The 141,420-nt window shown below is 42.7% G+C and overlaps 3 protein-coding genes and 1 long non-coding RNA gene across 5 annotated transcripts; 1 reads left to right on the forward strand and 3 right to left on the reverse strand.

The window, feature by feature from the left end:
* Positions 1–3,994: 3,994 nt before the first annotated feature.
* Positions 3,995–6,169, reverse strand: LOC134583141 (uncharacterized). The gene is made up of 2 exons (XR_010086305.1): positions 6,134–6,169; positions 3,995–4,476 (listed from the first exon to the last, which is right to left on the reverse strand). It is a non-coding gene; the product is annotated as an uncharacterized LOC134583141 (long non-coding RNA).
* A 12,336-nt stretch (positions 6,170–18,505) lies between these two features.
* On the reverse strand, positions 18,506–76,650 carry ASPG (asparaginase). Its single transcript, XM_063438899.1, has 16 exons — positions 76,332–76,650; positions 68,407–68,536; positions 65,488–65,599; positions 62,945–63,070; positions 60,973–61,056; positions 47,570–47,696; positions 39,336–39,448; positions 37,424–37,609; positions 35,676–35,789; positions 34,292–34,411; positions 33,549–33,644; positions 32,794–32,957; positions 28,877–28,963; positions 24,213–24,312; positions 22,150–22,206; positions 18,506–18,702 (listed from the first exon to the last, which is right to left on the reverse strand). The coding sequence occupies exons 1-16, from the start codon at positions 76,600–76,602 to the stop codon at positions 18,652–18,654; spliced, it is 1,938 nt and encodes a 645-aa protein (XP_063294969.1). The 5' UTR covers positions 76,603–76,650; the 3' UTR covers positions 18,506–18,651.
* Positions 76,651–93,670: 17,020 nt separating this feature from the next.
* On the reverse strand, positions 93,671–109,086 carry BAG5 (BAG cochaperone 5). 2 transcript variants are annotated; one of them, XM_063440455.1, is made up of 2 exons: positions 109,016–109,086; positions 93,671–98,218 (listed from the first exon to the last, which is right to left on the reverse strand). In XM_063440455.1, exon 2 carries the CDS (start codon positions 98,182–98,184, stop codon positions 96,826–96,828), a length of 1,359 nt encoding a protein of 452 aa, XP_063296525.1. In that variant the 5' UTR covers positions 98,185–98,218; positions 109,016–109,086; the 3' UTR covers positions 93,671–96,825. The 2 variants fall into 2 exon arrangements, with proteins under 2 accessions (XP_063296525.1, XP_063296526.1); XM_063440456.1 differs by lacking the exon at positions 109,016–109,086 and adding an exon at positions 103,809–104,068.
* On the forward strand, positions 109,083–125,532 carry LOC134583521 (cytochrome c oxidase assembly factor 8). Its single transcript, XM_063440457.1, has 5 exons — positions 109,083–109,247; positions 114,255–114,452; positions 121,039–121,102; positions 123,900–123,990; positions 125,171–125,532. The coding sequence occupies exons 1-5, from the start codon at positions 109,155–109,157 to the stop codon at positions 125,274–125,276; spliced, it is 552 nt and encodes a 183-aa protein (XP_063296527.1). The 5' UTR covers positions 109,083–109,154; the 3' UTR covers positions 125,277–125,532.
* The last annotated feature ends 15,888 nt before the right edge of the window (positions 125,533–141,420 follow it).

The raw sequence follows: 141,420 nt of genomic DNA on the forward strand, positions 1-141,420 counted from the left end.
TGAGGGGAGGGTTATCCTGCAGCTCTGTATATATCGAGCAGTGTGGCTGGCTTCCCTGGGGTCCAGTGGGGACCAGGCCGGCCAGGTACATGTCAAGGACAGGAGCTGCAACAGCAGGCTGCACTACTACCGTGTGGATTTCCATTCACAAGTGCTATGTGCTGCAATGCATAAATTGAGGATTGTCCTTCACCACCTCTTCGTATTAGCAGATATCTGAAGTTTTACTGGGACTCCTGATAGGCCAGAGCCTGTTTGACTCTAGCAGCCTTGAGTGCCATGCAAAGACACCTCGAGTGCCGTGCATGGCACTAGTGCCGTAGGTTGCCTACCCCTGTCCTAGACTATGTGTTTTTGCCTCTCTGTTTAATCTGTCTGTATAAACTTGTATACAGTTCTAAAGAAACGAGACCCCTAAAGAAATTCCCCATGCTGAAGTACTTTGTGTGAAGTGTGTCCTCTTTTTTGTGTCCTCTTTTATAAATAACCTGGTTACACCCCCCGACTGTCAGTCAGACAACAAGTCCAGTTACTTCCTGGTTTGTTTAGCTCAGAGGGAACTCAGTCAGGGCCGGCACGTCCATAAGGCAGCACAGGTGGCTGCCTTAGGGCGCACCGGCTCTGGCTGTGCAAGATTCTAGTGACCAGCAGGAGGGAAGCACTCCCTGCTACCAGGCCACGTTATGAACCCCAGCGCAGCGTGCAGCTGTGTTAGAATCAGAGGCGGTGAGGGAGATCTGATCTCCCTGCTCTGCTTCCTCGCGCGCCAGTTGCTGATGCCCCAGGAGCCGGAATATTACGTCATATTTTGGTTCCCGGCATCAGTAAGCAGCCCGCAAGGAGTGAGGGAGCAAAGCAGGGAGATCAGAGCTCCCTTGCTGCCTCTGATTCTACCACAGCCGCACGCCTCCCAGTAGCTCCACTGGACCCCAGGGACAGATCCACGCCAGCTCTCCAGGTAGGGAGGCTGGGTGGAATTTTTTTTATTATAAAAATATTATTAATTTAGTGTGTGTGTGTGTGTATGAGTGTGTCTGTCAGTGTGTGTTTATGAAAGTATGTTTGTCATTGAGTCTGTGTGTGACTATCAGTGTGTCAATGAGTGTCTCTCAGTGTGTGTCAATGAATTAGTGTGTGTCTGTCAGTGACGTCTGTGTGTTTGTCATTGAGTGTGTGTGTGACTGTCAGTGCCATCTGTCAGTGTGTGTCAAATCAGTGTTTCTGTCAGTGACGTCTGTGTGTTTTGTGATTGATTGTGTGTGACTGTCAGTGTGTATACACCACTGAGTGGTGTGTGGCGATGCGGAGCGCGGTACAGGAGCTTCTGTTTCCTGTACCTGGCCGGACTGACAGGAGGTGCACTGAGAGAGCACTTCCTGTCCTTCTGGCCAGTTACACAAAACTGAAGCTGACTTTTAATATAAACATTTTTTAGAATTCTTAAAGGGACACTATAGTAACCAGAACAACTACAGCTTGTATTTGTTCTGGTGAGTAGAATCATTCCCTTTGGGCTTTTTGCAGTAAACACTGTCTTTTCAGAGAAAAGGCATTTTTTTGTATTAAAGCCTAGGGATACCTCCACTGGCCACTCCTCAGATGGCTGCTAGAGGTGCTTCCTGGGGCAGTGCTGCACAGTGTGACTGACATTCAGTGTGTCCACCCTCAGCATGGAGACACTGAACTTTCCTCATAGCGATACATCAATTCAATTCATCTCTATGAGGAGATACTGATTGGTCAGGGCTGTGCTTGACTTGTGCTGGCTCTGCCCCTGATCTGCTTTCTTGACAGTCTTAGCCAATCCTATGGGAAAGCATTGTGATTGGCTCTTACCACCACTTCTGATGTTGTCAGGAAAGCAGGAAGATCAGGGGCAGAGCCAGCAACTGCAGACTGGAACAAAAGTATATATATATTTTTTTACTATATTTAGAGGGGTGCAAGGGAGTGGGCCAGCAGGGCTAGATGGTGATGGTTTAAAAACTATACGGTCAGGAATCCATGTTTGTGTTACTGACCCTATAGTGTTCCTTTAACCCCTTAAGGACCAAACTTCTGGAATAAAAGGGAATCATGACATGTCACACATGTCATGTGTTCTTAAGGGGTTAAGGAAACCATCCACCATTTCAGCCGCATCGATAATGCAGAATAAACACTTTCGTATTACCAATGTCCATTCCAATGATTGTCGGCGATGTTCTTCTGAGGACTTTGGTTTTGTTTGTTTGTTTTTTTGTGCTTTATTTTTTTTTGGGTGGGGGGGGGGGATTTATAGGGGTGTGCATAGGAAATACAAAGGTGTAAAACTTACAGACCGTCAGAAAACTTCAAATCATTGAATTAGTGTGTGGCTTTTTTTCAATATGTCTGGGGAATACAATACATCTAAAATGAAAAGGTTTGGATTATTATTTAAAGGTACAGTTATAATACCAAAACCACTTCATCTTAATGAAGTGGTTTTGGTACTCAGACCCTCTTGACTGGCAATGTAAAATAATGCTCTTCCCAAGGAAATGGTAATGTCAGACGGCCATTAAAGACATTGCCTTATTGAAGACTTTCGATTTTCATGGTGGTTGGTTCATGAGGCTGAATTCATCCAATGCTTGTCATAGAGAAGCACCGGACTTGGTGTGTCTCTGTGAGAAGTATTGGATTGGCAAAGTGCAGGGAGGCATAAAAAAAAAAAAAAAACGAGATACAGGTGAATCAAAATTGAAAAATTTACAAGAAATTGTTCAATTTAAAAAAAAAAATAAACAAGAAATTGTTCAATTAAAAAAAAAAAAGATAGGGGTGAATCAAAATTAAAAAAACAAACAAGAAATTGTTCAATTAAAAAAAACACATTTTAAAATAAATTACAAAAAATAAAAAGATATTATATATAATCATTTTTTTTTACTTTACAGGTTTTATTTAACTTCACAGATAGAAATGTAATGCATGTACCCAAATAGAAATGTTACATTTCTACCATTCTAACAAAGGAATACAACCTTAATAGAGAGAAACACATTCACACTTTTTATTGATTGATTTATTTAGAAAATAGATGGCAGATAAGCACAGGAAAAAAAAAATACAAACTATACAGAATATATACATTTGGGGTTTATTCACTGAACAGCAAGTGGTACGGAAACATTCGACTTCCAAACTTAAAGCAGAATTGGAAGGGAAAAAAATCTTTAGTTCATCTAAGATGGATTTTTCCCCCCAATTCTACTTTATAGTCTGAACTTGGTTTAGTAAAAAAAAATGGAAAATCTGCAAAAAAAAAAAAGCCAAATTTGAAACATTCTTCAACTATTTTAAACTACTAAACATTCTAACAACTATTTTAGCCTAAATCGTAGTTCATCACAAATGATTAAATGTGGTTGGCTGGGAAATTAGTTAATACTCTCTTGCCTGTCTTCAAACTTGTTCATTGCCAGGCACGTAGCCTTGAAAGGGGTTAAACTATTGCTAATTAATCATAACTAGGCAAGGTGTGTATTATAAAAACAGTCTATAATCACCAGAGAACACTGATGTGTATTTACTAGCTGGTAATTGTGAGGAGTTGACAAGCAGACTTTTTTTGCAAAATTTGTAGCTGAGCCAGGAATTCTCCAAAAAAAGTTAATTTTCCATCTCATCGATTTAGGTCTAAAACTGAAAATCCTCTGATCATTTCCAAATTTGGTGAATAGCTTTAATCCAAATATTATACTAAAATAGCCAAACCAGGAACATTCATCAATTGCAAAATTTTCCCAGCTATGTCTATTGGTCTAAAACAGGGGTGCTCAACAGGTAGTTCCCCAGATGTTTCATGATGCTTTGTCATTCTAAAAGCAGTCTAAAGAAATGCAAAGCATCATGGTAGTTGCAGTTCTACAGCATCTGGGGATCTACCTTTTGGGCACCCCTGTTCTAGAATCTTAAATCCAGTTGTCAATTCTTCACAATTCCTATTGGGGTAAAAAAAAAAAAAAAATTTAAATTAGATTTCCTCTTCCTAAATCAGTTTTAGTAAAAGGAAATTGCAACTTATATATGTGAAAGGATCGCACTGAATGTTAACCCATTGTGCTGCCAGAATATTCTGCCGAAACGCGGAATCCTGACAGCAAACGGGCTAAACGATCCACAGTAGCCATGCACCATCTTGGCAAATAAACAGTTAATATAGTGAGCTCCAGATATTCGGAGGAAAATGTCCCTGGTGGCTTCTAATCCTTCCAGGCAGCGAGGACGAGTGAAGTGCCCGCTGTATTCCAATCATGGCTTTTCCCTGAAGAGCGTGTCCTCCTGATCAAGTGGTCCTAAACATTTCACAATTTCGATAGAGAACTGTTGAACTGTTAAGAACCACTGCACCAGGCAGACGGAGAAATTGGTTTTATCCAAGAGTTAGGGAGGTGGCCAGCTCCACCCACACCGCAAGCTGGCCCAGCAACATTCGCAGCGCAGACACACCTAAAACAAAACAGATCATGTTAGTAATAAACACTGACTTTAATTACACCTTTGGAAAAAAAAAAAAACTATGAGCGTCTGCGTGCTTTCAGAGACACTGTCACTCCCAGTCAGTCTTAAGAAATCACTTGCTAGGAGTGAAGTACTCTGCGTGATTACATTACATTTCTGAGAATCCAAAGACCTGAGCGGCGTTTCATAAACAACCTGGGTTAACTAGTGAAATACCAGCACAACTGGCTCTGTACAGTAACACTGCCATGATACATAGTTTCCTCTATTTAACATTCTAGAGGTTTTCAAAGAAACTCAATTGTTGAAAGTTGGACAATGTGCGGTGCGAATTACAACTCTCATGACATTCAGACAGCCAATAACTTATTTAACATAAATAGTTTTGTGTTTCTACCTGAGGTTGAATACCTTCCCACCATGACCTTTATTTGAGTATCTGAATAACGAATTAACTCTATTCAGGAGGGGTGGGGGGGGTGTATGTGCTAAGTGCAACTTTGGTGCAGTTGTCATGGAAACCAATGGGATGTTCCTGCCAACTGCTCCACTTTTAGAACTTTTAGTATGTAAACTAAATACATTCAAGTAAAACACTGTGGATCACCAAATCTGAGTATCTAGTATGAATCAACGTCAGAAAAGACCTGTAGGGTCTGCAAAACCCTTTTGGGGGATTGTATGCACAATCAGTACCTTTTGGGGGATTGTATGCACAATCAGTACCTTTTGGGGGATTGTATGCACAATCAGTACCTTTTGGGGGATTGTATGCACAATCAGTACCTTTTGGGGGATTGTATGCACAATCAGTAGCCTTTTGGGGGATTGTATGCACAATCAGTACCTTTTAAGGGATTGTATGCACAATCAGTACCTTTTGGGGGATTGTATGCACAATCAGTACCTTTTGGGGGATTGTATGCACAATCAGTACCTTTTGTGGGATTGTATGCACAATCTGTACCTTTTGTGGGATTGTATGCACAAATGAAGGTTATGCAAGTTGCAAACTGGAGAGAATTGACACATTTAATAGAAATGTTAGATCAAAATAGCCAAATTGGAAAAAATTTTACGGCCTTAAATTTGATTTCCCTTCTTATTTTTTTTTTTTCGCAGTCCACACATCGCTATTTCCTCAGTTCCCTAGACCAGAGATCTAATGTGAGCAATTGCATTAGTATTCTGAAACTGCTCCATACTGTACCTATAAAAAGGACCTGAATTAAACTGGTCTGTAGTCATGGGACAGATACTTTTTGTGAACAGGTGCAGCTGACACCATATTCATCATGTAGACATTGTTCGGCTGTGATAGCTACCTAGATACAGCTCCTGTGTACCGCAGCTGTTATTTTGTAACACAGGAACCTGCACAGGCAAACAGGGGTGAAATTCAAGCGTCAATAAGCTGGAGGTGACCTGGCCTGCAACTCCCCAAAAAAAAAAATATTTGCCAATACATTATTTTCGATTATTGGTGCTGAATTGACCATTGTTGCTTTTTGTGAGTTTTTAAACTTGCATTCAGGATAACTTTGCAGCTAATTTATCTGGACTCTATCGGTTATGGTAGCTATGGATACAACAAGTCAAGGTTATCCCTAGGTATTCCCAATCCAGAAAAACTTTCTCTACTCACCGACCCTCGGTGCCAAGCTGTTTCATTGTGCGCTCTGCTCTTCTGGAGTAAAATTCTCAGTGACAAGGGCACTCCTTATATACGCTAGTATCTGCTACCAAGCCATACCTAAACAATCAGTCAGGAATGCAAACCTCGCCTGACTTTACCTGTTTTTCTAGGTTCCTTTTTTTTTTTTCTTTCGGGGTGTTTAACAATCATTTTGAAGGCAGAGCCAAATGTCAGCAAACTAAAAACAATCGTGTCCCAAGCAGTCGGTGCACTTCCCTCTCTTCAATAAAAAAAATTGAAGAACAGGTTCTGAAGAAGCTGTAGGAGGCTTAAAATGGGAGTGAGCCACTCCACCTAGGTGGAACGCCATTAAATCCACGCAAAACGACTTGTGATTTTTTATTTTTTATTACTTTAATTATTATGCAAGCGAATAAATCTGCGAGAGTTCGTTTTTTCAATGGGTGCAATACAGTGGAGCGGGGTGCATGCCATTGCAACATTGCAGCAAATATGCGACTTCAGTCCATTTTTGTTTTTGTGGTTTTCTTTTCTTTGTGTGATCTCAAACTGGTTGGTTTCATTACCCAACGTAGTTTTTAAATAAATCTTCTCTAGGTCTTTATTTTAGACAGAGCGTGGTTGTCTTTGTACTATGGTCAATTTGTGTGCTAGTTATTTATTTATTTTTTATTTGTTTTTTTTTTTTTTAATATCAATTCCCAGGCCAAAAATTCTCTGAAAATTAAACAGAAAAGTGTTGGTAGTTTAATAAATTCCCCCCTTTCTCTTTCCCTTCTGCCTGGCTTTGTGTGTCTTGACGTACATTGTTTGACACTAAACGTTTTTCTAATATTGTATACATTTATACATTCTATTGAGGTTATTCTGCATAGTAATTGGCTTAGCATTTCACAGGCAATCTACGGAGTCCTTGTTATTGTGTTCATGTCATTGCTTGGACTTTCCAGCACAGGTTAAGGGTCATTGTGTGTTTCTACGTAACTAGGCAGGGGTTACAGTCTGTTGTGATCTGATAGACGCAGCCAGGGGATTCTTAATTACCTAGATCTCCCCTTCCTGTTTACTTGTGTTGTTCTACCTGGTTCCAGGGACTATCCACAGAAATTAGGGCAGTGGTGGCCAAAGTTGCCAGCTCTGATCAACTACATTTCCCATGATCCATCGGTCTTACACTAAGCTGAGTATGCTCTGTAGATGATTTGGGCTGTAGTAGCCTTAAAGCAGGGGTGGGGAACCTTTTGGCCCTCCAGATGGTTTGGAGTACATCTCCCTTGATGCTTTGCCAGCATTATGGCTGTAGGAGCATTATGAGAGATGTAGTCCAAAACATCTGGAGGGCCAAAGGATCCCCATCCCTGCCTTTGTCTTAACAAAGTGGTTATAGTGTCTGGAATCTCCTGGTGTCATCCTTACATTCAGTGTGAAATGTTTTTTCAATGTTTTAATGCTAAAAATGTTATTGGAAGCACATCCCCTCAGTGCTGCTTGAGGAAGCATTAGCCTCAATGGGTGACTGTGATAGGCTTAACACTGTCAGCTGACACTCTTAGCCAATAACAGCGTCCATTAATGGTATGAATTGGTATGGCTAGAAGGAAGTGTGTAATCTTTATCTTAGCCACACCTCCAGTGGGGGCTGGGTTGTGGGTGGCCAGGGACCCTTATTTAGTGTTAAATGAACACTCTAGTGTTGGGAATGCACACCTGTATTCCTAATGCTTTAATGTCTATGTCCCTAATTTTATTCAGGTTTCCCTCCCCCCACCATGTGCAACATAAATATTTAGTAAATAAAGGTTTTGCTTAACTTTTGAAGCGTTCAGAAACCAGCTTAGGATACTCAATTTCTGCATTGCCTTTCTGTATATATGTGTCTCCCTACAGCCTAGTTCTGATCTGTCTAGCTTCTGTCGTTACCAGTCTTCATGTTGGTTTGTAATAGGGGTTGTTTGTGTGGAGGTGATATATGCTGATTTGAGTTGTGTGTGGGGCTATGTGTGCATAATTAGAGTTGTAAATGTGTGGGGCCAAATGTGCATGATGGGATGTATGTGAGGGGGCTGAATGTATATGATGGACGGTATTTATGTATGTATGTGTGGAAGGCCAAAATCATACCTCCCAAATAATTGGAATGGATGGGCAGGCCTTCAAGGGAGCATTGTGGGTATATCTAAAAACCGCTTGTAAAAGCCACATTCTCTTTCCCAATCACAGACTTGCCAATGGAGCTCAATGAGAAGTTTTGGCAAGGCAGGTGCTCTGGGCAATTGCTGCCTCTTGGGCAAGTAACAGGACCACTTGTCTGATTGACAGCCAGGAGGGTGTAATTTATAAATGTGTCAATTTCTGTTAAAATCTATACAGTTTGTAAAATGACAGAGGAAATACTCTTCACACATAAAGCTAAAGTGCATTAGCGGTCTGGAGTGTCACATTAACCCCTGGGTCGGAACCCAATATGGTCAGCGATGATGGACACTCACACTAGAAAGTCTAAGATGATTTGCATAATTGGTTTTAAACTAATGCTGTGTTCGTTCATGCAGCTTTCACAAGTTCTGACCCTGATAGTTCTTGATAGTTGATGTTTTTGGTGATACCACATTTAGTGTAGTTGGATCCTTATTTTATCAGCTGACATGATGATGTAGTCTTCTGCAGCTGTAGTCCAACTCTTCAATGGCCAGCTTCCTGTGTGTTCGGAAATACTCTTCCACACCCCAACTTCGATTTAGTTTTTTGTGCCCTTTCTGTCAGTTGAAGGTCGACATTCTTCACTGACCAATTTTTTATAACAATCGATTTTCCTCTGTGTACTTTCCACCCTTTATAAATGTTCTTTATTTTGTTTATAACAACATTCTTTTTAGATGCTAGAAAATGTATTACAATCCGTCTATAGACCTATGGACCACAAACTGTCAATGAGAATGATTGGTCAAATAACGACTAAACGTTTTGATAACCGCATGTTTTTCTACATCCAGTATACTGAATGTTTGGTACATATCGCAGAGTATAACAAACTGTCCACCGAGTGAGTGTGTGTATGTATGCGTGCATTGCCATTTCAATTCGTTCCCTTAAATTTTATTAATTATAAATCTAATCTTTGGTGAAATAACTCGTGTTCTTGTCCGAAATGTGCTACAAAGTTGTACAAGTGGAGCAATCCCCAATGGAATGTTTTGACTTATTCTCTTGGTATCCATAGTGATTGCTCCATCTCTAGAAGTTTCACCAGCTTTCTCATCACAGATTAGAATGTAATATTTCACTTGTAAACAGAACCAGCCTCACTGTAAATTCACAGCAGACAATGGTATGGTGATCTCCTGCTGGGGATAAACTATTTATCTCATAAACCCCTGCTGGATAAAGGTATATGGGGTAAGATCAGACCCAACAGATCACTCCTGATTGGTGGAGCCACTTCCTGCTGTGCAAGTTTAGTAGTATTACCATCTATTACTAATGAGTAATTTTTTATTATTTTTATATTTTAGTGCATTATCTGAAAGGTGCATTTTAAATGAGTGGGGATTGGTTTTTCAATACGGTTTTCTTTTTGACCATCCACGTTGTAGTTTGAATAGGACCATACATAGTAGTACATAGTTACCTTTTGGTATTCCAAGTGCCCTACGTGTACCCCCCCTTGTATTTGCATGTTTGGCAACTCATTTAGCGCTGGTGAAAGGACCAGCTAGACTGTCGTATACGGACTTGACCCTGAAACCTGGTAGACCCGATGTAGAACATGATAAACTGGGAGATGCATTGTATCTGCTTGAGATGTGAGATGTTTATGCATCTGAATGCCAGAATGCTTTAGTGGGTGTAAAACAAACACGCCCTTGGTTTATGCCTACACGCCCAGGGAAGATGATGAAACTATCCAAGCATTCAGGAACCCATACCACACGTTGTGCTCCCCACCCAGGGACGTGTATCCAGATTAAAATCGAAGGAAAGAAAACAAAGTCTTCTAGCTTTAAACTCTGTCACCTGTGACATTTTATAATCTGCAGATACCTCCATGACAATATACATGCAACCTGTTTACTGTCTGTGAACTTGGCACATTTATTACACATTTTATAGACCGGGGTAGGCAACCTTCAGTACTAGATGTTTTGGACCACATCTACCCTGATGCTTTGCCTGAATTATGACTGCAAATGCATCATGGGAGATGTAGTTGACAACATCTTGAGTGCCGGGGGCGGGGCCTGACCTGCAAACTAGACGGTCGCATGGTAGAGGAGCTCCCAATGCCAAAGCGTTTTTTGGGGATATACTCACTAATTTGATTACTAAAAAGTTGCTGGGGTACGCTACCCATGCTGGGGGCACCCTGGCGAATCGCCTGATACTAAACTCGACTGTTTCCCACAAGCACAAGCCTGAAGGGGCTCATGGCGGCCCGCGGTGGATGGGGCTGGGGGGAGACGGCCGCTCTCCTCGCCTCCGCGACGGGGGCACTGTGCCACTGATCACCCGCTCCCCCCCCCACAGGACCGGCGGGGTTATCCCGGTCCAACCCCGCCAGACAGAAGGGCCACGGCAGACGCGGATGGCGGAGCCTTACAAGCAGATTCCAGCAGCACAGACCCACATAATGGTGGACGCGACGTGCGACTGCAATGGCGGCAGAGCGGAGCCCGATGTCCTGAAGAGGCTAGACGCAATTTTCGACGCCTTTTGGGCACGACTGGCACTCAAAGAGCGACATGCCAACATACAAGCGAGCTTACCCAGAGACGGACCTGCATGTGCCGGGCGCAGCTTTGCTGTCCCCCGCTCGGAGGCAGCCACAAGATGGCGCCGAAGACTGAGACCTCACCCCCATACCCGCAAGCGAATGACCCAAACATCGCTGATAACTCGCAGGGACAAGCAGGTCCCACCTCATCCTCACACGGCACCGAACCCCGCCAGGCAACCTTCAAGAAGCAAACATCCATCAGGGCACCAGAACCTGTCAACATCAAGGAGAGTTCCAGAGCCGGAGCACCAACTATCTACAACAAAACGACAGGTACCCACAGCGACAAGCGAACGGGCCCGGCATCAGACCTAACGCAACTAGACTTTGCCTTATCCCAGCAGCCACCGAAACCAGCGACGAGGTCCCTACCTATGCCCCAAAAGGACTGCCAAGTACCCCTATCGTCATTCCCAATGCAGGGCATAAGTTGACAGCGAGCACTCAGGCGGGACTCTCAGAGGCACATACCCAAGCCGTCTGCCACAACGGACGCTGTATTTGCCACTCTGCAGCCTCCTAAACAGAGCCCCACCTAACCGGAGACCTCTACAAGATAAGCCTATAATGACTACAAGCCAATAAGCAATATGCGTTTATACATACCACAGATATTATAGGCCAAACGATTAGAAACTGTATTAATGCTGATGTTGTTCCTAGTTTATTCCAGCCTATATCATTACAGTCTTGAGAATTACTCATAATGCCATTAACATGTAAAACACACTAGGCTCGGAGTAAACGAGATACAAGAGGGTTTTGCTATGCTATTATTAGCAGCAATGCAAGCTAGAACATGGCCTGTTTAATAACATACTACAGCCGGTTATGATAAAGCCCTATGCCATATGTTTCACTCTCCCCTCTTGCGTATAGTGCACAACATGCCTGCTCCAATCGAGTTACCAAGGGCACTAGCATATTACTCATTAGTATATAGAACATACAATATGTGTTAAGCTTCACCATACTGTTTAATCATACAAGCTGGTTTAACCCTTCACATGTTTCCTATCCTAAATATAAAAACTGTGCAATGTCTTTCAATGCCATACCTATGTTACTATAGGTTTCCATACCTGCTTGCACTAGCTATCGTGGCAGTGCAAACATGATTGTTCACGCTATGGACAAATAAAATAAAGAATTAAAAAAAAAAAAAAAACATCTTGAGTGCCAAATGTTGACAACCCTCTTTTATAGGCTATTAACATAAATATTTGGACTACTAGGCTACCCACCTGCAGTGTAAGCAATGGATTTACGATAAGTTTATCATTTTTATTTATAAAAGAGGAATTGTTACTCCTGTTAAGTCAGTGGGCAGTCTTTCATTCCCTCACTCAGTAAAGGATATTGAAGCGTTCACCAAGGTGAGGAATGGGGCAGCACAAAACATGGGTGGCAACATTGCCCCGTGATGCCACCAGCCATTGCCAACCTCACGCAGGCATTTGCTTGCAAACTACTGTACGAGCACATGAGCAGTCAGTATTCACTGCACACATTCTTGGTTATTCTTGCCATTGTGCTATGTACACACATTAACTCAACACCAAATGGTTTAGCGAAACAGACATCGTCTGCTCTGATGGTGTCTACACGGCGAGGCATATGATGTACATAAAAAATGCGTGCCTCTTTGTATTTGGTCTATGGCAGGGATAGGCAACCTTCGGCACTCCAGATGTTTTGGACTACATCCACCATAATGCTCTTACACCCGTAATGCTAGCAAAGCATCATGGGAGGTGTAGTCCAAAACATCTGGAGTGCGAAGGCTGCCTATGCCTGGTCTATGGTTTGTTTGTTTTATAAAACCTATTGCTAAATTTTAAAGAACATTTTATCCTTTTTATTACATAAAATTTAAACAAGTCACCGTTCAGCATTAGCAAACTCAAATTCTATCTGCCTGATCCCTGCCCAGAGCACAGATTTCATTTATTATCCTGCTCGATGGCATATCTCCAATGTATTATAGATAGAAGCATGCTTTTATCTACAGTGGTTACACCATGTTTCACTGTGAGAATTTGCGCTGATGCCAAAAGCATAGGTGTTGCTAGGGGGAGGCTTTGGGGTCTGAAGCTCCAATTGTAGGACTCTTTAGTTGTGCTATGTTTTCCTCATCTAATTTTTGTGAAAATTTCAAATTCCTGCATTGCTTCTCCAAAATTCTACATGTGGTGAAGGTTAAACTTTAACACCCACTAATGAGGTTTACCCTGTAAGAGTTGGATTAGATCAGTCAGGTTCTGCTAGGGCTAATAGAGTGCTTTGATTGGCACAGGGCAATGATTTGATGTGTAGGCACATTAGCCTCCCAATGGGGTAGCAATGGATATGCTGAGATCATCAGTCTTGAGGATCTGACCCAGGCAGGCAAAGCAGCTGTGGTGAGACCAACACGGCATGGGAAAAAAGGTAAGTTAAACCCACCCTTTAAACCCTCAAGGAGGAGAGACCCCTAAATAGGTAGAAAACACTGTATGCATGCTTCATAGAAATCAAGACTGGCCAAGACCAGATTAGTGCTATAGACTTGGCCCATGATGTCATAAAGATAGTGTGACATCACTGATGTTGTGTGTAGATAGTGGAACGCCACTGATGTCATGCAGACACAGCCAGTTAATATAGGTGTTAAAGGTGAGAATGGTTTCAGGGCAAGGTCACGCTTTACAGAGAATAAACTTCCACCTTTTTTATTACAGATTTACATTTCAAGCGAATGTGTCCATAAAAGTGATTGCTCTAGCCATTTTGAGGTGTAGTCACACAACGATGCGTTGAAGTGATCCGATATACAAATAGCAACGTTTTGGCTAAAAAAAAAATCCAAACTTTGCCGATAACTGGATTAGAGAATATTTCCACATTCACCCACTACAACACCCTGTTTAGTGAAAATAATAATAAAATAAATGAACTTTTATAGTTAGGAAGAGAATCTGATAGACTAGCAGGGGTGTGAGCTGAAAGCAAGACTGAGAGAGCCAGATGCAACGTTAAGGAGAAAATCGGGAAAAGGTCCAGCAATACAGAGAGTGTATTCTTATCACACGCTCATTGGTTGGTATCATTTGTAAATGTAACATAATGGCCAATAGTTACACTGCATTAAATCTCCTATTTTGCTATTTAGACCTGGTTTCATTTGGGACAAAGATTTAGAATTCCTGTTTCACTTCTCCAAAATTCAACATTCGGGAAATATTCAACTGTAACAGATTGTCCCCAATCACTGTGGATTCTATGTGCGTTTGCTGTAAAAGGCTAGCTAGATCAAACCTGAGCTGTAACGGGCTTGGCCCATGACATCATAAACATGGTGTGACATCACTGAAGTTATGCTTAGCTAGTAATAAACAAGCCAGCTGATTTAAAAAGAAATCTCAGTGTTCTTTGCAAGGCTACCATTAAATGTAAGGATTAGGTTCTGGGGCACAGAATTTTACTGCACCCCTCTAATAATTGGATAACGTGGCTGGATCACATGGAGTACCTGGCTGGTTTCCAGCTATGCTTTCAGTGAGATCACGCCGTTTGAGGGTAGAGTGGGGGGTCCTATGTTTCATAGGTACTTTTTGACTCTTCTGGGACTTCCACATATACCTGCTCAGTTTGTGTGGGCAGTGATATGTGGGACTTCCATCAATGTGGGTGTTTCTTTCCTCCATATTTGTTTTCTCTGTTTTTGTATCCCCTTTTTTTCATGTTATTTTATTTTTTTTCGCTTGCTGGAACGCATCATGCGTTCCAGGCGCCATTTTCACGCATGCGCATTATGTATTATTTTAGCCTTTGCTTCTCATCTTCATTCAATTGGTTTCTGCTCGCTGGAACGCATTATGCGTTCCAGGCGCCATTTCCGCGCATGCGCACCACATGATTCTGACCCCTTGGCGGTCGTCCTGGGTTGGAACGCATGATGCGTTCCACTGGGTGTGCGCCTCCTGTACTTCCGTGTGTTGTGACGCACGGCAGGGTTCAAGCCTCGTTTTCGATTTACCTTGCTAGCGCGGATCTGGGTAAATACTTAGCATGATCATCTTTATCTTTGAAACCGTTTTGTTAATGAGTCTGTTTGTTACAGCAAAGGGTTACCTTTGTCTCTCTTATGGTTGGGTAAGTTCCTTATATTGCCTTGAGGGACTCATTATATATTACAAGTTTATACATATAATTTTGTTTTTTTGCTTGACGTGACCTCTTTATTTATCACACAGAATTATATTTATTTATATACAGTGTTTATGTGGTATCCAGCTCGGGGACTGGGCACTTAGTTCGAAAGGGTTTTATAAAAGTCTCATTTTTCTTTTTGTTTATATTTTGTGAATTGATTTCCTTGGTAACCATAAGTAACAGCTGTTTATGGTTGGGAGGATCTCAATCCTGATGGGTGGCCACCCATTCTCTCAGGTGTTTTTTTATTCTGTTCTCTATCTAGGGGTATATAAGGGTGTTATTCACTCTTTTATTACAGGCTCCCTTGATAAAGGCATACTGCCGAAACGTTGGGGGTCTATTGGTTGACTCTTGTCCTTCTTCTCACTAGGTCTGGTATATTGTTATTTTTGTGTGATTTATTTTTTGGGGTTTTTTGTACTTGGCATCTCATACAACCATTTAGTACACCCATATGTAATTAATTATGCATTATGTATTTTGCCAACATGTAACTTGATAATCTATTGTCATTACATTGTATTCTTTACTGGGCATTCATTGTCATTTCTATGCATTGATACTGTTTTAATTGTGATTATTTACAATTTAGCGTTCAGTCAATAAACCCCAACGCAGGTCACTGTCCCTTGCCAATGTCTAATGGAACAAAACGACTGGATTATACTTTTGAGAAGTAATTTCTGGACAATTTAGTTTTTAATGATAAAGCCATGTGTTTGGCACTGCTTCCCCCTTCCATCCCCCCCCCTCCCCCCCTTTCTGTTCGTTAAAATATTAATGTGTTAAGTGAATAATATGACATTCTTAAAGTGGCTCTGCCCCCACCACCACCCTCAAAAAATATTTTTGAAATACTCCTATTTACGGAGTCGGCACAGGTTATTTACTAAAAGCTGAACCCAAAAGTGAATTTCAAATTAAAGACCAGATTAGCTAAACTATTTGAAATGTACTTTAAATTCTCACTTTCCTGATTAAACTTGCAAATTGACAAAATTAAGGCAAAATTATCCAAAGGTATAGCCGAATTAGTTATTTCACCCGCAACACATTAAAAGAAAAAATAAATAATAATCTAAAAAAAGATTGTATTTAATTGCCAAAAACATTTTTTATTTAAATTACGTAAGTGGTATGTGCTTTATTCGTACAATCCAAATCGCAAGTTACAATGGTAAAAACTTGATATTAAGGCACAGTAGCTGCTGTATTGTTTTTTTTTGTGTAGAAAACAGTCATACTAAGATACGTGTACAAAATAAAAATATATTAGGATAACCTAGTGATCAATATTGCAGAGATCGAAAGAGAATGGATACCTATTGCTCCTGGAGGCTAGATTTCAAACCTGGAGGTGGTTAATTTGCTAAAAGGTTTAGTAGAGACCCTGATTGTGTGTTTGGTTACTTTTAAAACAAATGAGACTTCGGCAGCATGTTAAATGACTAGTAAACTGTAGAATGTTTGGGTCAAATATTAAAGCGTTTAGATTAGATTGTGCAATAGGCTGTAAATCCTGAAATGATTCAAATAAAACGAATCCATCGTTGTTTAAATACAGGCTTTATTTTTCAACATATCAAAGTGTACATTTCTGAATTTTTTTCACATTGAACAAAATCATCTAAATGACTTTTCCAGCTAGGGTTGAGGCTGTAGTGAACATCACTACCTACGAGTGGCTAGTTGAAATTCCGCGCCATAGTTGCAAAATTGGACCACTCGTGGTGATATGTTGTACTCTGAAGTTCCAACCAGATCCGACAAACGTACATAATGTCGACAAACCTAATACTACACTTAGTTTTATATATTGCATTTTAATTGGATTGTGCAATTACTGGCATTGTACAAAGATTGCAAAATTGTGCTTTTCTACACAGGTAGAATATGGATTATTCTACATTAAAAAAAAAAAGTTAAAATTTAGCAGCCCCGTCATTTCAAGTTTTCCTTGATTGGTTTAAAACAAAACACAAAGTTTAATGTAGATTTTTTTTTTTTTTTTCCCATGATGGTGTGTGAACGATTCTTTTCTAACATGTCCTGTTTTACATGTATTATTGTGTAAATAATAGGACAACTAAATCCGGATTGACACAAATCAAGGTTCAGTTGCCTCACAGCCATTTTGAAAATGCAAGCGTTTCCATGGCGATATCGCCATTTTTCCATGGCGATATCAGTTTTGTCCAAGTTTGGGCAGCAATCATTGGCTGACAGCTGAAGTGTCCAGCGAATGAATGATGTCGAAATATGGACAGAAATGCTGTAATAATATACGGGTAGACACAGAACCAAGAAAGAGCCAATCAGTTAAAGCAGAAACCCATTGACCAGAAAGAGGTTTCATTCTAATCAATAGGGTCTGATCTTTTCTCATAGACCCCTGGCCAGCAGGAGTTTAAGAACCTGTAGGACAGGCCAATTGTAATTCCACTGATCCTAATGAGTGGAACTGCTAAATAAGCTAAAAGCAAAGGCACAGCACTTTCCTAAGCTCGAGTCTCCAACAGTGTGGGGTAAATTTGGACAGATTTTGGATGGCAAAGGAGGAAGTGAAACTTCCTTCTCTGGTCTCTGAAAGAAGAGGCTTAACACTGTAGTACTTTTTGGAAAATACTAATGTAATAAGCCAGTGTGACATTCGCAATGAGAATACGTTTTGGTGCCTACAGGTAACCTTTTATCTTACGTCCCTCCTTTCTTCAAACTCAGTCAAATTGTTAGAGGAATTAACTATATGAAAACTACACCTGCGCATATTTTGCAAACACTTTGCTATATGGGATACGTACAGGTCTGTCGTTGCTTTCTGTTAAAAGGTTACGCAGCCATGAACTGCATGGCGAACCTATTGAAAATACATGGTACAAAATAAATGGTCCTCCACAAACAGCACTTTCATTGAGATCAATGTCCCCACCATGATTGGTGGAGAGACCTTATTTTGTTCCTGGTCTACTAAAACACTGATGAAGGAGCAGCTTATCTTAGCGATTTAGGGGTGAATATTTATTAAAATATATATAATTATGTTCATGTGCAGCAGCCATTTTCCTTTTAATAGGAGATAATTTAGCAGACTAGACTGATAATACATTTCTAGATCCAGAGACAAAATGTACATTCACGATCAATTCCGCATTAACAAATGTATCTTACATATTACAGCAGCAAATCACACGCAATGTGTGTCTAAAATTACAGACAACACACCAGCGTCTACACGGTGAAATTTAAAACATTAAAATACAATACTAGAAATCTCTTCAAACAACATAAAATACAATGAAAACTACACAATCTCCACCATATACAACCTTGTACAATACACCCACACACATTACACAACATAAACAAAAACACAGCAGTGAAATAACATAAATACGGTGTCACTTATTTAGGTCAATACTTTTACAACACCGATATATCGCAGAACCAAAAGACTAAGGAAGGCAGGAATTTAGGTCCTTTTAGAAGTCAGCATTGTGACATTTCTTGATGTGCTCCCTGTAATATTTATTACCACTTAGCTGCTTAAATAGCTATCTTTATCACTTGTGCTTCCATTGAGAAAGATCTAAGAAAAAAAAGAGAAGCATTAGAATTCAGATTGTTAGATTTATTTTTTCATTTCTACTTTAGCTGCTCCGTGCTTAGTCAGAAACATTGACGAACAAGTGCTAGGCTAAGAGTGATGTATTAACTCCAACCCAGTCACTCACAGCCCATCATTCCCAGCCAAAGGTAGGCAAGCTAATGTTGAATTCCATAACAGAAAAGTCACAGCAGAGGAGGTGGGCTCTATGTGCCAGTAGAGACTCTGGCTTGTCAATCCCCTCAAATATAGTGTCCATGTCCTCTTTATAGGAACACTAGTCACCAAAATAACTATATAGATAATGCCCCTGCAGTCTCACTGCTCAATTCTCTGCCATTTAGGAGTTAAATCAATGTTGTTTCAGTTTATACAGCCCTAGCCACACCTCCCTGCATCTGACTTACACAGCGTTGCCAAACACTTCCTGTAAAGAGTCATCTAATGTTTACACTTCATTTATTGCAAATATACTGCACGGTTAATAAAATCATGTAAACTTTGCAGGAGTCACCTGTATGTAATTACATTTCAATTTACAAAGCAGCAGATAAAAACTTTTAAACTAAGTTACATCTGATTGAAAATGAAACAGTTTTGTTTTAATGTAGGATGTTTGAGTCACAGACAGGGAAGGTATGGCTAGGGCTGCATACACAGAAACAAAATTTCCTGTTTCATTTTCAATCAGATGTTACAATAAGCTGTAGTTATGGTGCTTAAGGACTGGCCCATCAATGTGTGCACATTTCGACTCTCCATATCAGATTTTAGACATTAATGAACAAGCTTGTGTCTCAGGTGAAACATATTATAAAACACTATTAGGATGTTTGAAACCGTGCCCTTCTTTTTTTAAATGGATTTTGTAAAATGATGATGCTTGCTTCGCTCACCCTCCTAGATAATCAGTGATGGAGTGTATATTGTATTGAGTGATCACGGCTTCATCCTGTCTGGCATTTGCTGTGCGGGAATGCCTGTTACATTCTATCACTTTCACTTCCTGTACGGGCAAAGAGAAAGCACGGCTCTGTGCGATATGCACCCTGCCACTGCTCCTGCACCACGAAGGATAGGAAGGTGAATGTCCTAACAAGGACTGCCCGCCCACCTCTCCCTCCTCTGTTAGCTCAGCACGAACGAATCACTAGGACCCTGGACAAAGTGCTTAACCCCTTAAGGACCAAACTTCTGGAATAAAAGGGAATCATGTTGTGTCCTTAAGGGGTTAAACCGCACTCTCTGCAAGGTCCTGTAGACTGAGGCTAGCCAAACAGACCCCATTCAGTGGGTTGCCTCATTATAGACATCAGTGACACGTCACTGGACAAACCACCTCTATCTCACACTTCTCAAAGTCAGAATCGCACATGGAGCCATACTAGCAACAGATGGCACAGTGAAAATCTGATGTATGTTGAGTCTATAGGGTCTGAGGCTTTTTTTTTTTTTTTTTTATAGACACTTACTGCAACAGCCCACTCCAAATACAACTTCTCCCTGTTAACACAACGCAAAACAAGGACATGCAGCACTGCACTCATTAGCTTAGAGCATCAGCTGTGCAATTTCAGCCAAAAATCACTGTCTTGACTTGGCTGTGCTTTATTCTAGAGACATGTTCGGCTGCTCTTTAACTAAAAGCAGTTTGACAATTTACTGTGTGTTGGCCCCATACCCACCACATCGGGCTGTACATAGGCTTAAATCAGACATGTGTATCAAGTTCAGCCATTCTCATATCTGTTTTTGCTACTGATCCAAAAAACTCAGCTTTTAACAATTTTGTAACAAATTAGGAAAATTCATTCTCGACCCCAGAATGGCAGTGAGATATCCCTTTGGATCAAGAATTAGTTTTGGTGCTTGGAGTGTTCCTTTAAGTAAATATTACACGGGCACTGCCATTTTTATAAAAAAAATGTAAGGAACATTTATGCTTTTTTTCCCCACAATTTTCTCTGGGATCACAGGACTGTCCTGCTAGATTATGAACACTTGGCAGCTATTCTTTTATCAATCCAAAAGGACTACATTTTAAGGTATTGTGTATTTTCTACTTATTGTCCAAGTTGCATTATACCTGGCTGAAAATACCAAGTAGTTGTGTTTATGTCTATTTAACGGCTTCCTCATGCAGTGTTTTAACTGCACAGCTCCCTACAGCAATAAAATGCAAGAGAAGACTCTGAACACTTTTCTTAAGCTATGCCATTACTGTCCCTTTAAGGAAGGGAGGATAATTTACGAACCAAATGACATTAAGGGAGTTGTATTTAATGCGCACATGTGAAATTTGGAAAATGCTATGTATGTACCAGGGCTGTGCATCATTCTAAAAGGAACTCCTAACGTATTGTGCAATGGGTCAGAAATATGCTCACAGGCAAACATTGCCATTAAATCATGTAAATTAAATGAATTAACAGACTATCAACTACCGAGGTAGTTCTCTAGATTTACTATCCTTCGTAAATTCTTAAACTGGCTCTGCATTTGTTTTGGAGGAGTTCCAATAATAATTTCATCCTCATCAGCACAAAAAAAAAACCTTGATTATCTTAAAGGAACACTCAGACCTGTTTGAAGTTGTTATGGTACAGGGAGGGTGCCTTTTAGGAGTTAACCGAACAGTAGCTCCTCATTCACAAAATGCAATGATAAAGGGATGCATCTTTTCACTTGGTTTTGTGACTTTGAAACTACGAATAGACTGAGAACAGGTGCTCAGCGTTTACGACCAGGAAGCCTCAGAGCCGAGCAAACGGGTGCCAGATTTAAGACTTTGGAGGTAAAAACCCAAAAGTAAGCTGGCGCCTGCGACTTCCATGTGCCATGACAACTTAATTCCAATGAAGTTGTTATGGTGCACAGTGTCCCTGTACAAAACAGGCATTAATACAACTTTAATGTATTTGATAAGCCTTGGCCTCATTAATATGCTATATTTTTTGCCTGCTTGCATCTTTATACATAAAAAATTATTTACTTGCTGCATCACAAGCTTTTCTCATTAGACACAACTCCTTCTACCGAGAAAAAAAAAACCTCTTTATTAAACGCATGGACAGCGCTCAACCCCTAACAGCGCGGCGTTGGCTACTGTCTGTGTATTAAGGATTAACCAATACTGCAGTACTCCCACCCAGTCCATTATTTAATAATTAGCTAATCGGTGATCTCAGCTTTGGTGTTGTGAGTAAAAGCTACTTTTAATTCATAACCTAAAGACAGGAAGTAATGTCCTTACTATATGTATCTGTGGGTGTCCTCTCCTACTGCAGGTTACATTGTAGTTTAGATCATTCAGTACTATCAGTGGCTGAGCTGTGTACATACATTTTACAGGAAGTCTTTTTATGGAGTGAGGGGGCGTGGCTAAGGAGGCAGGATTATGGTGCAACATTCTGCCAAAGTTATTCTCACCTGAGATTTTTTAGCATTAAAAAACTCCAAAACTTCCTCATTGCCAACAGCTTCTGCCTGTAAGAAAGAAAAATGTAAATTAACTCTGTAACAATGTAGAAAAGTCATGTGCTTTAGAGGAACACTCCAAATACAAAATGCAATACTCCAACACAGAAAATACAGATTTGTTTTTAATGTGAGGCTACTGTCCACCCCACTTTTTTATACTTAAAAACGTCTCTGCTTCTTTCGGGACAGGCTGTCCACCAATAGGATGCTTCTCATAGAGCAGCACTGAATCCATCTCTTATTACACAGCTGATAATACCATCCTTGAAACTTCATATTTTAAGTTCACGTGCTCCCAACATTGTTACCACCACCCCAACAACCTACCATCACCCTCTTGATTGCACTCAACATTTATAAGCTTTTATCCTTCGTTTGATCAGTGTTTAATACATACTAATGGGTATATTTTATCGACCCGGTAATATGCCAATGTTTAAATACTCTAATTTAACTTATTAATGACTGGCTTTAACCTAAATACTCAACATATGGGTGTTGTGGAAGACCGGGCTCGACAAATCCCAGGCGCAAGGTCGACATGGCGGCTAAGAATTGTTTAGCCCTTTCCCTCCTCCTCCCTCAACCCGCTGCAAGCTCTCTGTCTGCGCGTGTGCCGAAAGGACGTGAAGGGAACTGTAAATACTTCCTTCTGGTGCTGAGGCCGCGCAGAGGAACCACAAGCTGGTAGGACACCTGGTAAAATCTGCTCTGCTTGCTGCCCGCCCCCATTCCACAGAGCCTTCATACTGCAGAGCACGCCCCCAACCCGCCTCCAGCATCCATTCTGCAGAGCCGGCTGCCCACCCATTCCTCTGCGCGACCTCAGAGCAAGGAAAACGTAATTAAAGTTCACTTCCTCACGGCGAACAAAGACGCAGGAGGGGGGAGTCTAAACAGAGGGGCATCCCACTCCCCCATCAACCGCAGAAAGACCTACTGCAACCACCTGCTGCCCACTCCCACTGTACCCCTGGGAAGCCACCCTCCTGAACTCAAAAGGTAGGAAACAGGAGGGTGGCTAAAAATATGTATTTTATTTTTTATGTGAGTATACGCGACAGAGTGTGTATCTCTCTGTGTGTTTGACTGTGTGTCTATCAGTCCAGATGTCGGTCAGTGAATGTGTATGCTTAGGTCACCAGCCCCCTTCGATCGCTTGGGAATTTTTTCCCAACGCCGTCCCCACCTCCATAGCTGAGATGATCAATCTTGATGATCTCAGCCAATGCAATGCTTTCCTATAGGAAAGCATTGGGAGGTATTGAGCATGCGCGGCAAAATGCTGCACCAATCAGCATCTCCTGATACAGATTAATTAAATCAATGCATCTCTATGGGGAGCATTCTGTGCCTCCATGTAGATATGAGACACTTTAGTGGCTGTTTAAGTGACTGCCACTAGAGATGTTACTAGGCAGCAATGTAAACACTGCCTTTTCTCTGGAAATGGTTCTGGTGACTATAGTGTTCCTTTAAGAATTGTATTTTTGTGGTTGAAAATAAATAAATAAATAAACTGGCTCCTAGATTCAAAGCAAATTTGTCAAGCCCTGGTGTAAGAAATGTTAAAGGAAAAAAAAACCCCTCTGTTTCTGAGGTATGGTCAGTTAGACGTTTGTAACATAATTAATAGAAGACTTATAAAAACTTCTTTACTGTCCTGGAATTTCTTTAAAAACATTCTAACACATTCAGATATGCGTGAGACAAAGTAGGAACTATTTTTTGGCAAAATGTGGTACAGCATCCCCATCAACCGTTGCTTACATTGGCTGTTGGGAACATGCTTTGTCTTGTATAATGTGCAGCAGGTGGCTATGATATCTTATAGCACATGCGCAAGAAGATCTAAAGAAAGCTCCTGTTTTCCTAAGTAGATATCTCTAGATGACTGCTCTGTCAGTATTCCCAGCTATGCTTTTCCCACCGAGCTGTCCAGCAACATATTTACCAGCACAAGTTGCAATGTAAGAAGGTGTGGGGGGGGACACACACAATATCACACTTACTACTTGGTATGGAGTTTGTCCATCATATCCTGTTTGATTCATGTCCGCTCCTGCAAATTCCCAAGCGGTCAGTCCATCAACGTCACCAATGGAAGCCAAACTGTAAAATATAGAACAAGGTTCTAAAACATAACATATTGATCGTTGGACTTCTGGTTTGTGCCACCTGTCCTGAGAACAGACATTTTGCACGGTCTGCTCATTAAGTCTTTGTGTAGAGGTGACCCTTGGTCTTAACAAGCACTGAATTAAGCAGATGTAATGGAAACTCTTGCACCAACTCTTGGGGTCAGCACCCTCTAGAATGCCAAAAAGGCCAGTTGCACCTACTATATGTAAATGAATTACTAGACATGCAAAGAATGATTAAAAAATATTGACATTTTAACGTGCTGGTACTAACCCTTCTAACTCTGAAATGGTTAAACATGCAGTTAAAGGGCTTCCCTCCAGTGCAGAAAGTGTAAAAATGATGCTCTTTGTAGCCAGAGAGATAAGGTCTCAATAAGCAAGACTGAACAGTGCAACAAAACAGGAGGAAATTAGAAAGCTTCAAGGAGGTAGTCTTATCTCTAAGAAAGTGAATGTATCTGATTGATATCTAGTGATTACCCAAGGACAAAATGAAAGCACACATCATTGTCGATTTTGTTTCCAACCCTTGGCAATACATTTCGAGCTGCTAAAAAAATGTGTGTTTTTTTTGTTTTATATAGAACCTCTTTTAAGCAAGATATTTGTTTACACACCCGCAAGGTAGAAGGGCTATGAAAATATTTAAGCCCGTTCTGAATCCTAAAACAATAAAATATAAATAAATAAAAAGCTTTGAGCTTAATGTTCATTTAAATCTCCTAACAGACACCGTTGTAATAACTTTTGCCCTTTCCCTGATAAATCAGTTGCTCATAACAAAGAGATCTCATCAGTCTTATCTCCTTCACATTGTGCTTCTGACATCACAGGGCATCAATTACACCATATAATACTCCATTCAGAGACCTATTCAAACCATTTCTCCCATCTACATTGAAACAGTTAGAAAACCAGTTAACCAGTGACAGGTTTAAAAACATATAATGGGAGTGGGGGGGACCGGATGGCATTCCATTAGTATCCGTGACGGATTCTCTACTTGTAGATGGGGCAGCTGATTTACCCCAGTGATAGCAGAAGAAAACCATGAATAATTAATGTGATATTTGAATCCATGTCCAATATTAGTAATGCCTTCTCCAAGTTAGTTCTCGCTAAGTTAGGTTTGTAAATTAAGGAATACTTTGGGTTCCCGGCACGTAAATTCTGATTAATAGAAATGAATAGGATGATTTAATCTCCCATTTAACAGGGTTACTAAATAAACTCTGAATTTTTACAAAGCGATAGATGTAATTAATGCTAAATTAGCCGATCAGGAATAAAACCCCACCTCTTCTGCAGTCACAAACATTTTGCCTGCATTTTGGAATTCTTACTAAACGTTTTAATGCATAACCGTGAGTGTGTGTGTTTAAGTGAAAGATTTGGGTTGAGACCTAGGCCACGTAACTGCAGGACATTGATTTGTGCCGGTCAATTCAACTGCAGCCACAGGACTAAAATTCAGTGCATTCTGGGAGTCGCAGTCGTGCAGTTGCTGTGGGACTGCCATTTAATACACCAGCACCTACACATGCTTTAGATACCAGAGGTTGTTCACAGCAGCTTAGAATTTGGACTTTCCTAAGCCCATAGAAAAAAAATAAAATCTCAGAGCCTACAAATCTTATATTTTGTTACCAAAAATCATGATACCCAGTAAGTTGGGCATTTCATGTGTCAGTGGCTCCTAAACCATCTACTAGTCCATGACAATAATCTAGGAGTGTCGAGAGGAGTGCCTTTCAGGGGAATAGATTAAATAGGGGCATTCAAACTATGCAGAGAAAATGCAGTCTGGCCAGAGCCGCAATGCCGAAAGAATTCTGCAAACAAACCGCCATGGAGAATCGCACCAAGTCAAACAGAAAATGTAAGTACAGAGGAACGTCTCTATTTTTTCATAACCTGTTTCAGAAAGCTACATCGGTGTCGCAGATAAAGTTAGCTCTAAAAAAATGAAAACAAATATAAATGCTGAGCCCTAAAACACAGCCATTTACAATAGGTCATGCATGTAGCTTCCTTCTCACTCTCTGGAAATATATTGAATAAAAAGTGATTCATTAGCCAGGAGGCGTGTGAGGATAATGTCCTACAATGCCTCCTGGAGACACTGACCAGGTTGTAGGACACCTGAAGCTCATTCACATGTCGCAGGATGCATTCCATCGTTGTCAAGACTCGGCCGAACCAGTTACACAGGTAAAGCTGATCAGAGGTGGGGCAAAAAGAAAAATGAAGCTACTGACTTTTCACGAAAGGAATGCAATTTATGCACCACTCCCCAGATCCTCTGCAGACCGCTTCCAATGTCAGAAATAGAAGGGAAAATGCACGTTGTTGAATGAAGATTTAGCAAAAGGTTTCTTCTTAAAAGATTCATTTATCTCCCTCGTAGACCTTAAATGCACTCATTCAGTACAGACAGGATAGTATAAATTTGGAAGGCTTGCTGCTACGGCCCTATGGTATTAAAAGGGGAACTGTCACTTATCTGGAATTTACACAATTTAATAAAACATTGAAAGTTGTCCCCAACGCGTCTTACTGTTTTTTATCCTCCATGAGATGCTCTGTTTTTTTTTTTTTTAATATGAATTTGTAAATGGCATCCAAATCCAGTTCATCCTAAGCAAATGAAGAGGAGCAATAACTATGATTGATAGGGAGCTACGGTGGAGGGGCCCAGTAACAGGATAAAGAGGTGTGGATTGCTACATTTTATTTTTACACCTCAAAAATATGACTCCGTTTGATTCTGATTCTATTGTTTATTTTGAAACCTGTTTGTATGTCATCAACGATGCAATTTGTGCTTAGACCGTTTGCTTGCATTTCTAATAAAAAAAATGAATTTAAAAAAGTTAAAAAAAAAAAAATACAATTAAAATCGGAAAATTAGCTTAAACGCTGACACTCAAAATTTTCAAGATTCTTTTCCAAAGACTTTGTTAGCTTACGAATACAGCCAAGAAAATAAATTGGATGGTAAAATTATGGGTTTAAGTAAGAAATCAAGTTTTCCATCTGTTAAAAAAAATTTTATTTGTCATCTTTTTTAATATTAAAGGTTTCTACGGTTAATATTAACAAAAAAAAATAAAAGTTAATTTTGAAAAACTCTATTACTACAATGCTGCGACTTGTCTCTCTATCCCTTGATAGAGGATCATTATTGTAGGTCATTCCTCAAAGATTCCTAATGGGTAAAAAAAAAAAAAAAAAAATGTATAAACCATACTCTCCTAGACCTGCACGGAAAGCACGCTGGTATAGAAGGATCAGATCAAAATCCGAGCTTGACTTCCAGCCAGATTTCCAAAAGGCATGCATGCAGGTTTAGGCTACGTCTGACAAGGTACAAAGGAGGATTTTTTTTGTGTGTGTTTTATTAAATGAGCCAAAAAGACTTGTATGGCAGGTAGGCCGCACCCTTTCATGCCACTAAACATATGATTAACAGGTTTATGCAGGTGTAACAAATGCTTCACCTGCTGCCACAAGCATTTACAAGCGGCTGATCTCATTCACAGAGCACGGCTCTCCGAACCACAGAACATTTTGATGTAATGAGATTTGCTTCTTATGTGTTGTGTTACATGTGAAATTAAAGGGGCTTTTTAAGCATCATAACCACAGCTCTTTGAAGTAGTTATAGTGCAAAGAATTTTGGGCACTGAGCCCTTACTCTGGCCAAAACTGCAGCTCTCACAACACAAGTCGACTGGCTCCTCTGCTGCAAATTAGACAATGCCATCATTGCTCTGTTCCTTGGCCTACTTTGGACAGAAATGACAGGCGGTAAGCTGTAGTGGGTATGGTGCTTTAAGGTGACAATTGAATTAATTGAAGACAAGGGTAATATAAAACAAAAAAAAAACAGGTTCTAGTTTTGACTACGCACAGAGCCTATGGGCAATTTCTACTTTCATAATGTTGGCTTGTTGTGTAATAGGCATTGAGAAGTAAAAAAAAAAGCACACACGCAATATTAATGCCCAAATGCTAATGTTAAAAACAAACAAAAACCTCATCTTCTCTGTAAATGAGAAGAATTTACAAATATCATGAGGGACAAAGTGGTAGTGACTCCAATTGCAGCCTATACAGAATTTTCCTGCCCATTGTCCAATTTTTAAGTACTTTATTACTTATTTATTCTGAAAATTCAGTGCTGTATATGTAGACCAGGGATGCCCAAAAGGTAGATCCCCTGATGTTGTAGAACTACAACTCCCATGATTCTTTGCATGCATTAGAATGGCACAGCGTCATGGAAGCTGGACTTTAAAACATCTGGGGATCTACCTTTTTGAACTCTCCTGCTGTAGAGAAACCTATGAAAGCCCTCTAGAACTTTGATAAAGGAAGATCTGCAGATAGAAAATAAACAAAACAATACACTAGCCAGGAATTTCCATATTCAAATTATATACATGTCCATGATCACAAAATCCTGATTGCCATTCGTTATATCCCCTACACACGGAGCTTCGTAACTAATCGCTCGGCGCTCGGCTTACCTGCAGAGTTCAGTCCCACTGTGCTCCAGTTCTTCCCACGACAGATGCGCTCCGGTCTGACGCAACAGCTGGATAATCTCCACGTGTCTTCAAATGAAAAATAAAAATATATTAATGTGCGTTAAGACAGTACTAAAACGTAACGGGGCAAACATTCTGAACTTCTTGTATTCTGTATGATAAACAAGAAGCAAACACAAAGCCACAAACATTCCAGTTTCACAAAAACATAACACTGGCTAATCCTGAAGCTGTATAAAAAATTTTTAACAAATGCAGATGAATAGCAGAAAATAATTCCATTACATGCCAAGTGTAGAGCAAAACATTTTATAAAAACCTGCTATAAAAACTGCTATAAAACCAAACATCCCTGGGTTCATCAGCTCACATAAAATTAACAAATCGGACTACTAGACATGAGTCGCATAAACCAAAAACATGTTTGTTTGTAGCAACAGAAGGTAACACTCATTTTTTTATTTTTTTTTTTGTGCATGGTTTGACAAGATGATATACGTTGCCACAACAGCAAGCATAATCACAGCAATATCACAGGTTTCTACATATGTGGCAATGGAGTGTAAGCACATTTTTTAGCATTTTTTTAAAACGTGGTAAGTCAGTCTAGTGATTCGACATACAAGTATCAGCATTAGGAGATATATTCTTTAAGCATTATTATCAGTAGTGTATTTAAGCTATAAACAGGTTTGAACAGTTATATCCTTATTACATAGCTATGTCTAGACGCTTTTTACTGTAGGTGTTTAGGCTATTAGGCATGGAAAACATAGGCTAACAACATACTAGGTACATAAACATTCCGAGTGCAGGCTAGCACCGCCCATCCACTGAGACGGGTTACAGTATAGTCACCCTGCTTCGGTCTATCAACAAGCTTTAATTCTAATGTGCAATTAGGTGGGTCATTACCCTGCCTAGCTGGCTGAAAGTGTGAACACGGTTCCTTGTAGGCATGGCATTAAATCAGCGACATATTGTCATCAACTAAACAAGTAATGTATGCAAACCTTAAATATAAACTAACGTAAGGTAGCATTAGTTCAGGTGCTTCTGAGGGGTGCATACTAGGCAAGACATGGTCAGCGGTGTCTGCAGGAGAAAATCCCGGCTTGCGAGTATGCATGGCTCGCGTGTCAGTCCTCCGACCTGCCCTCTCCTCGCATTGGAGGGTTGGAGCCTCATCAGTGTGGCCCATTCAGCCGATGCCCCGCTTGTGCGTGGGTGTTTCAGGTGTCTGGCTGGGAGCTGTTATGGTCGACTGCTTGCAGAGTAGTACAGTCTCTTGGGTGAGTGTTCTCCAGGGTGCTGTGGGTGTATTGCGGGGACTCCTCGGTCGGTTCCGTCCCGACCGGCTGTCATGAAGGGGCTGTACCTGCTCGGATCCTCCTGCCCGGGTTGTAGCGAAGAGCACTTCCCTGTGTCCTCGGGTCCCTTTCCCATAAGTGGCGGGACCGTGGGCCCTCCGGAGCCTCGTTCTCCAGATGCTCCTGTGGGTATGTGGACGGTGGGTCGGATTTCGTTCCGGTATGCTCCCCTGCCCAGAAGGAGACCTGTTACTCCGAGTGGTTAAGCGAGATTGCGGTCAATCCCAGGTGCTTTCCGAAGCCGTTGTGTGTCAGGCTGTAGTGCGGGGGTAGTCGCCCCCAGCGAGGACCGGGATGTTCCCCACCGGTCCAGAGGGGGGGGGGGGTTGCAGGGCCGTGCTGAGTGTTTGTTTGCGAGCGTGGCCTGTGTCAGGGGATCGTCTGTCTTCCCCAAGTTGCAGGCTCCGCTCCGAAGTAGGCCTCGTGGCCGGTTCAGGCATGTTCAGGTGATTTCGACGCGGGTCAGGGATCATTGTGTGCCCCTTGTGGTCCTGTGTCGTTCTCTGGGCTCCGTTTGGTGTTGGCACCAGTAGTTCGTGCAAGATTGGTGTTTTTGTGCCTTCTATTGCAGGAGCTCTCAGAAAGCACGACCGGCCATCTTGGCTGTCAGGCCCCGCCCCCCAACACTCAATTTTTAAACGGGGCTAAAACAGAAATGGAGTGTGAGCTACGAACCCCTCTGAGACTTGAGTAGGAACTAACTGAAGAGGAAGGTAGGTCTTCGCCCGTTCTCCGTGTCCCCCCTTTATCCCTGGCTCAGACTGGAAGCCTGTGCCAGGGAACTCGCCAATCAGAGGCCTCTCAGTGCGAAGTCTCGATGCAGGAGTCATGCACACATGTGATTGTGTGTTTCCAATGCTTCTCAAAAAGCTCTAGTACAGCTGATTGAGAAGGGGGGAGGTTTCAGCACCCTTTAACTTTTCTAACAGAGTCCATGGCACGGTTTTAATTGCAGACACCCTGCGTACAGCCCAAAAGATTAAATAATCGGCTTATGGGGTTTTGGGCTTCTGCACGCTTCCGTAAAACCCCTTCGTTAGATAACATTATGTAACACAAAGCTTGCAAGGACGTGAGCGTGCGCACAGACGTACAAAGCCAAGTTTTAACACATTGGCTACTTGCCTTCAGACAGGATTGGCAACAAAACATAAATCTAAAACAAACCTTCGAGAAACACCCAGGGCACTGCCTGGGCCCGGCCAATCGCACCATTTCTCATATTAGGAGAATGTTGCCGCCTCTTGTGATTTCTTAATTTAACCTTGTCTTAGCCAGTTCCCCCACCCACAACAAGGTGAAATAATTGATTGATTATGTCAAGCTGTGCAAATCCCTTCTCAACTAAATTAAATAAGTCACCAGAAGGTCACTGCTCAGTAGCTGGAGAATCTAAAGACAGCATATTAGATTGAGCTAGGCTTGTGGATAGCTGGAGATAAAAGGTGAGGGGAAGAGGAATTAACAGCAGCATTTTAGGAAACAGTGAAAGATCTACTTCGATTATTTCTTACAGCCGGAAAGCTAGCTGTTACAAGGTGTAAGAAAGCAATACAAAAACTACATTTAGAAATGGATTTGTATCTATTTAGCATTAGCTGCTCGCTATTTTACACGGCAGATCATGTTTTAGACCTGGGTGTTGCACAGGTGGTGGCATGTTCCTGTCTGCCTGAGATTGGTGGGAGTTACCAAAGCTAAAGTAGCTGTCCCACAGCAACTCTTACAAATCTAGGCATCATTGATACATGCAGGTTACTGTAATTTCCTTCCAAAAAATTACTAACTTAACCCCTACACTGCACAAACACTGTCACTAAACATTAACATAACACAAAACATTAATCTCTACACTACCTTAAAGAGAGACACTTCAGCCTGCCTAAACCACTTACTGAAATGCTTTATCATTTTACAAAAGAAGCAGATTTCACTAGACATTGTAACACCTCCCGGCTGTCAGACAACCGATCCTGTTACATCCTGGTTTGGTTAGTTCAGTGGAGATAAACTCAAGAGGCGGCAACTACCCAGAGCACCTTGCAAAATGTCTCATTGAGCTGCATTGGGAAGTCTGTGATTGGACAGAGGCAGAAAGTCTGGGCGGGGTTAGAAGAGGAGGGCAAGAAATCTGCAGCTTTTGCAGGTGGTTTTTAGACACATCGCCAATGAAAAATGCATAAATAAATGCATGTATGTTTTCCTTGGAGATATATCTACTAAACCGTGTGTGTTTTATTATTTTTTATTTGGACAATGGAGTGTTTCTTTAACACAAGCCCAACCCTAAACAATATTCAATATAAACAACACATCATGTTAAAGTATGTGTTAGGGGAAATAATGCAATCTTGAAGTTCTGGACACATTTTAGTCTTGTCTTCAAAACACGATCACGATTTTATTGTCCCTTAATACAAGGTTCACCATCAGATTGAAAAAAAAGTAAAAATATATATATTTTGTCTCATTCTGCTAGTGGGTGATATTGTCAATTAAGGTGTACATCTGTGTTTTCACAATTACCTGAATTTCACAGCATTCATCAGTGGCGTATCTCCATTACGATCTTTGGCGTACACCGTGGCCCCGTGATTTAAAAGATATTGAACCGCTGTGTAATGCCCCTCGCAGGACGCGACATGTAAAGGTGTTCGTCCATCATAGTCTTCGCTGCTCAAGTTTCCTCCCTAGTCACCAGGGCAACAAAAACAAAGATCTTGTTACTGAGGCAACGAGGATAATGTGTAAATAACAAAATTAAGACAAAATATATTACTATAAGTGTACCTTGTACAAAATACATATTGGCCCTTTAAATTCTCCATCAAACTAAGCATGCTGGGTATGACAGTGCAATGACAGAGCCAGACTTAAACGGACACTCCAGCCCCCCTAAAGCACTTCAGCTTGCATGTTTAACCCCGTGGAGAAAAACTCAAGAGGCAGCAATTGCCCAGAACACCTGTCTAGCAAAGACTTCTCATTGAGCTGCATTGGAAGGCAGCGATTGGACAGCCACAGAAAGTCTGGGCGGGGCTAGAGGGGGATGGTTTGCAGAGGCTGCAGACAAGAGACCTCCAGCATTTGCAAGTTGTTTTTAGATGTACCTTCAAATGAAGAAAAAAAAAAATGCACGTATGTGTTCTTTGGTGGTTTATATACTAATGAGTGTTTGTTATTTGGGGAGTGGAGTGTCCTTTTAAGATGAATAATAAATTGAGCTTTGTATTGTATATAAAATTTAATTATTGTATAATTTCAGTTTTGTTTAACATTACCATGTCACGAATTGCCTCCAAAGCGTTTATGTCCCCAGTCCTAGCAGCGGCACAAGCTAAAGCTGGAGTTAACGCATCTCTGACAGCTTCCAGTTCCTAAAACAAGTGGTGATGGTTAATCAGGTGTGCAGTAAAGCTAATTAATTACCTCTTATGTGCTAAACCTATACAGCATTTAATGGAAGCGGACAAATAATGAGATAAGACAAAACAAAGTAGAAAGTAAGGGTTTTAATCAGCAATTATCAGATTCACACAGTTAAAGGTGTTAGATATGCAAATCTGGCATTTAACGAGTCTGACAAATTGAACAGATTCCAAGCACCTGCTAAGAAATATATGTGGCAGACGGAATATGGGAATATATATTTATATATATCTTAAGAAGAAAACATTGAGATACATAAGGTCAGTAGTTGGCATAATTAATATACATGCATCAACATTATGTTTTGTTTATGTAGACAAACACAGATTTGTGATCCTTTAAAGCTAAAATAAAATTGAAATTCCATTAAACGCATACAAGTAGTTTTCATCTATAGATACGTGAGATGACTATAGCCTCCAAATAAGCTGAGATGTCTCCGATCAAATCTTTGAATTTGGCGTGCATATACAACCCACGTTTTGTTTTTTTGTGGTTAGTGTATTCTTGCCAGTATAGCCACGAACCCTTTGTTAAACCATTTACTTACATACGAAGAATTATAAAAATGCATCTTCAGTTTCTCTCTGTGTACCTCTTTGCAGCTCACGCCAACAGATTTGGCAACGAGTTGAATGAATCTGCTGTCCCGGAGAGAGATTTTGGCTCCAGTGGCACTTACTGTCATTTCCCCTCTGAGATTTTCAAACAGCATCTACAAATAGCACACGCACAGTGTCAAACCACTCGCAGCAGGCTCACAGCAATAAACACTCGAATACGCTTTAAATTATTGATAATTACTGGTTATTAAATGGACCCCAAAGCTTCTGCCATTCCAAATATCACACTGTGTCCCTTCGTAGGAAATTCTGTTATATTGTAGCAGCCATGGCACGTCAACTTGGACGTGGAGAACAGGTTACTATATCTTTTTAAGCTGTACATTTAATAGTTCGGCTGTTCATTACAGCATTAATGTATACTTAAAAAATGCTGAATTTACCGGATTTAAAAGGGTTACTCTAATCAAAAAACTGTGTTTTCATAAAATACTGGTTTGGTTAGGGTAACTTTTTTGGTGGTTCGCCCCCATCCACAGGGAAAGGAGAGAGAAAAAATAAAAAATAAAAGCTTAAAATCGTACCTCTATTCTATTGACGAGACAAATTTCCCCCATCAGCCCAGTATTTCTTGACTGATTTCACTTCCCCACACTGGAGGGGGAAGGAGGTTATAAAGGACAAACTGAGCAGAGGATGGGGGATGGGACGCTATAAGCTGCATGGCTCCAGACGCCAGTTTTGCACAGAATTCATAGGAGCCTGCCTGGTTTGGCTAATGACCCCCAATGACACTGCTGGGGGTGGGGTTAATCTCCGCATGTGCAACATTTCATAGTAGATAGCTCCAGGCACCATAACTACTTCAAATCACAAAGCTGGGTTCTCAGAATGAGGTATTTCAATCGTAATATCAAAGCTATTCTGTTTCAGTGAATTCCTGGTGAAATTTATTACATCTGGTTTTTATCCGTTTGTTTTGTGCACCTGAAGGTCTATTTTAAAAAAGGGGCAATTTTTATATCTCTGGTGCAATATGTTTATGAATATATCCACCACAAAAAAATTGGCAAAAATTGGTTTCCTGAAATAAAAATTTTCCTATTACGAAAAGAGTCACATTTTAGATCACTTTAATAAATATCCCCCAATGGATGTGGCCATGTTCAGCATTCTTCCTGGTCATACCATTATTTGGTAGAATGTCTGGGTAAATAATTTGCCAATAAAACTAATGCATTGTGGTATATAGCCTACACACAATGGAACAATGCATTCCAGTACTAGTGCCATGGGAAAGTTAACCCCAATTGGATATTTGTTTTGGAACATGAGGTTTAACACCAAAAATTGGTGATTATAAGAAAATGCAAGATGCTTGACTACTGAATCTTAAGCCTTGGCACTCTGTCATACCTTTCGTTTCTCCTGCTGGCTGAGGTGAGTTTTGCCCAGAACGTAGGACAATTTTGCCAAAGCTGCTTCTGGAGTTAAGTCACAACCTGGGATGACCCCACACTCACTAAGAGCCTGCAGAGATAATTTGGAGATGAAAAGAGTAACAAAAAATAAATCTGTTAATATAATGATTGTGGTGAAATAAAGAAGTTCTTTGTCTGCCATCTGTTGGGTTGGCCAACCCAGAGATTGTGTATATTTCCACTGATGGTCATAATTTTAAAATTATTACGTTCATTTATTCTTAGAAATTAACATAATTGTTGTATCTTTTCATATCGTTCCAGGGGAAGATGAATACTAAAAGAAGCACACTTTCAGGGACAGTTAATATGAGCTTATCTGAGAATACTAGAAAATATTATAACCTACTGCCTTCTCCATTACCAGATTGTAGGCAACGAGCTGTTAATGGCATCAACCAAAGGATCTCAGGAAATCCCCCTCAAGTCCTTCAACCAAACTAGACTGCTCACTTTCAAAAGTTCTTCTCTCACCAGGTGCATCAATTGTCACCGGACTCAGATAATTATTATTATTCCCCACAAAGATAAGGGAAGGAACATTTTTTTTTCTTTTTTTCTGACTAGGGTTGCGACATCAATTGTGTTTTCCAGGACAAGTTCCCTCACGTGGTTGTGTAGGAAATGAAAAAGTGTTTCAAATTTCTATAACAAAGTAATTAAAGTATCCCAAAAGAACTGCAATGATTGACCGATTGCTCAAATGCAGCTTGTGAATTGCTCACAGTGATCTGTGTCCAACTTCAGGATTGAGTGTTTCACAGGAAGTGAGGACAACTCAGTGTTGGAAGTAACTAGTTACGCAGACCTAGCAATAAAACGGCACAAGGCGGCATGGGTGTAGCTCTTCAGAGATAACAATGCTTTGAGAGTATAATCATTTGGGAGATATTAAAGATGTTGAAAATGAGCGGGTTTCTCAAGATCTCTGATGTTAGAGTGAAGTGGATACGGCTGTGGCAAACTAGAATGAGAGGCTGCCATTTGAGAATTAATACTTTGAGCAAACGTAGCCCAATGGAAGCATCCTCAAATTGTGCACTGTGTGATCTCACTACTCAAAAGCCAACCCAACAGAGAGACCAGCACATGTATAGTTTCCATCATCAATGATTGCTAGTCCGCCGTGCAATAATATGACAAGCAAACACACGCCATTAACTCTAAATACGTTTAAGCAACTTCATACTTTTATTTTTACATGTATTTCTTTTTAAGATGTATACTGATAATGCAGTGTGTACTTAATCTTGTTAATTTAGTGTGAGTGCTGTACCACTTTAAAAATAATAACTGCCTCTCCAAGCTTTAAGGGACACTAAAAGAACTTCAAACGGGAGTATTTATTATTTAATTTGTTTTTCCATTTGCATTCTTCTAAAAATAAAAGCAGGTATCAATGGCAGCCTAAAGCATCTGTTTGCGCAGTTTAGACATCCCTCTAAACCCTCACCACGCAGATTCTAGTTGGCACATTCTAACACAACAGAAAATGACAAACCCGCAGCTCACAGCTGCAGTACCGTATTTTGGCTCTAAAAAAGCACAAGTATTCATACACAGTGGCGTCCAATATCAGACTACATTTCCATAAATCCCAGAAATACAAGTAGATCATACCTTTCCCTACAATGCAACAGTTTAAATTTTAGTAAAAAATAAAGAAATGCAGTGGATGCATACCTTTCCTGTTGCATAAGACATTGTGACCGAGCCTCGCAAGCACTGCGTGCAGTTCATAATTGCCACCCCGCGGTCTGTGGCTGCCCTAAGTTCACCGAGTAAATCCAGCCGGCAATCAGGAGCGTTGCCAGACCCATATGTTTCAAGTACAATGCCTTCCATGGGGGGCTGCAGGAATGCCTTGACCTATTTACAAGAGGTGTACACAAAACATCTCAATGAATTGCATGGGTAATTTAAAAAAAAAATAAAGAGAAATTAAATGTACACACTATTAAACTGATCACATGTTCATAAACGTGCATGTACAGAAAAATCAGACGCAGTCAAGTATGCAACTTCAAATGCCAACTATCCAAGCCACAGCACCCTAAAATGTAATTCACTACTGCAGGGACACCCTATGCTAGTCTTAATATTAGTAAATATATGGGAAATCCAATAAAGAGACATACCAGAATGCCAGACACCCATAAGAGAGAGAATATCTTTTTAAATATTTGTAAATAATTTTTTGCCTAATTTTATTTTTGGACAATCTTTATTATCAGTTTGTTTTAATGTTGAAGTATGAACGTACGCAGTCTGAGCTGTGATACAGAGTTATAACACAAATCATTACTTTGCAATTCTGTAATCCATGCATTCTGGTAACCAGGGTGTAAAAACAAATATTCAAGTGATAAACGGTTATTATGTGCCTATCTTGTGCATGCAATATATTGATTTGTTCTATTTGCCTATTTTTTATTCATCATCTACAATCATGGGAAAAACAGAGTGCATCCTCTTTGAATGCTATGGTTTTACATATCAGGACATAATAACAATCATCTGTTCCTTAACCCCTTAAGGACCAAACTTCTGGAATAAAAGGGAATCATGACATGTCCTTAAGGGGTTAAAGAACCACTTTAGGCACCCAGACCACTTCAGCTTAATGAAGTGGTCTGGGTGCCAGTTCCATCTAGGGTTAATCCTGTAGCTGTAAACATAGCAGTTTCAGAGAAACTATGTTTACACTAGGGTTAATCCAGCCTCTAGTGGCTCATTGACAGCCGCTAGAGGCGCTTCTGTGCTTCTCACTGTGGAAATTGAGAAATGCTTTCCTATGGACTGATTGAATGCGCGCGGTTCTTGCAGCGCATGTGCATTTAGCACTGACGTCGGAAGAGGGAGGAGATAAAGGTAAGTGATTAACCCCTTCCTCCCCCTTCAGCTCGGCAGGAGCGGGACCCTGAGGGTGGGGGGGACCTAAAGACCCTATAGAGTCAGGAAAACTTAAAATTAGGTAAATGCAAAAACCTCAGATGAACAACAACACATGACATAATACACTGTGTCATGCTTTCATAAAAATAAAGCCAAAACGGAAAAGCCATGTGTGAAAAACCAAGTACACCTTGTGATTCAATAGCTTGCAGAACCCCCTTTAGCAGCAATAACTTGAAGTAATCGTTTTCTGAATGACGTGATCATTCTCACATCGTTGTGGAGAAGTGTTGGCCCACTCTTCTTTACAACGATGCTTCAGTTCATTAAGGTTAGCTGGCATTTGTTTATGCACAGCATTCTTAATGTATTTTCCCATGACTGTATATCAGGGCCACTAGCAGTTGGAGAGTAAAAATACAGCCCTGATGATCCGTAATTCACCCCCGGTAAATGTGCAGTGGACCCTTCAGGCTTGCCGTGGCAAGTAACTTTTAGGCCTGTCTAGCAGAGTATAAAAATTGTGAAATGTATATAATGCATTTAAAAAAAAAAAAAAGGGGGGTTGATTATGTATAGATTAGATATTCCCCACCCATGTACTTTCATCTTAAATTATTTTATTTTTTTAAATGCTTCATCCAACTAAATGAATTCAATAGGTGTTCCCTGAAGGGCAAATCAGAGTTAGTACACCTACTGTTGCAGCGGTGATCCCAGGAAATATCCGCAGCAATCCCACGTTCCGGTTCATGTCTGTATGGACGAGGAACTTCTTGGTAGTGTTTGCTCTCCAAACAGTATCCCAATTAACTGGAAAAAAAAATAAAAACACGCCAGGTAAGTGTGCTGCCTAAACAGACTTTGCCTAGTAGGGGTACAGCAGTGTAACTAACAAAAACCAAGGTATGTAACGAACATTGTTCTCCTACGAAGCAATGGTAGTCCAAAAATAATTAGCTAAGTTCTGCACTCCAGATGCGGTGAACTACAACTACCATCAGGCATGCTCGGATAGTTTCACACCAAATATAACCCTAAACATGCATTTTAATTGTAGACATTTTAAGAGTCTTCCCACCTGTGCAAATATATACTGCACTACATCCTTGCAACCAAACAAAGCGAACTGAAGGGGGCTGTCTAACAAGAGCAATTTGGGCAACGTCCTAAAACGGACATTACCATGGAAACCAAAAAATGGGTCCTCTAATCTCAGCCTTTTAGAACTTTACCCGGGAGTTACAAGTTGTATTGAGAAAGTACCAACATAACAGAAGGCCGTACAATTTGTAAAAGAAACATTAAAGAAGATAAAACAGATAGGTCTTGATAAAGGTAGGATACTGCAATAATAACCCCTAATTGAAAAGCAGCAACGTTAAAGCTCTTACGAACTACAATTCCCATGAATTCCCCAAGTATTAAAACACTATCCTTATCTTGTGCCAATGTCCCCAGCTATTACTGAAAAGTGTGGACTACAAGAGGCAAAGGATCATGGGACTTAGTTAATCAAAAGCACAGAACAATTAAGCTTGAAATTTCAACAACATTTAAAAAGACAAGTTCACTACCACAAACATAACAGGTGAGCTGTCCTAGCTCTCAGTGTTAAATCCATGACTCAGCCAGGCACACTGCTAATAGGGTTTAGCGTTCCAGGGAAACTATCTACGTGAGGCTTGAAACATCACTCGGAAACTGATTATCTACTTTTATTAGAATATTATTTAATAATCAAATTCTTATTACTATTTTACGCAGTCAACTTCCCAGTATGTGGAGGAGCTTGTTTGAATCCAGCAGGTAACAATTCTATCAGCAAAACAATTTGCTGGGAATATGTACTTGCAATAAAATGCAGATATTTTATAGTATGTACATACAAACACAATATAATATACATAGAATACAAAACACTAAATGTGTGTAATATGGAAAATTAATATCAATAGGTGCCCTAACAATACAATTACCACTGTTCATCTCACTGATTAACTCTGTTGTACATCAGCTGGAGGGGCACAGTCAGTTCCCTGCCACTCCCACTGCGGCAGCCGTTGCAACTTCCATCCAAGACATAGCCATTGCTTCTGCCTGGCCGCCGCTGGTGTCAATTTTGGCTTTTTCCTCTCAGAGGTGCGTATTTGTCTCTCTAGCACTTTGCTTGCTATGTGAATAGGAGAACATTAAGAAAACAAACCTCTATCTGCAGCCCCGGTACGTGCATGAATAATGGTATTTCACAAAGACAGAACCTTTATAAAATACTCATACTGACTGGGTTGGGATTTCACTGAAATACAGTCACGGTCAAGAGATATACGGAGACGAAGCAGGGACCACTTTGTCTCTGTATATTTCCTACGCCCGACAGGTCTAGACACTGGGTGGAGCTACCGTCGTCTAGAAGTGTCAATCCCCCAGCTGTCATTAGTGACGGCTTTATCTATGGAGGATCCCGCGGCCAAGGCCTCCATAGACCTCAATGCTGCACTCTCTCACATGCACAAGAGTACAGCAGTGTCGTCAATTCCTGGCGCTTCAGAACAGCACTGACAAATAGTAGATGGCAGCGCCCGCGAGGGACATGCTCAGGTTAAACAGTTGATCCCACCTTTGCCTGCCCCCTTCCTCTCAGCGGTGATGTCACCAAATTATGCAAAGTCCCCACACGGTGACAGTGCCGCTTTAAGCCGGAATTGCGCAGTTACTCATAGATTCTTAGGAAACCAAAATAGAATACAATTAAAGCAAAAGGAACACTTAATCAGCGTTCGGTATTCTAGGTGCAGTGGCCCTGTCCTTTTAACCCTGCAATGTAAAATCAAGAAAGTGCAATGTTTAAGTATAGCAGGACAAGGACACCATCACATAACGAATGCAGGTTTGTATTCCTAAAAGTAGAATGTTCCTTTAATTTATACAGTAAGGGGCAATAACTCCATAAAATCCCAGAGGTTTCAGAGGCTGAGATTAAGATGAGGAATGCCCTTTCCTGCTGCACATATTATGGTATCGAGTACAGTAACCTCCTACCTCTAGTGTACGGATGTGTAAAAATGGAAATTTCTTCCGCGTTTAGGTGAAAGAAAACAAAAAGCTACAAGTATTTTCAAGTTGAAGTGTCTCACCGTGTGTAAAAACAAAGATCATTAGTCATTAATCCATCACTGGGTGTGGGGAAGGAGTCTATTGCCTTAAAAAGGCATTAAAAGGAGACTTTTCATTTATTTATTTTTTAAAGTTTTTTTTTTTTTTTTTTTTTAAAGGTGTTTGTGTTGTGATTCTTAGTTTAATAAACTTTGAAGATTCAAAATACCAAAAACTCCAACTACCCCCATTGCATCCCAAACATGATTGATCAGGTGGAAATATGCCGATGTGGGATGAGATTTATTTATTATTTAAATTTTATTTATTTATAAACTATTTTACCAGGAAAGATAAATTGAGATTTCTCTCGTTTTCAAGTATGTCCTGGGTCCACAAAGCATTGCATTGATACATTAGGGTACAATAAAATACAAAAACAATATTAATACACAATATATACAAAATTTAACATAGAACAGGTAGGAAATATATAATCAACCAAGACAGGTGCATTCGGTTTTGAGGTATGTAGAGAGGCATCTTTTAAAGGACTTAAGGCTTGGTGCGGTGCTCTGTAGGAAAAGGAGGATCGGGCCGCTTTCTTTTTTTGAATTGAGGTAGACTAAATAAAGTGCTGGTACTGGATCGGAGGTTATAGGAAGTGGGAACAACAGGGGAGAGCATTCTGCTCAGGTAGGTGAGGGAGCTTCCCAGAAAAGCTCTTAAACACAAGGCTGGGAAGATGAAGCCATTCCGTGTTATTATTATGTTATTTATATAGCGCCAACAGATTCCGCAGCGCTTTACAGTGGGTGGACGAACAAACATGTAGTTGTAACCAGACAAGCTGGACACACAGGAACAGAGGGGTTGAGGGCCCTGCTCAATGAGCTTACATGCTAGAGGGAGTGGGGTAAAATGACACAAAAGGTAAGGATAGTATTAGACTAGTGACAGTTGCAGAAGAGGAATCAGTTGGGAGCTATTAACAGTTTAATGGATACGCTTTTATGAAGAAGTGGGTGTTTAACGATTTTTTTGAAGGAGTGGAGACTGGGTGAGCATCTAACGGAGGAGGGAAGGGAGTTTCACAGGAACGGTGCAGCCCTCGAGAGGTCTTGAAGGCGAGCATCAGAGGTGGGAGTACGGACAGAAGATAGACGTAAGTCTTCAGCAGATCGTAAGGGCCTAGACGGGACATACTTGTGTATTAGGGAGGATAGATAGGTGGGAGCAGCATTATGTAGAGATTTGAAAACAAGAACCAGAATTTTAAATTAAGCCCCATATCTTACAGGAATCCAAGGTTGGGACTGACAGAAGGGTGAGGCGTGGGAGGTGCGGGTGGACAGGAAGATGAGCCTCGCCGCCGCATTCATTATGGACCACTGAGAAGCGGATTACAGTAGTCAAGGCGAGAAAGGACAGTGGAATGAACATGAGTCGTGAAGGAGAGTGCTGGGAGAGGTAGGAGGAGCACCAGGAGAGAGCAATAGCTTGTAGACCGATATTGTGGAGAATGAGAAGAAGCTGTTGATGATCAACATTGTCAAAAGCTGCAGACAGGTCAAGGAGAATTAGGATAGAGTAGTGACCACGAGATTTTGCAGCGAGTAGATCATTGGATACTTTGGTCAGTGCCGTTTCCACAGAGCGCTTAGCGCGGAAACCAGACTGAAGCGGGTCTAGCAGAGAGTTGGACTCGAGGAAGTCTGTCAATCTCGCATACACAACTCTTTCAAGGATCTCATTAATATCTACACAGTCCTGCTTGCACAGACAAAGAGTCCATGCACGTTCAATCAATTTAAGGTGTTTTGCTGTTACTCTCGTAAAGCTGGTTACAAGCGTGCATGCAAGAACATGACCTGGGAACAAAAGTACACTTTTAAAGCAAACTCAGACTGATATTCATTCTATGGCTAGAACGTAGAATATTCTATTTACCCGCTGTACTGAGCATGTAGGGGTTCACCTATTAATGTTTTATGCAACTTTTACATGGTCTGTTTGGGTTTATTTCAGGCAGTCAGAGCTAGTTTTTTTGTTGTTGTTTGGGGTTTTTTTTTTTTTTTTTAAGATTACGTTAAAGTTATTTTTAGTCTCCTTTTAAGGTAGACTTGATCACGTGGCACAAAGAATAATATATATTCTATGTACTCACATATTTTAGTTTCTATTATGTGAATGTACATGTATCAGAACTACTTAATCTTTCATCTTATATTTGTGTATATATCATGTACATAATTTAAGTGGAAACTTTTTTTTGGGTTTGATATTTTTTTAGTAGATTTGGAGATTTCGTTCAGACCGAACTGCAATTCAGCTGAATTTGGACCCATCGTTATCAAGCCAGAATTCCTAGCCAAATGTACCAGAATTATGGGCTAACCAAACAATGCAATCCCAAAATTGTTTCGGGGGGGTCTGCGGGAGAACAGAAGACTATGGAACAGCCACTAAAAAGTTTTCAAAAACATTCTATTTCTAATTATGTTTTACATTTCTCACAGTGCACAAATAATTTTGAGGGTTGACTCCAATATTTATTTTATTTCCTGGCATACGTGTCTGCTAACTGTGCTACGCTACGAGACTCTGTTTGGGTTTTTTTGCTGCGTGAATCGGGTCAGTTTCAGGAAAGCAGCAGAAACTGCTCCACACAAAGTATTTGGACTCCCAAAAACCTGAAGGAGCTTTTGAAAAATGACACCTCCCTAAGGAGTGGTAGATTCACTCAAAGTTATGTAATCAAACAAGAATTACAGCCTTCCAAACACCTCTTCCCAGTGGCAATCAGGTCAAAGAGCTGCATCATTAACACAAGGACTCCCATTCATTATGTTGTAAGAGGTTAGCAAAAGATCGGCTCTATGAGTAACAGCCTTCACATTGAGCAAGCGCTCACTAGATACAGACCAGGAGAACAACATAGTAGAGAATTCAATCGATTGGACCAAACATTTTGCAATGATTTAAAGTGGAACTGACACTTTCCAGTATTTAACATGCAAAAGCAAAACCACAGCTTTTTATCCCGCAACTTGGCCCCTTGTAAATCCTTTTTAGGAGATCTGCACCTTTGCACCGGTCAGTCAGCACAGGGAAGGAATGAAAATAAGAGGGGGAATCTGTGTTTCTATTACTCCTGATTATTTGCAATGATTGCTTTAGCATTTTCTGGTCTAAACTAGACTGTGATGTAACTTGATAAATCTTTAATATCAATTTTAAAGTTACACTATATAGTGTCAGGAATACAAATATGTATTTCTGACACTATAATAGTAAAAACACAGTTTAGGTCCCTGGTCCCCCTTTAAAAAGATAATTTCCATATCTTTATTCCGGTCTCATGGCGGCTGAGGTTATCAAATTTGACTAGCGTGGCGAATCCAATGCTTTCCCATAGGAAGGTTATGCACATATTCCTCAAAATGCCACCCTGGCCAATCAGCATCTCCTGATATAGATACATTGAATCGCTCAGTGTCTCCATGTATAGCGAGGAGACGCTGAACGGCAGTGCTGCACACTGTGTAGCACTGACACACACAGCACCTCTACTGGCCGTCTGAGTGACTGCACCGAGAGGTGTTCCTAGGCAGTAATGCTAACACTGCCTTTTCAGAGAAACGTTTGCAGGGACAGGCTGTAGACACCAGAACAACTGCATTAAGCTGTAGTTATTCTGGTGACTATAGTGTCCCTTTAATAACACTTATACACCTAATAGATACACACCAGAAACATGGAACAACACAAATAGGTGTGAAAATAGAATGGCGCTTTGAATGGTGAAAAGTAGAGATTATTTGATTAAGCTGCTGGTTACACTCTGTGGGTACTCCAAAAACCCCACTATAATATATGAACACCGAAAGAACAAAACAGCTAAGGGTTCGGTTGGTGTTGCCACCTTTCCAACTCTTAGTATGAGTGCAGCGCTATAAATGTGATAATGCAAAACATACACTTACCCCTCACAGTATGCAGGGGGTATATATGCAAAAGACAAAAGCAGAAAATATATACATAGAGTAGTATTGTATAACACCAAGTAGAACAAACTCTAGATACAGTGAGTGGAAATAAAATCACATTTTAAAAAGCCTTTTATATGGGTATAGGCTCTAAACACTTCTGCATCTGTGACTTTAAGGTAGGCAACTGTACCCCTTTCGTATGGCTTGCTTCTCCCTTTCTTTTTCAGCAAGTGTAACTCTCCAAAGAAAACCACACACCAGAAACAGCATAAGAAATACATTTTCTTGCCATCCTGTTAATCATTTTTAATTTCTCTGCCTTAATACATCTAATTGTACCCCCCTACCACAACTCTGAACGCTGATGTCCAGAAAATTGGGGTGCCAGTGGCAGGAGGGGTATGAGGTGATTGTATCACTGGCTCCACCAAAAAGGTGGGTCCGTCTGCCAAACTGGCAGGTCAGCCTGGCATGAATTCATGCAAGGCTGCTGGCCAATCACTTACGGCCAAGTCCACTGATGGCGGACCCTGCAGGAAGCACTGTTTCAGTGCTCTCTGTATAGTCTAGTGCCAAGAACATAGCAACAGTGCATCTAATGTAGCTCTCACACTATGTGTGTTAGGGACAGTCCCCTGGTGTCCCCAAAAGTAGAGTAAAACCCTACTTGAGTGCCATGTCAAAATCGGGACGGCTGGGAGGTCTTCACAACTTTTTTTTTTTTTTTTTGCTTTGAGTCCTATTTTAGTCTTCAAAGAAAACTATAATTTAATGAAATATAAAACGTTTCATGTGTTATAGCCTCTATGTATAATACTTTGTAATGCATACATATAGGTAAATAACGCTTTTCAATGCATCTCCTGCCTTACCCTAGCTCTATGGAGGCAGCCATTTTAAATTCTCTTTGGTTGGAAGAAGAACTTATTAGAAACCATACAGTTAATCAAACAGCTAGTTTGTGTCCATGAGATTTCTTTTACATCTCTGTGCCGCTGTGTCCTACGTTTAACACAGCCCAAGAACAGGAGGCGTGATGAAAAAACAAACAAAGAAACATTATGTTTATCTATGGAGAGCAAAAACGTATCTACCTTCACAATATGTCTTCCTCCTGCCGGACCTAGACTACAGGGCATGTGTTCAGAAGGGCACAACCCAGAGACTCTGAGTTTAACTAATTTTATGTGTCCATCAAATTTTCTATTCTCCTTTCTAAAATATTACATTTAATGAAATCTAATTATATATTTTTTAAATGATGTATATAGATTTTTTTTTTGGGGGGGGGGGGGGAGAATTTAACTTTTTTTTTTAATCTGGCTGAGCAGCCATGTTGGGTCAGTCTCAACTGTTATCTGACCAACTGCTGCTCGGCCTAACTTGATGTGAAAATGTATGACATTTGCCATTTAAGCACATGTGACCCAGGCACGGATATCCTTAAGGCAAGCACTATATAGATGGAGATTAGGAAACACACACACAGTATATGCAGAACACACCAGGGCAGTTTCAGTAAAATTAAAAGTAACATTTTGCTTTACAGAGATATCGTGGGAAACTGTGCTGTAACCGAAGCTTCACGTTTCTACGTGTCCGATATATAAAGAGTATCTGGCAATACATTTTGTGCTAATAGCTCCGACACAACAGGTTTGCAATTATTTTCCACCAAGTTACATGATGCCAGTGCACTGTTTAGAGAATAAACCCCACGGGAACATTCTAAAACTTGTATCTTTTGAAGGTTACGAGAGCATGACTTTGCCGAACCTTCCAGATTAGCGAGAGACTCTTCCACATGTGGCATAAATTAAAGGGATTAAATGGCAGGGCAGCTTACTTGTTATATCGACTTCAGCATTTGCAAGTGGAGGCAAGTTGGGAGATGTGAACGCATTGAAACTCCCAGCATCCACCTTCGTCACCCGGTTTCCCCTGTACAATTTATGATGAAAGTAGAGGCACACCTGAAAGGCAAGCAGAGGAACATGTTTGTCTGTGCAGAGATGATTAGTCCAACCCTTTGTAATAAACAAAACATCATTTTATGTTTTATAAGTATTTTAATGTTTAACTCTGATGTATTCCCATCACCAGTTAGTACATGGTTTTTTTTTGTTTTGTTTTTTAAAGGGACACCAGTCACCATAACCACTACAGCTGTAGTCTACTGACGCGGTAAAGTTTAAATTTTGGATTATCTGTACAGATCCACCCGATTTAAATGCCCCCAGTGCTCTCAGACTACGACTCAGATAAACCTGAATATATGTGTACTTCAGACAATGCTTTGGTTTCTGGAAGAGCCACCATTTTTCTCAAATCACCGTATAGATCAAAGGTTCCTAAACCAAAATGGTAAAATTCTAACCAACATCCAGAATTTGTCAGTATCCCCATAGGAAAATAAACGGTGAAATCCCTAAATCCTGACTTCTTGTTGTGCCTTAAAGGACCACTATAGGCACCCAGACCACTTCAGCTTAATGAAGTGGTCTGGGTGCCAGCTCCATCTAGGGTTAACCCTACTTGCTGTAAACATAGTGTCAGAGAAACTGCTATGTTTACCTATGGGTTAATCCAGCCTCTAGTGGCTGTCTCATTGACAGTCGCTAGAGGCGCTTCCGCGCTTCTCACTGATTTTCACAGTGAGAAGACGCCAGCGTCCATAGGAAAGCATTGAGAAATGCTTTGATATGGACTGACTGAAAGTGCGCGCGGCTCTTGCCACGCATGCGCATTCAGCCGATGACGTCGGAAGGAGGAGGAGAGTCCCCGGCGCTGGAGAAAGGTAAGCGTTTAACCCCTTCCTCCCCCTAGAGCCCGGCGGGAGGGGGGCCAGGAGGGTGAGGGGGGCCCATTAACACTATAGTGCCAGGAAAACGAGTTTGTTTTCCTGGCACTATAGTGGTCCTTTAACCCCTTAAGGACACATGACATGTGTGACATATCATGATTCCCTTTTATTCCAGAAGTTTGGTCCTTAAGGGGTTAAGGACCAGGTTGGGAACTCTGCTAGATGTTAATCCATGCTTGCAGATGTCACCTCTAATATTTTGCCTGTGAAGGACGTTTGTTTACTAAAAACTTTTCTTTAAACACTATACATTCAAATAATTAATACTGATAAATAATACCCTCTAAGGAAAAGAGATGAATGAAATAAAACGGTAAGAAATTAAACCTAGCTTCAGACTCCAACACTATATAAAATGCATGCGCATTGGGTACCCCCATCGCTGTGATATCAGAGGAGGCAGAGAGCGATACAGTGCAGAGCGACCTCAGGGGTGGAATCAGGTAAGTGGAAAAAAAGTTGTTTTTTTTTAACCCTTTATTCCCTGGGTGGGGGGGCCACGGTACATTATAGTGTAAGGAATACAGTTTTGTATGGCTAACACTATAATGTTCCTTTAAATCGTGTCTGTATGCAATTGAACTGAAAATGTAACATTTGGGAAACCAACACATTAGTATTTAACAGACTTGATGCGGCCTCACTACAGAAATGAATGATAGGAGGTCCTGTGAACAAGGGGATTATACCGCCCTTTAAATTGGGGACTTACAATAAATCAACAACTCTAGAATGTCCCTATTCTATACATAGTGCATTAGCATTGCTAGGACAATCTGATGTTGTGGTGCACCCCTAATGTGTACAACGATCCCCATTTTAATGTTCCTCACTAAACTGCCAGTTGTGCAAAAGAAATGCAGATTTAACTCCAAAAATACTTGACTGGAAAAATATTGCTAGAGTTTGGTCTAAAATTTGAAATTACCCTGTATCTTCCAGGTCTAAGTTTAGTTAATACATTCTTCCAAGGTTATTTAGTGACGTAAAAATTCAGGGTGAAAATCAAAATTCAGGCCAAAATAGCTGAGCTAGAAAACTTTCCCAGTGCCGCTACTTTGGTCTTACATTTGAAATTCACTTTTAGCTCGCTTAAAATTTCTGATCAGAGGGGGGAGCGGAGCCAGCACTCAGTCCGATCAGTCGCATGCCTGCAGCTCTCCGATGATCGGACGCCTTAAAATCCCTAAAAACTGACCAAACCAGCTGCCTACTGCTCAGCAAGAAGCATCATAGCACCCCAACACCAATGGGGAAAAAAAAACAAAAAACTGCGCCCGGATCGGCCGCGGCAATCTGCCGACATTGGCGAACTATTCCGGAGACCGCATGGCACAGCGGGGCCTAAGATGGCGGCCGACAGCACGGATGACTTTCCATTGCACTGTCCGGAGACTCTAGAATATCGAGAGCCGGCAAAGAAAATCCAGCTGACAGCGGGCCACCCGGTGACCACAGAGATACTCACCTCTCTCCTCTCAGGCCTGCGCCAGTCACTATCGACAGAGATCTCCCAAGTGAGGGATGATGTCAGAGAGTTCACCGCCCGCAACTTACCCAAGCTCACGCAACCCAGGTGACAGACACAGGTGAGGGAACTCACCACAGCCCACACTGCACTGTCCCACCAATTAGCTGCCATGGAGGACAAATGCAGATGGAAGCACATTAAAATCCGAGGTATTTCTGACTCGCTGACCCCAGCAGAGTTACCCCATTTCCTCCGCAGGCTATTTGTAACCCTGCTGCCCGCCAGGCAAGCAAAAGGGATACAGCTAGAGGGCATGTTTAGCTTACCCAAACCACCACAACTCTCTGGCACCACTACTGAGGACCTCCTGGTCAAACTACTAAATGGGCAAGACAAAGCAGCACTCATGAGTGCCATCAAAGGAAAGAATCCCTACAGCTTCGAGGGCATGGACATAACATTTTACTCAGACCATTCCCGCACCACCCTGCAATGGCGGAAATCCCTTTGACCACTGACGACTGCACTGGCGGCCAGAGGGGTGACATACCACTGGGGACCAGCTCACGTGCTCATAATACAGCACCAGGACACTGAATACAGAGTACATGACATAGCGGAGATGGACACTGTAATGGCGAAACTGGGCCTTACTAACCCCCCCTCCCCCCAACCACAACAACATGGGACCCAGCCAACATCGTCCCATTTATTCCGGATCAGGGGGCGCACAGGGAAAGGAAACTTCACGAACTGCCACCCCCAGTCTAACCTGGTTCACAAGTTTAATATGTTTTTGTTTCTTTTTTTTTTGTAAATATCTTTTTATTTGTATATTGGGATTGCATGTAGTTTCATGAAACATAAATAGCAGTGTGGACACGCAGGTCCCGGTATCAGGGTATCATTTGCATGTATATATATTCCGGGGTATAATGGGCCCCTTCCGAGATGTCAAGATTCAACATTGTTGGACTCGCAGGTCCAGTCAATAAAAAAAAAATATGCAACGTATATATACTGGGGGTACACATTACCCCTGTCAACTTTACTTATCTCTACATTAGTGGACTCGCAGGTCCCTTTAGCTTGCATGGGTACAGGGTTGAGCATGTCTCCGGCTTCCCCTTGCGTGTGCCGTGATTATGGTATTGGCCGACTCGGGGATTTCAGGGGTGTGCAGCCGGGGTCTCCCGGTTCATGGGTGGGAGCCCCTCTCTTCGTGATATGAGGGAGAGGGGGTCGAGGGGGGTTCTGTTTGTCGGGATCGGCTGATGACTAAAGGTATCTCGGGATGTCGTCCCTGTCTCACATCTTCAGTCAGTCCCCCTTCCCCATTATCTCTCTGCTATGTGGGCTCAGTGTATCTCTTCGGTGTATCCGCCTCCCCCTAAACCGATTTGGTACGTAACACTTTTCCCCACTTGGTAGTCAACCACTGCCTGGAGAGCCTGGTTTCTTATGCTTGTCCCTGTCTGACCCTGCAATCTAGCATATTTCTTTAACTTAGTTAGTGCACGCGTCTTCGCCCCCCGGTTCCCGGGAGGGGGAGGGGGGGGGGGAGGAGGGGAGCAGGGGGTCAGGTATGTTGGAGGAGGGAGGGGGGGGGTCGTGTCTCCGGGTGTGTGTCAGAAGTGTCATCCGTGTCTATGACTGTTAGCGTATCAAGTCTTGGAAGTCTGGTTTACCGGTCGTTAGGATCCAATGGGTCCAGATCGTCTGGTATGTCTGTGATTTCCCCTCTGCCTGTAGGGTGAGCTCCTCAAGCGTTCTGAGTTCCTCCATACGTTGGAACCAGGTTGCCATCGGGGGAGCGTGTTGTTTTTTCCAGAATACTGGAATCAGGCTTTTAGCCACATTGAGGATTCTAACCGTAAGGGATTTCTTGTATACGGATGCTTTGGTTTTGGTGTGGTGTAGGAGGAGTGCTGCAGGGTCCTTCGGTGGCGGGGTGTCTGTAAATCTCTGAATGATTTTGTGTATGTGTTCCCAATAGGGTTGGATAATTGGACATTCCCACCAGATGTGGATGTAGGTTCCTGTGTGACTTGTGCACCTCCAGCATGTATCGTCTGTTGTGGGGTCGTATGTGTGTGTTTGGAGCGAGGTGCGGTACCAGAGGCTCAATGTTTTGTAGGCTGTCTCCTGTGTCCCACTCGACGGAGAGCAGTGGAGTGTGAGTGTGCACATCTTGTCCCATTGGGCTGTTGTGAAGGTGGTGTTAAGTGCTGCTTCCCATTTTCCCATGAAACTTGGGGGTGGCCTTCTCCTCAGTTGCATAAGCATACCATAGAGAACGGAGATGCTTTTCGCTAGGGGATCGGGGTCCATGCAGATACCTTCGAATTCCGTCAATGATCTGGCGGCGTTATGTGTATGGAATAGTGTGTGCGTGAACATGTGTAGTTGGCGGTACCTAAACTGTAACATAAATGAGTTGTGTGCGTTCCCTGTCATTGCTTCGAGGGTTTTAAGTTGTCCACTGGTGGTCGCGTGGTGGAGTCTCGGTGTCTCCTGTGTCAAGAGTCTAGTTAGCGTCTTCGGTTCCATCCCCGGAGGGAAGTTCTCATTGTGGGTCAGTGGAAGTAGTGGGGATGGTGTGGTGGTGAGTGTTAGTGGTATGGCTATTCTGTGCCAAACTTGCATTGTGGCTTTGATTAGGGGGTGTGGAGCCGCCAGTCGTCTGCCCTGTGGGTGGTCTAGCCAGGGTAGGATCGAGATGGGTTTGCCTATCTGTGCCGATTCTATGTCTTTCCATGGTTTGGGCACACCTGTTTTGGTCCATTCCACTACTCGTTGAATGTGCGAGGCATAAAAGTATCTTTTAAAGTCAGGGAAGGCTAGCCCCCCCTTCTCTTTCGGTAGCGTAAGTGTGTCATGTTTTATCCTTGCCTTTAGTTTGTGCCAGGCGAATCTAAGGGCCATGGACCTGAGGGAATTAAAAAAGGCCTCCGGGATGGCGCATGGGACTGCCTGGAACAGGTACAGCACCCGTGGCAGGATGTTCATCTTGAGTACCCCTATTCTCCCGAACCACGAGAGCCGCACCTGCTCCCAGTCCCGAAAGTCCTTTCGGAAGATGTCAAGTAGCGGTTGAAAATTAGCTGTGTAGAGCTGGGCGAGGTCTCTTGTGATGTTCGTCCCTAAGTATCGCAGGGAGGTGCCTGACCACTGGAACGGGAGTTCCCGCTTCAGGGTTGTGGCTGTGCGTGATGGTATTGAAATATTGAGTATGGTAGATTTAGAGTAATTTATCTTGAAATTCGACAGTACCCCGTACGTGTCGAATTCCTGTAGTATTGCTGGCATTGTGGTTTCTGGTTCGGTGACAAAGAATAGTAAGTCATCAGCGTATGCTGCTACTGAGTGTCGCTTCCTCCCTATTACTAGACCTGGTATTAGAGGGTTGTTGCGGATTGAGGTCAAGAATGGTTCCAGGGCTAGTATAAACAGGAGGGGTGATAGGGGGCAGCCCTGTCTAGTCCCGTTCATTATCGAGAAGGGGTCGGTGAAGGCTCCGTTGACGCATACTCGCGCCGTTGGTGTGGAGTAGATGGCTCTAATCCAGGACATCATGGATGGGCCCATCCCCAGCCGCTCTAGCACTTGGAACATAAAGTCCCATGATATTCTGTCAAAGGCCTTCTCTGCATCTGTTGAGAGCAGAAGAAGGCCCGTGTCACTGATTGTAGCGGCGTGGATCAGGGCAAGTGTCCTGGTCGTATTGTCCCTCGCTTCCCGATGTGGGGTGAAACCCACTTGATCATCGTGGATCAGGTCCGGGAGGTAGGCCTGTAGTCTCTGCGATAGTACCTTGGTGAAAAGTTTAATATCGCAGTTGAGCAGAGATATAGGCCGGTAGCTGGCACATGATTCAGGGTCTTTCCCCTCCTTAGGGATTAAACTAATGTTCGCCGCCAGGGACTGCGGCGGAATGTGGGTCCCGTCGCGAATCGCGTTGAGGGCTACCAGAAGGCGTGGGAGAAGGAGTTCAGGGAAAGATTTATAGTACCTAATCGGGAGTCCGTCCGGACCTGGGCTCTTGCCCTGTTTGGTTTGGTTTTTGTTTCTATTATGTTTTCGTTCTTGTTTCTTCCACTGTAAACACTGGGTCCGACCCGGGAAGCTGGCTCCAGTATACCAACCAACCCCCCCCCCCCCCAACTCCAAACGGCATACCGCACGCTTTAGGTTAACGATGAGGAGTTGTATTATATGCCGTTCAGGCACTACGTCTCTCTTACACTACCTGCGTTGGTCTAGGCCAGGTCATAGCCCTATCACATACCTAACCTACCGGCCCCTCTAACGGCCAATTAAAGTGGTTTCCCTGCACCCGAACAGCACGGGTACACCTGCCCTACCCCAATGTAGTAAGCCTTCCAAAAGCGGTAATTGATAATGTATGATAGTCTTATGCTGGGCCCCCTCGTAGGCTCCTATAGCACTCCCCGTGGTTCCACTGCCCTCAATAACACCACCAACCAGGTGGAAGCAAAGGTTTTCTATAAGCTTACTAGCTGCTATCCTACTCTATGTTTGACTAATACCAGTTAACAAAGTACAGTACTTATCAATGCCATATGGACGTTACATATATATATATATATATATATATATATATATATATAAAACAGGCGTGCCTGTCACAGCTGTCGTAGCCTCTTAAATTTACACGCTCATGTTTTCCTTCATGTTTGACTTTCACCACTTAAAAATGTGCAGTAATTGCAAATGTCATACTGATGTTATACATGTTACAGATGTGCTTGACCTGGCTGTTGTGGCTATTCAAGCAAGATGTAAAGCTCGCACAACAAAAATAAAGAATACAAAAAAAACCAACAAATTTCTGATACAAAAAAAAAAATTCTGATCATTCCCACTTTAATGTTTTGCATTGTGGATTCCTAGAAAACCAACATTTGATGAGATTTTAAACCGTTTTGTCTTCAGTGTGGAGCAAATCATTCACACAGCCCAGCACAATCCATTAAAACACTTTGTGTTCTGGTAGCAAGACGCAGAGCAGACAGATAATGAAAAGCAATGGTTACTTATTATTTCATGAGAAATATTTATTAATAATTTAGCATGGTCTATTTTATTGTTAATCCATTATTTAAACATTGTATATACAGATAAGTCTGCCGCAGACGTACTGTGCATGCAACATTCAAAATTATTCCAACGGAGTTACGTGACTCTATAAAATCAATTAAAATTAGGATCAAAATTGATTTTAGAAGGTCCCCAAGCATTACAGTTCTATAGAATGCCCTGGAATAAATTCATACAAAAATATATAATCTACAAAAAAAAATGTTATTACAAATAAAGACATTATGGCCACGAAACAAAGTCCAAGGCTGGAAAAAGATTTGCAGAAAATATAAAACTTTTTCAAGATACGGGTTGGTTATAATTTTTTATTTTTTATTTTTTTTTAACACACACTTTTTTTTTTATACTGTGGCCATGAAGGAAAAAAAACTGCACATTTTTAAAGTAATAAACAGGCATAAACATGTTATGTCAGAGGTGATACTTAACACGATATACACATATTGAGTTGGCTGACAATCACGACCATAAAGAAGGAAACTTATAACATGCTGGACAATGGTCATTTCTATAGCATAGTAGCCGCTGGGTGCGATTCATGAGGTTAAGGCATATTTTGATTGTTATGTTATAGTGATGTGCCTATGTGTATGCTGAAAGTTGTTAACTAAAAGAAAAGGAAAGAGGCAATACATTCTCACTTGAGGACATTCTATTCGTTGTATTTTGCAGGCTAGTGCATCAATTGGTATGCTAGAGTGGCATATATGCTTGTGGCCAGCAAGGCTGCGGTAAGCAAGGGGTTAAAGTTGGGCCCTCGGTGTACCTATCTGAGCGCATAGTGTCCCTTTCTGGCAGCTTTGTGGTCTAGTTTTAAGTCCAGCCTCAGGATCAGCCGATCCCCCGTCAGCGGTGGTGGTGGTGCCTGGTTAGGTAAGTCCAGCCCAGAATGGCATCGCTGTTGGCGTCGGGTGGTTTCGCAGTGAGAGAGCTGCAGCCGCTCCCTTCCCCCAGCCCAAGCTGAGACAGGAATCATTCTCTCGCGTCCACGGGTCACTCCGCGACGTGCGGTGGGGCTGTGGGTCTTTGGGTGCGTTGGTCCCCGGATGACCTTTCGGGTGTATGGGCGGTGAGTAGAGTGTTGTCTTTTGTGGCTTCCTAGCCCAGAGGGGAAGCGAGTGGTCCCTGCTGCAGACCGATGTGTGGCACGGGGAGTTGAGCGGTGGGGTTGGCTGTAAGGGAGCCGGAGACCAGACGCAGCGGCCATTTTGCGGGTGCCATGAGGTGGGCTGTCATCCTGCTGAGGCTTTGCTTGCTGCCTCTGGCGCAGGGCCAGGTTTCTCCAGAATTTGTTGAATATCTCATCAAGCCTTGCGGAGTAGTCCATTCGCTCCGTAAAGCCATTGGTAGACCTCGCTGTGTTTTCCCAGGGCTGCGGGAGTGAAGCTCTGGCTGCTAATTTCGGAGCCTTCCGTGACTGTATGGGTTCAGTCAGCAGTGTTGCTGTGTGTAACCCCAGCGGGGACCGGGATGACCCCCACCGGTCCAAGGGGAGGGGGGTAGCAGGGCTGTTGTAAGCCTTCTGTCGGGCGCCTGTTCAGTGCCGGGGGATCGGCCGCCTCCCCCAGGCACATGGCTCCGTTTAATGCTAGGCCGCATGGCCGGACAGTACGGTATAGTGACGTGTATGTAACTGACGAGTTTCCCCATGCTCTCCGTTTGAGTCAGCTTCATCCTCCGGTTGACTAGAGCTGCTTTGGGCATCAGTTCAGTCTTAAATTGCTTATTTTAGCTCATTAGTGTCAGAGCTCTTGGAAAGTGCTGCCGGCCATCTTGGCTGTCAGGCCCTGCCCCCTTGGTTATAATTTAGATCCCCAATAAACCCTTACTCGAGTTGTACTTCTGGTCTTTTTTTTTTTAGCATACCATTAACAATTTCTTGCGACGTATGAATACAATTATTAAATTTAGGTTACAGGGCAAAGCTTTAAGGTGCCAGTTTTTAATAGGAGCATAAACTAAAAAGTGATGTCAGCCAGATCACAGTCCAGTTAACGCATGCTTATTCAATATGTAGACTATCATAAAAAAATGATGCATTTATTCAGAATTTAGTGGTCTTCGAGCAGTCATTGTTAGAGAGTACCAACTAACCGTGAGAGTATTTGAAGGTTTCAGAAAATTTCAACTGAGCACCTACAAATTACTTCTGGCAAATGACTTCTGGTAATTTCTAAATTTGTGTTTAATTATTTCTAAATGTGGATTTAATTCAGGTTTTTAAACTACACATTGTATGTATGATAACAATTTACTAGAGTTAAAAAAAAAAATGCATAGTGTAGTACTGAATTACTGTTCCATTACTACAGTGCCACCTAGTGTACTCTTGTAGCACTGCTACTTTTTTTTTTTTTTTTTAGGCACCCAGACCACCTCAGCTCAATGAATTGGTCTGGGTGCCAGGTACCCCTAGTTTTAACCCTGCAGTTGAAAATTGCTATGTTTACATTGCAGGGTTAATCCAGCACCTAGTGGCTGTCTCCCTGACGGCCACTAGAAACCGCTTCCGCAATTTTCAGTGAGAAAAATCTCCTCACGGAGTCCAGCGTCATTTCCGATCCCCCAAGGAAAGCATGGAGTAATGCTTTACTATGGGCGGGTTTGAATGTGCGCAAGCGCCTCTGGCCGCGCATGGGCATTCGGATCCGCTCGAGAGCTGACGTCGGTAAGGAGGAGTCTGACCCAGTGCTAAGGGAGCCCGGCGCTGTATTAAGGTAAGTGGCTAAAGGGCTTATAACCCCTTCAACCCAGCAAGAGGGAGGCGCCTATTAACCCTATAGTGTCAGGAAAACGGGTTTGTTTTCCTGGCACTGTAGGATCCCTTTGAACTCGAAGCAATACACAATTGTTCTATTTTTCAATATGCTTAATCTAATTCAAAATAAAAATTGAGAACATAATGGAGCATACAATCTGCTTCATTGTCTATTATACTGTTCCCCCCACAAACTACAAATTTGAAGAAATTTAAAAAAAAATATTAATCTTTATTAAGACTGTTAAACACAAGTTATTCATTTGATCTTGATTTTATATGTATTTTCCAATTGTCAGTTATAGTTCTATTCCCTGCATGGATTTTGTGTACGGAACCCCGTGTTTCAGTTCCATCCAGAGCTGCTTTTAACAAAATGCCTCCCCCCCCCCCCTCTCTTTTAAATTGCTAGAAATCCGATTCACCTCTTTTCTCTTGACCCTAATCTCTCCAGCAATCACTAATCCACCTGCTGCCTCACACTCACCCAGCAGGAGACACAATCTGTTTCTCCTCATGCCTAAATTACCACCCAGAGGTGTCAAACAATCCCACCGCTATTACGGACATCTTTATTCATAGCCAGAGGTTTTGCGTTATTACTTCACGCCTCATGTAGACTAACCGTTTTCTATTGACTATTTTCAACACAGGGTTATTCATAGAGTGAGAATTGTCAAAATTTATTTTCAAGAGCAAAATAGCCAAATTGGAAAAATTCACCAAGTCAGTTGTGATTCCAGATCAGCTATTTTGGCCTTAAATTTGCAGTTCCCTTTGAATTTGACAATTCTCAATGTAACGAACAATGCAGTAAGTCAGCTAAATGACTTCCTTGATCACGTTATCTCAGTGTTAGCTCACAGACGAGACGCCTGCCAGCTCACATTCTAAATATGAATGCACCACTGCGCTAAACTGTGAGTGCAAAGGCAGAGAGAGATATCTATCAAAGCGTTCTGAAAAATGACAACTTCAGTCATTGTTTTGATCGTATTCATAAAGTGTTTTAATAGTGAGCTACAAAGTGATAATTTTCTCACTTGTAAATTCTACCAATTTTTTTTGTAAATAGCTCCATTTCAGATACTGGAAAAAGTGTAAAATATTGATAAATCTGCTCCGTCACGCCAACACAGATTACGCTTAATATACAGAAGCAGAAACAGGTGAAAAATACTGAAAGGTTTAATAAATTGCACCAAAAATTTGATTACAAATGGACATTTTAAGCAACAAAACAACATTACCTTAATGAAGCAGTGTTGGTGAAAAAAATCCCTTTGTTTATGCAGCCGTAGCCACACCCCCAGGCATTGGACTTACACAGCCTCCCTACACATTTCCTGTAGAGAGAGATCTAATGTTTAAAATTATTTTATTGCACAATCTGTTTAATTTAGAATTTCTTATCTTCTGTGAAAAGCCTAATGGTGTGGCTAAGGCTGCATAAATTATTATTATTGCCATTTATATAGCGCCAACAGATTCCGTAGCGCTTTACAATATTATGAGAGGGGGGGATTTAACTATAAATAGGAGAATTACAAATAAACTTACGGGAACAATAGGTTGAAGAGGACCCTGCTCAATCGAGCTTACATTCTATAAACAGAAACAAAAGTGGTTTAAAGTCTAAATGGCAGGAAATTGAGTAGGGAAACTGCAGGGGTATGATCTCTATAGCAAAACTGCTTCATTAAGCTAAATTGTTTTGAATCTTAGAATATCCCTTTAAAACTGTTAGCGACAGGGGGGAGGGGGGATAAGGGCGGGACCTGACCGCCATTCTAACAGGTCACATGTCTGAACTGCTCCAGAGGGCTTCGGTTTCTGGAGCGGATTATTTGCGGAGATTGTCGGTGTTTAGGGACCTTGGAACTTGAGGCCTACTCGAGCGAGGGGTGAGGTGGACAGCCAACGCCTTGCTTCCTTGCTAATCACTACGCACCGGCACATCAGAGACGCATCTGGCTGGTCCGTTTCCCCGCCCTTTGGACCGGTGGGGGTTATCCCAGACCCTACCAGCATATTTATCCATTGGACCTGCTGCTCCATACAGGCAAACTGAGCCTGATCAACTGGCCATGCACCACTCGAGATGGCAGCGACTCCTATCTCTTTGCAGATATGGACAAATGAAACGCATCAGAGGAGGGAGAGGGTCTTTCTGATGGCCTATGAGGAGCTCTGTCAACACTTCTGGAGCCGGCTGGAAGAGAGGGGACAAAAGGCCCACTTTCCAGCTACCAAACAGACTCCAAACCCTGCAAGACCCCCATGAACATGCTCCCTGAACGTGCATCACCTTCCTGGGCAGGGAGCTGCATCGGGAGACGTCCTGGAATGCTGCCCACACCATGGCAAGGCACTGAGCAGGGACTCCTCTATGGACGCTGCCTGACGCGGGTGGTGTGGCGGTGAAAGAGGACATTGTGTGTTTCTCCTACAACTTACTTGGGGCTGGTGGTGCAGATTTGCCGTATATCCTAGCTTTTACTGCTCTGGCCTGGTCTTGTCCTCCTGCCCAGCCAGTTTTCCCTGCCTAGGTATAGGCTGAAGCCTCTTTCTCCCATATATGACAGCTTACAGCGGCATGCCTAGCTCAGAATACTGGCCGCTATACTGTTTTACTTGTTCCTATGCGACATGTAATGAGCCTGTGTAGCAGGCCTAGTATAGTGTACGTTAATTCTCAGTTACCATCATCAATACAAAGATGTGAAAAGCTGGTTTAGTGCGGTTAAATGATGGGAATTAATAGACTTTGAATACTGTGCCAAAATGCCAGGTTTTCATATTACAATATACCAAACAGGAACCGCACTTCATTCACAAAAGCTAAGGGTGCTAAACCAGACCATGGGCCCGCACAATCCCAACAAAGATTGGGTCGAAACATTGCAGTTTGCTCATTTTTCCCAATAAATGTTCTTGATGCTATTGGAGTGCCTGGACCTCTTCTCTATTGCCTGGTTTTCATATTACAATACATGTTCCACCAAGCCTGTATAATGCTGGCGTAATACTGACCTCTGGGATCACAAACTGTCCTGCAATTAGCAGAGCTCCCAGCAAGTTGTCCCGGCCATCATTCCTCATCTCGTAAATGGGAACCTGCAGGAGACAAAGAATAAACAGTCTAGAGTCTAGCAGCGATCACATGCGGACAAAACACATGCAAATCTATTACATATAACTAGGATGAAATGATAAATAAAAATAAGTAGCAATAAAGTGACCTTGTTACCACCAATATTCACCATTCGTCTTAGCCTTTTATTGTATTTATAGAAGAAACCTGTCTGATGAGACAGAGCTGGATTATGTAAACAGCCTGGGCTGAGGAGTTAGGCCGGTATAATATGGGCGACTCTGCCCTTGGCAAGCAATATGGGGCAATGCTTACTCATTATGTCTTTGCTGTACTCTGAATTGAGAGTACATGAGCAAGGAGGGGTGGGTCCTATTTTGGTACCCTGCCAAGAGCTGTATGGTGTCTTAATCCAACACCGTCCTTTAAAATTTCCTATGGATATTGTAACAACGCCACCAACCAATCAGCATGGGTGCAGTCTTGGAGAATGACATTTAAAAGCTTAGTTCATACTGCACTGGTATTTCACGTTTCGAACTCTGTATGCATTCTCGAAGGACATCATTAAGGAGATTCGGGGATAGCACCATGCTTCTGAGATATCTTCCTGCTCTTTCTAATTCTAGGGGTTTGTGTGTTAAAACAACACGCACAGAGCAGGAGCTTATCCTAAAATGAAACCAGGCTTTAACGGACCCAGGAGAATGATAAGAATGAGAAAACGGACACGTGTATATTTAATGTAACACAATTTTGCCATTTTAAAAAGGAGCATACTTTATGATATTGTACACAATGAAATGGGTAATATTGATTCTTCGGACTGTGAAATCCATAGTTTGGAAAAGAATGAACTGGCGAAGGCTAATGCAGGGTCACAAAATATTTCATTTAAAACCAGAGGTATCTGTCCTTGGCTCTCTGACACTTAGTGGACTATGATTTGCACAATTATCTGACAGTTAACGTGGCAATAGCTGGTGTGAGACAAACTCCACTTCCAGACAACGGACTCCATTTAATATTGTTGAATAAGCTTTTAAAATAATTTAAAGGGACACTATAGTCACCAGAACAACTACAGCTTATTGAATTGCTTATTGAATTTGTTCTGGTGAGTAGAATCATTACCTTTGCTGTAAACACTGTCTTTTCAATGAAAATGCAGTGTTTACATTACAGCCTAGTTATAACTTCACTGGCCACTCCTCAGATAGCTGTTAGATATCCTTCCTGGGCCATGGCTGCCTAAAATGCATCCAAACATTCAGTATCTCCTCCCTCTGCATGCAGACACTGAACTTTCCTCATAGAGATTCATTGATTTTAATTAATCTCTATGAGGAGATGCTGATTGTCCAGGGCTGTGTTTGAATCAGGCTGGCTCTGCCCCCTCTTTGTCAGTCTCAGCCAATCCTATGGGGAAGCACTGTGATTGGATCAGGCTGCCACTTCTGATGATGTCAGCAGACTGCTTTGTTTTTCTGAGTCTAACAGCATGCAGAGTTACAGCTCCAGGCTTGAATGCAGCCAGGGGGGCTTGATGGTGGTTTTAACACTACAGGGTCAGGAATACATGTTTGTGTTCCTGACCCTATAGTGATCCTTTAATATTATGAAAAATATTTTGAATATTAAATATATTGATATGTATATATGTTTTTTTTTTTACATATTTTAAATGTTTGTCCAAAAAATGTGAAATAATTTTAATCCCTTAAGGACAGATGACTGATATATTCCGTCATGATTCCCTTTTATTCCAGAGGTTGTGTCCTTAAGGGGTTAATATTAAATCAAGGCCATTAACGGGGATTACTGTGTTAGAAATGAAAGCTAAAAGTACATCATGTTTTAAACTTGTACAAAATATGACAATATTAAAACTGGGGAAATCTTTTGACTTACCTGGGACCCGGTCAGGACTATAGGTTTCCCCAAATGTTCACACATAAATGACAACGCGGATGCAGTGTAAGCCATGGTGTCTGTTCCGTGTAGGATAACAAAGCCATCAAAATGCTCGTAATGTTTCTGCAAGAAACAGATCGATAAATTCAACCATCAGCTTAATTCTCAGTATAAAGTTCAAATGTTCATTATAAGGCTCCAGCCAGGCTGTCAGCAGCCTGAACGAACAACAACATTGCCACATTTTATGGAACTACATGACCCAACACAGATCTAAGCTGGTTTTCATTGAACCATTATCAAACACAGATACAATATCACTCTACCTCTGGTGTATCATGTAAATGTGTGTCTGTATTAATACACAGAGATTTCACTTTTACGCTCCATACAAAAATAAATTGCAATTCATCTGAATTTAGGCTGATCTGTAGGACATCACAATTTCGTAACTCCTAAGGACCAATTGTTTAACTGAGCAAGTGACTTGCGCGATGGACTAGCATATTCATTTGAATGGGGATTCAGGGTTCCGTGAGTGGCATTAAGAAAAAAAAACATTTAATTTACTGGATTGCTAGGAGACAGCCACTAAATGTTGATTTTATTAACAGATTAAGTGTGAAGTAAACAACAACAATAGAGAGGAAGAAAGGAGGATCTGTAAAATAAATAAGTATATATATATTCAATAAAAATATTATTTAGGCTAAAAGAGACATGCGTCCAAGTTCAGCCTCTCTCACATCTGATTTTGTGGTTAATCAAAAAGAAAGCAAAAACACAGTTTGAAGCGTTTTGCAGTTTTCCAACAAAACTTCTTGATACAGTCAGTTATCTCCTTGTATCAAGAAGTTGTTACCGCACCCCTGGCTGTCGGAAAACAGGTCCTGTTTCTTCCTGGTTTCCTTAACTCAGTGGAGATAAACTCAAGAAGTAGTTTGGAGCACCTGCCTTGCATAGACTTCCCAATGAACTGCTTTAGGAAGTCTGTGATTGGACAGCCACAGAAAGTATGGGCGGGGTTAGAAGGGGAGGGCTTGCGAAGGCTGCAGACAAGTGATCTGCACCTTTTGCAAGATGATTTTAGATATACCCCAAAGAAAAAAATGCCTAATTATATTCATGCATGTTTCCACTGGAGGTATATCAACTAAACTGTGATTTCTTTAATTTGGGCAGTGGAGTGTCCATTTCAGTGATACTAATTGACACTATTACCCACTTATCATTTGTTATTTGTGTTTGCCACAATTTGTTCTTTTGTAAAACTTGTTTAAAATTATTATTTTTTTTTTTTTTTTTTTTTTTTTTAAAACACACTACAACAGGGGTGCCCCAAAACTTCCGTAATGCTTTGTCATCCTAAAGGCATGTAAAGTATCATGGGATTTGTAGTACTACATCATCTGAAGATCTACCTTTTGGGCACCCCAGCACTACAAGAATGTGAGGAGTCCCCTTCATTACGGTGTTCAATCATAAAAAAAAGGATAACGTTTCAGCCCAAATGTAGGTTTTAAATGATTTTCCAGATTTTGAAAACACCCACATTTTTGGAACAAAATGTTGCCTTTCATTGTAATGCTACCATTAAATGACAACTAGCCATTTACTGTTTTTTGTGTTTTCTTCTTTTACTTATCATTTTTCACAATAAGATAAATGTTGATTATGTCACTGGGCTATCAGCACTGGCAACAAGCGATATGTTGTGTGCAATCAGACATGAGGGGTGGTTTTCATATACACCACTGTCATCTAGTGTTCAAATGCTAGAATGACAGTGTATCCTAAACTTATCATGCTAATCCTGCATGAATACTGTATTATCCTTTTTCTTTTTCACCCATTTCATCTCGCCTCCCTTGATATAATCTGCAGTGGGGTTTACCTTACTAAACTGCAGTTCAAGCTCAGCATGCAATTTATGCAAAGAGAACATTGCTAATTATACAGACCGGGGATGGATAATTAGACACGTTGATCGAAAAGATAAGGAGAAATACTGACTTCAACCTCCTGTATGGTACTATGCAAGAAGGTCTGTGAGCTTACAATATGGAGAGAGTATAAGCAATGAGATGAAAGCTGCAGTTCGTTATTCCCACAACTCCTCTAGTTTTGCTCTCAGGCTGGGCCAATTTGGACTTGAGCATTACTTAATAACCGTGGAGATAAAACGAAGGTCTTTGTACGAGAATGCTCCTTGTTCACTCAGTACTACTTGTGCCAGCTAGGGTTATAATCAATAAGCTCTGTGTGTGTCTTATTATAAAGAGAGAGTATTACGACAACGTATTCATTTATTAATGGCAGGAAGATGTGGGGGTGGGAGAAAGCGAAGATAAATACGAAAACTATCAAGACATTAAGGTAATTGGCTAAAACAGTGTGAACGTAATGTTCTTGAGAGTTTTAGAAGCTTCTATGAACACAATAACATTCTGGATAATACAAGACGAAGTGATCACACAGCACTAAAATTGTTTGACATATTCCAACGAGGAGACAGAATTAGGACTATTTGGATTTCATACCTGGATATCCTTAGCAATTTTGGCCCAATCGTCTGTAGTCATGTTACAGGAGTCCAGAAGCGGGGCATACTCTAGAATGGTGTACACAATTCTTTTGTTCTGTTTAGAAACCCTGGAAGTGTACAAAAAAAAAACACGAACGTCTTTACAGATTAGGAACAACCAAAACCTAGAATTCCTCTTTCAGTTAGACTAGGTCAGTGCATCTTATCATGAGAGTTGGACTCAACCAATGGGTCTTCTTTGGTTATAACAGGCATAGTTTATGCAACAGGCCTCAGTCCGAAATAAAAAAAAGAAAATAAAAAAATCACGAAGCACTGCTTTACCCAATGTGAAATGGGAAGATTCTAGTTAAAGGAGAACCGTTTATTTTCTAGAAATTACACCCCTGAATAAAAACAACCCAACCGCCAAAACGGTTTATATGTATTAAATAGTGACTCCAAGTACAATAACCCCTTCACTGATTTGAAGTGGTCATAGTGACAGGAGTCTGTATATGCAGGTTTCCTATGAGATGCTGCACCTCCCTGAGGTGTAGCTTCACCTGTCATTGGAGCATTCCAGGCTGGCCAATATGAATTCTGTACACATTTTGGCATGCCTCCCTCTCCCCCATGCCAGTTAAGGGAGAAAATAGCCCTCTTGCAGAAACCAAGGTGTATGTTTAGCTACAGTGGTGGTGGTGGGGGCACTATTTTTTTGGTTGGATTAACCATTTATGCTAAATTTCCAGGTGAACAATGTATTGCCAAGTGCAGAATTTCAGAATAAGTACACAAAAAAAAAAAAAAACGAACATGTGTATATAGACAAATGCAGAGAATTCTATAAACAAGCCATTTTTAATAATGCACTCCAACTGTTACAAAAATACTGAATGCTGCAAATATTTAACATATTGTCCCCAAGACAACACCTGCAGTATTTAGAAATGTAAATGATGAAGAGTTCAGAACACAGTGTTACAGCAAGCGACTAAATAATGAATATAACAAAAAATATATATATTTATTGCACAAACTATGTGATGTACAGGTTAGTCATTACAATGTGCGTTTGTGAAGCAACAACAGAGAATAAATTATAGAATTTCACTAATTGGAATAAGCTAACAAGTCATCCCTCCAGGCTAATCATTATAATGGTAAAGAGAAACTCATCAATCGGCAGCAAAGTAGCCCAGAACCGCTTTCAATCCCGGAAGATTTGGGTTTAATTAATTGAGCTGCAGATCGGAATGTATTCTGCCCAATTTTCAAGGTTGAGGGGCCTCGTGTAACCCCACAGGTCGAGTTCTAACAGCTCAGATCCATCATTAGAAAGGACATTAAATCCGAGGGATTGACTATTAGACATGCCCGTGACTATTAGTTACTTTTAGAAAAAGCCGACAAACAACTCAAGTTGGAACAAACGTCTCTGAACAGAGGAAGGTTCTGCATGGCTACATCGATTTTATCGTTTGCTATGTATTATTAATTAGGGGACACAGTTTGCCTTTTTTTCTCTTTTAATTAAATACAATGGTAACAAGAAAATGTCGTTAAAGGTCTTGGACGAATTCAAATCTACAAAAATTCTTGAATGGTTCGACAAGAAAACTTAGCCTTGTCTTTTTTCCATTATTTATATTTTAGACTTAAGTATAGTCTGTGAAACTGGTTCACAGAATGAATTAAGCAGAGGGATGGGTCTAGGCCAGTTGTGGCCAAACGGTAGATCCACAGCCATTGTAAAAATGACTAGTACCATGATTCCCAGGAAACGTAATAGTTGCAAAGCATTATGGGATTTCAAGGTCTGGCCATCCCTGGTTTAAATGCTATGGTTCATCACTCACACAGCAGACAATGAAGTAGTACTAACATTTGTATTTATAAAACACCAGCTTTTTCTGTAGAGCTGCACAATGGATAAACACACATGTAAATGATGATCTGGATCCCAAGGGTAGGAGGACCTTGTCCAGGTTAGTTGGAAGGGTGACAATGGCACAAGATGCAATGTATCCAGAGGAAGCAGTAAATGGCAGTGCACGCTCTCAGCCATAATACAGGAATACATTGAATTAAGAAAATAAATTGCACAAGGATATTCTATGTTTTTCTACAGATAGGTTTCAGGTTTTTTTTTTTTTTAATGATTGAAGACGATGACTAAGTCCTAAAGGGTGGGCATGTAACAAATACTGGGGCAGTCCTAGAAGAACGGCCATACGTTGGTTGGAGGTTTAAACACAGAACGGAGTTAGAACATCGGCAGAGCAAAGGGACCAAGAAGGGTTGCAGCTTTGAGAAGCAAGGCTTTAAATTTAAATCTAAAACAAAATACAGGAAGCCAATGTAAGGGTTAACAAAGCGGTAAGGGGCAGGTGAGTACGGGCAATAAAGGAATATAAGAGCTGGGCTAAAGGTTTGCATAGTGCTAATGCTGCAATTATCAATATGAAATAATAGGAGATACAAATGGGAGCGTTGGGTTTTACAATAACAGACAGAATTTGGAAATTAACTCTGTGTGACCCTGAGATCGGTGTAAAACATGGACACTGAGGAAGCAGCTTGCAGAGCAGGGTTGATGGTGGCACAGGCGACCATTATCAATGATATTGATAATGTCGAAATGTACTCGGCACAAGACCAGGCCGCAATAAAACACGGTAAAATCTTCTATCGTAGCTCCTTCACAGACATGAAGCCAAAATCACTGGCTAAATGTATATCAAGGTCTCGGAGAGATTTTCTTTTTGCACATTTATAAACGTATATTTCCCGGCATTTGAACATTACAAGACTTTCAGTTTAAGCAACAACAACAAAAAAAAACACATACACACCTATACATACTCTTACTTCACAGAAACATTGATTCTAAAATATGGGGGGGGGGGGGGAGGAGAGAAGAATCACTTACGGGAGCACCAAGGTATTTTCCGGGAAGTCAAGGAATTCATAGAGTTTGGTTTGTTGGGCGTAAACCTCGTCGTGAAGGATGGGAAGTTTCTTCAAGGCCTTTGCAAAAGCATTAGCCTGAGGAGCCAGCACTAGAAGACAAAAAATAAATTAAAAAATAAGGTAAATTGAGGGATTGACAAGTCATGCAATCCTGCTTATTAGCCCTGGGAAGCATTCTTAACACGGAATTATTATTATGATTTATAAAGCGCCAACATATTCTGTAGCGCTGTACAATAGGTGGACTAGCATACATGTAATTGTAACAAGTCGAGGTGGACGCACAGGAACAGAGTGTACTGAGGGCCCTGCTCAAACGAGCTTACATTCTATCTCAAGGGTCATGAGTAAAGTAACACATGGGACAACATGATGCAACATTCGAATTACATGGGTCAGAAGGAATGTGTATATTTAGTGTGAACTCTGACCACAGCTAATATAGTCACGGGTTCACCTTGTAGTACATAGAAACAGCTGGGCATCTCAGCAGTGTCAAGGGATTGGCTATTCGGCAGGGGTGGAGAATGGCCATTCAGCATTTGTAAACATGTCTACAAATTCCTGAAATCAACAGCGCTCGCTATATCACATGCAAGAACGGCCTTAGACTCGTACGTCCCCACGCACATAGTTGCCTTATTGTGCAGCAATGGAAACATCAACAGGACCAGGCAGATCAAAATGTGTCATTCTTCTGCAAAAAACGGGATTTTCAATGAACAGATAAAATAAATACTAATACAATACTATAGGTACAACAATGAACGGAAGAAAATCCCAGCCATTCTGGTTAAAAATGGCTAACTTTATAAGGTTCATAACCCATGCTTATTTACCTTTAAACACCAGAATCTCTTAATTTTTACTGAACCACCCAGTCATTGAAATTGGGGGATAGAGAGGGGAGAGGGATTTGGAACATTTGGGAAAAATCTGAGGAAAATCATGGGGGAAAATTTGGAAGAAAAGTCATGCTCCCTCTGGTGGTAAGATACGGTATTGGAAGCATGGAACCAGTTGTGGCGAAATGCATTAAGGTGTACAGTCAACATGGAAAAGGTGAGAGCCATTAAAGGAACACTATAGCATGTATACATTTTCTCTCTTACAGTGCTGGTCTCCATGGGGAAGCTCCACCAAACAATTCGGAGGCTGGTGTTCATGCGCAGCAAAGAGACTGACGGCACAAATCAGGCTTCGGCAGAATTGCCTCTTGTAGCTGTCTGAGTGACAGCCAGTAGAGGCATTTAAACCCAGCAATGAAAGCCCTACAGCAGTTCTGCTGAACGGCCATGCATTCACCTGCCGGGTTAAAATGAGGAGGACATGGAACCCAATCCACCTCACTGAGATGGTGCTATCAGTGTCTCTAAAATGCCAAAAATAATAGGACCGTATTCAAAATAAATGTATTGCTCATTTCCAATTTGTCCATTTTGGTTCACGCTCATTGTTCAAAACAGACACTACAAACGTTCCTATGTACCAGAAAAGCAACATTCTCCATGGAAGGTCGAATTTCTGAATTACAAAAGGAAACACTTATGATACATTTTTCCGACTCGATATTTAGAGAATAATCCCCTATGAGTATTATATGGCTCAGAAGGAATGTGCACACCTCCATGAACTCTGACCACAAACCAAGGCTGTAAACATGCAAAGCTGCTATACATATAAACACGGGTTCACCCTGCAGACTGTAGTACACAGTAACAGCTGGGCGTCTCAGCAGTGTCAAGTGATTGGGTATTGGGCAGGGGTGGAGAACGGCCATTCAGCATTTGTAAACATGTCTACAAATCCCTGAAATCAATAGCGCTCACTACATTACATGCAAGAACGGCCTTAGACTCGTACGTTCCCACACACATAGCTTGATGGACAGATCCGGACTTATTGTCCAGCAATGGAAACAACAACAAAACAAAAAAAAAAAAAAAACAAGAAAAAGAGAACAGATTTAAAAATATGTCTTCCTTCTGCATAAATTTCATAGATTGTAAGCTTGTTTGAGCAGGACCTTCTTCACTTCATCTCTGTTATATTCCCTATGTAAATGACTTGTGGTCAAATATCGCCATTTTAGAATTGTACAACGCTGCGGAATATGTTGGCGCTATATAAATGATAATAATGAAATGTTATGTTTAATAAACAAAAACAAATAAATCTCTTTGAAAGCAGTATATAGAAATAGACCCAGAAAATAAATGCCACTTAAATAATATACATGCCAGCAGTTAAACAACATTAAAGGGACACTATAGTCACCAAAACAACTTTAGCCTAATGAAGCAGTTTTGGTGTATAGAACATGCCCCTGCAGCCTCACTGCTCAATCCTCTGCCATTTAGGAGTTAAATCCCTTTGTTTATGAACCCTAGTCACACCTCCCTGCATGTGACTTGCACAGCCTTCCATAAACACTTCCTGTAAAGAGAGACCTATTTAGGCTTTCTTTATTGCAAGTTCGGTTTAATTAAGATTTTCTTATCCCCTGCTATGTTAATAGCTTGCTAGACCCTGCAAGAGCCTCCTGTATGTGATTAAAGTTCAATTTAGAGATTGAGATACAATTATTTAAGGTAAATTACATCTGTTTGAAAGTGAAACCAGTTTTGTTTTTTTCCATGCAGGCTCTGTCAATCATAGCCAGGGGAGGTGTGGCTAGGGCTGCATAAACAGAAACAAAGTGATTTAACTCCTAAATGACAGTGAATTGAGCAGTGAACTTTGGTGCTGGAATCACCCTAAAGGGTGATTAACACTTTCAGTGCGTGAGGGTTGGGACACTAATGTTAGGAATACAGCTTTGTTACAGTGTTCCTTTAAGATATGGTTGGTGCTTACTGGCTTCATGTTTAATTATCTGTATTAGCTGCGTTCTCGCATGCATGTGATAAACGTTCTACTAAACAGAGCTGCTCTTATCTAACAGAAACCAAAAGTGCGGAGTTCTGTTAAAGGAAATAATCATGAATTACAAATGTTTATACTGTGCCAACATATTCCGCTGTGCTGTACATAAAGAAACAAGTCATTTAATTCTTACAAAACACGAGCGGGAACAGTAGGCAAAGAGGGCCCTGCCAATCGAAATGTAAAATGATATAACTGCAATAAACAAACAGAGATCCTTATTTAACATGATTTGATCTCGAATTGGTGCATACTGTGTACACATGGAGTGCTTATTATCACACCAGAGGCTAGAGAAATTGGTCTGTAAAATTTGACTCTGATATTTAATATCAAAAATGTATTTCAGAAAAAAACAGCATTTTACAAATGTCCCTCTTCTCAAAAGTGTTATTGTGATAATTTAATCATATCCAAAATCTAAACAAACACGCATTAATGAAGTTAATGATTTAAAACGTGTCCTTTCTGGCAGCTTCATGTTTGCCACATTGTTATCAGTGTAAACGATTACAACTATCCAAACAGTCTGCAAAATATCTTATCTAATAGGAAAAGTTGGCCATTACATTTCAATTCTTTGCCAAACGCAAAAAAAAAGAATAAAAAGTATTAAACAGCAATAGACATTCCCTTCACTTTTGCATTTAAACATGTTAAAACGGTTAACTCTCTCCCTGAATTTCAAGGGACACCATAGGCACCAAAACACTTTAGCAAATGAAGCAGTTATGGTGTACAGATCATGCCCCTGCAGTCTCACTGCTCAATTCTATGCCATTTAGAAGTTAAAGGACCACTCTAGGCACCCAGACCACTTCAGCTTAATGAAGCGGTCTGGGGGCCAGGTCCCTCTAGGATTAACCCTTTTTATTATAAACATAGCAGTTTATGTTGCTATGTTTATACTGAGGGTTAATCCAGCCTCCAAATCCTCTAGTGGCTGTCTCACTGACAGCCGCTAGAGGCGCTTGCGTGATTCTCACAGTGAGAGCACGCAAGCGTCCATAGGAAAGCATTGTAAATGCTTTCCTATGAGACCGGCTGAATGCGTGCGCAGCTCTTGCCGCGCATGCGCATTCAGCCGAAAGGAAGGATCGGCGGCGGAGAGGAGGAGGAGAGCTCCCCGCCCGGCGCTGGAATAAAGGTAAGATTTAACCCCTTCCTCTCTCCAGAGCCCGGCGGGAGGGGGTCCCTGAGGGTGGGGGCACCCTCAGGGCACTATAGTGCCAGGAAAACGAGAATGGTTTCCTGGCACTATGGTTTGTTCCTATGGGGAAGCACTGTGATTGGATCAGGCTACCACTTCTGCTGATGTCAGCAGGCAGTGGGCAGGTCTAAAGGAAACAGGGACAAAGTAAGTAGCTGCAGACTTGAATACAAGTAAGATTTTACTATATTTAGGGATGCATGAGGGGACCAGGGTGGCTAGATGGTAGTTTTAACTCTATAGTGTCAGGAATACGTTTGTGTTCCTGACCCTATAGTGCTCCTTTAAGGATCACTGCAATACCGTTAGAGCGGCTGGAAGCGATCATGATCGCTTCCAGCTGCTCTAACGGTATTGCAGGGATGCCTCGAAGATGGATAGTGAGGACTGGTACAGGGACAGCGAACAAGCGCACCCAGTCCAGTCCTATTACCCTAAGAATAATAACTTAAGTAAAAGTAATCGGTCCCAGTCCTCACTATCCAGAATGTTTTTTAATCAGTTAAATTAATCTTCAAAATGTCAGACAGTTTACTCGTCATCATTCGTCATAGAGGGATGGTTTATGGGGCAGAAGCAAATTCATGGTTTCCATGCCCCCATCTAAACCTTGGCCCAAAGAAGCTACATGATCCCGTACTAGCATCATCTCATAGTATAACCTGATATACTTTGTGCACAGCCCAGTGAATTGCGCTGTGTTTTACCATCTTGAAAGCCATAAACCGCACATGCGTAGTTTGTAAACATCGCTGCTGCTATAAGGACGGCCTACTAGGACTGTCACTCAGGCACTAGGTCACACACTCCAGGGAGCAGAGTGCTGCACACACAAGAGTGGCAAAACTTACACGGACAATCTGGAACTGTGTGACCTAGTGCCTGAGTGACAGCCCTAGTAGGCAGTCTTATAGCAGCAGCAATGTTTACAAATAACAAATATAAGCCACTCTCAGATATAAGAGTGGGGTCAGTGTGCTCAATGGGCTGTGCGATTTGCTGCAATCTAGAGTGCTAGGAACGGCTCTTACAAAGAGCGGCAGCAGAATACATAGAGTATAACTAAAACCTATAGCAAGCAGTCCTGTTTAATATCTCTAAATGCTTTATTACAAAACATTCTCTGATAACGAGAAAAAGATAAAACCATAAATAAAGTGCCAGAAGACACTGACCCTGCCCTTCGCAGGCTACGCACACTTTAATCTTCAATCTATTTTCTCTGCACACATTAAACGTTTTAAAGAGGAACTGTCGCTTCCTAAAAAGTTAGCAATTGAGCAAAGCGTTTCTCAAAAAACTCTTAATAGAGAAAGCATTGAGCTTGTATGTACTCATACATTCATTTTTATATCGATGCGTGTGCGAGTACGAGAGGTTGTGAATAACTGGAACTTCAGTCGATCAAACAGGTAGAAGGGCAAGATGTCCAGAACAGGTCAAGCAGACGCTTAACGTATCTGTGTATTTCCTCCGCCTGACTTTCCTAGACGCTTGTCCGAGCTACAGTGTCAATCACGACAGTCGTCACCAGTGACAGCTGCAGGGAATTGGCTCTCTTTTTATGGAGGTCCCTGCCGTCTCACGGGCGCGAGAGTACAGCAGCGATGTCAGCCCCTGGCGACCCGCGGGGGAAAAAAAAGGACCAGTTCAGGTAAGTAAATCTCAACTTTACTTGCCCCCTTCGGCCGCTGAAGCTCCAATGGCAATGTCAGTTGGAGGTCTTTGCGAATTCAGCAAAGACCCCAGATGGTGACATCGCCGCTTTAAGAGAATTAATGGAAATCCTTGCTTAGAAACATGTAGTATTCCGGCTTCAGTAGTGAAGTGGGGCATTGGGTACCCGAGGTAAGAAGTCAAACTATTCTAAAATGGTTTGAATACTTTCAATGAAAGAAGGGGGAGGAGGGGCGCAGGATGCTGGCACCATAACCACTAAAGAGAGTTGTAATAGATATGGTGCATGAAATGTTCCTATGAACAGTCCACCATAAATGTCTGTTTTTGTTTTTCAAAGCACAAAATTTAATGTAGGAGTGAAAAACTAAAATCTCAACAACACAAGACACTATCACATTCATGCCACCACTGAAACCAAAACGCCACTACATTAGAAAACACCAGGCAGACATATTTTGTTAAGTCGTATAACCAAGGATCTTCGCATGCATTTGCAAATATAAATAAAGGCTTTAATATTTAAAACAAAAACTATACATTGCGCCAGATTTTAGCTCAACATGTTTTATATTCTAGATCTGGTTTATCTCAGCTTACTGGACATTTTTCACTAGCCAAGCGGCCAGCAAAAACTAGGAATAGCTGCACCTCCAGCAAGTAAGATAAAACAAAGAGACTTCAGAAGAGGTAGACCAGGAGATCAGGTTACACACTCCCTGCTGTGTAATAACAAGTAGCTCCAAGGGATCCCACTGAAATGCCAGCAATTCTACCTTGGGAAACAAAACAAATTCTAACCGCAAGCCATTGATATTTTGTATTGTCACCGCTTGGCAGTCTACCATAAAATAGGTATTAGCAGATAGGGACCTGTTGCATCCATGTGTTTGTAAACTCACCTGTACAAATCGGAAAATACAAATATAAGCCCCAGCTGGCCTGATTAGATCCCAATAAAAGGAAGTCTGCAGCAGCTGGGGTTATGTATAGGAGCAAATATCTAATAGTGAGCAATTACCATGGAAACCAAGGAATGTCCCTAATTAGAACTTAGCCCCAGAACTGCTCTGGACATCTACCCCATAGTGTTAATCCCCATAATGGCTAATGGAGCATTGTTTCTTTCTTTGTGTTCAGTAATCAAGTGTAAAAAACAGGGACAAATACTCAGGTTATTGTCTAGTGTAGTGTCTTCTACATACAGAAAAGGAAGCAGGACAGCAAGCGCACCTTCACTCTGTACTATCATTCCCATGGTGCCCTCACCTTTATTTTGGACTACCACTCCCATGATCCCCTATAATCTCACCTTCACTCTGGACTACCATTCCCATGAGCCCCTGTACTCTCACATTCACTGTGGACTACCATTCCCATGGTCCTCTGTACTCTCACCTTCACTCTGGACTACCATTCCCATGGTCCTCTGTACTCTCACCTTCACTCTGGACTACCATTCCCATGATGCCCGGTACTCTCACCATTCTGGACTACCATTCCCATGATCCCTGGTACTCTCCCCCTTCACTCTGGACTACCATTCCCATGATCCCCGGTACTCTCCCCTTCATTCTGGACTCATATTCCCAGGATCCCCAGTACTCTCCCCTTCATTCTGGACTCATATTCCCATGATCCCCAGTATTCTCCCCTTCATTCTGGACTCCCATTCCCATGATCCCCTATAATCTTACCTTCACTCTGGACTCCCATTCCCATGATCCCCGGTACTCTCACCTTCATTCTGGACTCCCATTCCCATGATCCCCGGTACTCTCGCCATTCTGGACTGCCATTCCCATGATCCCCAGTATTCTCCCCTTCACTCTTTACTCCCATTCCCATGATCCCCGGTACTCACCCCTTCACTCCGGACTCCCACTCCCACGATCCCCGGTATTATTACCCTCATCCTGGACTCCCATTCCCACGATCCCCGGTACTCTCACCATTCTGGACTCCCACTCCCACGATCCCCGGTACACTCCCCCTCACTCCGGACTCCCACTATCCCCGGTACTCTCCCCCTCACTCCGGACTCCCACTCCCATTATCCCCGGTATGATTACCCTCGTTCTGGACCATCATGCCGATGGTGCCCCCGGTGTTGATGACCAGGACCCTGGCCTCGCTGGCCATGCCGTTCAGACTCTCCAGGGACCCGGCCAGGCTCTGGCTCTTGGACAGTCTCCGCTTGCGGATGGCCGGGGGGGCGCTGGGCCGGGGGGTGGCCGCCATGTTGTCCTGGTCCAGCAGGTCCAGCCGGGTGTGGGAGAGAGCCTGGGACAGGGAGGTCACAGAGCTGGCCCGGGGCATCCCGTTACTCTCCCGCTCCGCCATGCTCACACTGCGACGTCACACACCACGTGGGCAGACAAACCCACCGACACGCCCACTGCCAGCTCTGCAACTCCCACAATGCTCAGCCAGCCAGTATGGGACATCACTGGCAATGCCCAACATAACCCCCTGCAACCAGCTAACAAGGGGCTGGGGGGGTGGGAGAGGGGCTGCTGACTGAGGTGGGGGTTACTGACTGAGGATGGGGGGGGAGAGGGATTACTGGTTGAGGGGGGGGGGGTTACTGACTGAGGATGGGGGGGAGAGGGATTACTGGTTGAGGGGGGGGGTTACTGACTGAGGATGGGGGGAGAGGGATTACTGGTTGGGGGGGGGTTACTGACTGAGGATGGGGGAGAGGGATTACTGGCTGAGGGGGATTACTGACTGAGGGGGGGGAGAGGGATTACTGGCTGAGGTTGGGGGGGAGAGGGATTACTGACTGAGAGTGGGGGGAGAGGGATTACTGACTGAGGGGGGGGGAGAGGGATTACTGACTGAGAGTGGGGGGAGAGGGATTACTGACTGAGAGTGGGTAGAGAGGGGTTACTGACTGGGGGTGGGAGACGGATTACTGACTGAGGGGGGGGAGAGGGATTACTGGCTGAGGGGGGGTTACTGAATGGGGGGGAGAGGGATTACTGACTGAGGGTGGGGGAGAGGGATTACTGGCTGAGGGTGGGGGAGAGGGATTACTGACTGAGGGGGGGGTTACTGAATGAGGGGGGGAGAGGGATTACTGACTGAGGGTGGGGGGGATTACTGACTGAGGGTGGGGGAGAGGGATTACTGGCTGAGGGGGGGGGTTACTGACTGAGGGTGAGGGGAGAGGGATTACTGACTGAGGGTGGAGAGGGATTACTGACTGAGGGTGGGGGGAGAGGGATTACTGACTGAGGGTGGGGGGAGAGGGATTACTGACTGAGGGTGGGGGCAGAGGGATTACTGGCTGAGGGTGGGGGGGAGAGGGATTACTGACTGAGGGAGGGGGGAGAGGGATTACTGACTGAGGGGGGAGAGGGATTACTGACTGAGGGGGAGAGGGATTACTGGCTGAGGGTGGGGGGGAGAGGGATTACTGACTGGGGGGAGAGGGATTACTGACTGAGGGTGGGGGGGATTACTGACTGAGGGTGGTGGGAGAGGGATTACTGACTGAGGGGGGTTACTAATTGAGGATGGGGGGGATTACTGGCTGAGGGTGGGGGAGAGGGATTACTGACTTAGGGGGGGGGAGAGGGATTACTGACTGAGGGGGGGGAGAGGGATTACTGACTGAGGGGGGTTACTGACTGAGGGTGGTGGGAGAGGGATTACTGACTGAGGGGGGGTTACTGGCTGAGGGTGGGGGGATTACTGGCTGAGGGTGGGGGGGAGAGGGATTACTGACTGAGCGGGGAGAGGGATTACTGACTGAGGGTGGGGGAGAGGGATTACTGTCTGAGGGGGGGGGATTACTGACTGAGGGGGGAGAGGGATTACTGACTGAGGGTGGGGGAGAGGGATTACTGACTGAGGGTGGGGGAGAGGGATTACTGACTGAGGGGGGAGAAGGATTACTGACTGGGGGGAGAGGGATTACTGACTGAGGGGGGAGAAGGATTACTGACTGGGGGGGAGAGGGATTACTGACTGAGGGGGGGAGAGGGATTACTGACTGAGGGGGGGGGAGAGAGGGGTTACTGACTGAGGGTGGGGGGAGTGGGATTACTGACTGAGGGTGGTGGGAGAGGGATTACTGATTGAGGATGGGGGGTTACTGGCTGAGGGTGGGGGGAGAGGGATTACTGGTTGAGGGGGGGGGTTACTGACTGAGGATGGGGGAGAGGGATTACTGGCTGAGGGGGATTACTGACTGAGGGGGGGAGAGGGATTACTGGCTGAGGTTGGGGGGGAGAGGGATTACTGACTGAGAGTGGGGGGAGAGGGATTACTGACTGAGGGGGGGGAGAGGGATTACTGACTGAGAGTGGGGGGAGAGGGATTACTGACTGAGAGTGGGTAGAGAGGGGTTACTGACTGGGGGTGGGAGAGGGATTACTGACTGAGGGGGGAAGAGGGATTACTGGCTGAGGGGGGGTTACTGAATGGGGGGGAGAGGGATTACTGACTGAGGGTGGGGGAGAGGGATTACTGGCTGAGGGTGGGGGAGAGGGATTACTGACTGAGGGGGGGGTTACTGAATGAGGGGGGGAGAGGGATTACTGACTGAGGGTGGGGGGGATTACTGACTGAGGGTGGGGGAGAGGGATTACTGGCTGAGGGGGGGTTACTGACTGAGGGTGAGGGGAGAGGGATTACTGACTGAGGGTGGAGAGGGATTACTGACTGAGGGTGGGGGGAGAGGGATTACTGACTGAGGGTGGGGGGAGAGGGATTACTGACTGAGGGTGGGGGCAGAGGGATTACTGGCTGAGGGTGGGGGGGAGAGGGATTACTGACTGAGGGAGGGGGAGAGGGATTACTGACTGAGGGGGGAGAGGGATTACTGACTGAGGGGGGAGAGGGATTACTGGCTGAGGGTGGGGGGGAGAGGGATTACTGACTGGGGGGAGAGGGATTACTGACTGAGAGTGGGGGGGATTACTGACTGAGGGTGGTGGGAGAGGGATTACTGACTGAGGGGGGTTATTGATTGAGGATGGGGGGGATTACTGGCTGAGGGTGGGGGAGAGGGATTACTGACTGAGGGGGGGAGAGGGATTACTGACTGAGGGGGGTTACTGACTGAGGGTGGTGGGAGAGGGATTACTGACTGAGGGGGGGTTACTGGCTGAGGGTGGGGGGATTACTGGCTGAGGGTGGGGGGGAGAGGGATTACTGACTGAGCGGGGAGAGGGATTACTGACTGAGGGTGGGGGAGAGGGATTACTGTCTGAGGGGGGGGGATTACTGACTGAGGGGGGAGAGGGATTACTGACTGAGGGTGGGGGAGAGGGATTACTGACTGAGGGTGGGGGAGAGGGATTACTGACTGAGGGGGGAGAGGGATTACTGACTGGGGGGAGAGGGATTACTGACTGAGGGGGAGAGGGATTACTGACTGGGGGGAGAGGGATTACTGACTGAGGGGGGAGAAGGATTACTGACTGGGGGGGAGAGGGATTACTGACTGAGGGGGGGAGAGGGATTACTGACTGAGGGGGGGAGAGAGGGGTTACTGACTGAGGGTGGGGGGAGTGGGATTACTGACTGAGGGTGGTGGGAGAGGGATTACTGATTGAGGATGGGGGGGTTACTGGCTGAGGGTGGGGGGAGAGGGATTACTGACTGAGGGGGGAGAGGGATTACTGACTAAGGGGGGGGTTACTGACTGAGAGGGGAGAGGGATTACTGACTGAGGGGGGAGAGGGATTACTGACTGAGGGTGGTGGGAGATGGATTACTGACTGAGGGTGGGGGAGAGGGATTACTGGCTGAGGGTGGGGGGAGAGGGATTACTGGCTGAGGGTGGGGGGAGTGGGATTACTGACTAAGGGGGGGGGGGTTACTGACTGAGAGGGGAGAGGGATTACTGACTGAGGGGGGGAGAGGGATTACTGACTGAGGGTGGTGGGAGATGGATTACTGACTGAGGGTGGGGGAGAGGGATTACTGGCTGAGGGTGGGGGGAGAGGGATTACTGGCTGAGGGTGGGGGGAGAGGGATTACTGGCTGAGGGTGGGGGAGAGGGATTACTGGCTGAGGGTGGGGGAGAGGGATTACTGACTGGGGGGGTTACTGACTCAGGGTGGTGGGAGAGGGATTACTGACTGAAGGGGGGAGAGGGATTGCTGACTGAGGGAGGGTTACTGATTGAGGATGGGAGGGGGGATTACTGACTGGGGGAGAGGGATTACTGACTATGGGGGAGAGGGATTACTGACTGAGGGGAGGTTACTGACTGAGGGTGGTGGGAGAGGGATTACTGACTGAGGGGGGAAAGGGATTACTGACTGAGGGTGGGGGGAGAGGGATTACTGACTGAGGGTGGGGGGAGAGGGATTACTGACTGAGGGAGGGGGAGAGGGATTACTGACTGAGGGGGGAGAAGGATTACTGACTGAGGGGGGAGAGGGATTACTGGCTGAGGGTGGGGGAGAGGGATTACTGACTGAGGGGGGGAGGGATTACTGACTGAGGGTGGGGGGATTACTGACTGAGGGTGGTGGGAGAGGGATTACTGACTGAGGGGGGTTACTGATTGAGGATGGGGGGATTACTGGCTGAGGGTGGGGGGAGAGGGATTACTGACTGAGGGGGAGAGGGATTACTGACTGAGGGGGGTTACTGACTGAGGGTGGTGGGAGAGGGATTACTGACTGAGGGGGGGGTTACTGATTGAGGATGGGGGGGATTACTGGCTGAGGGTGGGGGGAGAGGGATTACTGACTGAGCGGGGAGAGGGATTACTGACTGAGGGTGGGGGAGAGGGATTACTGTCTGAGAGGGGGGGAGAGGGATTACTGACTGAGGGGGAAGAGGGATTACTGACTGAGGGGGGGAGAGGGATTACTGACTGAGGGGGGGAGAGGAATTACTGACTGAGGGGGGAGAGAGGGGTTACTGACTGAGGGTGGGGGGAGTGGGATTACTGACTGAGGGTGTTGGGAGAGGGATTACTGATTGAGGATGGGGGGTTACTGGCTGAAGGTGGGGGGGAGAGGGATTACTGACTGAGGGGGGGAGGGATTACTGACTGAGGGTGGGGGGATTACTGACTGAGGGTGGTGGGAGAGGGATTACTGACTGAGGGGGGTTACTGATTGAGGATGGGGGGATTACTGGCTGAGGGTGGGGGGAGAGGGATTACTGACTGAGGGGGAGAGGGATTACTGACTGAGGGGGGTTACTGACTGAGGGTGGTGGGAGAGGGATTACTGACTGAGGGGGGGTTACTGATTGAGGATGGGGGGGATTACTGGCTGAGGGTGGGGGGAGAGGGATTACTGACTGAGCGGGGAGAGGGATTACTGACTGAGGGTGGGGGAGAGGGATTACTGTCTGAGGGGGGGGAGAGGGATTACTGACTGAGGGGGAAGAGGGATTACTGACTGAGGGGGGGAGAGGGATTACTGACTGAGGGGGGGAGAGGAATTACTGACTGAGGGGGGAGAGAGGGGTTACTGACTGAGGGTGGGGGGAGTGGGATTACTGACTGAGGGTGTTGGGAGAGGGATTACTGATTGAGGATGGGGGGTTACTGGCTGAAGGTGGGGGGGAGAGGGATTACTGACTGAGGGGGGAGAGGGATTACTGACTAAGGGGGGGTTACTGACTGAGAGGGGAGAGGGATTACTGACTGAGGGTGGGGGGAGAGGGATTACTGACTGAGGGGGGGAGAGGGATTACTGACTGAGGGGGGAGAGGGATTACTGACTGAGGGGGGGGTTACTGACTGAGGGTGGTGGGAGAGGGATTACTGATTGAGGATGGGGGGAGAGGGATTACTGGCTGAGGGTGGGGGGGAGAGGGATTACTAACTGAGGGGGGGTTACTGACTGTGGGTGGTGGGAGATTGATTACTGACTGAGGGTGGGGGGGAGAGGGATTACTGGCTGATGGTGGGGGGAGAGGGATTACTGACTGAGGGGGGAGAGGGATTACTGACTGAGGGGGGGGTTACTGACTGAGGGTGGTGGGAGAGGGATTACTGATTGAGGATGGGGGGAGAGGGATTACTGGCTGAGGGTGGGGGGGAGAGGGATTACTAACTGAGGGGGGGTTACTGACTGAGGGTGGTGGGAGAGGGATTACTGGCTGAGGGTGGGGGGAGAGGGATTACTGACAGAGGGTGGGGGGAGAGGGATTACTGACTGAGGGTGGAGAGGGATTACTGACTGAGGATGGGGGGAGAGGGATTACTGGCTGAGGGTGGGGGGATAGGGATTACTGACTGAGGGGGGAGAGGGATTCCTGACTGAGGGGGGAGAGGGATTCCTGACTGAGGGGGGGAGAGGGATTACTGACTGAGGGTGGAGGGGAGAGGGATTACTGACTGAGGGTGGGGGGAGAGGGATTACTGACTGAGGGTGGGGGGAGAGGGATTACTGTCTGAGGGTGGGGGAGATGGATTATTGACTGAGGGTGGGGGAGAGGGATTACTGACTGAGGGTGGAGGGAGAGGGATTACTGACTGAGGGTGGAGGGAGAGGGATTACTGACTGAGAGTGGGGGGAGAGGGATTACTGACAGAGTGGGGGGGGAGGGATTACTGACTGAGGGTGGGGGGAGAGGGATTACTGACTGAGGGGGGGAGGGATTACTGACAGAGTGGGGGGGGAGAGATTACTGACTGAGGGTGGGGGAGAGGGATTACTGACTGAGGGGGAGAGGGATTACTGATTTAGAGTGGGGGAGAGGGATTACTGACTGAGGGGGGAGAGGGATTACTGACAGAGTGGGGGGAGAGGGATTACTGACTGAGGGTGGGGGGAGAGGGATTACTGACTGAGGGGGAGAGGGATTACTGACTGAGGGTGGGGGAGAGGGATTACTGACTGAGAGTGGGGGAGAGGGATTACTGACTGAGGGGGGGAGAGGGATTACTGACTGAGAGTGGGGGAGAGGGATTACTGACTGAGGGGGTGGAGGGGGGAGAGGGATTACTGACTGAGGGTGGGGGGGAGGGATTACTGACTGAGGGGGGTGGGAGAGGGGTTACTGACTGAGGGTGGTGGGAGAGGGGCTGCTTGCTAGGAGTGGGGGGAGAGGGATTACTGACTGAGGGCGGGGGGAGAGGGGCTGCTTGCTAAGAGTCGGGGGAGAGGGATTACTGACTGAGGGTGGTGGGAGAGGGGCTACTTGCTAGAAGTGGGGGAGAGGGGCTTCTGGTTAGTGGTGGGGGGAAAGGGGCTGCTGGCTAGGAGTGGGGGGAGAGGGGCTTCTGGTAAGGGGGGAGAGGGGGTGCTTGCTAGGAGTGGGGGGTAGAGGGGCTTCTGGTTAGTGGTGGGGGGAGAGGGGCTTCTGGCTAGGAGTGGGGGGAGAGGGGATGCTGGCTAGGAGAGGGGGGCTGCTGCCTGAGGGGGTGGGGGGAGAGCTGCTAGGGGAAGAGGGCCTGCTGGCTAGGGTGGGGGGAAAGGGGATAAGGGTGGGGGGGGAGGAGAGGAGCTTCTGGCTAAGGGTAGTGGGAGAGGGAGGCTGCTGGCTAAGGGTGGTAGGAGAGGGGGACTGGAAATAAAATACAATTATAACTTCAAGAGTCTCTGTTTACAGACACAGTCTCTATGGGACCCCTGTCCCTGGTTTGTAACTATACTAAGATCCATATTATATATTAAAATAAGAATGTTTGTTTTTATTTTGTTTGTTTGTTTATTATTCTCTTTGTACTTTTCTATTCAAACAACATAAATGGTTATCGGTAACAGATGAAGATGGGAATTGTTTACTGTCAACAGTAAAATGTAAAGACACACTTTATGCATTGTAACTTTTCCAGTTTATTGCAGTGGTTATGGTGCAAGGCCTATGAAGATACACTAACTATGGGTTTTGTAAGCAATTTGCATTGAATGTACTGGCACCCAAAGTCCACTTCTCAGCTTAGGCTATCATATGAAATAAATAAATAGGAAACAAATAGAGTGGAGGTGGAGCACTATAGAAAAATATGTATAAAGTTCTTATTTTGCATATAATATATATATATTTGACTGATGGAGGATACTAGGACGTTTTACAAGGTATGACATCATAGATCCCTGCAGCCTCTGTCAGTATGACATCATAGATCCCTGCAGCCTCTGTCAGTATGACATCATAGATCCCTGTAACCTCTGTCAGTATGACATCATAGATACCTGTAACCTCTGTCAGTATGACATCATAGATCTCAGTAACCTCTGTCAGTATGACATCATAGATCCCTGCAGCCTCTGTCAGTATGACATAATAGATCCCTGTAACCTCTGTCAGTATGACATCATAGATCTCAGTAACCTCTGTCAGTATGACATCACATATTTCAGTAACCTCTGTCAGTATGACATCATAGATCTCAGTAACCTCTGTCAGTATGACATCATAGAGCCAGGTAACCTCTGCCAGTATGACATCATAGATCCCTGTAACCTCTGTGAGTATGACATCATAGATCCCTGTAACCTCTGTCAGTAGTATGACATCATAGATCCCTGTAACCTCTGTCAGTATGACATCATGGATCTCAGTAACCTCTGTTAGTATGACATCATAGATCCCTGTAACCTCTGTCAGTATGACATCATAGATCCCTGTAACATCTGCCATTATGACATCATAGATCCCTGTAACCTCTGTCAGTATGACATCATAGATCCCTGTAACCTCTGTCAGTATGACATCATAGATCCCTGTAGCCTCTGTCAGTATGACATCATAGATCTCAGTAACCTCTGTCAGTCTGACATCATAGATCCCTGTAACCTCTGTCAGTATGACATCATAGATCCCTGTAACCTCTGTCAGTATGACATCATAGATCCCTGCAGCCTCTGTCAGTATGGATCTCAGTAACCTCTGTCAGTCTGACATCATATATCCCTGTAACCTCTGTCAGTATGACATCATAGATCCCTGTAACCTCTGTCAGTATGACATCATAGATCCCTGTAACCTCTGCCAGTATGACATCATAGATCCCTGTAACCTTTGTCAGTATGACATCATAGATCCCTGTAACCTCTGCCAGTATGACATCATAGATCCCTGTAACCTCTGTCAGTATGACATCATGGATCTCAGTAACCTCTGTTAGTATGACATCATAGATCCCTGTAACCTCTGTCAGTATGACATCATAGATCCCTGTAACATCTGCCATTATGACATCATAGATCCCTGTAACCTCTGTCAGTATGACATCATAGATCCCTGTAACCTCTGTCAGTATGACATCATAGATCCCTGTAGCCTCTGTCAGTATGACATCATAGATCTCAGTAACCTCTGTCAGTATGACATCATAGATCCCTGTAACCTCTGTCAGTATGACATCATAGATCCCTGTAACCTCTGTCAGTATGACATCATAGATCCCTGCAGCCTCTGTCAGTATGGATCTCAGTAACCTCTGTCAGTCTGACATCATAGATCCCTGTAACCTTTGTCAGTATGACATCATAGATCCCTGTAACCTCTGCCAGTATGACATCATAGATCCCTGTAAGCTTTGTCAGTATGACATCATAGATCCCTGTAACCTCTGCCAGTATGACATCATAGATCCCTGTAAGCTTTGTCAGTATGACATCATAGATCCCTGTAACCTCTGCCAGTATGACATAATAGATCCCTGCCAGTCTCTGCCAGTATGGCCTGCACATTATAAAGCAGTATTCACAGAGATCTGTACATGCTGGCTAAGAGACACAGACATTTACCATGACTTTGTCACCAATGACAGCCAGTGTTTGTTACTTGTGTCATGCGATGTATCCCATATAGTTAATCCATACAGTCGCTTGTAAAAACCTCCAGGAGAATCTAACAAACTTAGTATGGCAGGCTGGACAGCACAATATACTGCAGTCAGGCCCGGTGCAAGGATTTTTGGCTACACAGGCAAATATACACTTTCTGTGTCTCTTTTCCCAATTTTGAAGGTTTTACCCCATTTAGATTATTTTGTGTTTCTTATATCCTCTTTTTATTGTCTTACCTCCTGTAGTGTATCTTAACCCCCTCTTATTTTCCTTCCAACCCCTTTATGTGTCTCATACTCTCAGCCAGCCTCCTTGCGTGTCTTTATCCCCAACACGTACATACAGACAGATACACAATCATACAAGCTTACACAGACAGTTATTCAGGAACACAAAAATACAGAGATTTCCAGGTCATGTGCCTGACTCACACAGGCAAATATATATATATATATATATATATATATATATATATATATATATATATATATATATTATACACAGGTACACAGGTACACAATCAAACACAGTCATACAAACTACAAATACAATTACACTGCCATACAAACACAGACATTGTCATACAGACACAAGCAGTCGTGCATACAGTAACAATTGCATACGCACTACTCAGCCCTGTGCAATTAGGTCCTTGGAGAGCCTACGATTCAGCTTTGTGGAGTCCCAGCCTCTCCACTAAGGCACCAACCGTGCTGTATGGGTCATCACTAAGGCACCAACCGTGCTGTATGGGTCATCACTAAGGCAGCAGCCGTGGTGTATGGGCCATCACTAAGGCAGCAGCCGTGCTGTATGGGTCATCACTAAGGCACCAACCGTGCTGTATGGGTCATCACTAAGGCAGCAGCCGTGGTGTATGGGTCATCACTGAGACACCAACCGTGCTGTATGGGCCATCACTAAGGCAGCAGCCGTGCTGTATGGGTCATCACTAAGGCACCAACCGTGCTGTATGGGTCATCACTAAGGCACCAACCGTGCTGTATGGGTCATCACTAAGGCAGCAGCCGTGCTGTATGGGTCATCACTAAGGCACCAACCGTGCTGTATGGGTCATCACTAAGGCAGCAGCCGTGCTGTATGGGTCATCACTAAGGCACCAACCGTGCTGTATGGGTCATCACTAAGGCACCAACCGTGCTGTATGGGTCATCACGAAGGCAGCAGCCGTGCTGTATGGGTCATCACTAAGGCACCAACCGTGCTGTATGGGTCATCACTAAGGCAGCAACCGTGCTGTATGGGTCATCACTGAGACACCAACCGTGCTGTATGGGTTATCACTAAGGCAGCAGCTGTGGTGTAGGGTACACATGGAGCAGGGATATGACGTGATTAATATCCCCACACCCCTCTGCACAGCCTCTAGCATGAACCAGAGCTAGAAGCTCTCCTTCCGATAACATTTATTATATTTTTTATTCATCTCAGCTTCTTTTCCAAGAAGCTTAACCAAGGTTCCTTTTTCTTTTCACAAGCTAATTCACCTACGATCCTTCAAACAGAGGAGAACTGAATAACAGACCCTAGAAGTTGAGATCTGGCTTGAGGTGAAAAAAAAGATAACTACAAGTAAAGGCAAGAAGTTTGGAGGCATTATGATACAAGGTTTATAAGAAAAGGAAATGTGCAAGAAAGAATAAATCACATTTTCACTTTAAGATTGTGGGCCTGGGCCATCAGCACATGCACAAAGCAACACAGAGCCCTCCCGCACATATCCGGTCTTTTGACTTAGCGTTGTGCCAACATACATCCCAACCTCCTGCAATTTTAATTACAGAAGATTATGGTGGTGCAGCCTACAATCCCTATATGTTAGTGGCCAGATGGGGGAGGGTAATTGCCCCCCTCCCCTTCCTTGCTAGCCCACCCATAACTAAAAGTAATGTCAATTCTCAATAATCCACCAGTGTAAGAACCTATATTTTCATGAAATAAATCATGCATTTACATACAGTATACACATTCTTATTGACTACAAGCCCATTGGTGACATCACAAAGGAAGGCATTGTGACATGCATTGGAAACCATTATGGTGAACTGTAGCATCAGATGCCCAGGGATCTATCCAGGTAGGGTTGGTTATGACGTTGTGTAAGAGGAGAGAAGTAGAGCCTTGTGAGAGCTCTCAAATACAGGTATATGCAGAAAAGAGGACAAGAAGTGCAATACAGTGTAGTACAAGCATGTCAAACCTGCGGCCCACAATGGATATATCTGAGGCCCACCGACCCTGGGGTCACTTTGCGTTGTGGCTGCAACCAGCCTCAAGACAGGAAAGATATTTCCGGTCTGATTCAGGTCTTCCCTCCCGCGGCTGATCTCGTTCTCCCGCAGGCCAGCCGCTCCCCCTTCGCTCCTGCTCGCAGTGCCAGAGGAGCGTCTGGCCTGCTTGAGCAGAGAAGAGCAGGACTGGAACCTTCCTGTGTAGTGTGCTTAATTGGGGAGGGTGGGGCATTTTATTAATTTGAGGGAGGGAACTGTGTATTAAAATTGGGAGGGTGGGCAGTGTATTAAATTGGGGGAGGGAGTGGGGCAGTGTATTAGAGTGGTGGAAGGGGGGCAGTGTGTTAAATTAGGGGAGGGCAGTGTATACATTTGGGGAGGGAGGGGGCAGTGTGTTAAATTGGGGGAGGGAGGGCAGTGTATTAGATTGGGGAGGGCGTGGGGCAGTGTATTAGAGTGGTGGAAGGGGGGGCAGTGTGTTAAATTAGGAGAGGGCAGTGTATTGATTTGGGGAGGGGCAAAGTATTAGAGTGGTGGGGGGCAGTGTATTAAATAAGAGTGCTAGGAGGACTCTGCTCCTCGGCAGTGTATTCAATTAGAGTGAAGGAGGGGGTCAGTGTATTAGATTAAGGGGCAGTGTATTAAATTTGGTGGAGGGGGCAAAGTACTAGAGTGGAGGGAGGGGGGGGGGCATTTAATTGGATTTGGGGGTAACGTATCGGATTTGTGAGCAGTGTATTAGAATGGGGGTGGGGGGGCAGTGTCTTAGATTGGGTCTGCATGGAGGAGTTAAATGCTCCCCACGGAGATGCTGACAGGCACAATAGCCACACATGCACAATAGCCTCCCAATGCTTTCCTGTGGGCAAGCATTAGTTTGGCTAAAATCACCAAGTTTGATGATCTCAGACAAAGTGAAGAACACACTCATAGGACTTCAAAATCAACAAGATAACGTCATTTGTATTTTACAGCTGTGCAACAGCATGCATTCATCATTTCAGTCCCATTACCAAACTGATGTTAATATGTCAAGGTAGTTGGACTGATACATTGGTTATATGCAAATACATCTCCTTAAAATAAATAAGCTCTTTTGTTTACTTTTAAGTCCCACGAACGTGAGGACGTCCAGTGTCAGTTAGGCAACTTTTTTTTGTACGGAAATAAACCTACGTTTCTAAGAAAACTGGAGTTTTTGTTTTTATGAGGCCCACATAAACTTAAACCTTGTTTATTTGGCACGTGTTAGCCTTTGAGTTTGACATGCTTGACCTAGACAAACGGTATAATACTGCCATTGGATATACCTATTTTAGAACGAACTCTCACTTACTCCCCTCTACAATATTTAACCCGGTTAATCACATATCGGTGGATTGCAATTACACTGGCCTGGCCTTGTCCTAGTTTCTGTATTTCAGAAAGAATAGCTTTCTAGCTGCTTTTTCAAACAACAAAATAAAATAATTACCTACAGAGTGAATGGTAAGAGAATTCCCGGAGATTATGGAAGGTGGGTGAATGTTCAGTAACAGAGATTGAAACCTCGACGTCTCATTACTGCTTATAAGGACATCCATGTGCCAATACAACCAGTTGTGTGACTGCGACCTTTATTTGATTAAAAATTGTTAATAAACTCTGTGCGTTAGGAAATAGGACTACCTCTTACAGTGAGAGAGGGAGGTAGCAGGCATATGAAGACTTGTTACATGCCTACCACACCATACAGCACCCAACACCTACCATAACGAGTCCAAACAGCGCAAGCTCACTCTCTGCGATTCAGACAAACACAGATGGGAACATAGAAGAGCAGGGCACAGGTATACGGACAGAAACAGGATGTAACATGTAGGGAATGACAAAAAAAGGGCTGAAAGTAGTTTAAATGTTGGGCACAACCTGGGGGTATATAGAGACCTGTACACAAGGATGGGAATACGGGCAGATGGATGCAAGTTTGGGCAAAATGGGTTGCTGCTCACACAAATGGGAATATGGGGAGATAGACAAAGGGCAGTATAATCGGGAGAAAGTTACAAGGGTGATAAGGGGGAAAAGGGAGCAGGCATGAATACGGGAATGAAGACATTACAAATATGCACATAGTAAATAACGTCACCATCCTAAGACAATAAATAAGGTATAGTACGTAGTATACTTTTGAAAACATTCTAATAATTTATTTTTCTTTGCATTTCAATCCGTTAAAGCATTTACATGTCACTCAATGTATAATGCTACATGCGTAGTTGCTGAAAATACGCAAATAATGGCGAGTATGCCACATACATTACTGTCTTTAACACGTCACGCAGCCTGATATGCATCGGCTACAACAACAAACACAATTAGACCAGATTTATACTGACTTTATTTAGGACATAAGCATTTGTTAATGAAATTAAAAAATAAAATACAAAAAAATTGCTACATTCATTAAAGATATGCAGACGTTAGTCATTTTCAAAGCCAAATTAAATTGATTTCATTTCGCAAACAAGCGTGTGCAAGACTAATAAAATTAAAAAGCGGCACACGAGGAAAATACAAATATTTGAAAACTGCACTAAACTCATAACATAGTTTTTTTTTTTAGATATCATACTGCAATGTCAGCTGGAAAATTAAATAATCTAATTACATCATGAAAATATATCCCATTTTAATCTAGGCTCAATGGAACTGTAGTATCGCAATGACTGGATTGCTGCTGGCTGACTCCCCCCCTCTGTGTAGTTCACATATTGTGGGTAATAAGTGCATGGACACAATCTTTATAAAGTTTAAATTAAAAAAAAAATAGTTAAAGGGACAGTAGTTAGTAAGGCTTAGTTCATTGGCTGAGAGCATCATGACCTGCATTGTAAGGCTTAGCTCAGGACAGCCAACGGAAGTACCTTCTGAAGAACTCATGTTTCTCTAGCCGTGGTAGATGGGAACTGCACCCGGGACCCCAGGTAAGGAGTCAAACCACTTAAAATCGGTTAGATGAGATGCTCCATATTGTTTTAAATGTATACATTTAACAAATGACATCACAATCTAGTTCAGACAAGGCAGAGCCAGGGCACACAAGGCAAATAAAGAAGAGAAATAGAAACGTTGTTATATTTCTCCTCTTCTCTCTATGCTGACTGCCAGGTGCAAAGGATAGAGATTATAACAATGATTGACAGGGAGCCAAGATGGAGGCGCCCAGTTACAGGATAAAGAGCTGTGTATTTTTATGAATTAATTTGATTTTTTTTTTATACCTCACAAATACATATTTGTTAAATAAAGGGATCAGTAAACATAATAATAATAATAATGATAGAAAGTGACCATTACACTGCAAAATAAAGTGCATAAAGCAAAATCCTTGCTTTAACAGAAAAGACAGCCCTTTAAATGGTGATTATGATGCTGAGATAGACCCCACTCAGCACCATCTCTTGTTTGTTGACAAATTGCCAATGTTTCTTTCCTGCTTGTTGACAGCCTTGTAGAGAGCATAGTCTACAAGATCCAGGATACTAAAGGTTGATAAGCACTACTGCAATTTCCATAGTTCTATTCGCTGGCAAAGGTGTATGGATATTGTATTACAAAAGCGGTTGATGGACTTAGGTTTGACACGTCTGTTCTAGCGCTCATCATACCGGTGAGAGAAAGGACCACTGTCCGAGTGCTCAAATATAGAACATGAAGGGAGACACATTATTTGCTACCCTTTACATCAAGGAACATGTTTTTGTTTGTTCTTATTTACTGTTACCTTAAAATGTGAACTGGGAATGAGCCGAATATCTGCATTGAGCTTGGTCACAAGATTTGGAGTGAGTGAGTGCTAGAATTTTTACTAATGTTGGTCCTCGCTGATTAAAGAACGGTCAACCCTCTAAAACAGGGGTGCTAAAAAGGTAGATCCCCATATGTTGTAGAACCACAACTCCCATGATGCTTTGTATGCCTTTGGAATGATAAAGCATCATGGAAGTTGTCGTTTTAAAACATCTGTGGCTCTACCTTTCCTCTATTTTCAAATATTTCCAAAACTCTTGTAATATTTCTGCAACACAAAGCTTAACTCTTAAATTGGGCTTTGCAGGTGCTTGGAGGGTTACTTTTTTAACATAGCAGCTAGGAAAAAACAGAGCTAGAGGCATTCATTGCGTTTACTTATTAAACCTTTCAAATAACTTGGTAGAAAGGAAGTGTCATTCAATTTGGTATAGAACACAGATAATACAAAGTGGCGCGCATCATAATTTCCATAAAATTTTTTAAAATAGCAAATACAGATCCTTTTGAGGGTGACTCTATGCAACATAACCAATACAGCGTATTCTATTTGTTAGGGTGCAGGGTGCCTTTGGGTGCAGTCACCGTGTTTTACTCTAACTGCATTGGAGACATTTAACAAAAACCAAGGCTTACTCTGGCCAGACCCTCTGCCACTGATCAGATAAAGCAGGAGTTTCTCTTCCATTATCTTTCCAAAGACATCCAACCTTAGACGGCTATGATCGTCTGTGAGCGCTGGGCTAGGTTTCCTTCCCCATTATCTGAGAGGGAGCAGAGCTGTGTGTGCCCACTGAAAAATGTTTTGTCAAGATATATATAAACGAAAAATATGTGAATAGCCCAATAGTCTCAAAGCATGAAATACAATACAATAAGCTGTAGTAGTAAGAGATGCTTACAGTCTTCCGTGAAAGACATATATGTTCCAGAAAAGGAAATAAAACAGAAAATAAACAAACCATAATTGGGAAATTTCCTAATATGTTCCAGTCATCCACAATTAATCACTGAATTCAGAACAGCTAAAGCCCTGAAATATCCAATTAAATAATAAATATAAATAATTGACATTTTGACAACAGTATTGTTTTACAGTTTAAAAAAACAAAAATGTCAGAGCTATCTGACTTGTAGAAAAAAATGGCTGCACTCCACTCATTGGGAGGCAACCACACCTTCTCTGGGGGTCTAGTGGGGGAACAAGAGATGGTGTCCCAAAAGTGCAGTTCACACTTCCATGCCCTGGCTCTATGTATCTGGAGCACTAATATAATGGAGGCGTCAAAATATGTCAAATGCTGAACTCCTCCCTCTTCTTAAAAGGAAAATCAGGCACGTAGCATGGAATTGGAAACCATATCGGATAGCTCACAGGAAATCTGCCACTGTATGTGATGGGTGACTAGATGGGAGTGCATGCTCAAAATATTGCACATGCACTTAAACGTGTGTACCTAACCATGCTGCAGCTCTCTCGGTATAGGTTATTTACTCTGGAAGTACTCACGCTTTGCTTGAGGACATCCAGCGTCTTCAAAAACCCCGTAAGAAAACATTGATTCAATGAAAAACCCCATAGGAAAGCACTGATTAAATAAAAAAATAAAAAACATAGGAAAGCACTGATTAGATAAAAAAGAAACCAATAGGAAAGCACGGATTCTAATGGACACACGGAGCTCACAGCGAGTTAGGTTTCCAGATCACTGTGACGTCAGCAGAGGTGGAGCACGATCCAGTGCCAAGGGATCTCGGCAATGGAATCAGGTAAGTAAATACAGAGTTTTTAACCCTTTATTTGCCAGCAGGGAGCGTGGGGCAGAAGCACAGTTTTGCATTCCTAACACTATAGTGTTCCTTTAAGCCTTCCATGTAAACCACTGCCATTTACTTTTTAGAAACAGTGTTTCCATAACAGGGTTAAACACACCTCTAGTGGCCATCTTCCTGACAGCTATTGGAGGGGCTTCTGCCAAGCTAAACTCAATTATCAGATGGCCCCATAGAGACCATTTGATTGGCGCAGTATAGCGTTTTGTGATATCAGCCATGGAGGCGGAGCGAACGTGGTGCGAGCAGAGCAGCATGGGAGTAAAGGTTAGTTAAATTCACCGTTTAACTACCAGCCTGGGGCCTCCAGGGGAACTCATCCGGATCTATCTTGTTTATATTAGCTTATTATATAAAAATTGTGCAGATCACCTGTCATGTATATTGAAACTTGATCACTCTTTATATTATTCTAACATCACTGCCAATTTGACTTTTGTCTGCATGCACAACATAAAGAATTAAAACCTTCACAGCAGCGCAGTCAGCCACCAAAAGATCAGCAAACCCTGTGGCATTAGGAACACGTTTCTATTCCTAACACTTTAGTGTTCCCTTAACATGAGCTTCTAAACGAATACTACAAGGACCACTACAAACTAGAACAGATGTAGAATTGCAATCATTGGGTGAGAGCAATACTCCTGGAGGAGAATAGATGCAGGGGATATGGCGCAGGCGACTATCAGGAACCACATTAGTTGGTCAAGCAGTGCTAAAATCGTGCTGTGTGACAGCACCAGGGCACTCGTGGCACCATAACCACTACATCAGGCTGTAGTGGTTTTGGTGCTTGAAATGTTTCTTTAACTTGACTTTTTGAAATTGGGATCTTACCAGACATAATTTGCTCAAGTAGGCTACACCCTATACATGTCCTCTACCCATTGAATTTGTTTCTACATTGTATAATATTTTACTATGCTCACTTTGTTTTAACAAGATGTTTGATTTTTTGCCACGTCCATGTCTTTATTGTTGACAAACTTGTATTGACCTTTAGCTACATGCTGTTTTCCCCATGCATAAAATATAAAGTAATTTAAAGGAACACTCCAAGTACCATAACTAAAACAGACCACTGTAGTGGTTATGGTACCAGGAGTGCTAAGGGTTTGCTGAGCAGCGGTCACCTCCTCTATAAGAGCCAGACTTTTCGGTAGTGCATGGTTTAGCTCTATGGCTGAGAGCAATCAGCTGACGCTCTCAGTCAATGATTCGATCCTGCACGGCAAAGTTTAAATCAGAAGAGCTCTATGCAGGTGCTTCCAGCTTTCCATCGAGGAAGTGATCAGCGCTTGGTGTAGTCCAGATAAGAAATCAAACAGTTTGACTACTTACGTGGAGGGGGTGCTGCAGTGATTATGGTGCTTGGAGTATTGCTAACACAAACAATGAGAAACCAACAGGAATGACCTTTCTCTCTTCATACAAAATAAACTGAGCAATTTTTGTACTAAGCACTGGCAACCAACACCTTGCGAGTACCTACAATACATGGCAATATATTTTCTATATTATTATTATAGGTTTTAATGTATTAATACATTGTGCCACATCATTACATATCACGGGGGCTAAATAAGAGATTTGTTGAAACTAATTCTTGTCATTGAAAGCGTTAGTTTATTACGTGTGAAATATGCCACACAGGAGGACTGATGCCAACCAAGAACTAAGTTATGTGCAGTGTACCGGTTGGCAGTGTCATCTTTTGGTGCTTAAATTAAAAACTAAAAAAAAAAAATGGCTCCTAACTAGGCAGGCTTGGCTACTAAATTCTGCAATCTGTCACATTCTTATTGCAGGAATACATCTGATTCAAGTAACAGCAAAATCAGCCACTGGAATCCACAATAATACAGGCTACTAGGCTGCCCATCTGAAAGCATAAGCAGACGAGTTATGGAACTACAGCAAAGCTCATCCCATCCTCTCAAAGGAACAAACCAGTGGGCTAGTGAAATATTTGATTTACTTCACTTTCTAATATGTCCGATGAGAAACACTGTGAGAGAAAACGGTTTCTAACCCATCCCAAATTTTGGGTTCAGTAAATTTAGGATTTGAGCATGACATGTTTATCCTACTTCACAGCCACTGGGTTTGAGTTCTTAATGAGTTTGTTTTTCACACAATAAATATTATTTAACTAACGGGGCTGTTCAACAAACTGTAAATTGTAGGGAACTGCAAATTGTAGGCTAAAATAGCCATGCTGGACAATGTGCCCTGGTCAGTTCTGTACAATTCCTAGTTTAGTACGGTTTGACAATTTACCCAGGTCTCATTGTATGTCCGCAATCCCGGCATTCTCCTGCAGGTCTACAGAGCCAAGCTGGACACATGCAGAACTGTGCTCACCCAAGGTGTGCAAAACTGCATGGCCTTGCTCAGCTCTGTAAAGCTAATAATTCCTACAGCCGAAGAAACCCGAAGGCAGGGGCTTTGGCCATGGGTGCACAACTGGTCCCAGGTAAATTGTCAACTCGGATAAAACTGGTTTCACTACTCACCATTTGATGGTGCCAGGTTACCACTACAGCAGGCAGTACTGGTTATGGTGCTTGGAGAGTTCCTTTTATAATATAATTTACGATTAATTAGATATTTTTGGGGGGCCGCAACTTAATAGCTTAAAGTGTATTCCTACTATTTTGTATTGGTAACTATTCTTATATTTTTACTCTCTTCTTATATTTTTGGGAGGTACTATAATTGTAGCCAAGCTGTTTTCTAAGTAACTGTAGACAAAAAAATAAAATAAAGTTAGAATATTGGAAAAAAAACATATCCTTTAACAAGTACGAAAAGGTGGCTGGTTTTAAAGTTGTCGTTTCTCCTCAAAGATAAATGTGAACATTTCAGTAGTCCAATCCAATACGAGAATTCTCGCATTTGTAGGTTTTTGTAGTGTCAAAATAAGTGCAGCACTTTCAGGCCACCTAAGCTCTCTCTCTCTCTCAATACTCCCACTCGTCAGTTTTCATATCTAGATAACTAAGAATGTTATTTGCAAATTTTACAGCTTGCTTTCTTGCTGCTTTTGTACATTCATCTCCTTGGGAATCAATAGCGTCAAGAGCAAGCAATTGTTTGGTGATTAGCTCTTCCAATATCATATAATTCTTATCAGCTCTTTTCCCATCAAATGAGAGGACATCTTTCTGGAGCTCTGATAAGTTGCTGAGAACCCTCCAGACAGCTGCATGGGACGCGTGTTCCGTATTGAGCTGATCACCGGCATGTTGCCTTCTTTCAAGTGCTTCCCTCAAGTCGATGTACATTATAACAGCTTGCACCTCAACCACAGCTCTTCTTCTGGCTTCACGAATGCAAGGATTCCTGCCTGCACTCACCTCGTCCAACTGGGCAATAAGCCCCTGCAGCTCAGACTTGGTCCCCATATGAATGTCAGATAAATTATGAAACCTTTCCAAAACAACACTCCTGATTTCTTTCATTCTTTTGCGAAGTTCTTCTATTTTTAGAATGGATTGATTTTGGGCCAAGTCATAAGAACTTGTCATCTGGGCTTCCTCCTCTTCATCTAGATATTTTAACAAACCATTTATTTCTTCAACCACCTCTTTTCTGTAGTTCCTCACCTCCGTATGTCCGGAAACATCCAGGGCATCCAAGTCTGCCATTAATCCAGAGAGAACACAGGAAAGGTGCCTGTAAGTTTCATGATCATTTACGCCAACGAGAAGTCTTATGAGACTCCATCTGGTCTTGTTAACTTCACACATAACGGAGTTGATTTTGGAAACCGACGGATGTGCCTCAGTCGACAGAGGGAGAGAAAGTATTGTTTTTTTTAAACAGTTTTCTAAAATTTCTTGGACACAAAGGACTTTGGTTAAGGTACGGTACCTTGCTTTTCTCAGGGAGCTTTTACCCTCAGTTTTCACTTGTGTTAATCTCATTAGTATGTTCTGAATGCCTTCCTCAAACTCTTCCGGGATGCCTTTCCCACCTCCAAAAAATGGAGTCATTTGCTGTGCTACCAGACGTTGCGCTTCCTTAAAGATATTTTCTATCTCCAGTCGGCACGGGTGGTTTGCGTTATTCTCTAACTCCTTCAGAATCCTTTCAGTCTCCTCGGTAGCCCGTTTGCGTGCTTGTAAAATGTGGCCTTTTCCATCAGTGTCTATTGACTCTATATCAAAAAGATGTCTAAGCAAAGCATTCTCTAGCTTCTTGTACTCCGGATCATTGCTTAGACCACTGAAGGTTGACACATTCTTCTCAGTGTCTTTGACTTTCCTCTGTATTTCTTGAAGAGCAGTGATTGAGGCATGTTGATTACCCATATCCATAATCAGAAAAATCCTTTGTTTAGACCAAAGTGGGCTGAAAAAAATAAGACAAGAGAAAAGGTTTTCAGATACTCTTGGTTTATAAAGGATAACTAAAACAACTCACATTTTGATTAGCATGAATGACAAGCTCAATTTTATCTTTTAATATTTCTGTAACAGTGTATGCTGTATAAGGTGTAGACACCCCAATCTCAGGTTGCACAGGGTTAGAACGCCAAGTGAATTTTAAATTCAAGGTGAAATTAGCCAAACTGGAAACATTCTCTAATGCCTCGTTTCCATTGAGCGGAACTGTTCAGGTCGGTACAGTTTGGAAGGGTTAGAATGGTCCAGCCTATTCAGGTGAGCGTTTCCACTGCAAGTCGGACCGCCAGGGGGCAATGTGGGGTTTAGACTAAAAGCCATTTGTCGTAAGCATTAACGTTTTCATGTCCGCCAATCAATGGATTGTATAGTGTGACGCTAGGGGGCCCAGGAATGGCGCGGTTCGGTTGTTTGGGCTACTTTCATAATGGAAACACTCAAAATAGCGTACCAGACCGAACCGACCCGCTCAGTGGAAACGGGGCATAAGTCAGCTAAGCTTCAAGCTTGCCTTTTTGGCCTAATATTTGGAGTGAATAACTCTGCGAGACAAAATTCCCTGTTTTCCTATTAACAGCACAATATAGCCTCTATACGTCACAATCTGCTCAGCATCCAGAATTAGCAATACGCCAGAATCTTTAGAATAAAATCAGTTTCATTGAGTTTCCAAGAAACTGTTTCATGCATAGTCACAAAGATAAAATAGACTGTGGAATATTCTTTTATGTCCTGTTGTCGGCTAATCAGTAAAGATTACTGTATACTATGAATTATAGTTACTTTCTACTTCTGCTTGTAGCTTCACATTTTTTTTTCCCCACTGAAGAAAAGTTAGAGTTATGGTAAACTAATATACATATTACAAAAACAAAAAATAAGAAAAAAACTAAAGAAATACTTCAATGATACAGGCCTCGATTCAATCATTTTGGAAAAAGCTTTTCAAATGTTGAAACATACTATTAGACCGTGCTTCCTAGATTCCTAACTTGATTTAACAAATGTCCAAATGTAAAAACCCACAGTACAGCAATGTCAGCAGAGTCCCCTTGTTTGCAGTCATATTCTGCGTATATACGGACATGTAAAAAAGAGAGAGGGGGAAGGTGAGAAAGAAAAAAATCAATCGCTCATAGGGTAGTATAGTAAAAGAAAATATATATATAAACTATAGAAATGTATTGATATGAAATAATAAAATAAAACAATTGAACTCTCACATTTAAAATATGTTTACCAGTGTGTTCTAGCCTGAGTGGATCTCTGTATGAGTCGCCCGATTTTCGGCATTCCTCCTGCTTCACAACCAGGCAGTTGTTAGATACCGTTTTTCGGATCCCTTAGGTTAAAGGACCACTATAGGCACCCAGACCACTTCAGCTTAATGAGGTGGTCTGGGTGCCTGGTCCAGCTAGGGTTAACCATTGTTTATATAAACATAGTAGTTTCAGAGAAAGGGGCACCCTCAGGGCACTATAGTGCCAGGAAAACGAGTATGCTTTCCTGGCACTATAGTGGTCCTTTAAGGGTGCCCAAAAGGTAGATCCCCAGATGTTGTAGAACTACAACTCACACAGTGCTTAGCATGCGTTTGGAATGCCTTTAGAATGGCAAATGGAAGCTGTAGTTTGTTTTAAAAAAAACAAGGGATCTATATTTTTGGCACCCCTGCCTTATGGTACCAGGATTCTGGAGAACGGTATTTAGATCAGGCTTAGAATGTAATCAGACACATTTCAATTTTAAATGATGTACAGATACTTTACTTTTGTCCACAATTTAAACATGGAATATGTTAATTAGGTAGACAGGCTTTATTATTAAATCGTTTTCACTTAAAGCTTCACATAAAAAGAGCATCGAAGTGTAACAATTTGAAACTATGAAATACAATATTCCATTACAAGCTATAAATGCTTCATTGCATTAATCAGGTTAACCTGGCAACCACCTACAACTCTTGATCGATCCACAATTGGATCTATATATTTCTCTCGAAATAACGATAACAGTACAAATTTAAAAAGAGAAGAAAATGGAAACAAAAAGCAAAGTTTCTGTACATACACTGCAATTCTGCAATCAGTTTTGCTTTTTTCTTTGCACTACACAAACATACTTTTTCTACGCTTTTCAAATGATTTAATGTTTGTTTAAACATTCAAAATTATTGTTTCAAAATATAAAACATTTAAAAAATATCAATATATCTAAATATTTTTCAAAATGTTAAATCATTTGAAACGTTTATCCAAAACTATTACAATTGAGACCACAGTCTTTTACAGTCCCACTTCCATTTTATAAAAAACAGAGGGGACAAAAGTGTTTATCTGAAAAAACAACTGTGCCATTTGACAAATGCTTTCTTGGCACATGGATAAATCTAATCTATAAGAAAAGGCTAAACAAACATGGCAATATTCAGTACTTAAGCTACCACCTGTATCACTGGAAGTATTCCAAAGCCTATTAACAGCTGGCTCCCAGCAAGTTCAGGCATGAGTATGTTCTATTTATAGTGGATAAAGGTGTATACATGAGGTTTACAATAGTGTATATTATATATCTGATAGCCCAGGACAGTTAAAGTGACACTATAGTCCCCAGAACAACTACAGCTTAAAGGAGCACTATAGGGTCAGGAACACAAACCTGTATTCCTGACCCTATAATGAAACCCCCTCAGCATAAATTCCTGTCCTAATGTGTTTTACACCCCACCTCCTATAGAATGTAAGCTCGTTTGAGCAGGGTCCTCTTCAACCTATTGTTCCTGTAAGTTTATTTGTAATTGTCCTATTTATAGTTAAATCCCCCTCTCATAATATTGTAAAGCGCTACGGAATCTGTTGGCGCTATATAAATGGCAATAATAAATAAATAAATAAGCATGGGTTAAAATTCACCTTATTTTCAGCTCTCCACGGGTCCGCCCCCTTGGTGACATCATCAAAATAGCCAATTTTTAGCCAATCCAATCTTTTTTATGGGGGGGGGGGGGGGGGGGCAAACAGCATTTTGGCCAATCAGGACTTCCTCATGGAGATGCATTGAACCAATGCATCTCTATGAGGAAAATTCAGCATCCCCATGCAGAGCATGGAGAAGCTGAACGTCAGGAGTGGCCACTTGGAGGTGTCCCTAGGGGCAATGTAAACACTGCCTTTTCTCTGAGGCAGTGTTTACATGAAAATGCCTGAAGGGAGCTATTATACTCACCAGAACAACTACATAAAGCTGTAGTTGTTCTGGTGATGATAGTGTCCCTTTAATGTATTTATTCTGGTGAGTATAGTCAGTCCCTTCAGGTTTCTTGCAGTAAACAGAGAAAAAGGCAGTGTTTAGATTACAGCCTAGGAACACCTCTAGTAGCCACTCCTCAGACGGCAACTAGAGGTGCTTCCTTGGTCAGTGTGCAGCACTGGCGTTCAGCGTCTCCACCCTCTGCATGCAGACACTGAACTTTCTATGAGGAAATGCTGATTGGCCAGGGTGGTGTTTTGCTCCGCCCCTGGCCTGCCTCCTTGGCTGAGATCGCCAGAGTTGACAATCTCGGCCAATCCAATGATTTCCTATGGGATCAACACTTCTGATTGTCAGCCAAGGAGGCAGATCAGGGTGCCAGAGCCAGCACAAGCAGACTTGAATAGATGTAAGATTTTACTATATTTAGGAAGGCAAAGGGGAGCCAGGGGGAGTACAGGTTTGTGGTCCTAATCCTATTGTTCCTTTAATACCAATCTAGGATGTTTAACACCTGTCAAATACAAGTAAAACAGACAACTAAGTATTGTATTTATTATAACAGTGCTTGTTCAGAGATCTTTTAAAAAACAACTACAAACAGAAAAGGCTTTACGCTGAAAATGTTTCCCAGCTGACAAGACAAATACATGATAGAGGAATGGCAAGTTCTGGTTTAATAGTAGTTTACAAGTGTGCATTCCCTTAAATAAAGATTTAAACATTCATGACATTTGGGGTTAATTCCTAGCCTGCAAACTGTAGCGAGAGGACAAGAGAATTGCTAAATTTAGGATAAAAATGCACGCTGTATTGATGAGTTGTAGAGTTTTGCCAGCTGACCTGGTTTATTAAATAAAATTAACTATTAGTATGCGCCCTCCACCCCTTATTTAAAATATATATTTACATGGTACGAGATCATTTGCATTCTACCATAATCTACCAATGAAGCAACATGTAGAAAAGAGGATACCCTGTGAACCATGTGTTCGGGAAATATAATGCCTTTAAGGGGTTCTGGAGACATTATAAGAAACAACAAGTCAGAAAATCAAGTCTTCTTTTTGATGTCCACAGAACCCAAAGATAGCATTTTGTTCACAGTTATAGATCTTTTTGCATGATTTTGGGGGGGGGGGTTTGATGTTACCATGAGGGTTAACGTAAATATTTGGGACACTCTAAAAAGGAGCCTTTAACTGTTAAAATTAAACATTGAACAACAGAGTATTATAGTGAAGCATTAAGAGTGTTCACCATCATCACGTTGTGTGTAGTCCAGTAGTCAGAAGTACCACTCAAGACCTTAGTACACGTTCAGGTGCTCTCTGGATCCTAGGGTTTATCAAAACCTGCACTTAATTAACCCTTGGGCCCTATACTTTATTTGTGCATAAAATCTAAATTTAAGAGAGGTCTTAATAAAAATGAAATCATCAACTGGGAAACACACAGAATGCAGTACCTAGTTACGACGGCTGTTCATTTGTCCTCACCGAAATTGCACATATTTAGCATGACAGTACTTGCAGTAGAATGGGCTTTGGAATTAACTCCATATATCTTAAAATAAATATTTAACCCAATACAAAAAATATAGATATGAAACCACGAGGTTTGACGTTGTGGCGGGCTTATGCAATATATGATCATATAATGCAACTAAACCCCCATTATTCTTTGCCTAGGTGAGGTGTTTTTAAATAAAACTATTACAATCGGTAAGATTTGAAATCACTGTTTAGTGAATAAGCGAGTGCGCTGGATTGTTTATATATATATACACACACACACACACACACACACAATTAATAAATAAATAAATAAATAATGTCCTGTTCCACAGTGCAGCACTGCAAAAAAGTTTGGAATTTTAAATATATTTAAACATAAATAACCCTTATTTTAATTAATTTTACTTGCATAAAAAAGCAAACTCCGATTTGGAGATATATATATATATATATATATATATTATATTATTTATCCAATATCATGTATGGTGTTCTGTCTCCTGGATGTATAAGGGTACCTGTGCAGTTTTGGCAAATTTGGAGGTAGAAGATGAATGCTGTGAATGCCTATGATTCTGGGAGTAGGTCTACCCTTGGTAATGTGCCTAGTGATGGCTGTGACGATTCTCTATGGAATGTGAACAGACAACAGAGGAGATCGGGAAAGCTGAACATACAACAATTCCTAAAGGACCAACGATCATGTCTTTGACTGATGAGATGCTGCGTTCTTGCAATGTGGCGTTCGGGACTGATTTAGTGCTGCCTTACCCCGCGTACTACCTTGGATGAGGTGCTACTCCTGTCTCAGGGTGCCGTCTTGGAATTTCAAACCTGCACTTGAGAGTTGTTCCTCTGGCTCTCAGTGTGATGTTTCAGGCTAGTAAAATCTTGTTTTTCTATCCTTGTGTGTCTGTGGAAGCTGTTTCTCCTGGATTGTCTCAGGTCGCTTTGCTACTTCCTCTTTCTAGTTAGATTTTCTGTGAAGGTGTGTCTAAGATGCTCAGTTGTTCTGATGTGTCTGAATGAAGGTGTGTGTCCCTGACTGTCTCAGCCCTGGGTAACATCGCTGTTTCTCTGCAGTTATGTATTCCTCTGAGTCATTTAGTGTTTTGCAGAAGAGGAATTCTGTGGCAAAGTTCTAAAAGTGGTGCAGTCACCAAAGAAACCAATGGAGTATCCTTAGAACTTTGCACCCAAATTACTCTATGTACACAATCCCCAGTGTCTCATATTGTTTTACTACTCTCTCAGTAAAATGGGAATTATTTACTATATTAGATTGTTTTATTTTTTTTTACAGTTATTCTCACATTCTGGTTTTCCTGACTGTGTTGGACAGGTTATCCTTGAATGTCTCAATTTGCTTTGCTGCTGTCTCTTCCTATAGTAGTGTATCTCCATGAGTGTCTCCGTTTGTTAGTTAACTTTCTCTGCTAGAAAATGCACCTCCCTGTTCCAAATCTGCTGGACTGCTGTCCCCTTTTGGGGGTATGTCTACCTGACTGTCACAGGTTGTTGGACTGTTGGCTGGTGATTGGGCTTCTGACTATCTCTCTAGAGGGTTTTCTCTCTGACTGTCCCTGGTGATTTGGCGGCTGATTATCTCTCTAGAGGTATGTCTCCCTGTCTGTCTTTGGTGTTTGGCCTGCTGACTCTTTCTCTCTGGAGGTATCTCTTTCTGTGTCAGGCTCTTGGGCAGCTGTCTCTCTCTCGAGGTATATCTCTCTGTCTCAGGTTGCTGGGTAGCTGTCTCTCTCTCGAGGTATATGTCTCTGTCTTAGGTTGCTGGGTAGCGGTCTCTCTCTCCCTGAAGCTCTCTCTCTCTATTTAGGTATGTCTCTCTGTCTAAGGTTGTTGGGTAACTGTCTCCCTCTGGAGGTATGTCTCAGTCTTCGCTTGCCGGATAGCTGTCTCTCTCTGCAGGTATGTCTCAGGGTACTGGGTAACGGTCTCTCTCTGCAGGTATGTCTCAGGGTACTAGGTAACGGTCTCTCTCTGCAGGTATGTCTCAGGGTACCCGATAGCTGTCTCTCACTGGAGGTATGTCTCAGGTCACTGGGTAGCTGTCTCTCTCACAGGAGGTATGTCTCAGGTTACTGGGTAGCTGTCTCTCTCTCTGGAGGTATGTCTCAGGTCACTGGGTAGCTGTCTCTCTCTCTGGAGGTATGTCTCAGGTCACTGGGTAGCTGTCTCTCTCTCTGGAGGTATGTCTCAGGTCACTGGGTAGCTGTCTCTCTCACTCTCTGGAGGTATATCTCAGGTCACTGGGTAGCTGTCTCTCTCACTCTCTGGAGGTATATCTCAGGTCACTGGGTAGCTGTCTCTCTCTCTGGAGGTATGTCTCAGGTCACTGGGTAGCTGTCTCTCTCACTGAGGTATGTCTCAGGTCACTGGGTAGCTGTCTCTCTCACTCTCTGGAGGTATATCTCAGGTCACTGGGTAGCTGTCTCTCTCTCTGGAGGTATGTCTCAGGTCACTGGGTAGCTGTCTCTCTCACTCTCTGGAGGTATATCTCAGGTCACTGGGTAGCTGTCTCTCTCACTCTCTGGAGGTATATCTCAGGTCACTGGGTAGCTGTCTCTCTCACTCTCTGGAGGTATATCTCAGGTCACTGGGTAGCTGTCTCTCTCACTCTCTGGAGGGCTGTCTCAGGTCACTGGGTAGCTGTCTCTCTCACTCTCTGGAGGTATGTCCCAGGGTGGTGGGCACCTGTCTCTCTCTGGAGGTATGTCTCAGGTCACTGGGTAGCTGTCTCTCGTACTCTCTGGAGGGCTGTCTCAGGTCACTGGGTAGCTGTCTCAGGTCACTGGGTAGCTGTCTCTCTCTGGAGGTATGTCTCAGGTCACTGGGTAGCTGTCTCAGGTCACTGGAGGTATGTCTCAGGTTGTTGGGTAGCTGTCTCTTTCACTCTCTGGAGGTATGTCTCAGGGTGGTGGGCACCTGTCTCTCTCTCTGGAGGGCTGTCTCGGGTCACTGGGTAGCTGTCTCTCTCACTCTCTGGAGAGCTGTCTCAGGTCACTGGGTAGCTGTCTCTCTCACTCTCTGGAGGTATGTCTCAGGTCACTGAGTAGCTGTCTCTCTCACTGGGGGTATGTCTCAGGTCACTGGGCACCTGTCTCTCTCTGGAGGTATGTCTCAGGTCACTGGGTAGCTGTCTCTCTCACTCTCTGGAGGGCTGTCTCAGGTCACTGGGTAGCTGTCTCTCTCACTCTCTGGAGGGCTGTCTCAGGTCACTGGGTAGCTGTCTCTCTCACTCTCTGGAGGTATGTCTCAGGTCACTGGAGGTATGTCTCAGGTATTTGGGTAGCTGTCTCTCTCACTCTCTGGAGGTATGTCTCAGGGTGGTTGGCACCTGTCTCTCTCTGGAGGGCTATCTCAGGTCACTGGGTAGCTGTCTCTCTCACTCTCTGGAGTGCTGTCTCGGGTCACTGGGTAGCTGTCTCAGGTCACTGGGTAGCTGTCTCAGGTCACTGGGTAGCTGTCTCAGGTCACTGGGTAGCTGTCTCTCTCACTCTCTGGAGGTATGTCTCAGGTCACTGGGTAGCTGTCTCTCTCACTCTCTGGAGGTATGTCTCAGGTCACTGGGTAGCTGTCTCTCTCTCTGGAGGTATGTCTCAGGTCACTGGGTAGCTGTCTCTCTCTCTGGAGGTATGTCTCAGGTCACTGGGTAGCTGTCTCTCTCTCTCACTGGAGGTATGTCTCAGGTCACTGGGTAGATGTCTCAGGTCACTGGGTAGATGTCTCAGGTCACTGGGTAGATGTCTCAGGTCACTGGGTAGATGTCTCTCTCTCTCACTGGAGGTATGTCTCAGGTCACTGGGTAGATGTCTCAGGTCACTGGGTAGATGTCTCAGGTCACTGGGTAGATGTCTCAGGTCACTGGGTAGATGTCTCAGGTCACTGGGTAGCTGTCTCTCTCTCTGGAGGTATGTCTCAGGTCACTGGGTAGCTGTCTCTCTCTCTGGAGGTATGTCTCAGGTCACTGGGTAGCTGTCTCTCTCTCTGGAGGTATGTCTCAGGTCACTGGGTAGCTGTCTCTCTCTGGAGGTATGTCTCAGGTCACTGGGTAGCTGTCTCTCTCTCTGGAGGTATGTCTCAGGTCACTGGGTAGCTGTCTCTCTCTCTGGAGGTATGTCTCAGGTCACTGGGTAGCTGTCTCTCTCACTCTCTGGAGGTATGTCTCAGGTCACTGGGTAGCTGTCTCTCTCTCTGGAGGTATGTCTCAGGTCACTGGGTAGCTGTCTCTCTCTCTGGAGGTATGTCTCAGGTCACTGGGTAGCTGTCTCTCTCACTCTCTGGAGGTATGTCTCAGGTCACTGGGTAGCTGTCTCTCTCACTCTCTGGAGGTATGTCTCAGGTCACTGGGTAGCTGTCTCTCTCACTCTCTGGAGGTATGTCTCAGGTTAATGGGTAGCTGTCTCGCTCACTCTCTGGAGGTATGTCTCAGGTTAATGGGTAGCTGTCTCTCTCACTCTCTGGAGGTATGTCTCAGGTCACTGGGTAGCTGTCTCTCTCACTGGAGGTATGTCTAAGGTCACTGGGTAGCTGTCTCTCTCACTGGAGGTATGTCTAAGGTCACTGGGTAGCTGTCTCTGTCACTGGAGGTATGTCTAAGGTCACTGGGTAGCTGTCTCAGGTCACTGGAGGTATGTCTAAGGTCACTGGGTAGCTGTCTCAGGTCACTGGAGGTATGTCTCAGGTCACTGGAGGTATGTCTCAGGTCACTGGAGGTATGTCTCAGGTCACTGGAGGTATGTCTCAGGTCACTGGAGGTATGTCTCAGGTCACTGGAGGTATGTCTCAGGTCACTGGAGGTATGTCTCAGGTCACTGGAGGTATGTCTCAGGTCACTGGAGGTATGTCTCAGGTCACTGGAGGTATGTCTCAGGTCACTGGAGGTATGTCTCAGGTCACTGGGTAGCTGTCTCTCTCTCTGGAGGTATGTCTCAAGTCACTGGGTAGCTGTCTCTCTCTCTGGAGGTATGTCTCAGGTCACTGGGTAGCTGTCTCTCTCTGAAGGTATGTCTCAGGTCACTGGGTAGCTGTCTCTCTCTCTGGAGGTATGTCTCAGGTTACTGGGTAGCTGTCTCTCTCTCTGGAGGTATGTCTCAGGTTACTGGGTAGCGGTCTCTCTCACTCTCTAGAGGTATGTCTCAGGTCACTGGGTAGCTGTCTCTCTCACTCTCTGGAGGTATGTCTCAGGTCACTGGGTAGCTGTCTCTCTCACTCTCTGGAGGTATGTCTCAGGTCACTGGGTAGCTGTCTCTCTCTCTGGAGGTATGTCTCAGGTCACTGGGTAGCTGTCTCTCTCTCTGGAGGTATGTCTCAGGTCACTGGGTAGCTGTCTCTCTCACTGGAAGTATGTCTCAGGTCACTGGGTAGCTGTCTCTGATCACTGGGTAGCTGTCTCACTGGAAGTATGTCTCAGATCACTGGGTAGCTGTCTCTCTCACTGGAGGTATGTCTCATGTCACTAGGTAGCTGTCTCTCTCACTGGAGGTATGTCTCAGGTCACTGGGTAGCTGTCATAGATTACTGGGTAGCTGTCTCTCTCACTGGAGGTATGACTCGGGTCACTGGGTACCTGTCTCTCTCAGGTCACTGGGTAGCTGTCTCTTTATTGGGTAGCTGTTTCTCTCTCTCTCTCTCTGGGTAGCTGTCTCTTTATTGGGTAGCTGTCTCTCTCTCTGGGTAGCTGTCTCTTTATTGGGTAGCTGTCTCTTTATTGGGTAGCTGTCTCTCTCTCTCTGGGTAGCTGTCTCTTTATTGGGTAGCTGTTTCTCTCTCTGGGTAGCTGTCTCTTTATTGGGTAGCTGTTTCTCTCTCTCTGGGTAGCTGTCTCTCTCAGGTCTCTGGGTAGCTGTCTCTTTATTGGGTAGCTGTGTGAGTGTAGTTGAGATGTCTCACAGGCTGTCTCTCTATATCTGCTGTCTAGTTTATGGGATGACACCAGCCTCCCTCCCATGCTGTCTTACCTTGGCCCCCGGGGGCCACGAGCAGGGCACGGAATGGATGGGCCCTGAGAGCTCTACGCACTCCGCCTGGCGCACGGCTGCCATGGCAACGCACGACGTTCTACCGTAAAGCGATATCCTGACCGCCTTCCGGAACAAGATGGCGGCGCTCACCGGCCCCCGGGCCCTGCGGGTCTGGACCCCCCTCCGCCGGTACCGTCACAGCGAGCCCACCGGACCGGCACCGGCCAAGGTGACACCACAGACATTACAGCGCTATCCACTAAACTGGGAGCTCGGAGCACTTCACATGCAAGGCCAGAGTAACCGAACTGGAGAAATCCAACTCCGCTCGCAGCTCGATTACTCTGGCCTTAAACAAAAAACATTCACCTCATTCTTTACTTTAAATAACCCTCTCGGCGCTGGCTATGCACTAAACCAGGGCTCCTCAAACTCCGGCCCCCAGATGTTGCTGAACTACAACTCTCATGATTCTTTAAATGACACAGATAGCCAAAGAATCATGGGAGTTGTAGTTCAGCAACATCTGGGGGGCCGGAGTTTGAGGACCCCTGAACTAAACAGAGAACTGCAGCGAATCCCAAGCCTAGTCCTATTGCTCTAACTATTTACAGGGTTATTCAATAAAGTGGGGACTGCAGGTAAACTCAAAGTGAATATCTCCCCTTAGTGACTATTTATCTCATTCATTCTATTATTATTATTATTATTATTATTATTATTATTATTATTATGATGAGCTGGATAAATTCTCCAGCTTCACCATAGTCTCCAGCTTCACCATAGTCCCAGCCCTCCAGCTGGACTAGTTTAGCCTGAAAAGAACACTCTGCACCCCTTAAAGCACTTCAGCAGGTTGTGGTGCCTTTAGGGGTTACCATAGAATATCCTTCCTTCTCGCTTTATAAAAGTATTTATTGTAAGGAAAAATCAGAACTTTTATGACGTTACATGGTTGCAATCTCTAAGCTGTCAAAGCAAAAGCCTGTGATTCTTAGAGAAAACTCAAAATTAAAGGGAAATTATAGTGCCAGGAAAAGAAAGTTGTTTCTCATGTCCCCCTCTTCCTCCACCTCAGTGCATAAGGGGTTAAAAACCCTTTTTTTTTTCACTTACCTGATTCCAGCGGTAGGGGGGACGGGGACGTAAGGCCCATGCGCAGCACTTGCATTAGGATTTCCTTTATAAGAAAGCATTAGATACAATTTTTTTTACTATGGGGTTTTGGGAGAGGCTGGATGTCCTTATGCATAGCACATCAATTGTAGAGCTCTACGGAATCTGATGGCGCTATATAAATAATAAAATCATAATTAGGTGACAAAAAGTCACCTGGCGACCTGGAAGTCCCTCTAGTGGCTGCCTGGTAGACAGTTTATTAACCACTAGAGGTGTCCTTAGGCAGCAATGTAAACACTGCCTTTTCTCTGAAAAGACAGTGTTTACATTCAAATGCCTGCAGGGACATACTATACACATCAGAACAACTACATTAAGCTATAGTGGTTCAGGTGACTTTAGTGTCCCTTTTAAGTAATTAAAAAAAAAAAAACAGTTTGAGGCACATCCAGTTTTGCAACAAGCTAGGAAAAAAAAAACTTTTGACCCAAGAATGGCAATCGGATATCTCCTTGAATCTTGAAGCCATTACCCTACAAATTAAAAATTATATCCCTGTATATTACGTGTTTACAAGTATTTATCCAATTGCTGTTTAACCATCTCTATAGACTCTGATAAAACCACTTTTTCAGGCAGACAATTCCACATCCTTATTGTTCTTACTGTAAAAGAAAAACCCCTTTCATTTGCATTAGACTAAATCTCTTTAATTCCAGTCTAAATGCGTGACTTCGTGTCCTATGTATAGCCCTGTTTATGAACAGATTTCTATACAATGGTTTGTATTGGCCCCAAATATATTTGTATAATGCTATCATATCTCCTCTGAGGCGCCATTTTCGAAACTAAAGAGGTTTAACCCCTTAAGGACCGCTGACGGTTCAGGACCGTCAGCGGTAAAACGTGCGTTTGGACCGCTGACGGTCCTGAACCGTCATAACGGTTTTGGGCAACTTACCTGATCGCCGTCGGTCCCACGGCGGCGATCAGCTCTCCTCCCGGTCCAGGGGGACTGCCTGTCTGCCCGGGCAGTCCCCCCTCGGCAGATCAGGACCCCACGGCCATGTGATCACTCGATCACATGACCGCAATAGGGGTCTTTGTATCTGCCTGCAGGGGGACTGTCTGTGCTGACAGGCAGTCTCCCTGCAAGTAAAAAATCATAAAATAAAGTGTAAAAAAAAAAGAAATCAGTGTAAAAAAAATAATAATATGTGTATATATATATATGATATATATACATGTATTATATCTATATATACCTATATATAATATATGTATATATATATAATATATATAATGTCACACTAAGTGTATTTTTATATTTATATATACGTATATTAATATAAAAATACACTTATATTTAAATTACACACGAATATATACAATATATATAATAACTATATATGGTATATATATATTATTATAAAATACAAATAATATGTTAATAAAAATACATAACAAAAAATAAAAATAATTTTTAATAATTTAAAAAAAATTATATATATATATTCAATTTTATTCTAACAGTATTTTGATATTGATATATATATATTTATATCAAAATACACTTAGAATGTAATGATATATATATCTATGTAAAAATAAATAAATAAAAATAATACGAAATATACATATGTCCACATACAAAATTACATTAATAATTTCATAAATATACACGTAGACGTCAAATATATAAATATGTATATATATTAAAATTCTACGTGCATATTTATGTAATATTTTTACCTAATTAAGTAATTTTAATGATTGCAATTTGAGGGACCTGCCTGCCAACCCAGGCCAAAAGTCCAGATAATTTAATTTGCTAGCACTGTGCTTAACCCTGTAACTTTCTATGACACCCTAAATCCTGTACATGGGGGTACTGTTTTACTCGGGAGACTTCGCTGAACACAAATATTAGTGTTTCAAAACAGTAAAACATATCACAGCGATGATATTGTCAGTGAAAGTGAAGTTTTTTGCATTTTTCACACACAAACAGCTCTTTCACTGAGGATATTATTGCTGTGATATATTTTACTGTTCTGATACACTGATATTTGTGTTCAGCGAAGTCTCCTGAGTATAACAGTACCCCACATGTAGAGGTTTTATAGTGTTTGTGAAAGTTACAGGGTCAAATATAAGGCTTGATTTTACTTTTTTTTTTTTTTATTGAAATTTGTCAGATTGGTTAGGTTGCCTTTGAGAGCGTATGGTAGCCAAGGAATGAGAATTAGCCCCATGATGGCATACCATTTGCAAAAGAAGACAACCCAAGGTATTGCAAATGGGGTATGTTCAGCCTTTTTTAGTAGCCACTTAGTCACAAACACCGGCCAAAGTTAGCGTTTTTTGCATTTTTAACACACAAACAAATATAAATGCTAACTTTGGCCAGTGTTTGTGACTAGGTGGCTACTAAAAAAGACTGGACATACCCCATTTTAAATACCCTGGGTTGTCTACTTTAAAAAATATGTACATGTTAGGTGTGTTTCGGGGATTTATGACAGATAACGGTGTAACAATGTCACTATTGATACATTTAAAATATATATATATATTGAAACAGCAATTTCCTACTTGTATTTATAGGCCTATAACTTGCAAAAAAAAGCAATAAAGCATGTAAACACTGGGTGTTTTTAAACTCGGGACAAAATTTTGAATCTATTTAGCAGTTTTTTTCATTAGCTTTTGTAGATAAGTAAAAGATTTTTCAAGTAAAAGTCCAAAAACATGTTTTTTTTTTTATTTTTCACCATATTTTATTATTTTTTTTAAATACAATATATGACATAATATAAATACTGGTATGTAAAGAAAGCCCTTCTTGTCGTGAAAAAAACAATATATAACTTGTATGGGAACCGTAAATGAGAGAGCGGAAAATTACAGCTAAACACAAACACCACAAAAGTGTTAAAACTGCTCTGGTCCTTAACGTACAAACATCGCAAAAACAGGCCGGTCCTGAAGGGGTTAAGTTTGTTAACCTTTCTTCATAACTAAAATGCTCCATTCCTTTTGTCAGTTTTGTAGTCCTCCTCTGCACTTTTTCTAGTGTCATAATATAGATGACCTAAATTGCACAGCATATTCAAGGTATGGTCTTACCAGTGCTTTATAAAGAGGCAAAATTATATTTTCAACCCGAGAATGAATGCCCCTATTTATACATGACTAAACCTTACTGGCCTTTCCAACTGCTGATTGACATTGCATATTGTTGCCTAGTTTGTTTTCTATAGCAGTGGTTCCCAAACCAGTCCTCAAGTACCCCCTACCAGTCCAAGATTTACGGATTACCCTGTTGTGTCTAAAGTGTTTTTTTTTTTTTTTTTCCAAAAACACCTTAGACACAATTGAGTAATCCCTAAATCCTGGACTGTTAGGGGGTACTTGAGGACTGGTTTGGGAACCACTGTTCTATAGCAATTCCCAAATCCTTCTTCTATGATGCTTTGTCTTTTTAAAGGCATGTAAGTATCATGGGAGTTGTCATTCTACAGCATCAGGGGATCTACCTTTTGGACACCCCTTCTCTACAGACCTCCGTGCTGTACTCTCGTGAATACACAAACTACCTTTAACCCCTTAAGGACTGATTCTCTTTTATTCCAGAAGTTTGGTCCTTAAGGGGTTAACTTCAACTGTGTACCACCGCACGCCAAGCAAGGATGCCAACATTGGGGGTCTTGGCAAATATTAAGCTGCACATGGTGTGCATGTATATACATACACATATCATAATGCACTAGATTTGTAGAAAACAGCATAAAATTTAAGAAACAAATATTTATTGGTATAGGTAGTCAAGTGTAAGTAAGGGGCTATGTCCTGGAGTAGTCAAAGTCTGGACAGTAACTGTATATTTTTTTGTTTAGTTTGATGCATCATTCATTGACACAAAGTTATGGAGATTCCGTGAATCTGATTGCTAATCAGTGGAGTAAGAATCGAAACACAAATACATTTTATTTTATTTTATGACTCCTGATATAAATAGCTACATCCCATAGCACTGCGAAATTTGTAATATTGAAAAGTATTAAATAAATTGATTTCTTAAACTAATTTTTATATCTCCTTCGTCCTATTTTAGGCAGTGAGCTTCTCTCCTCCCCCCGACTCTAAATATGACTGGATTGGTCCTCCTGACAGGCTTTCAAATCTTAGACCCATCAAATTTTTTGTTCCAAAGAATGAATCTGAGCCAGAAAGAAAACTCAGGGAATTGCGTGAGGAAACGCAAGATTGGAACCAAAGATTCTGGGCTACGCAGAACCTGACATTTCTTAAGGTAACCACTTTCCACTTTAAATAGTCTTCAATTAGTTTCATCGTGTTTTTAGGTTGCAAAACAATGCTCTTTGTAGAAAATTTGATAATATTTTGCATACGTTAAATTTGATGTGAAAAAAGCTTTTCCTTCTTGTAAAAACTGTTTGAATACATTTATGTAGCTTTAAACTCTTTCATTTATCGTAGTCCAATGAAGAGTAAGACAGGTGTACAAAGTACATCACAATAAACCAACTAGACCGTGTATGAATATAGAGACTTACTTGTATATCTTGCACAACATTTATTTCTGGGGTTTATGGTAAAAAAACCATCTTGACCCTGGCCCCCACTTGCTCCCCTTAAATATAGAAAATCTTAACCTTTACTCCAGTCTGCTGATGCTGGCTCTGCCCCTGATCTGCCTGCTTGGCTTACATCATCAGAAGAGATTCTCTCCGTCAATCACAATGCTTTCATTTAGGAATGCATTGGATTGGCTGAGACTGACAAAGAGGCAGATCAGTGGCAGAGCAAGCACAAGCCAAACACAGCCCTGGCCAATCAGCATCTCTTCATAAAGATGCATTAAATCAATGCATCTCTCTGAGGAAAATTCTGTGTCTCCATGCAGAGGGTGGAGACACTGAATGTCAGTCACACGGTGCAGCACTGCCCCAGGAAGCACCTCTAGTAGCCATATAAGGAGTGGCCACTCTCTGAAAACACTGTGTTTATTGCAAAAAGCCAGAAGGGAATGAATATACTCACCAGAACAAATACAATAAGCTATAGTTGTTCTGGTGACTGTAGTGTCCCTTTTAAAGAAAAATTAGATATGGTTGTAAAGCAGTGACAACGGAGAAGGGGGGAGGGAAGGATCCAATGATGGAACAATTTAGAAATATGGTCAGACTCCTCAGGCACCACCCCAAATGTTGCTAGTAATGGCTGGACATGGAACAGTCTACCCAATAACATAGTTTTATAATTAGTTACTCTCTTCCATAATGCCTGAATCTCCACACACTCCCAAAAACAAAGATACAGGTCTGCTCCTTCGCTCCTGCATTTCAAACACTTGGCAGTGTTCCTCATTCTTAAATAAAATCCACCACCATGCAGGTCTGGTTGCTGATGGCTCATCCCATGCTCCACCTCCTTGGCTGAGATCATCCATTCTGATTATCTCAGCCAATCCAGTGCTTTTCCATAGTAAAGTATTGGGAGGCTAATTCAGACAAGCAGCAAAACACTGTCAATGTATTGTCAACTCTATGAGGCACATTGTGTAGCACTGACCCAGGAAACAGAATCTGGATAGGATAGAAAAGCAAGGCAAGAACAGAAAGGATTAGCTCGGGTCCTTAGGATGGCTACATTTAAAGGAACACTATAGCATTAAGAATACAAATGTTAATCACTAACACTGTAGTGCCCTGATTGCCATTTAGGTTCCTGTAGGGAGTAAAAAAGGCTCTTTACTTGCCTTTTATCCCTCGTAGTGCCAGTCTCCATACTAGGGATCAACCGATATTGATTTTATAGAGCTGATAATCAGTGAACTTTCAGGCCGATAACTTACCGATATTCTGTACATTTACCATAATTTTTTTTTATTTTTTTTGCAAATCTTTTTTTTTTAGTAAGTGGTAAATGCACAAAATATACATGCCAGTCAGATTTTTTTCATGTTTTCAGGAATATTTCTGTGTGTGTAGTGGATGCAGTGAGAGTATTTTATTAGTAAATGCAGTGTGCTTGTTTGTGTAGTGGATGCAGTGTGCTTGTTTGTGTAGTGAACGCAGTGTGGGTAGTGGATGCAGTGTGTTTGTGTAGTGAATGCAGTGTGGGTAGTGGATTTAGCGTGTGTGTGTGTGTGTGTGTGTAGTTGATGCAGTGTGGGTAGTGGATTCAGTGTGTGTGTGTGTGTGTGTAGTGGATGCAGTGTGGGCAGGGCCGTTGCGTCCATAAGGCGGCCCAGGCGGCTGCCTTAGGGCGCCCAAGCAGGGGGGGGGCGCAAAATCCGAATCCCCAGCCATCAGCCAGGGATTCAGATTTTTCTACAGCCTACCTTGCCCTTGCTCTCCCGGCTCCCTCCCTTACTACACACGGAGGTGAAGTCTGTGCCGCCCTCTCCTGATGATGTCAGAGGGAGGGCGCGACTTTCACCTCCCCCAGAGTCCCCTGCGGTCTGATGCAGGCTCCAACATGGCGGCGCCCGTGCAATGGAGCCCACCCGCGTAGTTTGCTGCAGATACAGGGAGGTACAGGAAGGGAGACAGAACAACCTGCATAGTAAGTAATATTCAGTGTTACACTAACATTCTAGCCAACTGGAAAAATCATTGGTCACTGCTGTATGCAATGCTACTTAGAAAAGCATGGTTTATGCTGACATTTTTGCTTACTTTATACACTGATTACCTACAAGAACACCTTGTATGGTAATATAATGACAGTGATGGACATATAAGAATGTTAGGTGTCTTATTAAATCTTTGATTTGTGTCCTTGTAGTCTAGTGAAAGTGGATGTAAGTTCAGACAGCCCAGTAGTCCACTAAGTCATTTCCAGTGGCCATATTCACCAAATGCCGCTTAATTCCAATGCAGTCATCATGCAGCATGGCAGAATGTCAGGTATGGTTCTCAAAATGTGCTAGTTCTATGGATTATATTATATGTATTAATAGCTCTGTGAGCTGGTTAACAGGTGTTCTATACACTATGTACTATCAAATAATAGTTTTGCAAAGGTATGGTATGTTACCGGCCATTAATGATACAGTAACAAAGTCCACGCAATCACAATTACAATATAAAAGAAATGGTTAAAAACACCCAAAATTAAAAAGGAAGGCTAGAAGCAAATAAATACTCACTTGGATTCCAAAAACCCTGAATTAAGTGCAATTATTTTAGAAATAACAATAATAAGCATCCAAAATTAGTTTATTAAAAAACAAATCTGAATATGTCAAACTCAAGGATAGCCCTAAATTTAATTTCAATAGGTGCTGCATTCCCTAAGGTGGTTACTTAATAGAGAGAGAATAACCAGATAGTGTTCTCGTTCTTAATCGTTTATTTTTTAAAAGTTAAAAGCTCATATTATCACAAATACAGGCATATTTAGGGACAAACCACCAGTGGTGTCTTTAGAGTTCTCCAAACAGCCCTAGTCACACCTCCCCACTTGTGACTTGCAAAGCCTTCCTAAACACTACATGTAAAAAGAGCTCTAATGCTTAACCTTCCTTTAACGTACATTCTGGAGAGGACCACTAAGGGACATGGAGGTGATAGGAACACTAAGGGACAGGGAGGGGACCACTAAGGCACAGGGACGGGAGAGCACCAGTAAGAGATATGGAGGGGAGGGGAACACTAAGGGACATGGAGGGGAGAGTGGCACACAGGGGGGCCTGAGTGGGGAGAAAGACACACAGAGGGATGTGAGGGGGTAGAAAGAAACACAGATGGGGCTGGAGATGTAAGAGACACAGAGAAGGGCCTGGGGGGTGGAAAAACAAAGGGACTGGGGGTGAAAGACACAGAGGGGTTGGAGAAGAGGAAAAAGAGACACAGAGAGGCTAAGGGGAGACAGATGGGCTGGGGGTGAAACAGAAACACATAAATGAGCTGGAAAGAGTAAAATACACAAATAGGCTGGGAGGAGTAAGACACACCACACAATGGGGAACAATAGGGCATAAAATACACTAAAGGGGGTAAGACATTCAAAAGGGGGGGTTAAGAGGCACATAGGTGAAGATGCTTTTTTGGGGGGGGGACGGGGGCGGGGGGGGTGCCAAAATAATCTTTGCCTGTGTACCCAAAAATCCTTGCACCGGCCCTGAGTGTAGGTAGTGGATTCAGTGTGTGTTTGTGTGTAAATATGTCTTGCCTCCATGAGATCATCGAGATTGGTCTCTGCCAACCCAATGCTTTCTCATAGGATGGAAGGTTAGACCACATGTGCGGCAAACACCACACTGCGCCAGTCAGATGGTCTCTCTGAGCATTGTTTTTCACCTCTAGTGGTCGTCTGAGTGGGAGCCACTAGAGGCATTTAAACACTGCAATGAAAATATTTTTGATACTAGAGCATGCAATATTTCATATATCCTTCTTTTGGACTACTTTTAATATAATATTAAGAATAAGAAGGTTTACAATGAAGAGTTGGTAGTCTTTACATGTTGGATGCTTCCAAAGCGCTGTGCTGGCTGCTACACTGATCAAGGATCGTCTTATAATGTTTAACCCGCAGTTTGACAGGTCAGCACATCCTAATTTCAGTGTTTATTTAGGGATGTGGCACTTGAGATGAAGTTGTCTGGATGCCTATAGTGTCCCTGCAATGGAAAAGCATGTAAACAGGCAACTTCAGTCCATAAATCTAGCTAGGCCAGGGTTCCGGGAGGTGAAATAGACAGCCAGACAGGGCCAATGGAAATCAGAAATCTAATAATTTATCCAGAGATCACGATATAAGTCACCAGGAATGTCCTACACAATGCAATAGTGTCACATAAAGGAGGTTTGGCACTATCATTGTCTCGTGCCAGATGGAAATTCTCATGTGTGAGAACAACTCAATATAGTAATCATTGTTGGAAACTTTTTGATCGGTACGTTATGAATATGACGGGCAGCGGTGACCAAAGTAATGACATGGAGAAAATGGACTGATGCATTTTGTTGGCTTCTCTTTGGGCCTGTTATTCAAACCTATTGTTTTGTAGCATATGCTTTGTATATTGTATAATATGATGCAATGGTTTCCATATATAGTTATATATTTAGAATTAAAGGGACACTATAGTCACCAGAGCAACTACAGCTTAATGTAGTTGTTCTGGTGTCTATGCCATATCCCTGCAGGCTTTTTGTTGTAAACACAGCCTTTTCAGAGAAAGACAGTGTTAACATTGCAGCCTAGGAACACCTCTAGTGGCTACTCTTCAGACGCCCACTAGAGGTGCTTCCTGGGTTAGTGCTGCAAAGTGTGCAGTGTTCAGCACTGGCATTCAGCGCCTCCACGCTCAGCATGAAGACACTGAACTTTACCCAAAGAGATGCAGTGATTCAATGCATCTCTATGAGGAGATGCTGATTGGCCAGGGTGGCGGTTGGCTCTGCTCCCTGCTTACCTCCTTGGCTGAGTATTGGTAAAGTATTGCGATTGGCTGAGATCATCACTTCTGACGATGTTAGCCAAAGAGGCGGATCGGGGGCTGAGCCAGAACCACACGGGTCTGCCTGTGGAAATAAGGTAAGGTGTTTTTTTTTTTATATATATATATTTAGGAGGGCAGGGGGGGGGGCACATGTTTGTGTTCCTAACCCTATAGTGTTTCTTTAACATTATAAACTATGTCCTAAAAAAAAGCCCTTTTCTTTGTAAAGCTTACTAAATAGGAAGCTACTGATCATCTGACACTTTCATTCTGTCAGTGGCGCCTGGTCTGAGTCTTCCTGCTTGAAGCCAAGAAAGGAAGTAGCTGGGCAGAGCGATAGGGTACCGTCTTCCAAAGTTTGTGGTTAAACTTTTCACTAATGGTCTAACCCTTTTATGGTAAAGTGGCTCCAGGGCCTCCTTGCACCATAACAATTTCATTGTGATCAAGCTGTTATGGTGCCCAGATTGGTCCATTAAAACAGATGCCGTGCCAGGCTGACATTGATCAATTTTTTTAATGCATTATTTAGATGGTTCATTAAAATATATGCAAAAAACAACAAGTTAACATTAACAATTGATCAACACCGGTGTGTTGTTCCATTTTGTTGGCGTGCATAATTGCGCTATTTTGTGCAAAAATGTCACGTGTCGTATATCCACTTTTAAATTCTTTTTGCTCAAAAGTACTGCTTACCTGTGCAAAATCGGAGCAGGTAATCAAGAGCTTGCTTGCTTGTATTCATTAATTCTACATATACAAGATAGGATAAGCGCTAAAAGTATCAACTCAAAGCAAAGGCTGCAAACACTGGGTGTACTTACAAAGAAGAAAAATAGAAACATACTAAACACAATACAAGTCGCGCCAAATATTAAGTCTAAAAAGTCCAAAGTATGCTTGAGATATTCTTAGTCGGTAACCGTCTGGACTTCAGGATGTTTGTAGATATATGTAATACAACAGAAAATAACCAGTAATCATGTAGATTGTCTGGTGCTAGGTGGAAGACACACAACGGAGAGATTGGGCTAGCACTCACATTTAATAGAGCTATAGACCAGCTCTGGGTAAAACCGCATACAGAGGTGCAATCCTCACTGATGGATATCTAGCTCTTGAGGTCAGTCTCACAGCATACAGATGAATATATAAAATAAAATACAAACGCAAACAATAGTGTCCACTGTGTTAAAAACAATAAACAGAAAAATGCACGGTAGTTTACTCACGTTTGATAGAGCAGTAGACACCACTCAAGTATTTCTGCTTGGGTGGTATGACCACCCAAAAGTCGACATCCACCTTTTCTTTTAAAGGAACAACATGATGTTTGTGTTAGGACAAAGGTTGAACGCAGTTTGTCTCATTTTTTTTTTCTTTACTTTTCTTACTTATTGGCAATTTTATTTTCCAGGAAAAAGAAGACTTTATTACAGCAAGATTTAAAGCTTTGGGACTAGATGAAAGAGATGAAGAGGGTAAGATATAACTGTAGCTGAATCCACCATAGGTTAGAGAGAGGTGTGTGTGTTTGTGTATGTCTCTCACAGAAACATATATATATATATCAATCAGAAACTATCTGGCTCTGTTTAATGGATTGCAAAACTGCTGTGAGCTCTGACTCCTGGCCAAGGAAATGTTCAGTGATCCTGTGAGTTTAAGGCTGGTTCAGTTACACTATTAAATGCTTCTTTACTGGAAGCTCTCGTGGTAGGGTGCACTCTTAACAGGTGGAATGCCATTTCCAACCCTGAATATTTCCTGGAGTCCTGGCCCTCCATACCCATGGTGTAGCTGAGGAGAGCACACTAAGTACACACTAAATGAATACTCTATGATCAGGGCTGGACTGGCCCACCAGGATACCGGGAAATTTCCGGTGGGCCGTCGGCACCTGGGGCCGGGCAGACACCTGGGTCTGCTGGCGGCCGCTGGGGGAGCAGTTCTGTCTCTGCTCCCCAGTGCGCAGCTTAATGAGACCGCAGCCAGAATATGACGTCATATTCCGGCCGCGGTCTCATGCAGCAGCATGCGCGGGCGGGAGAGCAGAGCCAGCACAAGTCCCCCAGTGGCCGCCAGCACAGACAGCCGTCTGCACTGCACGACCCCCTGGCAGGTAGTAGTAATGTGTGTTATGGTGTGTCTGTCTGTCTTTTATGGTCTGTCTGTCTGTGTCATGGTGTGTGTGTGTGTCTGTCTGTGTCATGGTGTGTCTGTCTGTGTCATGATGTGTCTGTCTGTCTGTGTCATGGTGTCTGTCTGTGTCATGATGTGTCTGTCTGTATGGTGTGTGTGTCTGTCTGTCTGTCTGTTATGGTGTGTGTATATCTGACTGTGTCCTGGTGTCTGTCTGTCATGGTGTGTTTGTGTGTCTGTCTGTCCGTCATGGGGTGTGTCTGTCTGTATGGTGTGTGTGTGTCTGTCTGTGTCATGGTGTGTGTGTCTGTCTGTCATGGTGTGTCTGTCATGGTGTGTCTGTCTGTCATGGTGTGTGTGTGTGTGTGTCTGTCTGTCATGGTGTGTGTGTGTGTGTGTCTGTCTGTCATGGTGTGTGTGTGTGTCTGTCTGTCATGGTGTGTGTGTGTCTGTCTGTCATGGTGTGTGTGTGTCTGTCTGTCTGTGTCATGGTGTGTGTGTCTGTCTGTCTGTGTCATGGTGTGTGTGTGTGGGTCTGTCTGTGTCATGGTGTGTATGTGTGTTTAAAAAAAGTGTTTTTGCTCACCTTTTTTACCCTGTATCCCCAGTCCGGCCCTGGTAGGTACTAGCTTTCTGACAAGTGTATCACATGATAGCTGAGCGCACATGAATTAATTTATAGAGGGAAACAACACTGCTATCTAGACCACTGCCATAGCTTTACGATAGAGAATATGTGCCATGTGGTTAGCTTTGTACGTAACGTTATGTTTCCTCTTTTTCTCTAAATGTTTTTTTGACTTTTTCCAAACTCACAAATAAAAATGTTGATAGAAAAATGAGAAATGGAGGCCCTTGGGTCAGTACTTATGTCTGTAGGGAAAATTACACTGCACCATAGTGTTAGCCTATTGGATCTCGGGCATTGGGCTGATATTAATAGGGGCTGCAATTTACAGCTAATGTCCTTCTCTGTCTACTCTTCTAATGTAATCTAAATAGGTAAATCTGCAGCCTCCACCAGGACCCCCTACTCTGCTGCCTGCTTCCTTGGCAATGCTTTAAAGCAGTGATTCCCAAACCAGTCCTCATGACCAAGCAACAGTCCAGGTTTGTCAGTATCTCCATACTTGCATGTATTGCCTCGTTTCCACTGAGCGGATCGGTTCGGTTCAGTTCGGTATGGTTCGCTATTTTGGGTGTTTCCATTATGAATGTGGTCCATACAAGCGAACCGTACCAATCCATTCAGGGTCCTGCTTCAGATGTAGGGCCATAGAAAATGGAACGGTTCGGTTAGGGCAGAGCTACTATACAATCCATTGATTGGTGGACAGGAAGAGCATTTTTTCTAAACCCTGCATGGCCCTGAAGGTCTGACTTGCAGTGGAAACGCTCACCAGAATAAGCTGGTCCATTCTAAACCTTCCAAACTGTACCAACCCGAACCGATCCGCTCAGTGGAAACGAGGCATATGTGAGACACATGGACTAGTGTGGAACCACCAACTAAAAGGGTTAGTTTAGACACCATAACCACTACAATGCTCTGTAGTGGTTATGGTGTTCATTGGAGCTGTTCCCCATATGAGAGTCAAAGTGTTTACAAACAGTTTGACACTTTTCTGTGTCTTTATGGTGCCTGCAGTCTGGCCCCATCTTGAGATATTACTAAAGCCTCTTCCTCCATTTTTCTGCGTCTACCAGCTGATGTCCTATTAATCCCTCCATGTGAGAGCACACTGTACATGCAGGTAACGTTTTAAATTCTTGACATTATTCTTTGTGATATTTGTCTTTAACCTATGGTCAGCGTCTTTGCAATCTGATTCACATAGTGTAGTACTGTGTCCACATCCGAAGAGCAGTAAGTGTTACCACTTTTCCTGTAGAGGGTAAATCCTGTTAACTTCTGCTGCCTAATCACTGTATAGATTAATATTTGCTGAGAATGGGAAGTTCTGAGCCAATCTCCCTCTCTCCCTCTCTCCCCCTCTCCCCCTCTCCCCCTCTCCCCCTCTACCCCCTCACCCCCTCTCCCCCTCTACCCCCTCACCCCCTCACCCTCTCTCCCCCTCACCCCCTCTCCTCCTCTCCTTCCCTCTCTCTCTCTCTCTCTCTCTCTCTCCTTCACAGGACACAAAAGGAAATTGAATGCAGAAGAAATGGCAGTTTTTTACAGAGATTTCCTCAGCGAAAACCTTGAAAAGCATACACGTTATAACAGGTAAAATATGTTCTCTAGATGGGCCTGTTTGTGGGTAGCTATATAATGCTTTAGGCATATAACATTCCCCTTTTCATTACTGAGAATGTCATAGGTTCACTTCCCTTAAAGAAATATTAACATTTTGCTTCTTTGTTCAAATACAAAAACTGTATGTTACGTGTAAAAGCAGAGTGTATGTTTACAGGTAACCGGATCAAGGATATGAAAAATATATTGCGCGACTCCTGGTGCATGCTTTTGATTTTTGTTATTGCTTTGGCCAAACAGCAAGTGGCAGGGCTGTGGGATTGCTGCCAGAGCTGGGAGCATGAGGTCTGCATCTCAGGTGAGTGCAGACTACATTAATCACCCCCTTACGGTCCGACGCTCTCTAGTGATTCAGAGGGCAGTCACTCGGATTCCCAGCATGCATTCTGACTCACTGAAAGCACAGACTCTGAGGGAGTCATTACTCAGGTCTGTATTAGCCAAAGGTGTAGACCTTAAGCTCCCACACAGAACCAACATGGATCCCCCCTTTACCACCAGGCTAAACACAGCACCACCACACACATCACATACAGCCAGCACACACCACACATGCACATACATTACATACAGCCAGCACACACCACACATGCACACACATTACATACAGCCAGCACACAATATGACAAGAGGAGAGACAATGACACTGTGGATAATTCACATAACTCTGAATTTTGGGCTATATAAAACCAAATGGCAAAAAATAGCCATATTGTGACTAGAGTGGAGTTAATGCTGCTTGCCTTTATTTATATTGATTTTTTTGCTTATTGTGCTGAATCTCAGTACCTGGGCGCAGCCATTTTTGTTCTCCTCTGCCCAAGGTGGTCATTCTGTGGGATTGATTGTACTGGGAATTGACAGTAAATTTGATTGGTAACCTTCCTTTTTAAACCCTGCTCCTGAGAGAACTATGTAGAAGCAGATTAGAGGAAGTTTATTTTTGATGACAAAGCCACTTTAACTATGTGTGTGCATGCTGATATTCTCACATATTCTTTTGTTTAAAGGTATGTTTTTATTTTCTCTCCTAATGGTATACTCCACATAAAACCGGTATAATAATAACTGGTAATTTAATGGATTCTGTTTCTTCTATGCTTATAACGTGTAACTTTGTTTTTCTTTCTTATTCCCCTACACATTACAGAGAATGGTATCAGCGGAATTTTACAATTACGTTACTCATGGCAAAAGTGACGTTACTGAGAGCTTGGGAGAAACTCGGTTGGAAAAAGACAAAGACTGAACCTTAACAACCTGCGATTTTGTGGATGAACCAAAAAGAATATATTTCTCAGGAATAATAACCCAGAGGACCTAAAGTTGATTGACTGTGACATTAATTACTTGGTACTTTTCACTACATGCTGTCTCGTGCTCCATCAAACTGGTTCTCACTCAAGGATCTGTGCAGAAGACATTTGCTGAGTGTGAAAGGACAGCAGTAGCTTAGAGGCTTGTTAAATTTTGTGTTGATTTCTAAATGAAAATTAACATCTGTGTCGACATACCACTGTAGTTTTCTGGTATTATTTATTAATTGTTTCATTCCCACTTAGGGTTTTATTTAAATGTCACACATCCTGATCTTTCCTCCACTCAAATGGTTGAGTTTGAGTCGACTCAATTTTTGTTTTGTTTTTACTATTAATTGGCTCTTGAGAATGTAAAAATGTATTTTGCTCAATTCAGGGTAAAATGGCTGTTCTCATGTGGTCATTGGGTAATTGCAACCCAAGTGCATATCAAGGAAAGGACTGAAGTCACTACAGACCAGTTGATGTCAGATACCTTTGGACTAAATTTAAAAGTCCCCCTAGGAATTTTCCTGGGGTTGATAACAAGTCTGGTTTGTCGATTATGCAGCAGTAAACAGCACACCACCAGTCACGATCATTGGTTTGATATCTCTCCATATTCTGGAGACAGTGAGTGGTACAAATTATTTTTGCTTGGAGGATCTCACAAATCTGACTATTTGAAGAGTATGCACCAATGCCTTATTGTAATTAATGGGATGACTAAATCAGTTTATGTATTGGGGCTAGTGTCCCTCCTTAACCTATTCACTTGTCTGAATCTGTTCTAAGACTAAAGATGTTGCGTCACTTTCCCGCTATTATGCAATCGCAATTTAAATACTACCAATTTTATTATGTGTTCGTTTGTAAGAGAAGAAAAAAAAAACATCATAGGGTTTTACACGCCGTTCTGGAAATTACAGATAAGTGACCATGGTAGTACAAAATTGTATACCAAAACAGCCATCTAGGCATTGCTCCTAATCTGAATGTGTAAATAAAAAAAAAAAAAAAGAGAGATTTGGGGATACAGAAAAAAAGAAATAGGAAAAGGAGAAAGTGTAGTTATGTTGGTTAGAACCTCATGTGGTAGCAATAAATACAGTGCATGTGTTAGAAGTGTGGGTTTATATGAAGATGCAAGTTTAATATCATCTTAGACAGTGAGTGCCCAGCACAAATCTATCACAGTTGGGGTTAGGGGCATGAACATCACGAAGGAGCAGAATATATATATATATATATGTTTATCATGGTAACCCATAAAGCCAACTTTAAAGGGTAACTGTTACTTCCAAAGATTTGTTTAATATTATATTTATTTAACCACTCTAACAAATATGAATTTTGAATGAGTGAAAAATTAAATTCAGTGTAGATCCACACCATTATATCCTGCAACTGGGCACCTCCTTTTTTTGCTCCCGGTCAATCATTGTTATAAGCTCCGCCCTTTACACCTGTCAGTCAGCCTAGACCAAGCATACAAAGAGGAAAAAATGAAACCATGTTTCTATGTTTACTCCTCATTTGCATTTTTTGCCCTGGGTGTTCTCAGACCGAAGCGGATTGTGATGTGATTTGCTAAATCTTTTCTAGAAATGTTAAAGGGACACTGTAGTCACCAGAACACAACTACATCTTATTGCATTTGTTCTGGTGAGTAGAATCATTCCCTTCAGGCTTTTTTTTTTTAAATTCTTTATTTTATTTTCATTTATGTAAAGGTAACATAGGTGAACGTACAATATGTAACAAGAAATTGGTATACAATATAGACAAAGCAACAGTACAGAAGAGATCAGGTCATAACATTACATTACAGGCCTGTTGTGCACCTGTATTACTGCGGGGTGTCAGTGAGCTATGTTTCAGGTTGCAATTGTAACATAGATACCCTTAATTGTTTTCAATGTTCCACAGCCCTTGCGATTGGTCCCATGAGGAATGTTCGTATATGTTGTCATTAGGGTGTCGCTATTGGGGGGTTACATCCTGCCTGATCTTAAAAGGGTTGTCTCATCCAGCTCGAGGTGCCTCCTTTTTGTGATCAGTGGTCCCTTGTGCTGTCACGTAGGACTTGTCATTGTGGGGGCGTGGTTTTCTGGGTTATGGCCTGATATGAGGATTATTGAGAGTAGTGGTTTTCAGGTCGTAGGGAGTGAGGGTGTTAGTAGAAGGGTGGGGGATCTGAATGGGTAGGAGTGGGTAGGAGGCCGTGTGTGTGCACCAGGCCCACCCCTACCCCCCGCCTCCTGGAAATGGATTAGAACGCAGGGCACCAGACAAGCGTACACACAAACAGTTTATTCGTTGATTTGACTGTATTAAGTGTTCCCGAAAGAGACCGACCACACAGTCTGAATTCATGGAACTCTTTTGGGCAGGAGTCTTGTGGGCGGTCAGTCAAAATAGACTTCTATGGAAATCTTAAACCTCTGAACCGATCTGGGTGATTTTTGGATATGTTGGTCACCCAGATCGGGGCTATCAGGGGATGTATTAGGGGTTTCCATGGGTTTTAGGGGTATTTTCGGTGGATTGCTGAAATGTCTATTTTTTTGCCTGGAGATAATTGAGTTAGTACAGTTCATGACTCAGTTATCTCCCAGGAACAGGGGAGGGATTGTCTCATTATGTATGGGAGTGTCCTGGATCTGAAAGCCAATGTGGTTGTGTAATTGTTTACAATGTGGTTTACTCTCAGGTCTAGGGGGGAGTGCCCCTTGCATGGGGACCTGCATATAAGGCCAGTTGTAGCTACCAATAAACAATTTCCTGCTTGAAAGTCTCTTTCTCTCCCCTAAAAAGAAGAAGGATCAGAGAGGATGTAGAGGAGGAACAAGGCTTCAACAGCGAAAAGAAAGGAAGAATGTCCAATTGGAGGGAGTAATTAACTTATCAAGTTTTATTCCAAATAATGATGAAATTAGAACCTTGAACAAAGGCTTAAAATTTGCCCCCAGCAAAAAATTCAATTCTTTCTCAGCCTATATAGATATATTGAAATATTCCAGAACATTAACTCTAAAGAGATTTTTTGATATTAATAAATATCCAGACACTAAAAAAAGTGACAACCATACAATTTTAAAAAATAAATCAAATTTTTATCCTAGGAATTACCGTACAAGTGCCATAGACATTTTTGAAAAATCCGTTATTGACGACTTTGATAAACTAGGGAAATGTAATCGAAAACAAAATTCAAACTTAAATTTTAATGAATATAAAGCCCTACAAAACCTAAGAAATAATAATAAAGCCGGCCGATAAGGGGGGGAAGTATTGTGATCCAGGACACTACCAAATATCTAAAGGAATGTTATAAACAATTAGAGGATAAAAAGATATATAGGATATTCGAAAAAGACCCAACGTTAGAAATTAAATCTTCATTAGAGATCTTGTTAAAAAGAGGAAAGGATGAAGGTATCTTAAATGATAACGAGTATAAGTTTTTATTAGTTGAATTCCCTAGAGTGCCTGTATTTTACACTCTGCCTAAGGTGCACAAAAATTTAGAGAACCCTCCAGGTAGGCCGATTGTGTCCGGCATAGGATCTATCTCAGCTAACCTTTCTAAATATGTAGACATCTGGTTACAGAATCTAGTTAAAGAAATGCCATCATATCTTAAGGACACGACAGATGTAATTAAAATTATAAAAAACACTAAATGGGAAAATGGATATTTTTTAGTAACTTCAGATGTAACGGCACTTTATACCTCTATCTCTCACGAGAAGGGATGTAGAACTATCCAAGATTGTCTAGAAAAATCGAGCAATTTTAGCAATATACATATTTTATTTCTTATAGATAGCATTAGATGGATTTTAGAAAATAATTATTTCAATTTTAATTCGAAATTTTATCTACAACTACAAGGTACGGCTATGGGGACCAGGTTCGCCCCTAGTTATGCTAATTTATTTATGTCAGGCTGGGAATCGGAAGTTATCTATAACAGTCATAACTGGGGGACGAACCTGGTCTCCTACCACAGATATATCGATGATATATTTTTTATATGGAAAGGTACCCAATTGGATTTAGAGCTCTTTTTAGCAAGTATAAATTTTAATGAGTGGGGTTTACAGTTCAGTAGTTCTTTTAGTAGCCGTAATATTCAATTTTTAGACCTGGAAATTTATGAGGAAGCCGGTAATTTAAAAACAAATTTTTTTTTTTAAAAAGTAGATGCCAATAGTTATGTGTTATACAACAGCGGGCACTACACTCCCTGGCTTAACAATATTCCAAAAGGCCAATTACAAAGAATAAGAAGAAACTGCACTGAACAGACTGTTTTTGAAGAGCAGGCGAAAGTAGTAATAGACAAATTCTCTCAGAAACAATATCCCACTGACATACTAAATAGGGCATATGAAGAAATAAAAAATCTGGATCAAAATCAATTAGTTTTTAAAACAAGTCAGTATAACAAAGGACAAGATAAATTCAATAAAATACCTTTTAGTTTTGGATTTTAATCAGGATTTTAAGAGAGTTAAATCTATTATTAACAGACACTGGCACCTTTTAAAAAAAGATAGAGAATTGGCGACAATAATTCCAGATAAACCTTTTATCACTTTTAGAGGCGCACCTAGTTTAAAGCAAATTTTGACTTTTAACCACCCAAGAAAAGAAGTGCCCGATACGTTTTTAAGTATAAATAAAAAAGGTTTCTATTCTTGTGGCAAATGTGTAGGGTGCAAATGTAGTAAAAATAATACTGTAAAGGGGATTAGTAAATTTAAGACAAAATATGCCTTGGAAGAGCACATTATTAATGATTTTATCACTTGTTTTACTAAAAACATTATATACCTTTTAATATGCCCATGCAGACTACAGTATGTGGGTAGAACCATTCGCCCTCTACATAAGAGAATTTATGAACATGTCAACAATATCCGTAAAGGTATAGACCATCACAGTGTGTCCGCTCATTTTAAAAAATACCACAACAAAGATCCTAGTGGCCTTACATTCTTAGGAATCCAAATTGTCAAAAAATCATGGCGAGGAGGCAATTTTATCCAACAGATAGGGAAAGAAGAGATGAAATGGGTTCACACACTTGATACCCTTGAACCTAAAGGCCTAAACATTGAATTTGATCTGTATAATTTTATTTCATGAATTTTAAATGTATTTTTAAATATACCTCTATTTAAGGTTTTTATCTGAGATTAATTATTTTCCTCCTTTTCCCCCTTTTTTAGTAGGTTACTTTTTTTAGTTACCTTCTCTTTATACCATAACATGTCCATATTTGTCTATGCCTTTTCTCTATGGTTGTATTATACATTGGGCCACTTATATGTATCCTTAGACATATCCATACTTGTGATTTTTAGATATACCCTAACTTGAGATTATTATTATTATTGTTCACCTCCTTTTGTTAGTAAGTTGTTACCTATAAATATTCTGTATATATCCAGTATCTCTTTTTAAATAATAGTATATCCAAACATGTGTATATAATTCCATTTATGGTTGTAACAATATATATTGGGACATTTATATACTTTGAATATTCTTAAAATTATTAGTGTATCCATGTTTGCCTTATTTCCCACCTTGTTTTGGAAAATATATGGGACTTTACTATTCAGACATTTAGTAGACTCACCCTGTTTGTCTATTACCATTGGGCTATCAGTTATTGACTCCACGCCCACTATATGGGCTTTATAAGCCAGGACCAGCTATACTAGGACGTGATCTGAGGAAGCCGATTGGGCGAAACGCGTCATCACGTTCCCGACGTCATCACGCTATCACGTGACTGTACGGAGCTCCGAACCCGGAAGTGCCTTGCAAAGTGCCGAAAACGTTTTGGAGTGTTCATCTCTGCACAATATTTTATTGGACACTGGCCTTCTATGTGGGAGAGGGAGCCTTTTTAAATTGGAAGAAATAAAGTTCGTCTTATCTAGCTGGCGTCCTGCTGTTTTACTACCACCAAGTCCCACGATGTGGACGATATGCTGAAGAAGTTGGAGCAGACTTTTACTGCTCCTCCCTTTTGAGTTTTATTCCTCCTTTTTTGTTGTTGTTTGTTTTCAGTCTTATACAATATTATGCTATGTGATTTTATATCTTTCCTTCTATGTACCAATCTCCTAATTTGAAAACCGAATATTATTGATTGTAAGTTATTATTTTTTCAATTTTGTGCTCACTTTTCACTTGCAATTTTGCACATTTGTCATATAGAGTGTAACTACATTGGATAGACACTCCTTATTTGCACAATTTTGATGCACTTATTAGCACTTAAAAAAATTTTTTTAAAGGTACAGTGCACCTTTCTATTTTTACTATTTATACTCTTTGTACGGTGTCTTTTGAGCTTGCACACTTTTAGGTGCTGCTCTACCTTTATTTTTAATATTTTGCACTAATATTTTACACTTTAGCGCCTATATTGCTTGTTCGCTCTTGTATTCTAAAGTTCCTGCTTACCCTCAACATAGTCATCTCATGTGTGGAGGAAACCACTGTATCTACTCTGGGGATTGCTATATTACTGTACTCCCCATGGATTCTAATCACTTGCTCTTTAACCCCTTAAGGACCAAACTTCTGGAATAAAAGGGAATCATTACATGTCACACATGTCATGTGTCCTTAAGGGGTTAAAGAGCATATTGCTACACTCTGTTGGAGGAAAGGTCTACCAACTGGCGGCTGGATTCTAGTCTTGGGTCCAGTGGGTGGAGGACAGCAAGACCCCAACCAAGCTGTAATGCTGGAAGTGGGGACTACAGTGCTGATGGTGTCTCGTACGCTGCTTGTGGTACTCGGTAAGCACTAGGAAGCAGCGATTGGCAGAGGCACCCAGTCGGTCCACCACAGGGGGTTTTGTGTATTTGTGCCGTCAGTCTGTCCATGTCCAAGTTTTCTTGAGTATCACTTTTTGTAGGGGTATATTGGTGGATGCCAATACCTCTCCATTTGCCCTACGTGTGGCCAGGGCTACTCGTGCTATTAGTTTATTTTTGGCTCTTGTGAAAGTGTTCAGTGGCTTGGATAGTAGTAGTGCCCAAGGATCTAGTGGGCATGGTTTGTTTAAAATTCTTGTGAGGAGGGATGTGATGGATTCCCAGGTTGGTGTTAGTTTGGGACATGTCCACTAGCAGTGGATAAATGTTGCCACTGCCCCCGCATTGTTTCCAACAATGCATGATAGCCAGTCATGTACCATCGGAAAGGCATTTTGTATGCTTGTTCCTTGTAGGTTACACAAATTGTGAGGGATGATCTAGCATCCCATAGATCTGGCCTCAGGTGGTCCCAGGTCTGCCTCCCAGGCTGTGATATATGGGAGGGAGATGGGGGAGATCATATGTGTTGCAATCATGAGGTATAAGTCTGATATTTGGCTTTTCCCCCCTTCAGGCTTTTTGCTGTAAACACTGTCTTTTCAAATAAAATGCAGTGTTTACAATACAGCCTAGGAATACCTCTGCTGTCCACTCCTCATATGGCTACTAGAGGTGCTTCCTGGGTCAGTGCTGCACAGTGTGACTGACTTCAGTGTCTCCTCCCTCTGCATGCAGACACTGAACTTTCCTCATAGAGATTCATTGATTCAATTCATATCCATGAGGAATTGCTGATTGGACATGGCTGTTTTTGATTTGTGCTGGTTCTGCCCCTAATCTGCCTCCTTAAGACTCAGTCAATCCTATGGGGAAACACTGTGATTGGCTCAGACCACCACTTTTGATGATGTCAGCAGGCAGCGGCAGTTCACAGGCTAACAGGGGCAGAGCCAGGAGCTGCAAACTTGAATACAAGTAAGATTTTACTGTATTCAGGGAGGCTAGATGGTGGTTTTAACACTATAGGGTCAGAAATACATTTTTGTGTCCCTGACCTTATAGTGCTCCTTTAAATAAATTTGAACATCACATGAATAACATTTTTAAAAATGTAATGTTTTATTGAATAATACAATTTTCAGGGAAATTACTGTTTCTTTTTAAGAACAGGGAATACAGTGATCGTTGATGTATTAAAGGAGTCAGATGATTGAAAGCAAAGGGTCTGCAATTTCGTTTGCCAGAATGCCTCCACATAAATTAGGAAACCTATTGATTGTGCAGTTACTCTTCCTGTTTGTTTCATAGACATTCTATTCTGCTGTGCGTTTTACTGGAAAAAATATTTACTTTGTACCAAGGCCCAAACTGTCTTGTCTGCACAACTTGCATAATTCATGCCTAAAGTTCCGTTGACCTCATAATCTGCTGATTCACTGTGTAATTTGCTATTTTTTTTTTTATTTATTTACAATTTGTTTTATATTTACTAGTGTGTGAGGCTTTATATTTACAAAATCCTCTATATAGTAGACATAAGGTAACTAGACACAGCTACACAAACTTCATGTTCTGCAATCCTGGATAAATCTAAAACGAAATCTACCAATCAGATAATCTGTTTTTTCTAAAATGATATTCAATTCTGTGTAATAGGGTCATATTTGAAAGTCTGCTCTATTCTAGTCCGCAAACTGAGCTTTAATATCCGATTGCATATCCGTTTCATATTCCTAGGCATCAATTAATTTGACGGGATCATCATATACACTGCTTTGTCAATTGAACTCCTTACACAGCTTGAGTGCTAAATGTTTTTCAAACAAATTTTTCCTTTTTAAATGAACCGGCCGTGCAAACAAATGATTTATTTTGTATTTCCTACTGTCCGAATACCTGCTCTATAAAGTCAAACTGGAATTTTTATCTAAGTCAGCTCTGCTTATAGTTTGACAACTCTGGCCTTAAATTTGAAATTAAGTTTAAATTCTCATTTTAATAAATAACCTTGTGAGTATTATTCGTTTTTTTTAAATTATTTTATTATTTATGTAGCACCAGCAAATTCCATAGCGCTGTACAATGGATTGTCCTATCTGATTCTGACTTTGGCTTGTTTGACTACTCTTGATCTTTGAAACGTGGACTTTGGCTTGTCCCTGTATTTGTGCTTTTCTATATTCCTCTGACCTCTACCTGTTCATTCTCTCTTTGCAGACATTCTACCTACCTTGGCTACCTATCGATCAGCATGCACATCTGTTAACTATTCTGCCTTTACCCCTGTAGTGCACTTATCCAGAGTGATTTACACAGTTTACTAATAAGTCATAAACTAAAATCAGAATCTATGAATGGTAGAAACTATACATTTTATCTTTATTTCTAAAATATTTTACCAGGAACGAGACATTGAGATTTCTCTCAATTTCAAGTATGTCCTGGGTCCACAAAACATTGCATTGATACATTATGATACAATAAAATACAAAAACAATATTAATACACAATATATACAAAATTTAACATAGAACAGGTAAGAAATATATAATCAACCATGACAGGTGCATCCTGTTTTGAGATATGTAGAGAGGGATCTCTTAAAGGATTTAAGGCCTGGGGAAGATTTGAAAGTGTGCGGGAGCTCGTTCCATAATTGCGGTGCTCTGTAGGAATATAGCATGAAATAAAAAGGTGAATTCGGACTTGTTTGATATCTAAATCAGTAGGTTCTCGATGGTAGCTAAGCTGGCAGTAAGTAGGAAATAAAAGGAGAAGGCAATTTGATCAAATGAGCAGAACGGAAATGAACTGTCGCAATGCCTGTCCATCGTGGCGTATTGTGAGCACGGAAGTGATGTTTCTTATGTGTTCCGATGCACGCCCACTCATCCCTAGCTTCCTGGTGCCTCATCATGACATCATGTATGACATGGAACCCTCCCATTGAGCTCCTTTTATTATGTCAGTCTTTGTGGTGCTTTTTGATGATGTGAACACACATGTGACATCATAGCCCTCTGTAACGAATCACAGCCCAGTACAGGGTATATATGCTTCCTGGTTGTCCTTGTTTCCTTGCCCTGTAGTTGTTTCTGTTTACCCGAGTGTCAGGAATAGCTAATGCCCAACACGCAGAACTTTAGTAATAAATAAAGAAAACCCTAAGGCGTATTACCGGGCCTTAGAATGGCCGGATTTAACGTAAAAAGGAAAAACCACAAGACAGGCTGAGGATGAGAACACAGAAAACAGCAAAACAATGAACAAGCCACGGGTCAAGAAATATAGAGGTCGGTCTAGTCCAGAGCCAAGCCAAAGGTCAAGGAATAGAGAGATCGGATAGTCAGTGTCAGGATCCCGCGGGCGGCTGCAAGGGGAGGCTGCAGTCCGCTCGCGGCACTCACCCTCCAGCCGTCCGCGGTCCCCTTCTCCACGTGGGTTCGGCGAGCGGCATCCCTCCAGCCTCAGATGCCGCCCGCGTCTTCCTCCACGCCCCCCAGCGGCAGCATGCATGACGCTGCACGCTGGAAGACTGTCCAAGATATGTCACGCCGGGGTCAGTCACCTGACCCGGCATTAAAGGCACAGTGCCTCAATCACAGTGGGAGGTTTAGATATCTCCCACGTGTGATTGTTAATTCTGATTGGAAATTATCCAATCAGAATTGACCTGATGGTTTAAATACTTACCTTTCCTGTTCCTCCCTGCCCTGTTGTGGTCTTTACTTTATAGTATTGAGTCTGAACGTGTGATTTCTGGTTACGTACTCTCTGGCTTGTTATACTGACTTTGTGACTTTCTCCTACCCTTTGACCTCGGCTTGTTTCTCGTTATTCTGTTTTCTGGTTCCCCTTACTCGGGTTGTCTCCTGACTATTCTGTGTGTGCTTAGCCCGGCCACTCTAAGGACCGGTACTGCACATTTTCTGTGTGTGTGTTAGCGTGTTGGGTTCCCGGAATCGTGACATTACAACAGGGCCATAATGGAACCTGCGGACATACCCCAGCATTCAGTTAATCAGGAGGCTAGAATGGATGGCTTGGACCATCGTATGGATCAGTTTGCTCAAGCCTTACAGACCATACTGGTTCGTACTGCACACTTGCAGCCTGCCGTCCAGGAGGTGGCTGCTGCTGTGTCCGAACCCATTGCCACTCCAGTACCCGGTTCTGCTCATGTAGTCCATATGACACCGCCACAGCACTATAGTGGTGACCCAGCTTTGTGTCGTGGTTTCCTCAATCAAATTGACATCCATTTGGTAATGAATCCACGTTCCTATCCCACTGACAGAACCAAAATTGCCTTTTTGATAAACCATTTGTCTGGGAGAGCTTTAGCATGGGCCAACCCCATGTGGGAGAATACGTCTCCTATGTCCTTCACAGATTTCCTGACAGCTTTCAAACGCACGTTTGATCAACCCGGTAGGGTTGCTTCTGCTGGCAAAGCTTTGCTTAGGGTCCGACAGGTTAACAGATCTGTAGCGGATTACACTATCGAATTCCGCACTCTAGCAGCTGAGGTGGTTTGGAATAATGATGCCCTCGTTACAGCCTTTCAGGAGGGTTTGGCCGCTTACATCCTGGACGAAATAGCGTCCAGGGAATTGCCTGTCCTTCTGGACGATCTTATAGATTATATCATCCGTATTGATAATCGTATTAGAGAGAGACGTAGTCAGAGGCGTATGGATACACAGATGTTACCTGCTTTACCCAGTACTGCGTTACTGGCATTACCCCCGTCTAGCCAACCTCCCCCTGAAACCTTGCAATTGGGTGTTACTGGGTTAACTGAGGTAGAAAAATCATACCGAAGAAGGGAAGGGTTATGCCTTTACTGTGGGAAAAGGAGACATCTTCTAAGAACCTGCCCTGAATTGCGGGGAAAACTGCAGCACCCAAGGCCTATAGAGGGGTCGGCCTCGGGTGTTATGTCGTTTACCCCTCACGTTCCCATTTCTAGACCGTTTATTACGGTCACCCTTTTTGTTGGAAATTCTACCGTGACTACCAAAGCCTTGATAGATTCAGGGGCTGCTGACAATCTAATGGATGAGAGTTTTGCTAAAACCACATCGTTGACTCTGATCCAAAAGGTCACTCCCTTGGCTGTGGAGGCCATAGACGGTAGACCACTGGTGAAACCTCTGGTGACCCATGAGACCAAAGAACTGGTTATGTCTGTGGGTGCCTTGCACAAGGAAAGATTGTCCTTTCAAATAATCAACTCCCCTACAGCCTCTATCGTTTTGGGCTTCCCCTGGTTGGTTAAACACAATCCGATGATTGATTGGGGTTGTTTGGAGATTCTCTCCTGGGGGAAATCTTGTCAAAGGGAATGTATGACTCGTGTTTGTCCTGTTGGCTTGCTTAATGTACCCACAGCCAAACCACTTTCTGTTTATGTTCCTCCTGTGTATGCAGACCTAGCTAAGGTGTTTGAAAAAAGGGAGGCAGATAAACTACCCCCGCACCGTGAATATGATTGTGCCATAAACCTCTTACCTGGTACTATGCCGCCTAGGGGTAAGGTATACCCTCTTCTGAAAAAGAGAACCAGGTAATGGAGGAGTACATACAGGAAGCCTTAAGTAAAGGTTTTATCAGAAGGTCCTCCTCTCCTGCTGGGGCTGGTTTCTTTTTCGTTGCCAAAAAGGAGGGTGACCTACGGCCTTGTATAGACTACAGGGGCCTGAACAATATAACGATTAAAAACGCCTACCCTATTCCCCTCATCACGGAGTTGTTTGACCGGGTCAAAGGTTCTAAATACTTCACCAAATTAGACCTCAGGGGGGCTTATAACCTTGTTCGTATAAAGGAGAATGATGAGTGGAAAACAGCATTCAATACACGTAGCGGACATTATGAGTATCTAGTCATGCCTTTTGGACTGTGTAATGCTCCCGCTGTGTTTCAGGACCTCATAAACGATGTCCTCAGGGATCTATTGCAGGCCTGTGCCGTGGTGTACCTTGACGACATCCTTGTATATTCCCCTGATTTACAGACACATCATAATCATGTTAGGATGGTGCTTGAAAGGTTATTACAGAACGGACTTTATTGTAAATTAGAAAAATGTTTGTTCGATCAGACCTCGGTGCAATTTCTAGGATACATAATATCCGAACAGGGTTTCAGTATGGATCCTGCTAAACTAGAAGCCATACTATCCTGGCCGCTTCCCCAAGGTCTTAAGGCTATCCAGCGTTTTATAGGATTTGCCAACTATTACAGGAAATTTATAAGAAACTTTTCACCACTTATCTCCCCTATAACGAAGCTGACTAAGAAAGGTCTACACCCTAGGGTTTGGACTCCTGAAGCCCTTAAGGCCTTCGACACTCTCAAGAAGGCATTTGCCTCTGCTCCAGTACTACGCCACCCTGATCCTTCTCTTCCCTTTGTTATGGAAGTGGACGCTTCTGAATCAGGTGTGGGAGCAGTACTGTCACAGAGGTCATCGTATGACGAACCCCTCCATCCCTGTTGCTACTTTTCAAAGATGTTATCTGATCCGGAAAAGAATTACGATGTTGGGAACAGGGAACTATTAGCTATTGTGTTAGCTTTTAAGGAATGGAGGTACTTATTAGAGGGTTCTAGACACAAGGTTATGGTCATAACAGATCATAAGAACCTCTCATATATAGCTGATGCTAGAAGGTTGTCCGCCCGGCAGGCTAGATGGTCTCTATTTCTTTCACGCTTCCAATACGTAATTACCTATAGACCTGGTTGCCGTAATGCCAAAGCTGACGCTATCTCTCGACAGTATGAACCTCTAGAATCTGTTAACCCGACCCCTGAACCTATTGTACCTGCGTCTCAGATAATAGCTGCTACCCGTTTGGTTGTTTCGTCTCTTGTTCTTGAGAATATTAAGACATACCAAACTCAAGCACCCCCTGAGACGCCTGTTGGCAGACTATACGTTAAAGTGAATGACAGAAAGAAGTTGTTAACTTTATTTCACACCGCCAAAACTGCTGGTCATCCGGGGGTTACCAAGACTTATAAGGGCCTCCTTCAACAGTTCTGGTGGCCTTCTCTCAAGCAAGACGTAGTGGATTTTGTGCAGGCTTGTCGGGTCTGTACGCAGTGTAAGTCCCCTAATGTGAGACCCCTGGGTCTCCTGATGCCTCTATCGGTACCCAAGAAACCATGGACCCACTTATCCATGGATTTTATTGTGGACCTTCCTCCTTCCGATGGTCAGACAGTGATATTAACTGTGACGGATAGGTTCTCTAAAATGGCGCACTTTGTTCCGCTTAGGAAACTGCCTTCTGCGATTCAACTTGCTCAGGTGTTTGCCAAGGAAGTGTTCCGCTTGCATGGGGTACCTCAAGATATAGTATCTGACAGGGGACCTCAATTTGTCTCTCGGTTTTGGAGGGGTTTTTGTGCTGAGATGGGGGTCTCCTTGTCGTTTACTTCCTCCTATCACCCGCAATCTAATGGTGCAGCCGAACGTGCTAATCAGTCTGTGGAATTGTATTTGCGCTGCTTCACTAATGCGCACCAGGATGACTGGTCTCGCCTCCTTCCGTGGGCTGAATTTGCCAGGAATACGGTGTCTCATTCGTCTACTGGCTTAAGTCCTTTTGAGGTTGCTTATGGGTTTCGGCCTACCGTCCTTCCCAGTGCGTTCTCCGACAAGGGAATGCCCGCTTTGGACCAGCACCTCGCCTCTTTGCGGAGGATGTGGGATCAGGTCCATGTTGCGCTGTCCCGTTCAGCGGCAGCTCAGAAGAAGTTTGCTGATCGCCATAGGGGTGCGGCCCCTTCCTATGTTCCGGGTGATAGGGTATGGTTGTCCTCCAGGAACCTCCGCCTCAGGGTTCCCTCGATGAAGTTCGCTCCCAGGTTCCTTGGTCCCTACAGGGTGTTACGTAGGGTTAACCCCGTTTCCTACTCCCTGGACTTGCCCCCTTCCATGCGCATTCCGAACACGTTTCACGTTTCGCTTTTGAAGCCCTTGCTTTGCAACCGGTTCTCTCGTCCCCTCGGGCGGCCTGTTTCCCCTCGCGCTGTCCCCAGTGATGTGTATGAAGTGGCTGCCCTTCTCGACTCTCGTGTTTCTAGGTGTCGGCTGCAATATCTGGTGGAATGGAAGGGGTACGGCCCTGAGGAGCGATCTTGGGTTTCGTGCTCTGATCTGCACGCTCCCTCTTTGGTCCGCTCCTTTCATGCCAGGTTTCCTTTGAAGCCTTCTGCTTCCCGCCCTCTGGGCGGTCTTCGAGGGGGGGGTAATGTCAGGATCCCGCGGGCGGCTGCAAGGGGAGGCTGCAGTCCGCTCGCGGCACTCACCCTCCAGCCGTCCGCGGTCCCCTTCTCCACGTGGGTTCGGCGAGCGGCATCCCTCCAGCCTCGGATGCCGCCCGCGTCTTCCTCCACGCCCCCCAGCGGCAGCATGCATGACGCTGCACGCTGGAAGACTGTCCAAGATATGTCACGCCGGGGTCAGTCACCTGACCCGGCATTAAAGGCACAGTGCCTCAATCACAGTGGGAGGTTTAGATATCTCCCACGTGTGATTGTTAATTCTGATTGGAAATTATCCAATCAGAATTGACCTGATGGTTTAAATACTTACCTTTCCTGTTCCTCCCTGCCCTGTTGTGGTCTTTACTTTATAGTATTGAGTCTGAACGTGTGATTTCTGGTTACGTACTCTCTGGCTTGTTATACTGACTTTGTGACTTTCTCCTACCCTTTGACCTCGGCTTGTTTCTCGTTATTCTGTTTTCTGGTTCCCCTTACTCGGCTTGTCTCCTGACTATTCTGTGTGTGCTTAGCCCGGCCACTCTAAGGACCGGTACTGCACATTTTCTGTGTGTGTGTTAGCGTGTTGGGTTCCCGGAATCGTGACAGTCAGAAAGAAAGCCAAGGTCAGTTACACAAGAACCAATTCCAGGAACGCGCTCTCTGATAACCACAATGGAAACCACGACAGGGCACAGAGAAATGGATAAAAAAAGGTATATATAGCCCAAGGTGCTCCCTGATTGGCTACAGGGAAGCATGTGATAGTGAACGTGTGTGTGACATCACCCAAACGTTCAAAATGGAATAGCACTCCAATTACAAACCCTTAAAAAAATCTAATCTGCAGCGGCCGGCGTTTCTAATGATTGCAGACCCAGCCGCTGTGTGAGGGGGAGGAGCTCCCGTCAGAAGCTTGAGGTGAGTGATGGGCAGAATTCCCATTACTATGTGGGAATGCCGCCAGAACG

This window comes from Pelobates fuscus, chromosome 13 (genome assembly GCF_036172605.1).
Source record: "Pelobates fuscus isolate aPelFus1 chromosome 13, aPelFus1.pri, whole genome shotgun sequence".
Classification (NCBI taxonomy): domain Eukaryota; kingdom Metazoa; phylum Chordata; class Amphibia; order Anura; family Pelobatidae; genus Pelobates; species Pelobates fuscus.

What these genes read in the sequence shown, in the direction of transcription:
- ASPG (XM_063438899.1), bottom strand. Translation starts at nt 76,602, where the DNA reads ATGGCGGAGCGGGAGAGTAACGGGATGCCCCGGGCCAGCTCTGTGACC. An exon ending in CATGATGGTCCAGAACGAGG is followed by an intron (nt 68,537 to 76,331) that starts GTAATCATACCG and finishes TTTGTCTTCTAG; the next exon opens with TGCTGGCTCCTCAGGCTAAT. An exon ending in TTAATGCTAAAAAATCTCAG is followed by an intron (nt 18,703 to 22,149) that starts GTGAGAATAACT and finishes TTTTTTTCTTAG; the next exon opens with ATCTTTCTCAATGGAAGCAC.
- BAG5 (XM_063440455.1), bottom strand. Translation starts at nt 98,184, where the DNA reads ATGGATATGGGTAATCAACATGCCTCAATCACTGCTCTTCAAGAAATA.
- LOC134583521 (XM_063440457.1), top strand. Translation starts at nt 109,155, where the DNA reads ATGGCGGCGCTCACCGGCCCCCGGGCCCTGCGGGTCTGGACCCCCCTC. An exon ending in CCGGACCGGCACCGGCCAAG is followed by an intron (nt 109,248 to 114,254) that starts GTGACACCACAG and finishes GTCCTATTTTAG; the next exon opens with GCAGTGAGCTTCTCTCCTCC. An exon ending in AGAACCTGACATTTCTTAAG is followed by an intron (nt 114,453 to 121,038) that starts GTAACCACTTTC and finishes TTTATTTTCCAG; the next exon opens with GAAAAAGAAGACTTTATTAC.